The 121,896-nt window shown below is 43.1% G+C and overlaps 1 protein-coding gene across 2 annotated transcripts; it reads left to right on the top strand.

The window, feature by feature from the left end:
- Window positions 1–15,089: 15,089 nt before the first annotated feature.
- Window positions 15,090–118,126, top strand: LOC146829995 (uncharacterized). 2 transcript variants are annotated; one of them, XM_085604238.1, is made up of 24 exons: window positions 15,090–15,144; window positions 18,028–18,069; window positions 36,962–37,102; window positions 39,058–39,198; window positions 41,153–41,293; window positions 43,247–43,387; window positions 45,342–45,482; window positions 47,437–47,577; window positions 49,533–49,673; window positions 51,628–51,768; window positions 53,723–53,863; window positions 55,818–55,958; window positions 57,914–58,054; window positions 60,009–60,149; window positions 62,104–62,244; window positions 64,199–64,339; window positions 66,294–66,434; window positions 68,389–68,529; window positions 70,484–70,624; window positions 77,788–77,928; window positions 79,138–79,278; window positions 89,494–89,538; window positions 104,225–104,365; window positions 117,407–118,126. In XM_085604238.1, the coding sequence occupies exons 1-24, from the start codon at window positions 15,099–15,101 to the stop codon at window positions 117,424–117,426; spliced, it is 2,973 nt and encodes a 990-aa protein (XP_085460364.1). In that variant the 5' UTR covers window positions 15,090–15,098; the 3' UTR covers window positions 117,427–118,126. The 2 variants fall into 2 exon arrangements, with proteins under 2 accessions (XP_085460364.1, XP_085460365.1); XM_085604239.1 differs by lacking the exon at window positions 57,914–58,054 and having other exon boundaries at window positions 15,091–15,144.
- Window positions 118,127–121,896: the final 3,770 nt, after the last annotated feature.

Raw genomic sequence — 121,896 nt, 5'->3', positions numbered from 1 at the left:
ACAAGAATAGAACATCTATTCATGAATTACAAAATACATTTCTTTGCAGCCTACTTTTTAGAAAGCAATTTAAACCTAACTACATTTTTGAGGTCTTCTCTGCAAACTGTAAAAGGTGCCATTTTCTCTAGGAAAGACAAATACAAAATGAGTTAATGCTTCATAATACTGCTTAATTATTATTGCATTACTCTTCACATTGCACTTCATCACATCTTAGTGCATATTTCAAATGACTTGAGAGAAAAAGATATGTCTCTTTCTTCTAGTATAATTCTTCAACTGTTATTTGTGCATTAATCATTTGCGGCCTACATGAAGCACTGGTCATTTACCCAGCACATTTTCCCTTTTTCCCCTTTCCAAGTACCCTGTGTTAGGTTTTTTCTTAGTTCTTTTTGCACGACACTTGTTGGTAATAATTCACACCATGAGAGGTTTTATCCAAGCAGGTTTTGTTTGTAGAAAACCCTGCTCCATCACAACTTTGGACTCATCCCAACTTGTATTTCGTGCTCACTGAATAACGGAGTTGTCTCTCATGACTGCCACCGAGGAGCTCAGACAGAATCTGGATGGTCGGGGGATGCTGCCCTGATCCTCCTGGACTTATCAGCAGCGTTTGATGTGGTCAACCACGAGCTGCTGATAGATCGTCTCGCGCTCCTCGGGATGAAGGATAATGCGCTGACCCTGCGTTGTTCCTTTCTTCCTGAGCGGTCTCAGGTAGTAGCGATGGGAGACTGTGTTTCACCCTCCTTTTCATGACCTTGAGGTGTCCCTCAGGGATCTTCACTGAGTCCAACGCTGTTCCATCTCTCTGTCACCCCCCTGGCTCGATGGATTGCAAGCTATGGCTTTGCGTCAGTGTCCTACGGGGGCGATCTGCAGATGATCGGCTCTGGTGACGGTTCGTCTAGCTCTGTGGCCACCAGAGTCCATGACTGTATGAGGCACATAGGGAACCGGATGACAGAGAACTGCCTAAAACTAAACTTCTCCAAGACTGAGGTTCTTTTATTTGGAAACAATCCGTGTATGTGGACAGAGAGCTGGTGGTCAGCCCAACTCGGCCCTCTGCCAAACCAGCGTGTAAAGCCAAAAACGGTGGAGTTACCTTCCATACAAAATTATCTTTTGATGCAGAAACTAATTACACCACTTCCGCCTGCTTCTTTATCCTCAAAATCTTAAGGAAGGCCCTCCCCTCAATCTCTACGGGTCGTAGATAAACCGTGGTGTCTGGACTCATATCATCCAGATTGGATTATTGCTAGGCCCTTCTCAGCAGCGTTTCGAAACGCAGAGTCCGAAAGGTACAGACTGCACAAAGTGCGGCAGCGCGAGCGCTCCTGGGGTCCACCGGATTGGACTCCGCCTCTCTGGCCCTGTCCCAGCTGCACCGGCTGCCGGTGGCCAAACGGACCCCGTTCAAATGCCTCTGCATAGCTTTCAAGTCTTTGAATAAACGAGGGCCAGTGCAGATGCCATGCATCTTAAGCCACACCCTCTGGCTACATCCCTCCGATCAGCCGCGCAGGGAAACCTTGTTGTCCCCAGAGTGTGCAGGGCCAAACGGGGTGGCAGGAGGTTCACCGTCACCGCGGCCAAACGCTGGACTTCTCCGCCAATCTCACAAAATGCAGAAAGGGCCGCAAAACCTGACTTTTGAAAGTGCCAATCTAGTCCATTTAGATCTGCATGTTCGAGGGCAGCACCTCCTACACGCCTCAGGGTATTAGTCGCGCTTTATAAATGTATCATCATCATGGAGACTGATATAACGCACTCAGTTAATCCATTCATCGACACAAACCAAATCCCAACCGAAGTAAACCACGAAAGAACGCGCAGTGCTGGGGCCGGTCCCGCCGCGACTCCGATGAAAGGATGGTGAGCCCTGAACTAGACCCACAGCCGGTCCACCCGATGGAGAACCAGACCCACAGCCGGTCCACCCGATGGAGAACCAGACCCACAGCCGGTCCACCCGATGGTGAACAGACCCACAGCCGGTCCACCCGATGGTGAACAGACCCACAGCCGGTCCACCCGATGGAGAACCAGACCCACAGCCGGTCCACCCGATGGAGAACTAGAGCCACAGCCGGTCCACCCGATGGAGAACCAGACCCACAGCCGGTCCACCCGATGGTGAACCAGACCCACAGCCGGTCCACCCGATGGTGAACCAGACCCACAGCTCACAGCCAGGGGCCTGGGGGCTTAAACTCAAACACGAGCTTCAACAAGCTCTGAACGTGTTTAGACAGAAGCGTCATTATACTGTTACGCACAGGTGACTCCGAAACAGCGCTATTGACACATGTCCAGAGTAAACACGGGTGTGGCTCCACACTTGTGGATGAAAGTTACAACGGTGCACAGTTAGAGGCTGAAAGTCCACGTTTGTTTTGCTGATATGACCCAGCGCGAGTTTCTGGTGAAGCCCTCTCTCTTCGTCAGGGGTAAGAATGAGCGACAAGAGACGTCGTGGACATCAGAGGACAGCAGTGTACAATAAAGGAAACAGGAAAAAGGAAACATGCAAATGAGTTCATGCTAAAGAGGAGGCAGGAAGTCAAGATGCAAAACTGATCGAGGAGCTGAGTCGAAGCAGGTGGCAGGAGCTCCCCGGCGACGGGCTCAGTGGTGACGCTGCTCGTTAAAGCGCCCGAGCGTCAGACACCGCGGTTAGGAAATGGGGCCAAGTTAAAGACCCGAACCGTGATGGACAATGGCCAAGAAACAAAACCCATTAAAAACGTGCTTAATCACCGTGACGCTGTCCGGCATGTAACACAATAGAACAGTCCACAAGGGTTCCACTTACTTTCAACACCAGGCGAAGAGACTGAAATCTGGGAAGAGCCCGCCAAAACTTCATGACGTGATGGTATATTCGACACGTGTCAAATCTTGAAAACATTAAATAATAAAACCTTGAGATCAATAACTAATGTCTAAAATTATTAAGCATGCAAATAAGACCCGTGAAGAGAGCTGAAAGGAAAATAAGTCATTAATACTCAGGTTAACTGTGTTTAGCGGAACACGCCCAGGAACAGCGCGCGTAAAAAAACACGACCACTCGTGACGTTGGAGATGAGGCCACTGGAGCCGCAACCAATAAACCGGTCAACCTGACGAGACAGAGGACAGGGACAGAGAGCTTTAGTAAAAACCCAATCTGGACAAGATATTACTGCTGCAGACATGTCAATTAAAGTGAAGAATTCATACAGGGTGTCATTGCTACCCCGCGAATGCAGCCGCGCGTCACAGCGTATCACCACCGAGCGCCATGCGTGACAATGCATTGCAGTGCAGTGATGCGCACGACCACACTGAAATAATTTAGTCGAACGCTCAATGCGTGGTACTTGGCAGCGCTAAGTACTGAGATCTATATTCACGCGCTAGGGATTCAAGATGCTGAGATGTATGCCAACGTGGGCTCACTGAGGAAAACAGAACTACGAGGCTTACCAGAGTTAGAGGAAATTGGCTAGAAACCAAATTGGAAAACAGAAAATAAACATAGCTAAGGAAACCGTCACTGTGCTTTCTGCACAATAATGACGCGCTCAGCAAAAGCTGAATGGGACATCGAACCAAATCACAAATGACACTTCAAGCGAAATTGAAATGGTGGCCTTTGGGAGTGATTATTACTACATTAATTTTTGGCGACGAGGATGGGATCCGAACCCACGCGTGCAAAGCACAATGGATTAGCACTGAGGATAACTCGGGTTAACAACAATTCAGTGGTGCTGGAAGATGGAGGCACGTGGAGTATGGACAACATAGCGAGGTGTCCTAGCACTGGTTCCAAACCTACCTATGAGGAAGTTCGCAGTCCTGATACGCCTGATGGGAGGGAACTCAAAGTGGCTAGGGTACGGAAACCTCCGAGTTGGCAATTGGACTACAAAATGGGGCCTTAAGCCTTCCTCCATCTTTTGGGTCATTTGGCTGCCATTATGGGGAGGGCTGTGAAGGGAGTGCAATCTTATATCTCTTCTTATAACCTTTGTTGGGAGTATATGTTAGTACAGGCGCTCCAGGATGTTATTTTTTCAAAACAATGTTCCATCCTTTTGCCCCCGATCCTTGATGCATGTTCTTATTGAAATGTCATTTTGTGTATTTCCTTTGCACTATATGTTATTACAGGCGCTCCAGGATGTTATTTTTGCAAAGTAAGGTTCCATCCTCCTGCCCTCGTCGCCAAAAATTAATGTAGTAATATTCACTCCCAAAGCGATGTAGACGGGAGAAGTTGTTTATTCGTCGGATCCTTCAGCCTCTCCTAGTGAGATGCCAGCATACTGTCAACGTTCTAAACGGAGCGCCCGCTCCAACATTCTACAACAGGGCACTCCCAACTGGCGAGGGAAAGGAGGGGGGAAAAAGAGGGGAAGGTGCTTTCTCAAATTACAACAGCATCCTTCACTGGTGTTCAATACACACACGTTTAAAAAAACAAATGCGGATCGCGTTATGGGAAATATGACAAGATTCAAGTGAAGAACAGCAGTCATGTGTTTCAAAAATGAAATGGGGAATAACATATCCAAACACATATTCATTATGGCAAAAACAGTTTCTATCCCTGAGTGACAGTGGGTTGAATTTTAACAGCGTGAAGCCTGAACAGTAAATTATGTGTAGTTTGGGTAATGCGGTTAGGTTGTGTGTAACTGAAACATATGACAAGTAATGGACACGGTAAGAAGCAGGCCATTTCCACCTTGACCATAAGTCCATTAGGTGAAAGGATGTCAAGATATTTAATTGAAAATGTCTACCTTTGAGATAGAAGTTTCTGTTTCTTATTATCAGGGTTACCTCTGATAGCTTCCAGTATTGTGGAACATAGCTGTGCGATATTATGGTTACAGTCCTGCCAGTAGCGGCTGCTACAAAATGGGGGCGGCATTGTGATTGGTCTGAGCTCCGTGGTTCGGCGCTCACACAGGGGTGGGAGGATGTGCATATTCTCCACCCAGGCCGCAATGCAGCCTGGGTGGAAAACATGCAATGTGAGCATGGCTATCGGGCCAGCCAAAATGTCTTGCGCAATTACAAAATACATACCACTCCTCCCCAGCTCTAAGCAGCCCAGCCCGCCACACAACTGAGCCAGTATGGTTAAACAGAAATTATAATAACATTGTGTTTATTCTCGTTTGGAATTGCTCAGTGGGTCGACGCTCCTCCACCTTAGCGAAGAAGCCGCAAATGAGCACTTCCGACGCACAATCAAGCTAGAGTTCTTGTTTTCTTCCTGATCGTGCTTTTGTGTTCAGTGATTCAAACTTTGACTTTCCTCTCTGTTTTCCCCTCATACAATAGGAGCATGGGCATTTATTGTCATATATGATGATTGTTTTGTAAATTACAATCCCACAGGTGTCTGATTTGATAGGTTGTCCAGTTTTAGTATGCAATTATGACATGTTTGCATGCCTTTTTGAATCGCAGGGCTGACTTGTTTTTGGATGATGAAACAGTTTTCACCTCTCTATAGTGTTGTTCGTATCATCAATGCAGCTGGTCATAAGGTCTCTGAAAAGCGTTTCTTTGTGTTGAAAGCAGCCGAGTTACCACAGCAGGTTCTTAAACCCCTCATCTCACTGCACCCTATTTCCACGAACTCCTTGTTTTTCAATTTAGCCACTCTTTAAGTTAAACACACAGGTAAGGCACATAGCTGTTAGAGGCTTTGACTAAACACTGAGGCTTGGAAGAAGTAAGTACCTTTCACAGTAAGATACAGAGACAAATTCTGGCCTGAGCTGAGTTCTGCAAGGTTATAATAGCTAGGAGAGTCAGGGTGTGTAATCCTAAAGCACTTTCTGTTCTTTCAGGCACATTCTTTGATAGAAGAAATGGAAGAGGGATTTCAATAAACATTACTAACTTAGGGGTCGATTATGATGGCAGTCGGAAAGGCTCCAAGCGGGATTCAGATTGGGCGAATCCGATTCGGAATCAATGTTTCCGACTGAATCAGATATATGTCCGACAGACCGATTATGAGGCAAGGAAACTGTTTCGGCTGTCCGAATCAGTTCTGATTGGCATTCGTACAGCTCTATGGACACTGTTACCGAGCAAGTGATTACAATGTCCTATTCTGACAGCCGTTCCGAATCAGTTTGTCTGAAATGAAACAGCTGTCCAAATTCGACTTTGGGGTCCTGTAGCAGGCCCCCCTTCACCCTTAGGCCTCTGGTTGGGGCACCTGGGGTTACCCCTCATTACAACCATGAACATTGTGGAAGGCACCATGGGGTGCCCGTCACAGGGTGCATGGTTTTCCCCAACCACCCCTTTTTTCAATGGCAGCCTGTGTTCTCAGAACACGCGCCCCCATTGAGGTTAATGCGAGTCCGACAGAACAATGTTTGGAAGCATCATAATCAGTCGTTCGGACTCACAGAACCCTATTCGGTCAGAAACGAGGCTGAAATCGATTTGGTCGGAAACGTTTCCCAATTACATCGTAATCGACCCCTTAGAGAGGGATCGAGTGCATAAGTGTCGTGAGCAAATGGGTTATGAGTCACGGAGCACCGTGAAGGAGTATGAGATGGTGAGGGAGTGAGTACAAGTGATCTTGTTGGTGAGTTGTACGTGTTTTCAAGAGGGAATAGTGGCAGTGAGTGAATGAGCAAGTGGGAAGAGAGTGCTGTGAGTGACTGAACCTTTGGTTGAGTGTGGAGTGAGAGAGAGTGAGCTTGTTGGTGAGTGGGTTCTGTCAGTGAGTGAGCTTGTGAGCATGTGACACTGTCAGTAGGTGACTCTATGGGTCAGTACGCTATGTCGGAGGTTGAACTTGAGAGGGAATATGATGAGTTAGCCAGAGAGTGAACTTTGTCATCCTTCACATTTAAAAGCTTTGCTACTGTACAAAGACTGCTCTATTCTGTCACACTAGAAAAACATTACAAGTCAAAACAGGAAGTTGTTACCCAAGCTAGTAACAAGACAGGCAGTCAAAGAGACAGACAGAGAAACAGGCAGACAGGGAGACAGACAAACAGACGGACGGACAGACAGATAGATAGATAGATAGATAGATAGATAGATAGATAGATAGACAGACAGACAGACAGACAGACAGACAGACAGACAGATAGATAGATAGATAGATAGATAGATAGATAGATAGATAGATAGATAGATAGATAGATAGATAGATAGATAGATAGATAGATAGATAGATAGATAGATGAATAAGGTATTTATTGAGCACTGGAATTCACCCCTAAAGGGGTATCTACACGCTATCTGCAAAGCATAACATACGTGGGTGGAGAGCTAGTCTGACTGAAAAATTTCCGCACACACCCTTAGTGCCATTGGAAGTTTATTCCACAGACGAGGTGCTACATAGGCAAAGGTTCTGCCGCAAGTACGTATCTTGTTAACCCGTGGTTCCACAAGCAGCGCCTTTCTACTGAAGCCTAGCTGTCTGTTTTGGTGATAAGGGACAAGACAGTCGGTCATGTAGCTAGGGCCGCTTGCATTGAGGGTTTTGTGAGTCAGACAGCATATTTTAAACTTTATTCGGCTATGAATAGGAAGCCAATGTAAGCTTTTTAGTAGTGGCAAAGAGGGAGTTCTCAGTGGTTTATTCAAGGCCAAACGTGCTGCCGTATTCTGAACCACCTGGAGCCTATTTAGTGTTCTCTCATTCGCAGCACCCAGTAGAGCATTACAATAGTCTAATCTACTAACCACCAAGGCTTGAAGCAGGGTCTTGTCTGCCGATAAAGGGAGAAGATCGAACTCTCTCCGTAGGAGTTTTAGTAAGCCAAAACAGCTACCTGACACAGCTGTCGCCTGCTCCTTCATGGCGAGCGAGAGGTCTATGTGCACTCCTAAGTTTTTTGCCTTGAAAGTGGGTACAGGAGCGAATATCAGTCTTGTTGGCATTCAACTGGAGGAAATTCTTTGACATCCAGTTGGAGATTGCACGCATGCCTGCGGCAGTCTTTTGTTTAGTATCCTCTGAACTGCTATCAAATGGAGATAGCTGTTGCGTATCATCCGCGTATGAAAAAGGTACAAAATGATGGTCTCTGATGATCTTCGCCAGGGGTGCCATGTATAAATTAAATAGCGTTGGGCTAAGGCATGATCCCTGGAGCACTCCTTTATTCAGTGTTTTTTCTCTGGAGTGGAAAATTTCCAGTTTCACCGTTTGAATGCGTTGTTCCAAAAAACTTGAGAACCACTGAAGGGCATACCCCGCTATGCTGATTTCCATTAATCTTTGTAGCAGTCTCTGATGTGCCACAGAATCAAAAGCTGTGGACAAGTCCAGCAGCAGCAGGGCTACAGCTTTGTCCCTATCCATGGCCAGCTTAACAGCATCTGTGACACCAAGCAGGGCCGTTTCCGTAGAGTGTTTGGGTCGGAATCCAGATTGTGAAGAATACAAACATTGCTGCGCCTCCATAAATTTCATGAGCTACCTATTGACCTGTCCCTTCATGAGTTTGCTCATAAGGGGGAGGAGGGAGATAGGACGATAGTTAGATAACTCTGAAGGTGCTATGTTTTTTTTTTGTGATTGGTAAAATTTGCACAGCTTTCCACGCCCTGGTTACTTTGCCCTCACTCTTAGAGTAATTGATGAGTGAGCCGATGGCAGAGGCAAGGGGATGTGCCAGTACGGCAAACCATTTTGCCGGCATTATATCACTGGGCGATCCTGATTTTGCTGTTTTCAGCAATTCCTCTACTTTGGAATCCTGTAAGAGGGAAAAATGGGCAAGCAGATCACCTGTTCTAGGCTCCATATGGGTTGCAATGGGGATGTTCCCAGTGTCCCCATCTGATCTATTGGGGAAAGAATCATACATTTTTTCTATCTTATCAATGAAGAAATTCGAAATATTGTCGCATAAGATCTGGGAGGCAGGGATATGATTACTGCATGCTTTAGGAGCGGTAAAAGATTTGAGTATTGTATATAGCTGTTTCCCTGAGTTCCCTGCTTCAGTTCATTGGGCCAATATATATTTTTTTTGTGCCAGTTTAATGTTTTTATGGTACATGTTGGATGCAGCCTTGAAAATTTCTTTCTCTGATTGGAGGTGAGACTTGCGGCAAGATCTTTCGAATTTTTTTGCACTGTGATTTTTCTCTGCGTAAATCTTGAGAGAACCACATAGCCCGTTTTTTTTACGATTTAGGATCATATTATTAAGGACCTTATCTCCTTTTAATGCCAAAAAAGCGGACATTATCTTTTCGCCCTATTTGCAAGCCGGTGCTAACATGCATTAGCGCATGTTATCAGCCGTTTTGCCGACGCCTCGCTTTGCATCTCTAATGAGATGCAAAGTGGGCGTCACTGGGCGTACCTAACAACTAGCAGGAGATGCTCCGTCCGTTCGCGGAGAACAGAAAACCACTGAACGCTGTGAAAAATGCTAAGAAACCCCTACAGATAGTTTCGGAGTGCTGTCATCCAGCAGCGCATCCCGATTATTGTTCGACGCTCTCTTCCAGGCCTGACGTACCAGTCGCTTCGGGTACTCGCGTGACCGTAGTTGGAGTGCCAGTTCAACGGCATGCTTGTCAAAGAGGTCCCTGATGGAACAATTCCTTCGCACACGTAGGAACTGTTCCACCGGAAGATTCTCCCTGAGAGCCCTCGGGTGATGACTGTCAAAGGATAGAAGAGAATTCCTCGACATGGGCTTTTTGAACAGTTCGCACTGCAATGTGTCTTCATGGGAAAAGATGGAGATGTCAAGGACAGATAGCCGTTGCTGACTGAACTCGATGGTAAATTTCAAGAAGGCATTTTGTTGGTTAAGCCAAGTGTAAAAGGCCAGGATCTCTTGGCTAGTACCCCGCCAAACCACCAGTATATCATCTATGTACCTCTTCCACAGCACCAGATGTTGACGATAAGGGTTGCTGTGGTTCAGTACATAGTTTTGCTCAAAAAGATGGACATAAAGGTTGGCGAGGCTGGGCGCAAAAACGCTGCCCATAGAGGTGCCAGAGACTTGGAGAAAGATCTGATCCTTGAACCTGAAAAAGTTCCCCATCATTGCCATTCTGGCACACTCCATAATGAAGGTGACCGGAGTCATGCTGTCCAACTCTTGTGCCTCCAGAAGACCCCTAATGGAGTCTAAGGTTTCTTGTTGGGGAATGCACGTGTAAAGAGTCTCCACGTCAAAGCTGGCCAGAATATCGGTACTGGTGTTGAACTCGATCTCAGGCAAAATCCGTAATACATCAGAAGTATCTTTGAGATAGGTGGGCATCTCAATGACCATAGGCCGTAGGAAGAAATCCACAAACTTGGACAAAGGCTCAAGTAATGAGCCAATCCCAAATGTAATGGGTCGTCCCGGAGGTGGTCGTTGACTTTTGTGGATTTTGGGGAGGCAATAAAAGTATGGCATCACAGGGTTGTTGGTTACCAAAAATTTGGCCTCATGTGGCGCGATCCACCCTTCTGCCTCACCTTCCTCGACTAGATGTTTTATCTCCAAGGTTAACCTTGGTGTGGGATCTGTATCCAAAATCCGATAGGATTTGGTGTCATTCAGCTGTCTTAAGCACTCGGTCCGGTATACTGCAGTATCTTGAAGGACCGTAGCGCCCCCTTTGTCCGCTGGCTTGATAGTAACGGACGCATCTCTTGTCAGGTTCTGGGGGGCCAATCTGTCCTTCTTAGTAAAATTGCTATAATTAGTCAATCGTATGTCGCATAATGCCATCACATCATGAGTTACTGCCTTCTCAAAAGTGATGACCTGGGAGGGAACCTGATGTGACAAAGGTGTAAAGTTGGATTTAAGACGTAGACCGGTGTTCGTGTTGTTACTAGGGGACACAGTATTATCCATCTCTCTGTCTTTAAAGAAAAAGTGGAGCCGAATCTTTCTGAAGAAGTTCTCTAGCTCACATCTCAAAGGAAATTACTAACGGAGTGGTCCGACCAGATCACAGGTTCTGGAGGTAAAGAAGATAAATTAGGGGAGTTAGTAAGAATGAGATCCAGGGTGTGCCCAGCTATATGGGTAGGCCCAGTGTTGTTCAGAACTAACCCCATCGAAGTTATGTCCTCTAAAAATTGTACAGCATCGACATTATTTTTAATTTCGCTATGTAAATTAAAATCCCCAAGAAGGATGAAGTATTTGGAAGCCATAACATGTGGGGCAATCTTTTCCATCAATATTTAAGAGAAGTCTTTCAAAGGTCCTGGAGGGCGATATACTAAAGCTCCTCTCCAGCAGTTCTGTGGATGGATTGATGGATGGATAGATAGATAGATAGATAGATAGATAGATAGATAGATAGATAGATAGATAGATAGATAGATAGATAGATAGATAGATAGATAGATAGATAGATAGATAGATAGATAGATAGATAGATAGATAGATAGATAGATAGATAGATAGATAGATACTGGAAAGCTTCATTTAGTCCTTTGCTTGAGTGCTTGTTAGGTACCTGTCTTGCTCTCAGTGACAGTGCCCCACCGACTCCCAACTTCTACGCTCTCCTCTACCCTTGCAAGATGCCAGGCAGGCACTTTATTCAAAAGAATAGGTGTGGATGACCTGATAATTAACCTGTAGCTAGTGCATGGCAGGCTGAGTGTAGACCTGTTTTTTTAATGGGTCAAGTAAGACTACGAGTTCCAGAAGTCTAAGAAAATGCCACGACTGGCTTAACTAATCACTCCTGGACATGGGAAACTTGCAAGCTATGGACTGGACCCCACACCCATACATGCCAACAAACCCGATTCAGGAGAGACACCACATTTTTGAAGATAGAAAAGGTTGTCTCCCGTCTGAACTTGCGTCTGCTTCAATAGAAGTCAATAGGAGAAATACATTCCTCTGATATATTTTTTAATTGCCCCACTTTCCTCTTCTTCAATGTTGGCATGTATGCTCACCCCTTTGGGCCCCAGTAGCACTTCACTTAATGCAGCATCGATGTGTATGGTTCTCACTGTGCTTAGCCGTGTGCCTATTCTTATTATCCATATCATATTTTGGGCTGTCCTTGAACTCTGCCAACACTTTCACGAATAGAAATGCTATTTAGCAACATGTGCTCTCTATGACTTAAGGAAGAGAGGTTTGGCTGTAATCAAGATGGCCGCTGCTGTGTGAAGTTCCACCGCAACCACTGTCCTTCTGTGTTTCTGCTTCAGGGTGGCATGGGGGTCCATTGCAAGGTGACCACTGCACCTATGAAGGTCTGTCCCTTGTATCTCTACTACAGGGTGGCATCGGTGTCCATTGTAAGGTGGCCACTGCACCTATGAAGGTCTGTCCCTTGTGTCTCTACTACAGGGTGGCCTTGGGGTACATTGTAAGGGAGCCGCAGCTGTCTGAAGATCTGTCCCCACCATTCTCCCTCTGTGTCTCTTCTAAAGGGAGGCATCAGTGGTCCATTGAAAGGTTCCCCCACTGCCCTTGGTTCCTCTTCTATAGGGTGGCATTAGGGGTCCATTGCAAGGGGGCAACTGCACCTGTGAAGGTCGGTCCCCTGTGTCTCTACTACAGGGTGGCCTTGGGGTCCATTGTAAGGGAGCCGCAGCTGTCTGAAGATCTGTCCCCACCACTGTCCCTCTGTGTCTCTTCTAAAGGGAGGCATCAGTGGTGCATTGAAAGGTTCCACCACTGCCTTTGGTTCCTCTTCTACAGGGTGGCATCGGGGTCCATTGCAAGGAGGCAACTGCACCTGTGAAGGTCGGTCCCCTGTGTCTCTGCTACAGGATGGCATCGGGCTCCATTGTAAGGGAGCCGCAGCTGTGTGAAGAACTGTCTCCACCACTGTCCCTCGGTGTGGCATTGGTGGTCCAGTGCAAGGGGCTGCTGTTGTGTGAAGATCCGACACCACCACTGTCCCCCTGTCCCTGTGCTGCAGGGTTGCAATGGGGGTCCATTGCAAGGTGGCCTCTGCTCTGAAAAGGTCCGTCCCCACCACTGTCCCTCTGTGCCTCGACTACAGGGTGGAATCGCAAGGGGCCTCTATTTTGTTAAGGTCTGTCCCCACCACTGTCCCCCTTTGTCTGCTACAGGGTGGGATTGGTTGTCCATTGCAATGGGGCCACCAATGTGTGAAGGTGCCTCTCTGACAGGGTGGCATCAGGGTCCATTGTAATGTGAATGCTTCTGTGTGAAGGCCCGTCCCCACCACTGTCTCTCTGTGGCTCTTTTAGAAGGTGGAATCAGGGGTCCACTGCTAGGAGGCTGCTGCTGTATGAAAGTCCTCCCTCTGTCTTAATTCTACAAGGTGTCATCAGGGGTACCCTGTAAGGGGGCCACTTATTTGTGAAGGTCCGTCCCAACCCCTGTCCCTCTGTGCCTCTGCTACAGGGGGTCAAGTGGGTCTGTTGCAAGGGGGGCACTGCTGTGTGAAGGCCTGTCCCCTCCACTATGCCTCTGTGTCTCTGCTACAGGGTGGCATCAGGGGTCCATTGCAAGGGTGGCACTGCTGTGTGAAGGTCCATCCCCATCACTTTTCCTCTGTCTCTCTGGTACAGGGTGGCATCGGTGGTCCATTGCAAGGGTGGCACTGCTGTGTGAAGGTCCATCCCCATCACTTTTCCTCTGTCTCTCTGGTCCAGGGTGGCATCGGTGGTTAATTGCAAGGGTGGCACTGCTGTGTGAAGGTCCATCCCCATCACTTTTCCTCTGTCTCTCTGGTCCAGGGTGGTATCGGGGGTCCATTGCAAGGGGGGCACTGCTGTGTGAAGGTCCGTACCCACCAAGGTCCCTCTGTCTCTCTGGTACAGGGTGGCATCGGGGGTCCATTGCAAGGGGGGCACTGCTGTGTGAAGGCCTGTCCCCTCCACTATGCCTCTGTGTCTCTGCTACAGGGTGGCATCAGGGGTCCATTGCAAGGGTGGCACTGCTGTGTGAAGGTCCATCCCCATCACTTTTCCTCTGTCTCTCTGGTACAGGGTGGCATCGGTGGTCCATTGCAAGGGTGGCACTGCTGTGTGAAGGTCCATCCCCATCACTTTTCCTCTGTCTCTCTGGTACAGGGTGGCATCGGGGGTCCATTGCAAGGGTGGCACTGCTGTGTGAAGGTCCATCCCCATCACTTTTCCTCTGTCTCTCTGGTACAGGGTGGCATCGGTGGTCCATTGCAAGGGTGGCACTGCTGTGTGAAGGTCCATCCCCATCACTTTTCCTCTGTCTCTCTGGTCCAGGGTGGCATCGGTGGTTAATTGCAAGGGTGGCACTGCTGTGTGAAGGTCCATCCCCATCACTTTTCCTCTGTCTCTCTGGTCCAGGGTGGCATCGGGGGTCCATTGAAAGGGGGGCACTGCTGTGTGAAGGTCCGTCCCCACCAAGGTCCCTCTGTCTCTCTGGTACAGGGTGGCATCAGGGGTCCATTGCAAGGGGTGCACTGCTGTGTGAAGGTCCGTCCCCACCAAAGTCCCTCTGTCTCTCTGGTACAGGGTGGCATCGGGGGTCCATTGCAAGGGGGGCACTGCTGTGTGAAGGTCCGTCCCCACCAAAGTCCCTCTGTCTCTCTGGTACAGGGTGGCATCGGGGGTCCATTGCAAGGGGGGCACTGCTGTGTGAAGGTCCATCCCCATCACTTTTCCTCAGTCTCTCTTCTACAGGGTGGCATCGGGGGTCCATTCCAAGGCGGCTGGGATAATTCATTCCCAATGCAAAGGTGTCCATTCCCGGCCCTCCCTTCAATGAGTAGGAGTGTTAACCTATAGATTTTTTATATTACCTTTTGAGGCACCTCTGGCTACCCTTTTTTCTCTAAATTTAGATAAGAATTTCAAACTTGTAAGCTAAAAGCAAGGTTACTAGAGTGGGGCTTTTGTGGTGTAAAGAGTGACATTCCACAGTCCTGTTTTTAGTAAAATACGAGCATATTCTCCAGACACCCAGTTGAACAGGAACCAGTAAGTGAGAAGTGACAAGTGCAGAGTGAAGAGGGATGTGTCTCTCTTCGAGGGCATGTTTGTCTTTCTTCATTGATTGATCAGCAGGATGATGGCAGGTGCTGCAGTATAAAAGGTGGCAGTGTTTCCTGGAGATCACAGATATCTCACCATGGCCATGAAGGTCCTCTCTGTGACTGTGATGCTGATCCTAGCAGGTAAGTTTGTGATAATTGTGCATCTTTCCAACTTCTGGGGAGCAATGGGGGCCTCTTTGGTAAAAGGATATATCACTCTCCTGTCAGCATTTTTCAATGGGTGCCCTATATTCCGTGAATTATGTCTAGTATGCCAGTGCCAGTAATTTACCACTGGCGCTCTTTAGGGCAAGAATTACCGCCAGTGTGTCAGTGCCAGTATTTTGTCACAAGTGTGTGCCATGCTAAGGATTGCTGCAAGTGTGCCAGAACCAGTATTCTTTACCTTGGGTGTCTCTATAAGACAATAGTTACCTTCAGTATGCCAGGGCCAAGAACAAACTCGCAAGCTTCACATCACATTGTCACTGACATACACATTCACTCACTCACACTCATTCGCCCACACTCACTCATTCATTTTCACTCACACTCTCTTATATCCGCTTACGCTCATTCTTATTCAGTCTTACTCACTTACATTCACTCTGAGCCACACTCATTCTCTCACACTCACTCATTCATTCTCACTCACACTCTCTTTTATCCGCTTACACTCATTCTTATTCATTCTCACTCACTTACATTCACTCTGAGCCACACTCAATCTCTCACACTCACTAATTTGTTTCTCACTCGCACTCTCTTTTATCCGCTTACACTCATTCTTATTCATTCTCACTCACATTCACTCTGAGCCACACTCAATCTCTCACACTCCTCCTTTCTGACACTCAGACCCAGGTTACCTAAATCTTTGTGCCTGGATTGCGTCGCTTTTGTGACGCAAACATTGCAGAAAGTGTAGAGAGAGGGTTGGCTAGCCAACACAAATCAGGATTTCAGATGAGTAGTGTCCCAAAGTAATGCAAAGTTGCAATGTGAGTTGCTTTGCGTTATTTTGCATCATGAAGGCAGTCCATGGGTGTTGACACTCATCAATATATACAAACATTGGTGGATAGGAATTTGACCCATTATATTGTGCCTCCTTGAGGCAGACGTAAAGAGGTTTTAATTTCTCTTTGTTTTTACAACTTTGCATGTGTGCTGCGTTCTATACCATACATGCACAGTGGGTTAAAGCACAGTTTTTGTACCGGAAGGGACACCTTCAATTATAAAACCTATGTTTCTGAGAATACACACAGGCTTGCTCTACTCCCCTTGCACTATGGAACAGAGGTGTGTGCTGTGCACATAGGGAGAGAAAAAAATGCACCAAGTCCTTTTTCAGATGGCACATTTATTTCACTCTCCCCTTGTGCAATGCAGAGCTCAACTTTGGGACTAAATCATACACAATCTCACTTCACTGCATGTCACTGACTCTCCCTCATTTTCACTCACACACACACAAACACACACACACACACACACATGCTTACACATGAAGATGCACTCGCACATAAACATGCTCTTTCACATAAATATACTCTGCCTCAAAAGATTGCACACACCATACCATACTTTTAAAACCATTTTTACTTACTACAGCTGCCACCACAGGGCCTATGTGTGCTCCTCTGCTTATTATACTAACAGTAAAAAATAGAACATTATTCAATATTACAATATTGAAAAACAGGCAGAAAATAAGGAATGTGCCCCCCCCCCGAGTTCTTGGTACTGACCTTTTCACCTCCGAGGCCAGGGGTCACAAAGACAGTCCCAGGGGTTGCCAAGGGCTAGCCAGGGGTCACAGCTGTGACGCCTGGTGACTCCTAAATGACGTCCATGCTTTCACCCATACAGAGTTTGAGGGCACTCCGTTCCAAAAGAAACAGTGTGCAATGTCCGACAGAGCCTTAGTCCACCTGCCTCATTTAGAGGAATGCCAACCTTAATTTGTCCATAGACTCAGTATCAGTTGGATTCTTTGACAGTGACTTCCCCCGACAGTGAGACATAGTAGGGACTGTCAGAGGAAGGACATTACACTGCATGACCTATTTTGAGTAAATAATGTGATTTATGTGTTTCCAATCTGTCATCACCAGGAAATTTCTTGTGAGAGTTTGTGCCAGGAAAGAAACAGCACCCAGTGATCTCCACACCCTAGGAGAATTGCACCAGTACCAGGCTGGGGGGGGGGGGGGCATTGTTTCTTTTCTGTTCATCACCACCAGAAAAAAACCTAGTGGAGAGATGATAATGGCCCCACACCCTGGTAGAAAGCTCCTAGGGTGTGGAGGTCACCAGGGGTTGTTTTCTTCTAATGCAAACTCCCTCCTTTTGAAAAGATTTGTAAATGGGCTTCCAAATCTACGGCAGCCACCCATCAATTGTTTTATGCCAATATCATAGTGGTTCTCTTCTACGTTTAGCGATGGCCACTGGGCATGCTGACATCTGTAAATTTGTTTAAATGTGGTTGTATGGATCTGTGGATGGGTGTGTGATTGGTTATGTGGTTGGGTGAGTGGGTGTATGAGTGTGTGAGTTGGTGTGTGGGTGGGTGTGTGAGTGATTCTGTGGATGATGTCATCAGTGACATGATATGTGAGGTCATAAGAAGTGTATTGCGGGGGGTAAGTTAGACTTAGCTGAGGTAACTATAACGGCTGAATTTCAGTTGTTTTGTATGAGTGAAATCTGAGCCTTTAATGCACTGTTATAAACTTATATGTAATAAACTTTTATGTTATTGTCTGATTGGTCTGTATTAACAAGAAATCTTTGATGTTTAAATCAGGAGTCTATTGAGCTATAATATATTAAATGAATTTGTTCTATGGGCAAAATATACTAATAGAGTCAGAGCTAAGGGGTTGTATAGAGAACTTTTCCAACCATACTCTCATTTTGGTGTCTTTTAATAAGTCATTCATTATAACTCTTTTAATTTTTAAGCCCATTACCCGCATGACAAAATAAATATTTACATTTTTTGTTCACCAACAGCCCGTGGATGCCTTCCAAGCTCAACCCCAGATATGCGAGTGAGTAAGTCTTTCAAATTTGACTTGGTATGAGAGGCTTGTGAATTAAACTGTATGCATTTAGAGTTGGAAGAACCAGATATCTCAAATAAGGGATAGAGCAGCAGGCCTACAGGCATCCGATGAAACCCCAATTGCTTTTATCTTTCACCTCCCAGATGAGGACAGGCGGCTGGTTACCCTCACTTGCATTGTGGTCCTTTAAACTGCCCGCCCCATTTTACCCCAGAGACTTAAAGGTAGTTTTATTCCCCCTGCCCTATTATGTACTAGGGACTTATAGGGTAGGTCATGCCAATAATAGGGGAACCCTAACTCATACTGCACCCCAGTGTATGGAGGTGTTTTCACTGTGGTCTAAGTGTTCTCAAGATGGCACTGGCACAGACCCTGGGTAGGCAGAGCCCAGGGGCAGTCAGAGTCAGTCACCACCAGTACCTCGACCATGGAATTCCATCCCCTTGGAAATCAGACTTAGCACAAACCAAACAAAAATAAGGCGCACCCTTCACTGCCAATCTGTGGGAAAGGCTGGGATGACATGGATCTGAATAGTAAGTTGCTATAGTCTTAATATAGACAACCTGTATGTTTACAACACCTTATGGGGGAAGATTCTCTCTATAAACCCTCAATCGCTGATATTTTAGAGGTTTTATACAGCGCTGGCTGTACCCAGAGGTATCAGAGCGATTTACACGATAGAGCTAGTAATGCTAAGAGACAAATGACAGCATCACAGAATAACAAAAACATCAGAGCGCTTTACAAGACTGAGATACAGATGGTAAAACAAAATTACAACCTTTACAACATCATTATAGGATAAACACCAGTTAAGACAGAGAATAGCAAAAGGCTTGAGGTTATACATGCCATGTAAACGGATACTTTTTAGGGGTCATGCGCTGCCCGCTTTGCAGAGTTTATCGGCAAGGTAAGGTGGTGCATTTTGATGGACGACTTTGTGTGTGATGCATGAGTTTTTGTAGGCAGGTCTGTCTCCGGCAGAAGTTTTAATTGTATTCCATAAACCACTTGCACGGATGTACGACCCCATCTGGTAGGTGCTCACTGGACTCCCCGCACCTTTATGCGATGATCTGTGAGAGACAGCGACACACCTTGCTAGTAAAGGACAGTTTTTTATTGTGAGTTCCGCAACATCACACTGTCCAGAGATGTCGAAGGCTTGCTTCGCTTTGTTGTCCAGAGTTGGTCTACCACGCACGTTCATAGACTGGATCAACGTTCCCTATTCCTTCCCCAATGGTAGATAGCTTCAGGGTCAATTGAGGAGGTATGTTAATTAAAAAAGAAATCCGCACAGTTCGTTTTATAAGAATGTGAAGGCATATACACATTGGTATGTCATAATAAGAAGTGTTTAGGGGTGCAGTCTGGATGGTGCTAGCAAAAGTCCATAACATCCAAGGTGAAGATAATGTGGAGACCAATCAACAGACTTGTTATGATAGTTGTCTCTAATATGAATTGTCTTGCCTACTATCACAAAGTTAGCTAGAAAAAGAGGAACCTTTTAATAATTAAAGTCATTTTTGGGGCTTGATTTCTCTGTTGGCACATTTCATATCAGCTCTTGAAACTAGTGGCATACGTCCTCTGATTCAGCAGTAGAGTCTCGGTTGTAATGCTCGACCCATTGAGTGTCTCACTTGCCTACAAACAGTTAAAGAATCTTCTAAGACCAATGAAAATGTATCGAGTGCACTCTATTTACTAATATATTAAGGATTGACTGATCAATTTATGCAGTCTACCAAAGCTTATGGCACATGTAATAAAGCAAACAAGATATTCCTCACGCTTTAACGGAGTATCCTAGCCTCCAAACTCTAAATGTGGCCCTCACTTGTTCTGTACTTTGTTCTGCAGTTAGCAAACCGGATCCCAATAAATTGGTCAATGTAACAGATGTTATTTCCAGTGCTCAGAAATGGCAGGAGAGTGATATGAAACACTACAGAAAAGTGTATTTATAATTAAAATAGCACGGAAATAAGTTTGTGAGTCTAAAATATATGGCCAGAGTTAATTTTATGTAACCAATTACCTTTCTAACATAGCTAGTAACTGATGTGTTTATGGCTGTTTTTGAATTGTTAATTAAAAATATTAATGTAAATACACTCATGAAAGGGCTGCGTGATCCGGCCACATTTCTGTGATATTCACCTAAACACACTAACAAACAAAACACCTCATTTTTATACTTAGGGCCTCATTTATGACAAGCGTGAAAACAGCGATGAGTCACTTTTCATTGCGCCCTCATTGCGACACCAGTGATGCGTCATATTTACAGTATGACACATCATGTCGCAAGGAGTTACAGATATGTCAGTATTTCTGATGTATCTGTAGGCGCAAAAATGACGCATCGCTGGAGTGTGTCATTTCACATGGGCAAGTCCCATTTCAAATGTGCCTGTGTCAGTCTTACGCCTGCTGTGAGGCAGGCCTAAGAAATTGACGCAATTGTGTCCTACAAGTGATGCAGTGAAATCTCATAGATTTCACTGCGTCACTTCTACGAGGCGTTAGAACGCCCCCTCTGCATACATTATACCTGGCGCAGGTATAATGTGGCGCAGGGGTTTACAAAGTGAGGCGTTTAGATAGATGCGTCACTTTGTAAATATGAAGCAACATGAGACATTTTATACCCTGCTGATGCGTCACAAAAAGTGATGCACCAGCGGCGCAAAAGTGACGCAAGGGCTCATAAATGAGCCCCTTAATGGTTTTCTTGAAAATCTAGACAGGTGATCCAGATCATATCTGCGGATTACCCAATGTCCTGAAGATAATTGTGGGCAGCACGACCGTCTTTCTGTAATAGGGTCCCTCGATGACTATTGTACACGTCATAATATTAGCAAGCTTCATTTAGATCTATTCACAATAACAAACTCATGAGGATCTGTGACTTGAACTAGAAATTCATTTGATTATAAAAAGGTTCTATCTTGTTTGTTTCTTCAAAAAAAGATACTTGGCTGTATAGATGGCTCTGGTAATTTGTGACTTCAAAGGGTAACTTTGATAATTATAATGTATCTCTGGTTGTTACAACACTTTATTAAACCTGTCCAAACTACACTACACAGCAGCTCTGTAAATATTGGTCAACTGGTTGAAATTTACTGAATGTGTTTATTGTGACTAGACAAGTCACAAAAGTCTGAGTCCTCTACAAAATAGAGCTGTTTCAGAATGTGTTAAGGTTACAAGGAACTTATCTCAGCAGTCACTAGCAGACAGGCATTTTTTAAGTTATTCCATCTTTTATCAGGAGGAGAAAAGCCTTGTTTTATTTGTAAAATCTCCGAATTATAAGACGCTGGGGAAGCAGAGAATAACACTGCACATTGCATGAGCTAGGATCTGGGATCCTTGGATGCATGACTGCTGGATGTCTATGGGGCTTCACTGCTATGAATGTTGAGTCATTTGCCTACAGTCATGGTACTGGAAGTATTCAATTATTTTGCTGCCGCATTTTTCCCAAATGTATGGATGAACACTTCCAACCTAAAACCCTGTGTAATTTGCATCTATCTCAGACGGATAAAAAGATACTACAAGAAAGCATTACACATAGTACCACAGCTGCAAAGTAGGTGACGCTGTTGCCCCCAGCAGTTTTAAAATGTGTTAAAATTACAATTAGGGGAATAATACTGCAAGGAATGTGCTGTAATATATAGATAATTTGCCTTTTCTTGCTGCTCCATTTGGTTGAGTATGCTGCATGAATGGGCCCTTGACTGACTCATGGCTCCAGTTACCCTGGATATAGCACAGGTTTAGGTTTAGGGACCTATAGAGCGCATGGCTACCCTCGGGCATCCCAAGGCTGGTATGAAACAAGACAGGGGGAATCCCAGCAGATTGGCTTTAGGGAAACAGCCACGTTGTCAGTCTTTTTTTAAAGGTCATTTTGTTCTCGATCATTCACAGCTCAGGGTCCAGACTGTTCCACAGCTTGGGTACCAGGTGTTTGAATGACCTCCCACCCCATCTCGATCTTTTGATTCTCGTGGTGTTCATCAGGATGTTTGATCCTGATCTGAGATGGCGACGGGGCAAGTACTGAGAGATCAGTTCTCGTACCAACGCGGGGCCTTTCCCGTGCATAGCTCTATGAGCCAGACAGAGGGACTTGAATTTGATCCTGGCTTGGACCAGAAGTCAGTGTAGCTCCTCAAGGGAAGCTCTAACTGACTGATGCCTGGGTATCTTCAGAAGCAGTCGGGCTGCTGCATTCTGTACCACCTACAGTATGTCTGTGACATATTTGGGGGAGGCTTGAACCACTCCCTTCTTTGAGTTTTCTGGGAGCAGGCTCAAAATTTTCCTGATCATTCGGAGCATCCCAAAGCAGGTGCTTGCCAATTTTTTGGCCTGGATCGCCATTGCTAGGTTCTGGTCCATCCGCATCCCAAGATTTTTTATGGAGTTTTTTGGGGGAGGAGGGGGTACCCCATTTAGCTGGCCAGGGTAGCTCCGAGCGCGGGCTGAGGTTGCTACCTAGGATCATAAGCTTGGTTTTGTCCCCATTCAGCTTAACCCCTTCAGTGCCTCGCCCTTTCCCCCTCCTGTGCCGGGCGTTACATTAGCGGGCGGGGTTCATGATGAGATAGTCTCGTCATGGGCACAGCGCAACCGTGCTCCATGACGAGACTATCTCGTCATGGGCACAGAAGAGGTTAAGACTGCATTCGGCCATCCAGGATCCAATCTTTTCCAGGCACGGGGCTAGTTGCCTATGGTCTGAGTTTGTGGCGTCTGAGATTGAGACCACTATTTGTGTGTCATCGGCATATGACACAATGGACAGATCGAACTCCTGTACTATGTGGGCTAATGGACTTAGGCATATGTTAAAGAGGGTCGGATTCAGGGAAGATCCCTGTGGAACCCCCATGGGGCTGAAAAGGAGTCTGAGAAGATTTCCGCCTCCATGCATTGGAAAGATCTACCATTCAGGAAAGAGGCCAGCCATTTGATGGCTGTACTCCTGATTCCAATCCCCTTCAGTCTATTGACCAGTACGGCATGGTCTACCGTATCAAAGGCCGCGCTTAGATCCAGTAGCACGATTGCTGCGGCTCTTCCCTGGTCTAAAATGCTTTTTAGTTTTTCGGTGACAACAAGCAAAGCTGACTCAGTGCTGTGTTTTGGTCGAAATCCAATCTGTGTCTGATGAATGATACCATTGTCTTCTAGGAAGTGTGAGATGGTGCAGTTCACGGGTTTCACGGCAATCTTGCTCAGGATGGGTAACAGTGAGATCGGATGGTAGTTCGCCAGGGAGGCGGGGTCAAGGTGGGGTTTTTTCAGTAGAGGTTTTACAATGGCATGCTTCCACTCTTTGGGTACTGGCCCACTTTCCAGGGATAGGGAAATGGGGTGGGCGAATTGGGTTAGGACGCCTTTCCCCCCTTTGACAAGAATATGGGGTGGAGCCGGGTCTAGAGGGGACCCTGATTCGATATTCTGTAGCAGGGACCCAACCTCCTCCTCACTCAGTTTGGGGAAAGTGCGCAGAACAGGGGGGGAGGGTAGTGGCTGGTCTGTATTCCTAGGAGGTTCAGGGGGGATGCTGAGAGTTTCGGTAGCTGTTGATGTCATGCTGATGTTAAGGGGGTTATAGATGTTTTCTACCTTGCTCTTAAAAAACGAGGCTAGCTCATTGCATCTCTCTTTTGAGCACTGGGAGACGTTTGTTCCTGGGTCGATTGTAGAGAGGGACTTTACAATTTTAAATGGCTTGCCCTTTCCTAATTTCCTTATGATATTGCTGGATAGCTAATTTGTAGGCTATTTTAAGCTCGGGTCGTAGGTTTTTCTCCAGTTTTGTTCTAACTTTTTACAGCTTTTCCTTTGAGCGACCAACTCAGGGCTGAACCAGGACGATCCATTGGAGTCTTTTGGCTTTATTGGACCTGGTTTCCTGAAGTTACGGTCTATGGATCTGTTTATCCAGGATACCCAATTTTTATGGGCTTCTTCTACATCTTTTGATTCTAGTGGGGAAGATGACTCAAGGTCTGTAGTCCAGGCTTCGGGGGCCTGCCTTGGCCGTTTACGTCCCAGTACAGGGCTTACTTTTTTGGGCTCTGTAAATTGGGGTTTTAGAAACTGGATTGGACTGAAGAAGTGGTCTGTCCAAGGCATACGTAAGGTGGCTAGTGATTCCAGTCTGGTGTCATTTGAGAAAATGGGGTCCAGAATGTGGTCCTTTTCGTGAGTGGGCAGGTGTACCAGTTGTGTGAGCTGTATGGCATCCACGTCGGCTACACATCTCTTAGTCGAAGGATAAGAGTGATCGTCCAGGTGGATGTTGAAGTCACCTAGGACGATAAAGGCGCGTTTTCCTATTATCATGCGTGCCAAAATGTCTGGGGCAGCTTCTAAAAATGGTGTACAGGACTCTGGCGGTCTGTAAATAAGACAGCCTGAAAAGGAGCAAGCAGGGGTGGGAGACAGTCTGAGAGCAAAGGCCTCACACTTAGCTATGTTGAGAGGGTTGAAAAACACAGGCTAGGTGAGATTTCCAAATGATAGCGATGCTCCCTCCTATTGTCCCCACTCTATCATGGCGATGGATATAAAAGCCCTGGGGAAGAGTGTTTACAATGTCTGGCATAGAGCTTTCTCGGAGCCAGGTTTCTATCAGAAATAGATTCTCCAGCTCTTCCTCCTCTATTAGGAGCTTGATCTCGATTGCATGTTTGGGGAGGGATCTGCTGTTTATTAGTCCCATCTTCCAGTAATTAATGTGTTCTGTCTTTCCCACTGCACCCTTTACCTGCTGCAACTAGGTCACCTCTATATCTCCGCAGACCGAGCAGCTCAGAGGCTCATCGGGGACCAGAGCGTGCTGGCAGGTGGGGTGTGCTCCTGTATCAAGTGCACGGAGCTCTTTGTTTTTTTATGTTAAAGGTTTTGGAGGAACCTGGGTGGTTTGGGCAGGGTTTCTAGCCCCTGGTCCCGGACTGGCGCAGACGGGTGCAGACGGCTTGCCATATGCGTGCCTCCGTCACCCCAGCACCTCGCCCACTGCGTGTCGTCGCCATCCCAGTCTTAAATCCAGACCCGGGAAGTGCCTTTGCGAGAGAACTAGACCGCCAACTCTAAAGATGGCGTCCGTCTAGTGACCTCGTGGAAGTGAGTATTTCCGGTGTGTACTTCTCCCTCCACCTAATCAGCTACTGTAGCTGTGGTGGACCGGGGAGAGTCAAGTGCAAATGAGTATGGAGGTATTTAGTGCAATCCTTTTTTTTTTAAAGCGAGTTATGTGCAGCTTAAAACAAATAATGTGCACCAGTTAAAACTTTTAAAAGCGTGTCACATTCATCAAAATGCAGAGTGCGCTAGCAGCGAAGTCAGGACAACAGGTGACAGTTTAAAAAACTGTTTTCAATTTTCAGAGCAGCGTGCGTGAACCTTGTGGCTTTCGGCACGCATACATGCACGAAAATGCCTGTCTTGCTCAGTCAGTCTTGATCAATGAGATTGAATTAAGAAAAAAAGACTTAGGCAGTGACTGCCAAATACCGTGTTTTTACATTGGACAATGATGTACTTGTAGCCCAATAAATAGACATGCCTTGTTTGAACCTGTTCCATTTATAAAATACACACGGTTTGTACATATACATGTCAGCACCTCTGTGTACTACACTGTTACTTATATATCTACAGTCTCATGAGTTCCATCAATGACCACAGGAAACAAGAAAAATGGCTGAGACAGTTTCAGTGATCAAAATGTCAGTGGGTTTGTGTTAGAATTGAGAATTCATTCGCAAGTGAGCTATACAATTCGACCACACAAGTACATAGCATAATTTTTTTTTCTGGTTAATTTTTATAATAATGATTTTAGCTCATCACCAAATATACATTTTAGGAATCTTTTTAATTTTATTACCACCCTGGAGTCTAGGCCCGATTTTGATGACACCAGTGGCTTTGTGTTGGGAGATGATTTTAATGCAAGACTTAATGTTGATTGCTCAACCATGAAGGACTGTAATCCGGCACCTGGGTGTCAAAGGGGCGTGGAATTAACTTCCTTTTTGAGCACACATAATTTGGAGAATGCCATGGACATAATGGCTAACTGTTTCCCAACAGCCTCCCTAGTGCCCACATTTAGAGGTAGAGATTGCTCATCAATAATTGATTATATTTTTATTTCCCCTGGGCTGGCCGATCGTATCAGTAAGGCTATGGTAATTCCTATGCCGCAGGGGGATCACAACCCCATTAAGATCTGCTTAAAAGCAATCTACCGCCCAGTCTATAACAAGGAATGTGGTGCTAGGAACCTCTCCATTAGTTCAAATAACCTCACATTAAAATGGAGGGGTATTAATGTTACGGCAACTTTCCAGACCCTGGTCAGAGATAACCTACTCCTTTTTTTCTCATGTCTGTCTGATCTAAACCCGAATCCTGGGGCAGTTGAGGATTTCGTTAAGATTTGTTCAGCTCTTCGAGTCCAGCTTATGACTCCGCCGCTTGTAATCACGGTTGACCAGGGATGGTTTGATCATGAGTGTTCTCTGGCCAACCGTGATTTGCGGCGTGTCTTATCTTCCTGCCCGAGGAATTTGACCGATGTGAAAAATGCTAGGACTCGATATTAACTGGCCATTATTAGAAGGAAGGAGGAGATCCTCGAGGAACGCTGGGAGGCGTTAGCGCAAACCGCTGCCCGTGGAAGGGGGGATATCTTTTGGGCTGCGGTTAAAGATCTGCGCTACTCAGGTCAGCTCTCGACCCCAATGGATTGTACCATTCCCGGAGCTGCCTGGGTGGACCATTTTTCTAAGATTTATGCTGTCCCATCCTCATCGACGGCTACTCCAATATTCAACCACCCTCCATGGGTAGACATATCATTATCTGAGGTGGAAGAGGCCATCGCACAGAGCGCGGGGAAAAAAGCCCCAGGCTCAGATGGCCTTCCCATTGACATTATTAAAGCCTACCCCGATTTATGGGCCCCTCTCTTGTTGAACGTTTTCAAAAATTTAACTTTCACCTCTCCACCACCACCAACTTGGTCATCGAGTATAATAGTGCCTATTTTTAAGAAGGGCGATCGGTCCCAACCATCATATTATAGGCCAATCTCCCTTATTGATAACACCTTAAAAATTTTAGGCAGAGTATTGTATAATAAAATCCTAACATGGGCCGAGGATAACCACATTTTGGAGAGTTGCCAGCTGGGTTTTCATAATAAGGTTGGCACTGCAGAGCAGTGCCTCAATCTCAACCTTATTTTGGGCAAATACACTGTTGAACGTAAATGCCCAATTTACCTTGCTTTTATGGATTTATCTACTGCCTTCGACCTTGTCAACAGGTCACTGCTTTGGAGGGCCTTATTGAAATACGGTCTGGACGAATCCATGGTCCTCTTCCTGGCCTATCTGCATAGAGATCTGAAGGCTTGTGTCAGGATTGGCCATGGGGGTGAGGTAACTGAGATGGTAAGAATCAATAGAGCGGTTAGACAGGGCTGCGTCCTAGCCCCTCTTTTATTTATCATTTATATCAATGGCCTACACAAACACCTGGTCTCCCTAACTGGCAACGTTCCGTTAATAAACGGTAACCATCTCCCCGCCCTGCTATATGCAGATGAAGCGGTCCTTATGGGCCGCACCCCTAACGCACTACGCACTTTAGTGAATGGCTTTGTTGACCATATGGACTCCCTAGACCTAAAGACTAATTTTAAAAAATCCTTTGTAATGTCATGTGGCCCACAGAAGCGACATATTGAAAGCATTGTTGTGGGGGCAGAGAGACTGGGGTCAACTAGCAGCTTCCCGTATTTGGGAGTGGTCTTTGCTGCGAACAACTCCTGGAGTGGGCATATTGCCCACTCCAGGAGTAAGTTCTCAAAGGCCATTAACTTAATTCTGAGCCTCCCCCGCCCCAAGAAGACCGGTGAGCTGGCTGCTACCTTACAAATATACAAAGCCCAATGCGTCCCGGTTGCCACATACGGTGCTGGGGTTTGGGGAACTGCTAGATGTCCTCATATAATTGCCGAGGAAAACAGATTTTGCAGGAAGCTCCTCTGTGCCCCCATTTCCTCCCCACACTACATATGCCATAAGGAATTGGGGTTGCATTTTATAGGGGATTTTATTCGTGCCCGCCCTGCCCTTTTTTGGCTGGCGATTTGGAAAAATCCTGCCGCCAAATTGACCAGGGACATTATTGAGGATTGTTTACATTGTGATAAGGGCATGGCTATCCCCTGGCTCTCAGGGGTGCTGAGTGCACTTCGCAGCGTGAACTCCCAAAATGTTTTCTTAAAACCCACCACCACCACGATTCCATCGAAATGCGAACTTAAAAAAGCACTTTATATGTTGTTCAGTGCCGAAAGGGCAGCGAGGGAGTCTTTGAACCCTAGCATTTCTAGATACCTAGCTCACAATCTTTTAACTCACCCTACACCCAGTTATTTAACTCTCCCAATGAGTCGCTGGGAGCGTGGCCTTATATTCCGTCTTAGGGCAGGTACCATCAAATACGCCCTTAGATTTCCCCTATGGAATTATAATGATCAATGTGTTGAGCCATGCCCTTGTGACTGTCGGAGCAAGCAAACAATTTTACACTTTTTATTTTTCTGTAAATTTTATATCAAGTATATTAAATGGTTTTTAACTCCGTATTTTAAAAAATTAAAACCAATTAGCCTGGAACTCGCATTTTCGATGATTTTGACCCTGGACGACCATGAACTTGTCTTCCGAGTGAGCTCTTTCTTAAAAACTGCGGTTCGTGCTCGATTAACAATGTCTTAAAATTTGTATGATCTGTTGTTTTTACTTGTTAATAGCATCACACTGAGTATTTTGTAACGCTTATTTTATTTACTGTGCTTTTATGGATTATTATTGATCCAAATAAAGTTTCATTGACTTGACTTGACTTGACTTCATAGCATAATTAGATTTTATTTAATCCCCTCTGCAACTCTCTCTGAAATACTTCAGACACCAGATTACCTACAATATATTGTAGTAGCAAACTTTCTATTCACAGGACAATGTCTAAAGGAGTTGCAGTTAGTGACTTGTTAATCACAGCTCTACAGTGAGCACAACAAGTTTCAAATATAAAAACAGTGGCGCAAGCAATAAACAGATAGGATGGTGGCTTCCCAATTTGTCCTGTGTACAGTGTTCAGCCACACTGAATGAAAAGAAGAGTGACATATACTAGTAGCTTATTTTCAGATCAAACCTGTTATTTGTAAAGTCTCCAAACACTTTATAAAATCAAGTACAGAAAAGTAAGACATTAAAAAAATCATAATAGTTAGGTAGTAGAAATATCTTTATTTGATTTTGAAAAAAACATAAAAGCTCATCAAATTATACAGACATAAACAATATTATCAAGTCACCCAGTCTAAAAATGATATTAATAATTGTCATGCACACACATGTTTACTCATACAATTTGATTAATATCTAGGCTAGCAATCCCCTATTCAACAGATGTTTGGGTAGGATCGAACTTGAGTAATTTGATAATATTCCCTCCCACTCAAGCATGTTTAGTTGTATTAGGAACAATATCACCCTCACTAGCATTAGGGATCCACATGCCCTGACGAATGCCCCAGAATGTCTTAGGCTAGCTTAGTTGGGCGGAAACATGTTGGCAGACAGGGAATTGGGTGTACACCATTGATCTCCATGACCCATTCACTTTAGTTTTTAAACATAGCTAGCGTCCAGTTGAATAAAGGTTTTATCCATGGAACACTTAGATATTTTTACTTTCCATCTGGATCCCCTTTCTTGTCGGGGTTGTCCAGTAAGGTTAAGAACTGCCACCTTCCGTTACAGTCTTTGAGGAGGTTGAGTGCGCCTCAGTGGCACTGTCCTATCGAGGTGGGGAGAGGACTTCTGTGACGAAGCATGACACAATTCAGTGTGTGAGGTTTCCTCTTCCACTAAGGATGACCTTTCCTGGGTACCCATCCTAGGGTGAGTATTTGAGTCTCAGGATATTCTGAAGACACATACATGGGATCAACTGGAAGTGCAAATATACTCTACATAGATCCTTAAACTAGTAGCCACCATACCCATTTTTTGCACATTGCTACATTTTTTAAACCAAAGTCCAAGGGCATAGGATTCAGGGGGGCATTTCAAGGAAGTTCCAGGACTGATCTCACAATGGCCCCTACATTATTCTTGCCCCACAACTCCGCGCCGTACACTGCAGCTCCAATGCCCTTTGCTTGATACACTGGAATTACTTGACCAACTGGTCCATAAATCCAATTTTTAAATTTTTGTATTGAAAGCAGAGTTTACATGTCGGAGTGAAAGATGGCGTTTTGCAATTTGTGAGGCCCATGATAGTGAATTTGCCAGCCTCACTGTCAAATAGCTGAATTGCTTCACCTGCTTTAACAAACTGTTTTTGTGGTATTGATTATTAAGCCAAATTCCCCACAAGCTGCTGAAAACCAGTCCACTAGATTTTGAAGCCCCATCGGGGTCCTAGAAATGCATAGGGTATCATTGGCAAAAATGAGTGCGGCCACTGCTTGACCAGCAAGGGAGGGGGGATTGCCTTTGCAATTGGTTAGTGATTCAATCAATCCATGAATGTAAAGGGTGAACAGAGTAATCCCAAGTACACATCCTTGACGCATGCCTCTGTTCACCCTAACGCAGTCAGTCAACCTGCCTCCCCCCCCACATCTGACTTGAGCGTCATTATCTAATTAGTCTAATAAATATCTTCAATAAATTAGTCGGACCCCCATCTTATTCAGGGCTTCCCATAACTTCTTCTGGAGGAGTAGATCAAATGCAGCACTCAGGTCAACAAACACAACATATACACGCTCCCTATTGTTTGTCACATGTTTCCATAAAATCATTAAAAAATGGGACAATTGGTCTATGGTACTCGTATTTTATCTAAAACCTGCCTGCAGGGGTGACAGTATATTCCCTCCTCTCATCGATTCTCAAAGCCTCTCCAGCAAATGCCTGCAAAATAGTTATTGTGCTATTTCAATCAGACTAATGGGCCTGTAAATCGCAGGGTTGATTTTGTCCCCCTTTTTGAATATGGGTACTACCACGGCACCTAACCAAGAATATGGTATATCTGCTCCCTTTAAAATAGCATTAAAAATATGATGGAGAATCACAACCCAAATTGTGGGTTCCGAGAGATAAAGATCACCCGGAATGTGTTCTAATTTGGGCAATATCTATACAAAGAGAAGAATAATTTGAATTTAAGAAAATCTTAATGAAAAGTATGATTAAATAAAACAGCTGTGCAATGAGTGCTTTGTAGGATATGAGCAATAATTCTAAAATGTAAAGAGACGAGAGTCTCTGCATCTGACGCATATGTAACCCACTACACATTGCCCAGAACAGCTCATCTTATTTTTCTGCCAATTATTGCAGCACTAATTTGCTCAGGACATAACTGTAAAGTATTTGTCTAATATAAGGAGTACTTTTCAGCAGATTTCGAAAGCAAGCTATTGTTGCATTTATGTAATAGACTCACGTTCCCATGTGGAGGAAGACATAAAAAAAACTCTGACAGGAAATGGTTGATTTCCTGCATGGACGTCTAGCTGCGTAGACACTTTCGGGTGCGGCATATGGCTGATATTCCACCACATAAAATACTCCAGCTGCTTCACCCATAGTGTCCTTGTTGAGTAAATGATGCTAAAAGCAGTTGAATATCAGTTGCCTGATCTGAGTGATGGATCTGCCTCTATGTCTGTTGGACTCATTCCCGTGGCAGTCTGCTGAGCAAAGGGAGTAGACTTTCACTTAAGGATTAGTATCATCTACTTCACCCAGCATGTTTGGCAGAGTTGACATGCAGTCATAGGCAGTGTACTCCCACTTTGAGGGTGCATCTGTAGTTTCCACACTTTGAGATGGAAATTCCACTAGTGCAGAAAATCCACTGACAGAGGAGGGCATATGTGGAATTTCCATTGAAGTGTCTTTGTCCATGGTGCTTAGATCTGCTTAGGTGAAAAGACAGCTACTGATGCAGGACAACTCTATCTTTGATGGAGTTTCCAACTCTGTCTTGGCAGAGAAGGAAAATGCACCACAATGTGTGTAATCTCTGGATTTGCCCACATATCTACAAAAGAGTTACGTATAATATAAATTCAACCTGATGGATTTTGATAGACAATCTGCAGTTTCATTTGCAAACCTGTGAACGCAAGATGTATTTTTTATGTAAACAAACGTGTTTTGGACAGACAAGTGTGCCATTGAACCAAAATCAAGAGTCAATTGTGGCTATGGAGGAATCTCCAAAGATCAGTGCAATGAAAAAGGCTGCTGCTATGATGACACCAAACCGGGTACAATCTGGTGCTTCAGCCCTCTCCAGCTGAACGGTAAGGTGATAAGAAGAAGGACGTCTGTGTTTTTAATTTCCAGTTTGTTGTAAAACAGTTGAGGCTATTTTGAAATATCAAATGATTGACTAGTTTGGGACAGTGAAATTCCCCTCTTTGTGGAGCACATGCCAAATTCACATAAGAAATTACTAACACAATGGTCTCCACCACACTAGCTATGCGGTACAGTAAAGTTTGACTTTGAATACTTTGGAGTTGGCATCACCTGTATGGACTTCTGTGCGAGGCAGGCCTGGTATATGATGTCCACTAATGTAAGTGGGCACCTTGCACCAGTCCAGACAACACTTATGGTGATTTAAGAGATCTTAGACAACTTTAAAAGCTCTCTAAGTGGTAGCGGTGGGGAGCAGCCTTCAGACTAAGTTTTGAAGGAGTGTAAAGCAGCTTGTTTTACCAGAATGCAATCTTATAGTATAGATGAAATGAAAAAGAACCACACAAAGTATTTTTAAAAATATGCATTTATTATATGACACTATCTAGTATGTTACAGTATCTCCTACTCTGAGATGGACACAAAAGCAAGGAAAACACAGTAAATAGCATTAATGCACAGTGGGACCAAGGGGGTGACCAAACCACATACTAAGAAAGTGGAATAAGAACCACGACTCGAGTCAGGAAACTTTTGAGCGGATGTAGAATCGCTGGGACCCCAAGGAACCATCCAAGGTGAGTAGATAGGCACCCCATGGAGAGTATGTGCAGTGTGGGAACCTGACTGCAGATTCTGTACAACTCTATGTGTAAGTCGCGGTTGGAGTTTTAAAAATTAAAGACCCTCCCCAGTGGACCCTGAAGAAACCCTGTGGAAGATAGAAGGTTGGAGAGGCACCTCACCCATGCCTAGCACCCATGTTACCTATATTTATATTTGATGTACAGCTCCCATTCACTTTCTTAGCCTCCTCCTTAGAAGTAGTATGAAAATGTACATTATCACTAATTCACCCACAATCAGTGTCTTTAACTTCTGAGCTCAAAGGAGCAGCGGGATCAAACAAATTAGCACATGCAATATCAAGAGCCACAGTTAGTCAAAAGTTAGAATTGGTTTTGGCAGAATCACTTGTTCTTGTTGGAGAGTTGTACACCACCAGCTCATTGTTAGTTATGCCTCTAGGTTCTACATTATGGTCAATATTTTGTTTACGGGTCGGAGATATAATGTAGATTTCCTCTAGAGTTTCTACTTCAGGAAACTACCAGCCACTCCCTACCTTGATTTGGATAAATTATCACAGCCACTAAGTAAACTTCCAACTTCTTGTATTAACGTTTGGTATATCAGTAGCCACACAGTTCGCTGGTGTGAGTGATGCAATCTTTTTGGCTGCTTTGAGGGACTTCATTAGGGCTACCCTTAGCCTTCCATTTGCCCATATTCCAAAGAGACCTCTATCAGATAACCAGACGACACATAAACCAAGGAGCAAACCTTATGAGAACAGTACCAGGTATATGGGTAAAACATTCCTTTTGATTGTATGACAGCAGACCCAAACAATAATGAAAGAATGTAAGGACTATAGTATCTGCAGCATTTATGCTTCAGCAAATTAGTTTACATCAAAAACCCATAGCATTATTCCGAGAGCCAAGTTTGGTGGCCCAGCCCAGGCTCTTCTGGGATCTGCCAGATGTGGACGGGTACACCCTTGGCGTGGGCAGCATGCGTCCGTTGCCGCGGGACAGCGGCACAATTATCAGCATGAGAGGTGCCGCAGGGCATGCTTGGGAGTGTAGTTCTACCTTTCCTTGGTTGCTCCACACACAGAGTGGCACCCTAGATGGCAGCAGGCTCCACAGACTTCACCAGCGCCGCATTCAGTGTCATACTTTTCAGTGCGAAATGGGCCGCAGGGCAGGCAGGGTAGGGTAGTTCCTCCTCTCCCTGGTCGCTCCACACGCACAGTCGCAACCCAGATGGCAGCAGGCTCAGCAGACTTCACACAATTGATATAATATTAAGATATAATATATTTGCAGCGTCATAAATAAGTCTTTGGACCTAAAAAGTCACATTGACAAAATTGTTTAACTATATCAAAAAAAAAAAATTCATGTCAGCTACTGTGTTTTGTCCAAATGAATAGTCATTTGTTGATGATCCATTTCTAAAGGGCAAAACTCATTTCCCGTCAGCTGGCTGCACACATTTACCAAACCCCGCCCGGGACTGTGGGTTGTCGTGCGTCATTACAGATGTTACAGTCTCTGCACATAAACCAGCTGCTTGTCCAATAACCATTAGTCATAGCTGATTCCTATCAGTTAGTTATCAATATCAGTTAGTGACTCAAACACATCACAAGAGTCACAAAAGAGTTTATTGGTCTGGGAAGTAACATTAAACGTTATGTTTTACCTACTTTTACATGTGTTTGTTTTTAGGTCTAAATCGTCCAACTGCCTGTCAATTAAATTGGAAATAGGGCTCAGTTCATTATATTTTTACTTTTTGTATGAATAGACTGTGAATGTTTAATTTTTATTCCAGTTTTGAGTGTTTTGGCACAAATTTAAATGTGCATGTATAAATGAGTACCAGAGAAGTACTACATGGCTTACTCAGCATTACTTTGTAATTAAACTCTGTAGAGTCCAAATCTTTATAAAAATGAGTTTTAAACTGGGAGAAACACATTTGAAAATCAAGTAATAATTCTGGTCCTTTTCACTGACAGAATCAAAGGTCCAGGTTTATAAACATGTCATGCAGTGCAGCAAGGCAACTCAGTGGCTGCATTACGTTTTATTGAGACATCAATAAAGCACCATATTTACAGAAATGTGGTGCTTTTCTGCTGCCTACATTTCTAATGCCTGGAACCCATGAAGGCATTATTGGAAGCCAAGTGTGCCTGCCTTATAGTAGGGAATGTTTTTCTGCCTGAAGGGAAACCTTCCTGCCCAAAACCAATCCTTAAAGGCATTTTCCTTTTTCTCAATGGGGTGTGGAATGCATCATACTAAGCAAAAGGAAGTCACAAGGAGAAATAGATACATTTCTCCTCTTTAAGCCTAAACGGCTTGCTAGTTTAAAAATATCTTGGACTAGAACAACAATCATAGTGATTCACATCTACCTTTGCTGAACTTACAACAAAGATTCAGAAAGGTAGAGTTTTCACGCTAAACTTTTCTTTACCACGTCAAATTTCAACTGTGATTGGGCTTTGAAGCTGCTGTGTGAGACAATATTTCAAATGTCCATGCTTTCATATATGACATTTAACTAAGCAATCATTGTATGCCACAATGATATAACAGAAAATCCTGAAAACAAATTTGTCAAATCATATCAGATAAATATTCATAAGATAGCCAATTTGAGAAATATCTATACAAAGAGAAGGATAATTTGAATTTGGAAAAACCTTAGTGAAAAGTAGAACTAAATAAAGCAGCTTTGCATTGAGTGCTTTGTAGGATATGAGCAATAATTCTAAAATGTACAGTGATGAGAGTCTCTGAATCTGACGCATATGTAACCCACTACACATTCCCCAGAACAGCTCATCTCATTTTTCTACCAATTATTTCAACACTAGTTTGCTCAGGACAAAACTGTAAAGTATTTGTCTAATTTAAAGAGTACTTTTCAGCAGATTTCTGAAGAAAACTATTATTATACTTATGTAATAGACTTACGTTCTCATTTGGAGGAGGACAGGAAATAACATCGGACAGGAAATGGTTGATTTCCTGCATGGACTTCTAGCTGCATAGACACTTTGGGGTGCTGCATATGGCTGATATTCCCTCACATAAAATACTCCAGCTGCTTCACCCATGGTGTCATTATTGAGTAAATGATGCTAAAACTGGTTGAATATCAGTTGCCTGATCTGAGTGATGGATCTGCCACTAACTCTATTAGAGTCATTACTGTGGCAGTCTGCTGAGCAAAGGGAGTCGCCTTTCACTTAAGGATTAGTAACATTTACTTCACCCAGCATGTTAGACAGAGTAGACATTCAGTCTTTGGCAGTGTACTCCCACTTTGTGGGGGCATCTGTAGTGTCCACACTTTGAGATGCAACCTCCACTAGCGCAGAAAATCCACTGGCAGAGGAGGGCATTTGTGGATTTTCCATTGAAGTGTCTTTGTCCATACTGCTTAGATCTGCCTGGGTGAAAAAACAGATACTGATGCAGGACAACTCTATCTTTGATGGAGTTTCCAACTCTGTCTTGGCAGAGAAGGAAAATGCACCACAATGTGTGTAATCTCTGGATTTTGCTCACAGATCTACAGTAGAGTTATGTATAATATAAATTCAACCTGATGGATTTTGTTAGACAATCTGCAGTTTCATTTGCTAACCTGTGATTGCAAGATGTATTTTTATGTAAACAAATGTGTATTCCACAGTCGAATGTGCCATTGAACCAAAATCAAGAGTCAATTGTGGCTACGAAGGAATCACCAAAGAGCAGTGCAATGTAAAAGGCTGCTGCTATGATGACAGCAAACCGGGAACCATCTGCTGCTTCAATCGACTTCAGCCGAACGGTAAGGTGCTAAGAAGAAGGACGTCTGTGTTTTCAATTTCCGGTTTCTTGTAAAACAGTTGAGGATATTTTGAAATATTAAATGATTGACTAGAGTTGAACAGCGAAATACCCCTCTTTGTAGAACACATGCCAAATTCACATAAGAAACTACTGACACAATGGCCTCCAGCATACTCTCTATGCAGTACAGGAAAGCTTGACTTTGGATACTTCGAAGTTGGTATCACTTCTATGGCCTTCTGTGATAAGCTGGCCTGGTATATGATGTCCACTAATGTAAGCGGGCACCGTGCACCAGTCCATACAACCCTTATGGTGATGTAAGAGGTCTTAAGACAACTGTTAAAGCTCTCTAAGTAGTAGCTGTGGAGAGCAGCCTTCAGGCTAAGTCTTGAAGGAGTATAAAGCAGTGTGTTGTATCAGAATGCAATCTTATAGGATAGATTAAATGGAAAAGAACCACACAAAGTATTTTTAATAATATGTATATATTATATGACACTATCTAGTACATTACAAAAGTTCCTAAACCGAGATAGACACAAAGCACACAATACTTTATCAAATAAATCACAGTTAATAGCACTAATGCACAGTGGGCCCCAGAGGGGATCAAAACATATACTAAGAAAGTCGCATAAGAACCACCACTCGAGTCAGGACAATGTCGAGAGGATATAGAATCTAAGGGACCCCAAGGAACCACTAAAGATGAGTAGATAGGGACCCCCCGGTTAGTGCATGCACTGTGGGAACACTACTGCGGGCTCCGTACAACTCTACGCATAAGTCGCGGTGGAGTTTTAAAGATTAAGGACACTTCCCTGTCTTCCCAATGATATAACAGAAAATACCCAAAACAACTTTGTCAGATGACGTCAGGTAAATATTCGTAAGATAGCCAATTTGAGAAATATCTATATAAAGAGAATGATAATTTGAATTTTGAAAAAGTCTTAGTGAACAGTAGGATTAAATAAAACACCTGTGTAATGAGTGCTTTGTAGGAAATGAGCAATCATTCTAAAATGTAAAGAGACGAGAGTCTCTGAATCTGACGCATATGTAACCCACTACACATTACCCAGAACAGCTCATCTCATTTTTCTGCCAATTATTGCAGCACTAGTTTGCTCAGGACATAACTGTAACATATTTGTCCAGTGTAAGGAGGACTTTTCAGCAGCTTTCTAGAGGAAAATATTGTTGCATTAATGTAAGAGACTTACCTTCTCATTTTGAGGATGACAGTAAAAAAAATCTCACAGGAAATGGTTGATTTCCTTCATGGACTTTTAGCTGCATAGCTAATTTGGGGTTCTGCATATGGCTGATATTCCATGACGTAAAATACTCCAGCTGCTTCACCCATGGTGTCATTGTTGAGTAAATGATGCTAAAACTTGTTGAATATCAGTTGCCTGATCTGAGTGATGGATCTGCCACTAACTCTGTTAGAGACATTACTGTGGCAGTCTGCTGCACAAAGGGAGTCGCCTTTCACTTAAGGATTAGTAACATTTACTTCACCCAGCATGTTTGACAGAGTAGACATGCAGTCATTGGCAGTGTACTCCCACTTTGTGGGTGCATCTGTAGTGTCCACACTTTGAGATGGAAATTCCACTAGCGCAGAAAATCTACTGGCAGAGGAGGGCATTTGTGGATTTTCCATTGAAGTGTCTTTGTCCATAGTGCTTATATCTGCTAAGTTGAAAAAACAGCTACTGATGGAGGACAACTCTATCTCTGATGGAGTTTCCTTCTCTGTCTTGGCAGAGAAGGAAAATGCACCACAATGTGTGTAATCTCTGGATTTGCCAACATATCTACAATTGATTTACGCATAATATAAATTCAACCTGATGGATTTTGATAGACAATCTGCAGTTTCATTTGCTAACCTGTGATTGCAAGATGTATTTTTTATGTAAACAAATGTGTTTTCCACAGTCGAATGTGCCATTGAACCAAAATCAAGAGTCAATTGTGGCTTCGGAGGAATCACCAAAGAGCAGTGCAATGTAAAAGGCTGCTGCTATGATGACAGCAAACCGGGAACCATCTGGTGCTTCAATCCTCTCCAGCCAAATGGTAAGGTGCTAAGAAGAAGGACGTCTGTGTTTTCAATTTCTGTTTTATTGCAAAACAATTGAGGCTATTTTGAAATATCAAATGATTAACTAGATTTGGACACCCAAATTCTCCTCTTTATGGAACACAAGCCACATTCACATAAGAAACTACTAACACAATGGCCTCCAGCATACTCTCTATGCAGTACAGGAAAGCTTGACTTTGAATACTTCGAAGTTGGTATCACTTCTATGGCCTTCTGTGATAAGCTGGCCTGGTATATGATGTCCACTAATGTAAGCGGGCACCGTGCACCAGTCCATACAACCCTTATGGTGATTTAAGAGGTCTTAGACAACTGTTAAAGCTCTCTAAGTAGTAGCTGTGGAGAGCAGCCTTCAGGCTAAGTCTTGAAGGAGTATAAAGCAGTGTGTTGTATCAGAATGCAATCTTATAGGATAGATTAAATGGAAAAGAACCACACAAAGTATTTTTAATAATATGTATATATTATATGACACTATCTAGTACATTACAAAAGTTCCTAAACCGAGATAGACACAAAGCACACAATACTTTATCAAATAAATCACAGTTAATAGCACTAATGCACAGTGGGCCCCAGAGGGGATCAAAACATATACTAAGAAAGTCGCATAAGAACCACCACTCGAGTCAGGACAATGTTGAGAGGATATAGAATCTAAGGGACCCCAAGGAACCACTAAAGATAAGTAGATAGGGACCCCCCGGTGAGTGCATGCACTGTGGGAACACTACTGCGGGCTTCGTACAACTCTACGCATAAGTCGCGGTGGAGTTTTAAAGATTAAGGACCCTTCCCTGTCTTCCCAATGATATAACAGAAAATACCCAAAACAACTTTGTCAGATGACGTCAGGTAAATATTCGTAAGATAGCCAATTTGAGAAATATCTATATAAAGAGAATGATAATTTGAATTTTGAAAAAGTCTTAGTGAACAGTAGGATTAAATAAAACACCTGTGTAATGAGTGCTTTGTAGGAAATGAGCAATCATTCTAAAATGTAAAGAGACGAGGGTCTCTGAATCTGACGCATATGTAACCCACTACACATTACCCAGACCAGCTCATCTCATTTTTCTGCCAATTATTGCAGCACTAGTTTGCTCAGGACATAACTGTAACGTATTTGTCCAGTGTAAGGAGGACTTTTCAGCAGATTTCTAGAGGAAAATATTGCTGCATTAATGTAAGAGACTTACCTACTCATTTGAAGGAGGACAGTGAATAAAATCTCACAGGAAATGGTTGATTTCCTTCATTGACTTTTAGCTGCATAGCTAATTTGGGGTTCTGCATATGGCTGATATTCCATGACGTAAAATAATCCAGCTGCTTCACCCATGGTGTCATTGTTGAGTAAATGATGCTAAAACTTGTTGAATATCAGTTGCCTGATCTGAGTGATGGATCTGCCACTAACTCTGTTAGAGACATTACTGTGGCAGTCTGCTGCACAAAGGGAGTCGCCTTTCACTTAAGGATTAGTAACATTTACTTCACCCAGCATATTTGACAGAGTAGACATGCAGTCATTGGCAGTGTACTCCCACTTTGTGGGTGCATCTGTAGTGTCCACACTTAGAGATGGAAATTCCACTAGCGCAGAAAATCCACTGGCAGAGGACGGCATTTGTGGATTTTCCATTGAAGTGTTTTTGTCCATAATGCTTATATCTGCTAAGTTGAAAAAACAGCTACTGATGCAGGACAACTCTATCTTTGATGGAGTTTCCTTCTCTGTCTTGGCAGAGAAGGAAAATGCACCACAATGTGTGTAATCTCTGGATTTGCCAACATATCTACAATTGATTTACGCATTATATAAATTCAACCTGATGGATTTTGATAGACAATCTGCAGTTTAATTTGCTAACCTGTGATTGCAAGACGTATTTTTTATGTAAACAAATGTGTTTTCCACAGTCGAATGTGCCATTGAACCAAAATCAAGAGTCAATTGTGGCTTCGGAGGAATCACCAAAGAGCAGTGCAATGTAAAAGGCTGCTGCTATGATGACAGCAAACTGGGAACCATCTGGTGCTTCAATCCACTTCAGCCGAACGGTAAGGTGCTAAGAAGAAGGACGTCTGTGTTTTCAATTTCCGGTTTCTTGTAAAACAGTTGAGGATATTTTGAAATATTAAATGATTGACTAGATTTGAACAGCGAAATACCCCTCTTTGTAGAACACATGCCAAATTCACATAAGAAACTACTGACACAATGACCTCCACCATACTATCTATGCAGTACAGGAAAGTTTGACTTTGAATACTTCGAAGTTGGTATCACTTCTATGGCCTTCTGTGATAAGCTGGCCTGGTATATGATGTCCACTAATGTAAGCGGGCACCGTGCACCAGTCCATACAACCCTTATGGTGATTTAAGAGGTCTTAGACAACTGTTAAAGCTCTCTAAGTAGTAGCTGTGGAGAGCAGCCTTCAGGCTAAGTCTTGAAGGAGTATAAAGCAGTGTGTTGTATCAGAATGAAATCTTATAGGATAGATTAAATGGAAAAGAACCACACAAAGTATTTTTAATAATATGTATATATTATATGACACTATCTAGTACATTACAAAAGTTCCTAAACCGAGATAGACACAAAGCACACAATACTTTATCAAATAAATCACAGTTAATAGCACTAATGCACAGTGGGCCCCAGAGGGGATCAAAACATATACTAAGAAAGTCGCATAAGAACCACCACTCGAGTCAGGACAATGTCGAGAGGATATAGAATCTAAGGGACCCCAAGGAACCACTAAAGGTGAGTAGATAGGGACCCCCCGGTGAGTGCATGCACTGTGGGAACACTACTGCGGGCTCCGTACAACTCTACGCATAAGTCGCGGTGGAGTTTTAAAGATTAAGGACCCTTCCCTGTCTTCCCAAGGATATAACAGAAAATACCCAAAACAACTTTGTCAGATGACGTCAGGTAAATATTCGTAAGATAGCCAATTTGAGAAATATCTATATAAAGAGAATGATAATTTGAATTTTGAAAAAGTCTTAGTGAACAGTAGGATTAAATAAAACACCTGTGTAATGAGTGCTTTGTAGGAAATGAGCAATCATTCTAAAATGTAAAGAGACGAGAGTCTCTGAATCTGACGCATATGTAACCCACTACACATTACCCAGAACAGCTCATCTCATTTTTCTGCCAATTATTGCAGCACTTGTTTGCTCAGGACATAACTGTAACGTATTTGTCCAGTGTAATGAGGACTTTTCAGCAGATTTCTAGAGGAAAATATTGTTGCATTAATGTAAGAGACTTACCTTCTCATTTTGAGGATGACAGTAAAAAAAATCTCACAGGAAATGGTTGATTTCCTTCATGGACTTTTAGCTGCATAGCTAATTTGGGGTTCTGCATATGGCTGATATTCCATGACGTAAAATACTCCAGCTGCTTCACCCATGGTGTCATTGTTGAGTAAATGATGCTAAAACTTGTTGAATATCAGTTGCCTGATCTGAGTGATGGATCTGCCACTAACTCTGTTAGAGACATTACTGTGGCAGTCTGCTGAAAAAGGGAGTCGCCTTTCACTTAAGGATTAGTAACATTTACTTCACCCAGCATGTTTGACAGAGTAGACATGCAGTCATTGGCAGTGTACTCCCACTTTGTGGGTGCATCTGTAGTGTCCACACTTTGAGATGGAAATTCCACTAGCGCAGAAAATCTACTGGCAGAGGAGGGCATTTGTGGATTTTCCATTGAAGTGTCTTTGTCCATAGTGCTTATATCTGCTAAGTTGAAAAAACAGCTACTGATGGAGGACAACTCTATCTCTGATGGAGTTTCCTTCTCTGTCTTGGCAGAGAAGGAAAATGCACCACAATGTGTATAATCTCTGGATTTGCCAACATATCTACAATTGATTTACGCATAATATAAATTCAACCTGATGGATTTTGATAGACAATCTGCAGTTTCATTTGCTAACCTGTGATTGCAAGATGTATTTTTTATGTAAACAAATGTGTTTTCCACAGTCGAATGTGCCATTGAACCAAAATCAAGAGTCAATTGTGGCTTCGGAGGAATCACCAAAGAGCAGTGCAATGTAAAAGGCTGCTGCTATGATGACAGCAAACCGGGAACCATCTGGTGCTTCAATCCTCTCCAGCCAAATGGTAAGGTGCTAAGAAGAAGGACGTCTGTGTTTTCAATTTCCAGTTTCTTGTAAAACAGTTGAGGATATTTTGAAATATTAAATGATTGACTAGATTTGAACAGCGAAATACCCCTCTTTGTAGAACACATGCCAAATTCACATAAGAAACTACTGACACAATGGCCTCCAGCATACTCTCTATGCAGCACAGGAAAGCTTGACTTTGAATACTTCGAAGTTGGTATCACTTCTATGGCCTTCTGTGATAAGCTGGACTGGTATATGATGTCCACTAATGTAAGCGGGCACCGTGCACCAGTCCATACAACCCTTATGGTGATTTAAGAGGTCTTAGACAACTGTTAAAGCTCTCTAAGTAGTAGCTGTGGAGAGCAGCCTTCAGGCTAAGTCTTGAAGGAGTATAAAGCAGTGTGTTGTATCAGAATGCAATCTTATAGGATAGATTAAATGGAAAAGAACCACACAAAGTATTTTTAATAATATGTATATATTATATGACACTATCTAGTACATTACAAAAGTTCCTAAACCGAGATAGACACAAAGCACACAATACTTTATCAAATAAATCACAGTTAATAGCACTAATGCACAGTGGGCCCCAGAGGGGATCAAAACATATACTAAGAAAGTCGCATAAGAACCACCACTCGAGTCAGGACAATGTTGAGAGGATATAGAATCTAAGGGACCCCAAGGAACCACTAAAGATGAGTAGATAGGGACCCCCCGGTGAGTGCATGCACTGTGGGAACACTACTGCGGGCTCCGTACAACTCTACGCATAAGTCGCGGTGGAGTTTTAAAGATTAAGGACACTTCCCTGTCTTCCCAATGATATAACAGAAAATACCCAAAACAACTTTGTCAGATGACGTCAGGTAAATATTCGTAAGATAGCCAATTTGAGAAATATCTATATAAAGAGAATGATAATTTGAATTTTGAAAAAGTCTTAGTGAACAGTAGGATTAAATAAAACACCTGTGTAATGAGTGCTTTGTAGGAAATGAGCAATCATTCTAAAATGTAAAGAGACGAGAGTCTCTGAATCTGACGCATATGTAACCCACTACACATTACCCAGAACAGCTCATCTCATTTTTCTACCAATTATTGCAGCACTAGTTTGCTCAGGACATAACTGTAACATATTTGTCCAGTGTAAGGAGGACTTTTCAGCAGATTTCTAGAGGAAAATATTGTTGCATTAATGTAAGAGACTTACCTACTCATTTGAAGGAGGACAGTGAATAAAATCTCACAGGAAATGGTTGATTTCCTTCATGGACTTTTATCTGCATAGCTAATTTGGGGTTCTGCATATGGCTGATATTCCATGACGTAAAATAATCCAGCTGCTTCACCCATGGTGTCATTGTTGAGTAAATGATGCTAAAACTTGTTGAATATCAGTTGCCTGATCTGAGTGATGGATCTGCCACTAACTCTGTTAGAGACATTACTGTGGCAGTCTGCTGAACAAAGGGAGTCGCCTTTCACTTAAGGATTAGTAACATTTACTTCACCCAGCATATTTGACAGAGTAGACATGCAGTCATTGGCAGTGTACTCCCACTTTGTGGGTGCATCTGTAGTGTCCACACTTTGAGATGGAAATTCCACTAGCGCAGAAAATCCACTGGCAGAGGAGGGCATTTGTGGATTTTCCATTGAAGTGTTTTTGTCCATAGTGCTGATATCTGCTAAGTTGAAAAAACAGCTACTGATGCAGGACAACTCTATCTTTGATGGAGTTTCCTTCTCTGTCTTGGCAGAGAAAGAAAATGCACCACAATGTGTGTAATCTCTGGATTTGCCAACATATCTACAATTGATTTACGCATTATATAAATTCAACCTGATGGATTTTGATAGACAATCTGCAGTTTAATTTGCTAACCTGTGATTGCAAGATGTATTTTTTATGTAAACAAATGTGTTTTCCACAGTCGAATGTGCCATTGAACCAAAATCAAGAGTCAACTGTGGCTTCGGAGGAATCACCAAAGAGCAGTGCAATGTAAAAGGCTGCTGCTATGATGACAGCAAACCGGGAACCATCTGGTGCTTCAATCCACTTCAGCCGAACGGTAAGGTGCTAAGAAGAAGGACGTCTGTGTTTTCAATTTCCGGTTTCTTGTAAAACAGTTGAGGATATTTTGAAATATTAAATGATTGACTAGATTTGAACAGCGAAATATCCCTCTTTGTAGAACACATGCCAAATTCACATAAGAAACTACTGACACAATGGCCTCCAGCATACTCTCTATGCAGTACAGGAAAGCTTGACTTGGAATACTTCGAAGTTGGTATCACTTCTATGGCCTTCTGTGATAAGCTGGCCTGGTATATGATGTCCACTAATGTAAGCGGGCACCGTGCACCAGTCCATACAACCCTTATGGTGATTTAAGAGGTCTTAGACAACTGTTAAAGCTCTCTAAGTAGTAGCTGTGGAGAGCAGCCTTCAGGCTAAGTCTTGAAGGAGTATAAAGCAGTGTGTTGTATCAGAATGCAATCTTATAGGATAGATTAAATGGAAAAGAACCACACAAAGTATTTTTAATAATATGTATATATTATATGACACTATCTAGTACATTACAAAAGTTCCTAAACCGAGATAGACACAAAGCACACAATACTTTATCAAATAAATCACAGTTAATAGCACTAATGCACAGTGGGCCCCAGAGGGGATCAAAACATATACTAAGAAAGTCGCATAAGAACCACCACTCGAGTCAGGACAATGTCGAGAGGATATAGAATCTAAGGGACCCCAAGGAACCACTAAAGATGAGTAGATAGGGACCCCCCGGTGAGTGCATGCACTGTGGGAACACTACTGAGGGCTCCGTACAACTCTACGCATAAGTCGCGGTGGAGTTTTAAAGATTAAGGACCCTTCCCTGTCTTCCCAATGATATAACAGAAAATACCCAAAACAACTTTGTCAGATGACGTCAGGTAAATATTCGTAAGATAGCCAATTTGAGAAATATCTACATAAAGAGAATGATAATTTGAATTTTGAAAAAGTCTTAGTGAACAGTAGGATTAAATAAAACACCTGTGTAATGAGTGCTTTGTAGGAAATGAGCAATCATTCTAAAATGTAAAGAGACGAGAGTCTCTGAATCTGACGCATATGTAACCCACTACACATTACCCAGAACAGCTCATCTCATTTTTCTGCCAATTATTGCAGCACTAGTTTGCTCAGGACATAACTGTAACGTATTTGTCCAGTGTAAGGAGGACTTTTCAGCAGATTTCTAGAGGAAAATATTGTTGCATTAATGTAAGAGACTTACCTACTCATTTGAAGGAGGACAGTGAATAAAATCTCACAGGAAATGGTTGATTTCCTTCATGGACTTTTAGCTGCATAGCTAATTTGGGGTTCTGCATATGGCTGATATTCCATGACGTAAAATAATCCAGCTGCTTCACCCATGGTGTCATTGTTGAGTAAATGATGCTAAAACTTGTTGAATATCAGTTGCCTGATCTGAGTGATGGATCTGCCACTAACTCTGTTAGAGACATTACTGTGGCAGTCTGCTGAACAAAGGGAGTCGCCTTTCACTTAAGGATTAGTAACATTTACTTCACCCAGCATATTTGACAGAGTAGACATGCAGTCATTGGCAGTGTACTCCCACTTTGTGGGTGCATCTGTAGTGTCCACACTTTGAGATGGAAATTCCACTAGCGCAGAAAATCCACTGGCAGAGGAGGCCATTTGTGGATTTTCCATTGAAGTGTTTTTGTCCATAGTGCTTATATCTGCTAAATTGAAAAAACAGCTACTGATGCAGGACAACTCTATCTTTGATGGAGTTTCCTTCTCTGTCTTGGCAGAGAAGGAAAATGCACCACAATGTGTGTAATCTCTGGATTTGCCAACATATCTACAATTGATTTAAGCATTATATAAATTCAACCTGATGGATTTTGATAGACAATCTGCAGTTTAACTTGCTAACCTGTGATTGCAAGATGTATTTTTTATGTAAACAAATGTGTTTTCCACAGTCGAATGTGCCATTGAACCAAAATCAAGAGTCAATTGTGGCTTCGGAGGAATCACCAAAGAGCAGTGCAATGTAAAAGGCTGCTGCTATGATGACAGCAAACCGGGAACCATCTGGTGCTTCAATCCACTTCAGCCGAACGGTAAGGTGCTAAGAAGAAGGACGTCTGTGTTTTCAATTTCCGGTTTCTTGTAAAACAGTTGAGGATATTTTGAAATATTAAATGATTGACTAGATTTGAACAGCGAAATACCCCTCTTTGTAGAACACATGCCAAATTCACATAAGAAACTACTGACACAATGACCTCCAGCATACTCTCTATGCAGTACAGGAAAGTTTGACTTTGAATACTTCGAAGTTGGTATCACTTCTATGGCCTTCTGTGATAAGCTGGCCTGGTATATGATGTCCACTAATGTAAGCGGGCACCGTGCACCAGTCCATACAACCCTTATGGTGATTTAAGAGGTCTTAAGACAACTGTTAAAGCTCTCTAAGTAGTAGCTGTGGAGAGCAGCCTTCAGGCTAAGTCTTGAAGGAGTATAAAGCAGTGTGTTGTATCAGAATGCAATCTTATAGGATAGATTAAATGGAAAAGAACCACACAAAGTATTTTTAATAATATGTATATATTATATGACACTATCTAGTACATTACAAAAGTTCCTAAACCGAGATAGACACAAAGCACACAATACTTTATCAAATAAATCACAGTTAATAGCACTAATGCACAGTGGGCCCCAGAGGGGATCAAAACATATACTAAGAAAGTCGCATAAGAACCACCACTCGAGTCAGGACAATGTCGAGAGGATATAGAATCTAAGGGACCCCAAGGAACCACTAAAGGTGAGTAGATAGGGACCCCCCGGTGAGTGCATGCACTGTGGGAACACTACTGCGGGCTCCGTACAACTCTACGCAGAAGTCGTGGTGGAGTTTTAAAGATTAAGGACCCTTCCCTGTCTTCCCAAGGATATAACAGAAAATACCCAAAACAACTTTGTCAGATGACGTCAGGTAAATATTCGTAAGATAGCCAATTTGAGAAATATCTATATAAAGAGAATGATAATTTGAATTTTGAAAAAGTCTTAGTGAACAGTAGGATTAAATAAAACACCTGTGTAATGAGTGCTTTGTAGGAAATGAGCAATCATTCTAAAATGTAAAGAGACGAGAGTCTCTGAATCTGACGCATATGTAACCCACTACACATTACCCAGAACAGCTCATCTCATTTTTCTGCCAATTATTGCAGCACTAGTTTGCTCAGGACATAACTGTAACATATTTGTCCAGTGTAAGGAGGACTTTTCAGCAGATTTCTAGAGGAAAATATTGTTGCATTAATGTAAGAGACTTACCTACTCATTTGAAGGAGGACAGTGAATAAAATCTCACAGGAAATGGTTGATTTCCTTCATGGACTTTTAGCTGCATAGCTAATTTGGGGTTCTGCATATGGCTGATATTCCATGACGTAAAATAATCCAGCTGCTTCACCCATGGTGTCATTGTTGAGTAAATGATGCTAAAACTTGTTGAATATCAGTTGCCTGATCTGAGTGATGGATCTGCCACTAACTCTGTTAGAGACATTACTGTGGCAGTCTGCTGAACAAAGGGAGTCGCCTTTCACTTAAGGATTAGTAACATTTACTTAACCCAGCATATTTGACAGAGTAGACATGCAGTCATTGTGAGTGTACTCCCACTTTGTGGGTGCATCTGTAGTGTCCACACTTTGAGATGGAAATTCCACTAGCGCAGAAAATCCACTGGCAGAGGAGGGCATTTGTGGATTTTCCATTGAAGTGTTTTTGTCCATAGAGCTTATATCTGCTAAGTTGAAAAAACAGCTACTGATGCAGGACAACTCTATCTTTGATGGAGTTTCCTTCTCTGTCTTGGCAGAGAAAGAAAATGCACCACAATGTGTGTAATCTCTGGATTTGCCAACATATCTACAATTGATTTACGCATTATATAAATTCAACCTGATGGATTTTGATAGACAATCTGCAGTTTAATTTGCTAACCTGTGATTGCAAGATGTATTTTTTATGTAAACAAATGTGTATTCCACAGTCGAATGTGCCATTGAACCAAAATCAAGAGTCAACTGTGGCTTCGGAGGAATCACCAAAGAGCAGTGCAATGTAAAAGGCTGCTGCTATGATGACAGCAAACCGGGAACCATCTGGTGCTTCAATCCACTTCAGCCGAACGGTAAGGTGCTAAGAAGAAGGACGTCTGTGTTTTCAATTTCCGGTTTCTTGTAAAACAGTTGAGGATAATTTGAAATATTAAATGATTGACTAGATTTGAACAGCGAAATACCCCTCTTTGTAGAACACATGCCAAATTCACATAAGAAACTACTGACACAATGGCCTCCAGCATACTCTCTATGCAGTACAGGAAAGCTTGACTTTGAATACTTCGAAGTTGGTATCACTTCTATGGCCTTCTGTGATAAGCTGGCCTGGTATATGATGTCCACTAATGTAAGCGGGCACCGTGCACCAGTCCATACAACCCTTATGGTGATTTAAGAGGTCTTAGACAACTGTTAAAGCTCTCTAAGTAGTAGCTGTGGAGAGCAGCCTTCAGGCTAAGTCTTGAAGGAGTATAAAGCAGTGTGTTGTATCAGAATGCAATCCTATAGGATAGATTAAATGGAAAAGAACCACACAAAGTATTTTTAATAATATGTATATATTATATGACACTATCTAGTACATTACAAAAGTTCCTAAATCGAGATAGACGCAAAGCACACAATACTTTATCAAATAAATCACAGTTAATAGCACTAATGCACAGTGGGCCCCAGAGGGGATCAAAACATATACTAAGAAAGTCGCATAAGAACCACCACTCGAGTCAGGACAATGTCGAGAGGATATAGAATCTAAGGGACCCCAAGGAACCACTGAAGATGAGTAGATAGGGACCCCCCGGTGAGTGCATGCACTGTGGGAACACTACTGCGGGCTCCGTACAACTCTACGCATAAGTCGCGGTGGAGTTTTAAAGATTAAGGACCCTTCCCTGTCTTCCCAATGATATAACAGAAAATACCCAAAACAACTTTGTCAGATGACGTCAGGTAAATATTCGTAAGGTAGCCAATTTCAGAAATATCTATATAAAGAGAATGATAATTTGAATTTTGAAAAAGTCTTAGTGAACAGTAGGATTAAATAAAACACCTGTGTAATGAGTGCTTTGTAGGAAATGAGCAATCATTCTAAAATGTAAAGAGACGAGAGTCTCTGAATCTGACGCATATGTAACCCACTACACATTACCCAGAACAGCTCATCTCATTTTTCTGCCAATTATTGCAGCACTAGTTTGCTCAGGACATAACTGTAACATATTTGTCCAGTGTAAGGAGGACTTTTCAGCAGCTTTCTAGAGGAAAATATTGTTGCATTAATGTAAGAGACTTAACTTCTCATTTTGAGGATGACAGTAAAAAAAATCTCACAGGAAATGGTTGATTTCCTTCATGGACTTTTAGCTGCATAGCTAATTTGGGGTTCTGCATATGGCTGATATTCCATGACGTAAAATACTCCAGCTGCTTCACCCATGGTGTCATTGTTGAGTAAATGATGCTAAAACTTGTTGAATATCAGTTGCCTGATCTGAGTGATGGATCTGCCACTAACTCTGTTAGAGACATTACTGTGGCAGTCTGCTGCACAAAGGGAGTCGCCTTTCACTTAAGGATTAGTAACATTTACTTCACCCAGCATGTTTGACAGAGTAGACATGCAGTCATTGGCAGTGTACTCCCACTTTGTGGGTGCATCTGTAGTGTCCACACTTTGAGATGGAAATTCCACTAGCGCAGAAAATCTACTGGCAGAGGAGGGCATTTGTGGATTTTCCATTGAAGTGTCTTTGTCCATAGTGCTTATATCTGCTAAGTTGAAAAAACAGCTACTGATGGAGGACAACTCTATCTCTGATGGAGTTTCCCTCTCTGTCTTGGCAGAGAAGGAAAATGCACCACAATGTGTGTAATCTCTGGATTTGCCAACATATCTACAATTGATTTACGCATAATATAAATTCAACCTGATGGATTTTGATAGACAATCTGCAGTTTCATTTGCTAACCTGTGATTGCAAGATGTATTTTTTATGTTATCAAATGTGTTTTCCACAGTCGAATGTGCCATTGAACCAAAATCAAGAGTCAATTGTGGCTTCGGAGGAATCACCAAAGAGCAGTGCAATGTAAAAGGCTGCTGCTATGATGACAGCAAACCGGGAACCATCTGGTGCTTCAATCCTCTCCAGCCAAATGGTAAGGTGCTAAGAAGAAGGACGTCTGTGTTTTCAATTTCTGTTTTATTGCAAAACAATTGAGGCTATTTTGAAATATCAAATGATTAACTAGATTTGGACACCCAAATTCTCCTCTTTATGGAACACAAGCCACATTCACATAAGAAACTACTAACACAATGGCCTCCAGCATACTCTCTATGCAGTACAGGAAAGCTTGACTTTGAATACTTCGAAGTTGGTATCACTTCTATGGCCTTCTGTGATAAGCTGGCCTGGTATATGATGTCCACTAATGTAAGCGGGCACCGTGCACCAGTCCATACAACCCTTATGGTGATTTAAGAGGTCTTAGACAACTGTTAAAGCTCTCTAAGTAGTAGCTGTGGAGAGCAGCCTTCGGGCTAAGTCTTGAAGGAGTATAAAGCAGTGTGTTGTATCAGAATGCAATCTTATAGGATAGATTAAATGGAAAAGAACCACACAAAGTATTTTTAATAATATGTATATATTATATGACACTATCTAGTACATTACAAAAGTTCCTAAACCGAGATAGACACAAAGCACACAATACTTTATCAAATAAATCACAGTTAATAGCACTAATGCACAGTGGGCCCCAGAGGGGATCAAAACATATACTAAGAAAGTCGCATAAGAACCACCACTCGAGTCAGGACAATGTTGAGAGGATATAGAATCTAAGGGACCCCAAGGAACCACTAAAGATAAGTAGATAGGGACCCCCCGGTGAGTGCATGCACTGTGGGAACACTACTGCGGGCTTCGTACAACTCTACGCATAAGTCGCGGTGGAGTTTTAAAGATTAAGGACCCTTCCCTGTCTTCCCAATGATATAACAGAAAATACCCAAAACAACTTTGTCAGATGACGTCAGGTAAATATTCGTAAGATAGCCAATTTGAGAAATATCTATATAAAGAGAATGATAATTTGAATTTTGAAAAAGTCTTAGTGAACAGTAGGAATAAATAAAACACCTGTGTAATGAGTGCTTTGTAGGAAATGAGCAATCATTCTAAAATGTAAAGAGACGAGGGTCTCTGAATCTGACGCATATGTAACCCACTACACATTACCCAGACCAGCTCATCTCATTTTTCTGCCAATTATTGCAGCACTAGTTTGCTCAGGACATAACTGTAACGTATTTGTCCAGTGTAAGGAGGACTTTTCAGCAGATTTCTAGAGGAAAATATTGCTGCATTAATGTAAGAGACTTACCTACTCATTTGAAGGAGGACAGTGAATAAAATCTCACAGGAAATGGTTGATTTCCTTCATGGACTTTTAGCTGCATAGCTAATTTGGGGTTCTGCATATGGCTGATATTCCATGACGTAAAATAATCCAGCTGCTTCACCCATGGTGTCATTGTTGAGTAAATGATGCTAAAACTTGTTGAATATCAGTTGCCTGATCTGAGTGATGGATCTGCCACTAACTCTGTTAGAGACATTACTGTGGCAGTCTGCTGCACAAAGGGAGTCGCCTTTCACTTAAGGATTAGTAACATTTACTTCACCCAGCATATTTGACAGAGTAGACATGCAGTCATTGGCAGTGTACTCCCACTTTGTGGGTGCATCTGTAGTGTCCACACTTAGAGATGGAAATTCCACTAGCGCAGAAAATCCACTGGCAGAGGAGGGCATTTGTGGATTTTCCATTGAAGTGTTTTTGTCCATAATGCTTATATCTGCTAAGTTGAAAAAACAGCTACTGATGCAGGACAACTCTATCTTTGATGGAGTTTCCTTCTCTGTCTTGGCAGAGAAGGAAAATGCACCACAATGTGTGTAATCTCTGGATTTGCCAACATATCTACAATTGATTTACGCATTATATAAATTCAACCTGATGGATTTTGATAGACAATCTGCAGTTTAATTTGCTAACCTGTGATTGCAAGATGTATTTTTTATGTAAACAAATGTGTTTTCCACAGTCGAATGTGCCATTGAACCAAAATCAAGAGTCAATTGTGGCTTCGGAGGAATCACCAAAGAGCAGTGCAATGTAAAAGGCTGCTGCTATGATGACAGCAAACTGGGAACCATCTGGTGCTTCAATCCACTTCAGCCGAACGGTAAGGTGCTAAGAAGAAGGACGTCTGTGTTTTCAATTTCCGGTTTCTTGTAAAACAGTTGAGGATATTTTGAAATATTAAATGATTGACTAGATTTGAACAGCGAAATACCCCTCTTTGTAGAACACATGCCAAATTCACATAAGAAACTACTGACACAATGACCTCCACCATACTATCTATGCAGTACAGGAAAGTTTGAATTTGAATACTTCGAAGTTGGTATCACTTCTATGGCCTTCTGTGATAAGCTGGCCTGGTATATGATGTCCACTAATGTAAGCGGGCACCGTGCACCAGTCCATACAACCCTTATGGTGATTTAAGAGGTCTTAGACAACTGTTAAAGCTCTCTAAGTAGTAGCTGTGGAGAGCAGCCTTCAGGCTAAGTCTTGAAGGAGTATAAAGCAGTGTGTTGTATCAGAATGAAATCTTATAGGATAGATTAAATGGAAAAGAACCACACAAAGTATTTTTAATAATATGTATATATTATATGACACTATCTAGTACATTACAAAAGTTCCTAAACCGAGATAGACACAAAGCACACAATACTTTATCAAATAAATCACAGTTAATAGCACTAATGCACAGTGGGCCCCAGAGGGGATCAAAACATATACTAAGAAAGTCGCATAAGAACCACCACTCGAGTCAGGACAATGTCGAGAGGATATAGAATCTAAGGGACCCCAAGGAACCACTAAAGGTGAGTAGATAGGGACCCCCCGGTGAGTGCATGCACTGTGGGAACACTACTGCGGGCTCCGTACAACTCTACGCATAAGTCGCGGTGGAGTTTTAAAGATTAAGGACCCTTCCCTGTCTTCCCAAGGATATAACAGAAAATACCCAAAACAACTTTGTCAGATGACGTCAGGTAAATATTCGTAAGATAGCCAATTTGAGAAATATCTATATAAAGAGAATGATAATTTGAATTTTGAAAAAGTCTTAGTGAACAGTAGGATTAAATAAAACACCTGTGTAATGAGTGCTTTGTAGGAAATGAGCAATCATTCTAAAATGTAAAGAGACGAGAGTCTCTGAATCTGACGCATATGTAACCCACTACACATTACCCAGAACAGCTCATCTCATTTTTCTGCCAATTATTGCAGCACTAGTTTGCTCAGGACATAACTGTAACGTATTTGTCCAGTGTAAGGAGGACTTTTCAGCAGATTTCTAGAGGAAAATATTGTTGCATTAATGTAAGAGACTTACCTACTCATTTGAAGGAGGACAGTGAATAAAATCTCACAGGAAATGGTTGATTTCCTTCATGGACTTTTAGCTGCATAGCTAATTTGGGGTTCTGCATATGGCTGATATTCCATGACGTAAAATAATCCAGCTGCTTCACCCATGGTGTCATTGTTGAGTAAATGATGCTAAAACTTGTTGAATATCAGTTGCCTGATCTGAGTGATGGATCTGCCACTAACTCTGTTAGAGACATTACTGTGGCAGTCTGCTGAACAAAGGGAGTCGCCTTTCACTTAAGGATTAGTAACATTTACTTCACCCAGCATATTTGACAGAGTAGACATGCAGTCATTGGCAGTGTACTCCCACTTTGTGGGTGCATCTGTAGTGTCCACACTTTGAGATGGAAATTCCACTAGCGCAGAAAATCCACTGGCAGAGGAGGCCATTTGTGGATTTTCCATTGAAGTGTTTTTGTCCATAGTGCTTATATCTGCTAAATTGAAAAAACAGCTACTGATGCAGGACAACTCTATCTTTGATGGAGTTTCCTTCTCTGTCTTGGCAGAGAAGGAAAATGCACCACAATGTGTGTAATCTCTGGATTTGCCAACATATCTACAATTGATTTAAGCATTATATAAATTCAACCTGATGGATTTTGATAGACAATCTGCAGTTTAACTTGCTAACCTGTGATTGCAAGATGTATTTTTTATGTAAACAAATGTGTTTTCCACAGTCGAATGTGCCATTGAACCAAAATCAAGAGTCAATTGTGGCTTCGGAGGAATCACCAAAGAGCAGTGCAATGTAAAAGGCTGCTGCTATGATGACAGCAAACCGGGAACCATCTGGTGCTTCAATCCACTTCAGCCGAACGGTAAGGTGCTAAGAAGAAGGACGTCTGTGTTTTCAATTTCCGGTTTCTTGTAAAACAGTTGAGGATATTTTGAAATATTAAATGATTGACTAGATTTGAACAGCGAAATACCCCTCTTTGTAGAACACATGCCAAATTCACATAAGAAACTACTGACACAATGACCTCCAGCATACTCTCTATGCAGTACAGGAAAGTTTGACTTTGAATACTTCGAAGTTGGTATCACTTCTATGGCCTTCTGTGATAAGCTGGCCTGGTATATGATGTCCACTAATGTAAGCGGGCACCGTGCACCAGTCCATACAACCCTTATGGTGATTTAAGAGGTCTTAAGACAACTGTTAAAGCTCTCTAAGTAGTAGCTGTGGAGAGCAGCCTTCAGGCTAAGTCTTGAAGGAGTATAAAGCAGTGTGTTGTATCAGAATGCAATCTTATAGGATAGATTAAATGGAAAAGAACCACACAAAGTATTTTTAATAATATGTATATATTATATGACACTATCTAGTACATTACAAAAGTTCCTAAACCGAGATAGACACAAAGCACACAATACTTTATCAAATAAATCACAGTTAATAGCACTAATGCACAGTGGGCCCCAGAGGGGATCAAAACATATACTAAGAAAGTCGCATAAGAACCACCACTCGAGTCAGGACAATGTCGAGAGGATATAGAATCTAAGGGACCCCAAGGAACCACTAAAGGTGAGTAGATAGGGACCCCCCGGTGAGTGCATGCACTGTGGGAACACTACTGCGGGCTCCGTACAACTCTACGCAGAAGTCGTGGTGGAGTTTTAAAGATTAAGGACCCTTCCCTGTCTTCCCAAGGATATAACAGAAAATACCCAAAACAACTTTGTCAGATGACGTCAGGTAAATATTCGTAAGATAGCCAATTTGAGAAATATCTATATAAAGAGAATGATAATTTGAATTTTGAAAAAGTCTTAGTGAACAGTAGGATTAAATAAAACACCTGTGTAATGAGTGCTTTGTAGGAAATGAGCAATCATTCTAAAATGTAAAGAGACGAGAGTCTCTGAATCTGACGCATATGAAACCCACTACACATTACCCAGAACAGCTCATCTCATTTTTCTGCCAATTATTGCAGCACTAGTTTGCTCAGGACATAACTGTAACATATTTGTCCAGTGTAAGGAGGACTTTTCAGCAGATTTCTAGAGGAAAATATTGTTGCGTTAATGTAAGAGACTTACCTACTCATTTGAAGGAGGACAGTGAATAAAATCTCACAGGAAATGGTTGATTTCCTTCATGGACTTTTAGCTGCATAGCTAATTTGGGGTTCTGCATATGGCTGATATTCCATGACGTAAAATAATCCAGCTGCTTCACCCATGGTGTCATTGTTGAGTAAATGATGCTAAAACTTGTTGAATATCAGTTGCCTGATCTGAGTGATGGATCTGCCACTAACTCTGTTAGAGACATTACTGTGGCAGTCTGCTGAACAAAGGGAGTCGCCTTTCACTTAAGGATTAGTAACATTTACTTCACCCAGCATATTTGACAGAGTAGACATGCAGTCATTGTGAGTGTACTCCCACTGTGTGGGTGCATCTGTAGTGTCCACACTTTGAGATGGAAATTCCACTAGCGCAGAAAATCCACTGGCAGAGGAGGGCATTTGTGGATTTTCCATTGAAGTGTTTTTGTCCATAGAGCTTATATCTGCTAAGTTGAAAAAACAGCTACTGATGCAGGACAACTCTATCTTTGATGGAGTTTCCTTCTCTGTCTTGGCAGAGAAAGAAAATGCACCACAATGTGTGTAATCTCTGGATTTGCCAACATATCTACAATTGATTTACGCATTATATAAATTCAACCTGATGGATTTTGATAGACAATCTGCAGTTTAATTTGCTAACCTGTGATTGCAAGATGTATTTTTTATGTAAACAAATGTGTATTCCACAGTCGAATATGCCATTGAACCAAAATCAAGAGTCAACTGTGGCTTCGGAGGAATCACCAAAGAGCAGTGCAATGTAAAAGGCTGCTGCTATGATGACAGCAAACCGGGAACCATCTGGTGCTTCAATCCACTTCAGCCGAACAGTAAGGTGCTAAGAAGAAGGACGTCTGTGTTTTCAATTTCCGGTTTCTTGTAAAACAGTTGAGGATAATTTGAAATATTAAATGATTGACTAGATTTGAACAGCGAAATACCCCTCTTTGTAGAACACATGCCAAATTCACATAAGAAACTACTGACACAATGGCCTCCAGCATACTCTCTATGCAGTACAGGAAAGCTTGACTTTGAATACTTCGAAGTTGGTATCACTTCTATGGCCTTCTGTGATAAGCTGGCCTGGTATATGATGTCCACTAATGTAAGCGGGCACCGTGCACCAGTCCATACAACCCTTATGGTGATTTAAGAGGTCTTAGACAACTGTTAAAGCTCTCTAAGTAGTAGCTGTGGAGAGCAGCCTTCAGGCTAAGTCTTGAAGGAGTATAAAGCAGTGTGTTGTATCAGAATGCAATCCTATAGGATAGATTAAATGGAAAAGAACCACACAAAGTATTTTTAATAATATGTATATATTATATGACACTATCTAGTACATTACAAAAGTTCCTAAACCGAGATAGACGCAAAGCACACAATACTTTATCAAATAAATCACAGTTAATAGCACTAATGCACAGTGGGCCCCAGAGGGGATCAAAACATATACTAAGAAAGTCGCATAAGAACCACCACTCGAGTCAGGACAATGTCGAGAGGATATAGAATCTAAGGGACCCCAAGGAACCACTGAAGATGAGTAGATAGGGACCCCCCGGTGAGTGCATGCACTGTGGGAACACTACTGCGGGCTCCGTACAACTCTACGCATAAGTCGCGGTGGAGTTTTAAAGATTAAGGACCCTTCCCTGTCTTCCCAATGATATAACAGAAAATACCCAAAACAACTTTGTCAGATGACGTCAGGTAAATATTCGTAAGGTAGCCAATTTCAGAAATATCTATATAAAGAGAATGATAATTTGAATTTTGAAAAAGTCTTAGTGAACAGTAGGATTAAATAAAACACCTGTGTAATGAGTGCTTTGTAGGAAATGAGCAATCATTCTAAAATGTAAAGAGACGAGAGTCTCTGAATCTGACGCATATGTAACCCACTACACATTACCCAGAACAGCTCATCTCATTTTTCTGCCAATTATTGCAGCACTAGTTTGCTCAGGACATAACTGTAACATATTTATCCAGTGTAAGGAGGACTTTTCAGCAGATTTCTAGAGGAAAATATTGTTGCATTAATGTAAGAGACTTACCTACTCATTTGAAGGAGGACAGTGAATAAAATCTCACAGGAAATGGTTGATTTCCTTCATGGACTTTTAGCTGCATAGCTAATTTGGGGTTCTGCATATGGCTGATATTCCATGACGTAAAATAATCCAGCTGCTTCACCCATGGTGTCATTGTTGAGTAAATGATGCTAAAACTTGTTGAATATCAGTTGCCTGATCTGAGTGATGGATCTGCCACTAACTCTGTTAGAGACATTACTGTGGCAGTCTGCTGAACAAAGGGAGTCGCCTTTCACTTAAGGATTAGTAACATTTACTTCACCCAGCATGTTTGACAGAGTAGACATGCAGTCATTGTGAGTGTACTCCCACTTTGTGGGTGCATCTGTAGTGTCCACACTTTGAGATGGAAATTCCACTAGCGCAGAAAATCCACTGGCAGAGGAGGGCATTTGTGGATTTTCCATTGAAGTGTTTTTGTCCATAGAGCTTATATCTGCTAAGTTGAAAAAACAGCTACTGATGCAGGACAACTCTATCTTTGATGGAGTTTCCTTCTCTGTCTTGGCAGAGAAAGAAAATGCACCACAATGTGTGTAATCTCTGGATTTGCCAACATATCTACAATTGATTTACGCATTATATAAATTCAACCTGATGGATTTTGATAGACAATCTGCAGTTTAATTTGCTAACCTGTGATTGCAAGATGTATTTTTTATGTAAACAAATGTGTATTCCACAGTCGAATGTGCCATTGAACCAAAATCAAGAGTCAACTGTGGCTTCGGAGGAATCACCAAAGAGCAGTGCAATGTAAAAGGCTGCTGCTATGATGACAGCAAACCGGGAACCATCTGGTGCTTCAATCCTCTCCAGCCGAACGGTAAGGTGCTAAGAAGAAGGACGTCTGTGTTTTCAATTTCCGGTTTCTTGTAAAACAGTTGAGGATATTTTGAAATATTAAATGATTGACTAGATTTGAACAGCGAAATACCCCTCTTTATAGAACACATGCCAAATTCACATAAGAAACTACTGACACAATGGCCTCCAGCATACTCTCTATGCAGTACAGGAAAGTTTGACTTTGAATACTTCGAAGTTGGTATCACTTCTATGGCCTTCTGTGATAAGCTGGCCTGGTATATGATGTCAACTAATGTAAGCGGGCACCGTGCACCAGTCCATACAACCCTTATGGTGATTTAAGAGGTCTTAGACAACTGTTAAAGCTCTCTAAGTAGTAGCTGTGGAGAGCAGCCTTCAGGCTAAGTCTTGAAGGAGTATAAAGCAGTGTGTTGTATCAGAATGCAATCTTATAGGATAGATTAAATGGAAAAGAACCACACAAAGTATTTTTAATAATATGTATATATTATATGACACTATCTAGTACATTACAAAAGTTCCTAAACCGAGATAGACACAAAGCACACAATACTTTATCAAATAAATCACAGTTAATAGCACTAATGCACAGTGGGCCCCAGAGGGGATCAAAACATATACTAAGAAAGTCGCATAAGAACCACCACTCGAGTCAGGACAATGTCGAGAGGATATAGAATCAAAGGGACCCCAAGGAACCACTAAAGATGAGTAGATAGGGACCCCCCGGTGAGTGCATGCACTGTGGAAACACTACTGCGGGCTCCGTACAACTCTACGCATAAGTCGCGGTGGAGTTTTAAAGATTAAGGACACTTCCCTGTCTTCCCAATGATATAACAGAAAATACCCAAAACAACTTTGTCAGATGACGTCAGGTAAATATTCGTAAGATAGCCAATTTGAGAAATATCTATATAAAGAGAATGATAATTTGAATTTTGAAAAAGTCTTAGTGAACAGTAGGATTAAATAAAACACCTGTGTAATGAGTGCTTTGTAGGAAATGAGCAATCATTCTAAAATGTAAAGAGACGAGAGTCTCTGAATCTGACGCATATGTAACCCACTACACATTACCCAGAACAGCTCATCTCATTTTTCTGCCAATTATTGCAGCACTAGTTTGCTCAGGACATAACTGTAACGTATTTGTCCAGTGTAAGGAGGACTTTTCAGCAGATTTCTAGAGGAAAATATTGTTGCATTAATGTAAGAGACTTACCTACTCATTTGAAGGAGGACAGTGAATAAAATCTCACAGGAAATGGTTGATTTCCTTCATGGACTTTTAGCTGCATAGCTAATTTGGGGTTCTGCATATGGCTGATATTCCATGACGTAAAATAATCCAGCTGCTTCACCCATGGTGTCATTGATGAGTAAATGATGCTAAAACTTGTTGAATATCAGTTGCCTGATCTGAGTGATGGTTCTGCCACTAACTCTGTTAGAGACATTACTGTGGCAGTCTGCTGAACAAAGGGAGTCGCCTTTCACTTAAGGATTAGTAACATTTACTTCACCCAGCATATTTGACAGAGTAGACATGCAGTCATTGTGAGTGTACTCCCACTTTGTGGGTGCATCTGTAGTGTCCACACTTTGAGATGGAAATTCCACTAGCGCAGAAAATCCACTGGCAGAGGAGGGCATTTGTGGATTTTCCATTGAAGTGTTTTTGTCCATAGAGCTTATATCTGCTAAGTTGAAAAAACAGCGACTGATGCAGGACAACTCTATCTTTGATGGAGTTTCCTTCTCTGTCTTGGCAGAGAAAGAAAATGCACCACAATGTGTGTAATCTCTGGATTTGCCAACATATCTACAATTGATTTACGCATTATATAAATTCAACCTGATGGATTTTGATAGACAATCTGCAGTTTAATTTGCTAACCTGTGATTGCAAGATGTATTTTTTATGTAAACAAATGTGTATTCCACAGTCGAATGTGCCATTGAACCAAAATCAAGAGTCAACTGTGGCTTCGGAGGAATCACCAAAGAGCAGTGCAATGTAAAAGGCTGCTGCTATGATGACAGCAAACCGGGAACCATCTGGTGCTTCAATCCACTTCAGCCGAACGGTAAGGTGCTAAGAAGAAGGACGTCTGTGTTTTCAATTTCCGGTTTCTTGTAAAACAGTTGAGGATATTTTGAAATATTAAATGATTGACTAGATTTGAACAGCGAAATACCCCTCTTTGTAGAACACATGCCAAATTCACATAAGAAACTACTGACACAATGGCCTCCAGCATACTCTCTATGCAGTACAGGAAAGTTTGACTTTGAATACTTCGAAGTTGGTATCACTTCTATGGCCTTCTGTGATAAGCTGGCCTGGTATATGATATCCACTAATGTAAGCGGGCACCGTGCACCAGTCCATACAACCCTTATGGTGATTTAAGAGGTCTTAGACAACTGTTAAAGCTCTCTAAGTAGTAGCTGTGGAGAGCAGCCTTCAGGCTAAGTCTTGAAGGAGTATAAAGCAGTGTGTTGTATCAGAATGCAATCTTATAGGATAGATTAAATGGAAAAGAACCACACAAAGTATTTTTAATAATATGTATATATTATATGACACTATCTAGTACATTACAAAAGTTCCTAAACCGAGATAGACACAAAGCACACAATACTTTATCAAATAAATCACAGTTAATAGCACTAATGCACAGTGGGCCCCAGAGGGGATCAAAACATATACTAAGAAAGTCGCATAAGAACCACCACTCGAGTCAGGACAATGTCGAGAGGATATAGAATCTAAGGGACCCCAAGGAACCACTAAAGGTGAGTAGATAGGGACCCCCCGGTGAGTGCATGCACTGTGGGAACACTACTGCGGGCTCCGTACAACTCTACGCATAAGTCGCGGTGGAGTTTTAAAGATTAAGGACCCTTCCCTGTCTTCCCAATGATATAACAGAAAATACCCAAAACAACTTTGTCAGATGACGTCAGGTAAATATTCGTAAGATAGCCAATTTGAGAAATATCTATATAAAGAGAATGATAATTTGAATTTTGAAAAAGTCTTAGTGAACAGTAGGATTAAATAAAACACCTGTGTAATGAGTGCTTTGTAGAAAATAAGCAATCATTCTAAAATGTAAAGAGACGAGAGTCTCTGAATCTGACGCATATGTAACCCACTACACATTACCCAGAACAGCTCATCTCATTTTTCTGCCAATTATTGCAGCACTAGTTTGCTCAGGACATAACTGTAACGTATTTGTCCAGTGTAAGGAGGACTTTTCAGCAGATTTCTAGAGGAAAATATTGTTGCATTAATGTAAGAGACTTACCTACTCATTTGAAGGAGGACAGTGAATAAAATCTCACAGGAAATGGTTGATTTCCTTCATGGACTTTTAGCTGCATAGCTAATTTGGGGTTCTGCATATGGCTGATATTCCATGACGTAAAATAATCCAGCTGCTTCACCCATGGTGTCATTGATGAGTAAATGATGCTAAAACTTGTTGAATATCAGTTGCCTGATCTGAGTGATGGTTCTGCCACTAACTCTGTTAGAGACATTACTGTGGCAGTCTGCTGAACAAAGGGAGTCGCCTTTCACTTAAGGATTAGTAACATTTACTTCACCCAGCATATTTGACAGAGTAGACATGCAGTCATTGTGAGTGTACTCCCACTTTGTGGGTGCATCTGTAGTGTCCACACTTTGAGATGGAAATTCCACTAGCGCAGAAAATCCACTGGCAGAGGAGGGCATTTGTGGATTTTCCATTGAAGTGTTTTTGTCCATAGAGCTTATATCTGCTAAGTTGAAAAAACAGCGACTGATGCAGGACAACTCTATCTTTGATGGAGTTTCCTTCTCTGTCTTGGCAGAGAAAGAAAATGCACCACAATGTGTGTAATCTCTGGATTTGCCAACATATCTACAATTGATTTACGCATTATATAAATTCAACCTGATGGATTTTGATAGACAATCTGCAGTTTAATTTGCTAACCTGTGATTGCAAGATGTATTTTTTATGTAAACAAATGTGTATTCCACAGTCGAATGTGCCATTGAACCAAAATCAAGAGTCAACTGTGGCTTCGGAGGAATCACCAAAGAGCAGTGCAATGTAAAAGGCTGCTGCTATGATGACAGCAAACCGGGAACCATCTGGTGCTTCAATCCACTTCAGCCGAACGGTAAGGTGCTAAGAAGAAGGACGTCTGTGTTTTCAATTTCCGGTTTCTTGTAAAACAGTTGAGGATATTTTGAAATATTAAATGATTGACTAGATTTGAACAGCGAAATACCCCTCTTTGTAGAACACATGCCAAATTCACATAAGAAACTACTGACACAATGGCCTCCAGCATACTCTCTATGCAGTACAGGAAAGTTTGACTTTGAATACTTCGAAGTTGGTATCACTTCTATGGCCTTCTGTGATAAGCTGGCCTGGTATATGATATCCACTAATGTAAGCGGGCACCGTGCACCAGTCCATACAACCCTTATGGTGATTTAAGAGGTCTTAGACAACTGTTAAAGCTCTCTAAGTAGTAGCTGTCGAGAGCAGCCTTCAGGCTAAGTCTTGAAGGAGTATAAAGCAGTGTGTTGTATCAGAATGCAATCTTATAGGATAGATTAAATGGAAAAGAACCACACAAAATATTTTTAATAATATGTATATATTATATGACACTATCTAGTACATTACAAAAGTTCCTAAACCGAGATAGACACAAAGCACACAATACTTTATCAAATAAATCACAGTTAATAGCACTAATGCACAGTGGGCCCCAGAGGGGATCAAAACATATACTAAGAAAGTCGCATAAGAACCACCACTCGAGTCAGGACAATGTCGAGAGGATATAGAATCTAAGGGACCCCAAGGAACCACTAAAGGTGAGTAGATAGGGACCCCCCGGTGAGTGCATGCACTGTGGGAACACTACTGCGGGCTCCGTACAACTCTACGCATAAGTCGCGGTGGAGTTTTAAAGATTAAGGACCCTTCCCTGTCTTCCCAATGATATAACAGAAAATACCCAAAACAACTTTGTCAGATGACGTCAGGTAAATATTCGTAAGATAGCCAATTTGAGAAATATCTATATAAAGAGAATGATAATTTGAATTTTGAAAAAGTCTTAGTGAACAGTAGGATTAAATAAAACACCTGTGTAATGAGTGCTTTGTAGGAAATGAGCAATCATTCTAAAATGTAAAGAGACGAGAGTCTCTGAATCTGACGCATATGTAACCCACTACACATTACCCAGAACAGCTCATCTCATTTTTCTGCCAATTATTGCAGCACTAGTTTGCTCAGGACATAACTGTAACGTATTTGTCCAGTGTAAGGAGGACTTTTCAGCAGATTTCTAGAGGAAAATATTGTTGCATTAATGTAAGAGACTTACCTACTCATTTGAAGGAGGACAGTGAATAAAATCTCACAGGAAATGGTTGATTTCCTTCATGGACTTTTAGCTGCATAGCTAATTTGGGGTTCTGCATATGGCTGATATTCCATGACGTAAAATAATCCAGCTGCTTCACCCATGGTGTCATTGTTGAGTAAATGATGCTAAAACTTGTTGAATATCAGTTGCCTGATCTGAGTGATGGATCTGCCACTAACTCTGTTAGAGACATTACTGTGGCAGTCTGCTGAACAAAGGGAGTCGCCTTTCACTTAAGGATTAGTAACATTTACTTCACCCAGCATATTTGACAGAGTAGACATGCAGTCATTGGCAGTGTACTCCCACTTTGTGGGTGCATCTGTAGTGTCCACACTTTGAGATGGAAATTCCACTAGCGCAGAAAATCCACTGGCAGAGGAGGGCATTTGTGGATTTTCCATTGAAGTGTTTTTGTCCATAGAGCTTATATCTGCTAAGTTGAAAAAACAGCTACTGATGCAGGACAACTCTATCTTTGATGGAGTTTCCTTCTCTGTCTTGGCAGAGAAAGAAAATGCACCACAATGTGTGTAATCTCTGGATTTGCCAACATATCTACAATTGATTTACGCATAATATAAATTCAACCTGATGGATTTTGATAGACAATCTGCAGTTTCATTTGCTAACCTGTGATTGCAAGATGTATTTTTTATGTAAACAAATGTGTATTCCACAGTCGAATGTGCCATTGAACCAAAATCAAGAGTCAACTGTGGCTTCGGAGGAATCACCAAAGAGCAGTGCAATGTAAAAGGCTGCTGCTATGATGACAGCAAACCGGGAACCATCTGGTGCTTCAATCCACTTCAGCCGAACGGTAAGGTGCTAAGAAGAAGGACGTCTGTGTTTTCAATTTCAGGTTTCTTGTAAAACAGTTGAGGATATTTTGAAATATTAAATGATTGACTAGATTTGAACAGCGAAATACCCCTCTTTGTAGAACACATGCCAAATTCACATAAGAAACTACTGACACAATGGCCTCCAGCATACTCTCTATGCAGTACAGGAAAGTTTGACTTTGAATACTTCGAAGTTGGTATCACTTCTATGGCCTTCTGTGATAAGCTGGCCTGGTATATGATGTCCACTAATGTAAGCGGGCACCGTGCACCAGTCCATACAACCCTTATGGTGATTTAAGAGGTCTTAGACAACTGTTAAAGCTCTCTAAGTAGTAGCTGTGGAGAGCAGCCTTCAGGCTAAGTCTTGAAGGAGTATAAAGCAGTGTGTTGTATCAGAATGCAATCTTATAGGATAGATTAAATGGAAAAGAACCACACAAAGTATTTTTAATAATATGTATATATTATATGACACTATCTAGTACATTACAAAAGTTCCTAAACCGAGATAGACACAAAGCACACAATACTTTATCAAATAAATCACAGTTAATAGCACTAATGCACAGTGGGCCCCAGAGGGGATCAAAACATATACTAAGAAAGTCGCATAAGAACCACCACTCGAGTCAGGACAATGTCGAGAGGATATAGAATCTAAGGGACCCCAAGGAACCACTAAAGGTGAGTAGATAGGGACCCCCCGGTGAGTGCATGCACTGTGGGAACACTACTGCGGGCTCCGTACAACTCTACGCATAAGTCGCGGTGGAGTTTTAAAGATTAAGGACCCTTACCTGTCTTCCCAATGATATAACAGAAAATACCCAAAACAACTTTGTCAGATGACGTCAGGTAAATATTCGTAAGATAGCCAATTTGAGAAATATCTATATAAAGAGAATGATAATTTGAATTTTGAAAAAGTCTTAGTGAACAGTAGGATTAAATAAAACACCTGTGTAATAAGTGCTTTGTAGGAAATGAGCAATCATTCTAAAATGTAAAGAGACGAGAGTCTCTGAATCTGACGCATATGTAACCCACTACACATTACCCAGAACAGCTCATCTCATTTTTCTGCCAATTATTGCAGCACTAGTTTGCTCAGGACATAACTGTAACGTATTTGTCCAGTGTAAGGAGGACTTTTCAGCAGATTTCTAGAGGAAAATATTGTTGCATTAATGTAAGAGACTTACTTACTCATTTGAAGGAGGACAGTGAATAAAATCTCACAGGAAATGGTTGATTTCCTTCATGGACTTTTAGCTGCATAGCTAATTTGGGGTTCTGCATATGGCTGATATTCCATGACGTAAAATAATCCAGCTGCTTCACCCATGGTGTCATTGTTGAGTAAATGATGCTAAAACTTGTTGAATATCAGTTGCCTGATCTGAGTGATGGATCTGCCACTAACTCTGTTAGAGACATTACTGTGGCAGTCTGCTGAACAAAGGGAGTCGCCTTTCACTTAAGGATTAGTAACATTTACTTCACCCAGCATATTTGACAGAGTAGACATGCAGTCATTGGCAGTGTACTCCCACTTTGTGGGTGCATCTGTAGTGTCCACACTTTGAGATGGAAATTCCACTAGCGCAGAAAATCCACTGGCAGAGGAGGGCATTTGTGGATTTTCCATTGAAGTGTTTTTGTCCATAGTGCTTATATCTGCTAAGTTGAAAAAACAGCTACTGATGCAGGACAACTCTATCTTTGATGGAGTTTCCTTCTCTGTCTTGGCAGAGAAGGAAAATGCACCACAATGTGTGTAATCTCTGGATTTGCCAACATATCTACAATTGATTTACGCATTATATAAATTCAACCTGATGGATTTTGATAGACAATCTGCAGTTTAATTTGCTAACCTGTGATTGCAAGATGTATTTTTTATGTAAACAAATGTGTTTTCCACAGTCGAATGTGCCATTGAACCAAAATCAAGAGTCAATTGTGGCTTCGGAGGAATCACCAAAGAGCAGTGCAATGTAAAAGGCTGCTGCTATGATGACAGCAAACCGGGAACCATCTGGTGCTTCAATCCACTTCAGCCGAACGGTAAGGTGCTAAGAAGAAGGAAGTCTGTGTTTTCAATTTCCGGTTTCTTGTAAAACAGTTGAGGATATTTTGAAATATTAAATGATTGACTAGATTTGAACAGCGAAATACCCCTCTTTGTAGAACACATGCCAAATTCACATAAGAAACTACTGACACAATGACCTCCACCATACTATCTATGCAGTACAGGAAAGTTTGACTTTGAATACTTCGAAGTTGGTATCACTTCTATGGCCTTCTGTGATAAGCTGGCCTGGTATATGATGTCCACTAATGTAAGCGGGCACCGTGCACCAGTCCATACAACCCTTATGGTGATTTAAGAGGTCTTAGACAACTGTTAAAGCTCTCTAAGTAGTAGCTGTGGAGAGCAGCCTTCAGGCTAAGTCTTGAAGGAGTATAAAGCAGTGTGTTGTATCAGAATGCAATCTTATAGGATAGATTAAATGGAAAAGAACCACACAAAGTATTTTTAATAATATGTATATATTATATGACACTATCTAGTACATTACAAAAGTTCCTAAACCGAGATAGACACAAAGCACACAATACTTTATCAAATAAATCACAGTTAATAGCACTAATGCACAGTGGGCCCCAGAGGGGATCAAAACATATACTAAGAAAGTCGCATAAGAACCACCACTCGAGTCAGGACAATGTCGAGAGGATATAGAATCTAAGGGACCCCAAGGAACCACTAAAGGTGAGTAGATAGGGACCCCCCGGTGAGTGCATGCACTGTGGGAACACTACTGCGGGCTCCGTACAACTCTACGCATAAGTCGCGGTGGAGTTTTAAAGATTAAGGACCCTTCCCTGTCTTCCCAAGGATATAACAGAAAATACCCAAAACAACTTTGTCAGATGACGTCAGGTAAATATTCGTAAGATAGCCAATTTGAGAAATATCTATATAAAGAGAATGATAATTTGAATTTTGAAAAAGTCTTAGTGAACAGTAGGATTAAATAAAACACCTGTGTAATGAGTGCTTTGTAGGAAATGAGCAATCATTCTAAAATGTAAAGAGACGAGAGTCTCTGAATCTGACGCATATGTAACCCACTACACATTACCCAGAACAGCTCATCTCATTTTTCTGCCAATTATTGCAGCACTTGTTTGCTCAGGACATAACTGTAACGTATTTGTCCAGTGTAATGAGGACTTTTCAGCAGATTTCTAGAGGAAAATATTGTTGCATTAATGTAAGAGACTTACCTTCTCATTTTGAGGATGACAGTAAAAAAAATCTCACAGGAAATGGTTGATTTCCTTCATGGACTTTTAGCTGCATAGCTAATTTGGGGTTCTGCATATGGCTGATATTCCATGACGTAAAATACTCCAGCTGCTTCACCCATGGTGTCATTGTTGAGTAAATGATGCTAAAACTTGTTGAATATCAGTTGCCTGATCTGAGTGATGGATCTGCCACTAACTCTGTTAGAGATATTACTGTGGCAGTCTGCTGAACAAAGGGAGTCGCCTTTCACTTAAGGATTAGTAACATTTACTTCACCCAGCATGTTTGACAGAGTAGACATGCAGTCATTGGCAGTGTACTCCCACTTTGTGGGTGCATCTGTAGTGTCCACACTTTGAGATGGAAATTCCACTAGCGCAGAAAATCTACTGGCAGAGGAGGGCATTTGTGGATTTTCCATTGAAGTGTCTTTGTCCATAGTGCTTATATCTGCTAAGTTGAAAAAACAGCTACTGATGGAGGACAACTCTATATCTGATGGAGTTTCCTTCTCTGTCTTGGCAGAGAAGGAAAATGCACCACAATGTGTGTAATCTCTGGATTTGCCAACATATCTACAATTGATTTACGCATAATATAAATTCAACCTGATGGATTTTGATAGACAATCTGCAGTTTCATTTGCTAACCTGTGATTGCAAGATGTATTTTTTATGTTATCAAATGTGTTTTCCACAGTCGAATGTGCCATTGAACCAAAATCAAGAGTCAATTGTGGCTTCGGAGGAATCACCAAAGAGCAGTGCAATGTAAAAGGCTGCTGCTATGATGACAGCAAACCGGGAACCATCTGGTGCTTCAATCCTCTCCAGCCAAGTGGTAAGGTGCTAAGAAGAAGGACGTCTGTGTTTTCAATTTCCGTTTTATTGCAAAACAATTGAGGCTATTTTGAAATATCAAATGATTAACTAGATTTGGACACCCAAATTCTCCTCTTTATGGAACACATGCCAAATTCACATAAGAAACTACTAACACAATGGTCTCCACCACACTATCTATGTGGTACAGTAAAGTTTGACTTTGAATAATTCGGAGTTGGCATCACCTGTATGACCTTCTGTAAGAAGCGTGCCTGGTATATGATATCCACTAATGTAAGTGGGCACCTTGCACCGGTCCAGACAACACTTATGGTGATGTAAGAGGTCTTAGACAACCTCAGAAGCTCTCTAAGTGGTAGTGGTGGGGAGCAGCCTTCAGGCTAAGTTTTGAAGGAGTGTAAAGCAGGTTTTTTTACAAGAATGATCGGCGCATTCCCAAACACGTGGGGTATGTCCCCCGGGCATCAGATGTGAAGTCCTTCGAAAAGGTTTCTCAAGATAAAAAGTAGGATGAGGAAGGTTTTTTTAATGAAATTTCAATGAAAACTTTATTGGTGTTTTGACATTATGCAAAGAACTTCATTTCCCATAATCCTTTATGGAAAAACATGTCATTCGAGTTCATTGTGATAATATGTGATCCCAATGCATTTCGGCACTAATGCCTTCGTCAGGGGATTTTCTGAAAATAATAAATGTAGATGATTACTATCATGTGTGTATTACACGAGGGTTTGTTTTTTCCCAGACGTGGTGAAGGTGCGAGAAAGTAAAGAGAAATGAAGAAAAATGGCGAGGTAAAATGATCTAGAAGCGGGAGGCGTTTTGGAAAAAGTGCAAGACCTAGGTGAATAGTCCGTGATATTAGAGTTATTACGAGTTAGAAAAGTGAAGGAGTAAAAAATTTTTGGGGGCTTATAATAGGACTGTAACTTGTGGTTATCCAGGCGATATTTGGTGCAAACTAGTAATAAAGTCATGTGCAATGTTAAGACGGTTACGGGTGGGAACGGTAAATAAGATGCAAAAAAAAGTAAAGAGGAGTGACCTGATTTGAAGTTGAAAGGTTAAGTTTTGCAAAACGACATTACGCGTGTGGTCATGCATAAGTTTACTAGGGCATAGGGTAATTTTATTAGCGTCTTAAGACATCGTGCAAGTGCTTTTTTAAGGAATTAACGCTTACCGTGTGTTAGTCAAAGAGAGCGAGACCGCCGTTGTTGACTTCCGTGTCGAGATCGTAATCTCGCGATGTGTCGAATGATGTGGCTGTGTATGCTCGACTTGTTATAGCGTGAAGGGATAGAAAAAAAGATATAGAAAAAAGACTAATGGAAAGGGTGATTGGGTTGCGAGTTATAAATCAAAAAAATTTAATAAGAGGGATGTGTTGTGAACTATGGGAAAAAACATACATGTAAATATGAAAAATAAAGCGAGAAGGATGTTAAAAAAATGGTGAGAGAATGTCGCACGGGAACAGAAAGGAGATGATGGTGTGTAACCTGTAACTGCAAATGTTGTGAAAGTGAGAATATGGGAACATTTTCATAGACAATTACTGAACATGACTATGATATGTATTGAAGGGCAGTATTGACATCTGGACCATATTACAAAACGTATCAACATGGTAAAGTTAGGAAACAGAAAATAAGAACAATTCATCATAGGTAACATAAAAATTCCATTCGATCGTTCATTCCGAACGGTTTCATAGAGTTTAAGAGATAAATCCAATAGTTCTCTCGCTGTAACAGGAAGTTATGGTTGTCTCTTCCTTCTTTTCTGGAAATTATTTCGAGAATACAGAATTTGAGCTGGCTGATGTTGTGGCCGGCTTCTAAGAAGTGTTGAGTCACAGTAGATTTCATCTGTTTGGTTCTGATATTAGATTTGTGTTCGTTCAACCTAATCTTGATTTTCCTCTCGGTTTGCCCTACGTAAGTTTTCCCACATGGGCATTTGAGCATGTAAACAACGTTGGCAGTGTCACATGTTGCTGTTAATCTGATTTTGATTTTGTTCCCTTTCATGGGATGGGTAATGTAATCACCTTTAATGACGCTGTTGCAGTTGTTGCAATTTAAACATGGTAAGGTGCCTTTGTGTGTAGAAGATGTAGATGCTTGTTCGGTATGTTTTAGGATTTCTCCAATGTTTCTGTTTCTAGTATAAGCAAAAATGGGTTCTTGGTCGAAGATGTGATTGAAGTCTTGTTCCAACCTTAGTAATTGCCAATGTTTTTTGATTATACGTTTGTAAGGGAGACTCATGGTAGAGAATTTGGAGACGACCGTGAGTTGGTTTTTGGTAGGTTTGATTTGAGTATTGAGAAGTTGGTTCCTACTCATGGATGCTGAACGTTCCTTCGCTTGCTGTAGTACTTGGTCTGGGTAACCGCGAGACCTGAATCTTTGTTCAAGGGTGTTGAGTTGGTCTGTGACTTTGTTAGGATCGGAGACTATTCTTTTGACTCTCAACATTTGTGAGTAGGGAAGGTGTTGTTTAAGAGGTTGAGGATGAAAGCTTTGATAGTGGAGGGTATTGTTTCTGTCTGTAGTTTTTCTGTATAGGTCTGTTTCAAATCCAGTGGATTTTTTGGTGATTTGCACATCCAGAAATGAAATAGAATGTGGATGGATGTTGAAGGTAAATTGTATGCGTTGATCCACTTGATTGAGTTTCTCTAATTGATTTTGGAGAATGTTCACAGAGCCTTTCCATATGATGAAAATGTCATCTATGAATCTGAGGTATAATTTCAGATGATTTTTCCATGTTTGTATTGTTAAGATGTTGTCCTCCTCGAAATGATTCATAAAGATATTCGCATAGGCGGGTGCTGCGCAATTTCCCATAGAAGTTCCGGTTAGTTGTTGGAACCATTCGTCATTGCATTTGAAATAGCTGTGTAGGAGGGTAAATTGCATTAGTTCCATGAGAAAGACTTGTAGATTGTGTTGGTAATCAGTGTGTAACAAAGCTTGTTCAATAGCCTCCAGTCCTAATTGATGGGGGATAGAAGTATATAGTGAATTGACATCCACTGTGCATAGAGTGATTTCTTCGTTCTCTGTAATGATGATTTGATTTAGTTTCAAGATAAAATCGGTGGTGTCTTTGATAAAAGATCTCATGGTGTTGACACTGGGCTGTAAATAACGATCAAGGAATTTTCCTACTGGTTCATGAAGACTCCCACATGTAGTGACAATTGGTCGACATGGTGGTTTTATAGGATTTTTGTGAATTTTTGGTACCAAAAATAGTGTAGGACTTTTAGGATTCGGGTGTAGTAGAAATTGTTTAACTTTTTCATTGATGATACCCCTTTCCATGGCATTTTGAACAATGGTTTGTAAAATTTGCATATATTGTACTGTGGGGTTGGATTCCAGTTTCATGTAGGTATTCGAGTCCTGCAGGTGTGCTGTTATCTGGGAGTTGTAATAACTGGTGTTTAGAATGACCAGGGCTCCTCCTTTGTCAGCTTTAGTACAAGTTATGTCTGCTTTCTGTGCTATTGTTTTTAGAATACCTAGTTCTTTAGATGAAAGGTTATTCTGTTTGGATCTTTTCCGACTGTTGAGTTTGGCTATATCATTTTTAACCAGTGATTCAAACAAGTCCAGACTTTTGTGACTGATCGGTGAGACAAAGGTGGTTTTTACATGTAACCCTTTAAGAAGATCTTCTTCTTGTTCTTTGGAGGATTCAAACACATTGTCAAAAAAGTGACGTAGTCTGAGTTTTCTCATCAATTTAAAAAACTGATGTTGAGTTCAAGAGAATTGGTGCCCGTAGTTGGTACAAAGGATGTACCTTTTTGAAGAATTTTTAATTCGATGTCCTTGAAATGGTAATCCGAGATCTTGGCTGTCATTGTGCGCGTTTGTGGTTGTTCCTTGTCTTTGTCCTTGTTTTTTTCAATATTTTGATTACGGGTCGGAGATATAATGTAGATTTCCTCTAGAGTTTCTACTTCAGGAAACTACCAGCCACTCCCCACCTTGATTTGGATAAATTATCACAGCCACTAAGTAAACTTCCAACTTCTTGTATTAATGTTTGGTATATCAATAGCCACACAGTTCGCTTGTGTGAGTGATGCAATCTTTTTGGCTGACTTCAGGGACTTCACTAGGGCTACCCTTAGCCTTCCATTTGCCCATATTCCAAGGAGACCTCTATCAGATAACCAGACGACACATAAACCAAGGAGCAAACCTTATGAGAACAGTAGCAGATAAATGGGTAAAACATTCCCTTTGATTTTATGACAGCTGACCCAAACAATAATGAAAGAATAAAAGGACTACAGTACCTGCTGCATTTGTGCTTCAGCAAATTAGTTTACATCAAAAACCCATAGCATTATTCCGAGAGCCAAGTTTGGTGGCCCAGCCCAGGCTCTTCTGGGATCTGCCAGATTGTGGGCAGCATGCGTCCGTTGCCGCGGGACAGCGGCACAATTTGCAGCATGAGAGGTGCCGCAGGGCATGCTTGGGAGTGTAGTTCTACCTTTCCTTGGTTGCTCCACACACAGAGTGGCACCCTAGATGGCAGCAGGCTCCACAGACTTCACCAGCGCCGCAGGACAGTGGCATACTTTTCAGTGCGAAATGGGCCGCAGGGCAGGCAGGGTAGGGTAGTTCCTCCTCTCCCTGGTCGCTCCACACGCACAGTCGCAACTCAGATGGCAGCAGGCTCAGCAGACTTCACACAATTGATATAATATTAAGATATAATATATTTGCAGCGTCATAAATAAGTCTTTGGACCTAAAAAGTCCCATTGACAAAATTGTTTAACTATATCAAAAAAAAAAAAAGTCATGTCAGCTACTGTGTTTTGCCCAAATGAACACTCATTTGTTGATGATCCATTTCTAAAGGGCTGAACTCATTTCCCGTCAGCTGGCTGCACACATTTACCAAACCCCGCCCGGGACTGTGGGTTGTCGTGCTTCATTACAGATGTTACAGTCTCTGCACATAAACCAGCTGCTTGTCCAATAACCATTAGTCATAGCTGATTCCTATCAGTTAGTTATCAATATCAGTTAGTGACTCAAACACATCACAAGAGACACAAAAGAGTTTATTGGTCTGGGAAGTAACAGTAAACTTTATGTTTTACCTACTTTTACATGTGTTTGTTTTTAGGTCTAAATCGTCCAACTGCCTGTCAATTAAATTGGAAATAGGGCTCAGTTCATTATATTTTTACTTTTTGTGTACGAATAGACAGTGATTGTTTCATTTTTATTCCAGTTTTGAGTGTTTTGGCACAAATTTAAATGTGCATGTATAAATGAGTACCAGAGAAGTACTACATGGCTTACTCAGCATTACTTTGTAATTAAACCCTATAGAGTCCAAATCTTTATAAAAATGAGTTTTAAACTGGGAGAAACACATTTGAAAATCAAGTAATAATTCTGGTCCTTTTCACTGACAGAATCAAAGGTCCAGGTTTATAAACATTTCATGCAGTGCAGCAAGGCAACTCAGTGGCTGCATTACGTTTTATTGAGACATCAATAAAGCACCATATTTACAGAAATGTGGTGCTTTTCTGCTGCCTACATTTCTAATGCCTGGAACCCATGAAGGCATTATTGGAAGCCAAGTGTGCCCGCCTTATAGTAGGGAATGTTTTTCTGCGTGAAAAAGGGAAACTTCCTGCACCAAACCAATCCTTAAAGGCATTTTCCTTTTGCTATATGGGGTGTGGAATGCATTATACAAAGCAAAAGGAAGTCACAGGGAGAAATAGATACATTTCTCCTCTTTAAGCCTAAACGGCTTGCTAGTTTAAAAATATCTTGGACTAGAACAACAATCATAGTGGTTCACATCTACCTTTGCTGAACTTACAACAAAGATTCAGAAAGGTAAAGTTTTCACGCTAAACTTTTCTTTACCACCTCAAATTTCAACTGTGATTGGGCTTTGAAGCTGCTGCGCGAGACAATATTTCAAATGTCCATGCTTTCATATATGACATTTAACTAAGCAATCATTGTATGCCACAATGATATAACAGAAAATCCTGAAAACAAATTTGTCAAATCATATCAGATAAATATTCATAAGATAGCCAATTTGAGAAATATCTATACAAAGAGAAGGACAATTTGAATTTTGAAAAAGTCTTAGTGAACAGTAGGATTAAACAAAATACCAGTGTAATGAGTGCTTTGTAGGAAATGAGCAATAATTCTAAAATGTAAAGAGACGAGAGTCTCTGAATCTGACGCATATGTGACCCACTACACATTACCCAGAACAGCTCATCTCATTTTTCTACCAATTATTGCAGCACTAGTTTGCTCAGGACATAACTGTAACGTATTCGCCCAGTGTAAGGAGGACTTTTCAGCAGATTTCTAGAGGAAAATATTGTTGCATTAATGTAAGAGACTTACCTTCTTATTTTGAGGATGACAGTAAATAAAATCTCACAGGAAATGGTTGATTTCCTGCGTGGACTTTTAGCTGCATAGCCACTTTGGGGTGCTGCATATGGCTGATATTCCACGATGTAAAATACTCCAGCTGCTTCACCCATGGTGTCCTTGTTGAGTAAATGATGCTAAAACTGGTTGAATATCAGTTGCCTGATCTGAGTGATGGATCTGCCACTAACCCTGTTAGAGTCATTACTGTGGCAGTCTGCTGAACAAAGGGAGTCGCCTTTCACTTAAGGATTAGTAACATTTACTTCACCCAGCATGTTTGGCAGAGTAGACATGCAGTCATTGGCAGTGTATTCCCAATTTGTGGGTGCATCTGTAGTGTCCACACTTTGAGATGGAAATTCCACTAGCGCAGAAAATCCACTGGCAGAGGAGGGCATTTGTGGATTTTCCATTGAAGTGTCTTTGTCCATAGTGCTTAGATCTGCTTAGGTGAAAATAAAACTACTGGCGCAGGACAACTCGATCTTTGTTGAAGTTTCCAACTCTGTCTTGGCAGAGAAGGAAAATGCACCACCATGTGTGTAATCTCTGGATTTGCCAACATATCTACAATAGAGTTATGTATAATATAAATTCAACCTGATGGAATTTGATATACAATCTGCAGTTTCATTTGCTAACCTGTGATTGCAAGATGTATTTTTTTATGTAAACAAATGTGTATTCCACAGTCGAATGTGCCATTGAACCAAAATCAAGAGTCAATTGTGGCTTCGGAGGAATCACCAAAGAGCAGTGTAAGGCAAAAGGCTGCTGCTATGACGACAGCAAACCGGGAACCATCTGGTGCTTCAATCCACTTCAGCCGAACGGTAAGGTGCTAAGAAGAAGGACGTCTGTGTTTTCAATTTCCGGTTTCTTGTAAAACAGTTGAGGATATTTTGAAATATCAAATGATTGACTAGATTTGTACAGCGAAATCCCCCTTTTTGTGGAATAGATGCCAAATTCACATAAGAAACTACTGACACAATGGCCTCCAGCATACTCTCTATGCGGTACAGGAATGTTTGACTTTGAGTACTTCGGAGTTTTTATCACTTCTATGGCCTTCTGTGAGAAACTGGCCTGGTATATGATGTCCACTAATGTAAGTGGGCACCGTGCACCAGTCCATACAAACAACCCTAATGGTGATTCATTAGGTCTTAGACAACCGTTAAAGCTCTCTAATTGGTAGCTGTGGAGAGCAGCCTTCAGGCTAAGTCTTGAAGGAGTATAAAGCAGCTTTTCCTTCCAGAATGCAATCTTATAGGATAGATAAAATGGAAAAGAACCACAGAAAATATTTTTAATATTAAGTATTTATTATATGACACTATCTAGTATGTTACAAAATATCCTACACCGATATAGACACAAAGAACACAATACTTTAGCAAATAAATCACAGTAAATAGCACTAATCCACATTGGTCCCGAGAGGGGATCAAACCATATACTAAGAAAGTCGTATAAGAACCACGACTTGAGTCAGGACAATGTCGAGAGGAAGTAGAATCGCTGGGACCCCAAGGAACCACCCAAGGTGGAGAGATGGGGACCCCCCGGAGAGTGCATGCACTGTGGGAACATTTTATTAGTAACATTTACTTCACCCAGCAGGTTTGGCAGAGTAGACATGCAGTCATTGGCAGTGTACTCCCACTTTGTGGGTGCATCTGTAGTGTCCACACATTGAGATGGAAATTCCACTAGCGCAGAAAATCCACTGGCAGAGGAGGGCATTAGTGGATTTTCCATTGAAGTATCTTTGTCCATGGTGCTTAGATCTCCTTAGGTGAAAATAAAACTACTGATGCAGGACAACTCTATCTTTGTTGGAGTTTCCAACTCTGTCTTGGCAGAGAAGGAAAATGCACCACCATGTGTGTAATCTCTGGAGTTGCCAACATATCTTCAAATGAGTTACGCATAATATAAATTCAACCTGATGGATTTTGATAGACAATCTGCAGTTTCATTTGCTAACCTGTGATTGCAAGATGTATCTTTTATGTAAACAAACGTGTTTTCCACAGTCAAATGTGCCATTGAACCAATATCAAGAGTCAATTGCGGCTACGGAGGAATCACCAAAGAGCAGTGTAATGTAAAAGGCTGCTGCTATGATGACAGTAAACCGGGAACCATCTGGTGCTTCAATCCTCTTGAGCTAAATGGTAAGGTGCTAAGAAGAAGGATGTCTGTGTTTTCAATTTCCGTTTTATTGTAAAACAATTGAGGCTATTTTGAAATATCAAATGATTGACTAGATTTGGACAGCGAAATCCCCTCTTCGTGGAGTACATGCCAAATTCACATAAGAAACTACTGACACAATGGCCTCCACCATACTATCTATGCAGTACAGGAAACTTTGACTTTGAATAATTCAGAGTTGAAATCACCAGTAAGGCCTTCTGTGAGAAGCTGGCCTGGTATATGATGTCCACTAATGTAAGTGAAAAAGAACCACAAAGTATTATTAAAAATATGTATTTATTATATAACACTATCTCTATGTTACAGTATCTCCTACATGGAGATAAACACAAAGCACACAATACTTTAGCAAATAAATCACAGTAAATAGCACTAAGGCACAGTTGGCCCCAGATGGGGACCAAACCATATACTAAGAAAGTGGTATAGGAACCACGACTCGAATAAGGACAATGTCGAGAGGGCATAGAATCGCTGGGACACCAAGGAAACGACCCAAGGTGAGTAGATAGGGACCCCCCGGAGAGCGCTTGTAGTGTGGGAACACAACCGTGGGCTCCGTACAACTCTACGTGAAAGTCGTGGTTGGATTGTTAAATATTAAGGACTTTTCCCAGTGGACCCTGAAGAAACACCATAAAAGACAGAAGGTTGGAGAGGCACCTTACCCGTGGATACCCTAGTACCCACATTACCTATCCCAGGGAAGCCGGGTGCATAGGTGTGAAGTGGTGTCTGAAACCGCTGTTGAACCGAATGGAGAACTTCAGAAAAGTGCTGCTGCTGGAAGAGGAGATACTGGCTGTGGGAATGCAAATGTTGATTCTTGAAGAAGAGTACCTGAAAGCAGAGACAGAGTCTATGTCACTCAGGAGTGACCAGGAGACATTTAAGACGAATCCGCTCCGCTGTCAGGCGCTTCACGGATGATGTTGATGACCTTGACTCTGCAGCTGTGGGGACCAAGTGATGCTTAGGATAACCAGGAGCTGGATACAAGCTGTTCCACAAAGGATGTCAAGTGCTGAGGGGTCTGTTTCAGGTGGGAGCACCAATAAGCCTTGGTAGATGCAATCAAAGCAGGAAGCTAAGAAAGTACAAAGGTGGGACCAGCAAGGTCCAGGAGACTCACCAAGAGCAGGAGAGTCAGTTCAAGCCCCAAGTAATCGGGGGAGCCCAAAGAAGTCATAGATGACCCTCCACAAGACTCACAGGCCGGAGGCACTGAAGTCGCAGGAGGACCTCGGGCTGCTTATCAAAGCAGCAGGCCAGGGTGTACACAATGTGATGTGGCTGAAGATCTTGAAGGAAGAAGTTTCTGGAGGTTTAGGCTACTTGGAGCTCGATGCACTTGTTGCCAATAAGCGTTTGCATTTTCAAAAGTACTCAGTGCTTAGGGGTTCAGTTATTGCAGCCTGTACGAGGGATACTGGGCTCAAACGCAGTGAGAAGACAGCTCGGGCCTCGAGGGACATAGAAAAGCACCAATTGTGTTGTTTAACCCTTCGGAGTACACAGGAGGTCGGGATCAGCAGACCTGTCAGCAGTGTTGAGGTGCTTGTGAATGCTGGACAGTGACTCCTTCACTTCCAGGGAGATTCCTTCAAGTGTATTTGATGCTCCACAGGCCTTGGAGGGTTTCTGTATAAAGCACAGACACAGACAATGCAGCAGACAAGCAGGGGAACAAATTCGGGCCCTTGCAAAGTCCAGCGAAGTCCAGAGTGTCCGGACGGTCAAAGTTGAAGTGGTATTGGAATTGCATCTTGTCCCACGATGAATCTAGGGACCTACACCCAGGTACGCCCTTAAGTAACCTAGGGAAAGGGTTGAGATGATTCAGGGAACCCTCCCAGGGGAAGGTCTAGGCAGGGGGGAGATTACTCCCATGTCCTTCATCTAGTTTTGGGCTTGAGCAGGAGCAACTGCTCCCTGGACTAGTTTGAACTGGACCGTGAACAGGGACACCAAATGTGCCCCTCATGCAGACTTTATGTCCCTGGCAAGTGCACCCACCAAGCATTAATACACTAAATCATGTCTGGGAGGTGGTCACACCTACCTGTGACATGATGCCAATTGTTTCACCTTCCTCTGCTCAAGCTTGGCTCAGTAGCAGGAGGGTAGAAATGTGTCTCTGGTCGGCAGCAACCATTTGTTGCTGTCTGGGAAAGGAAGGCTGGTACTGGATACACTGAGAGCCGAATGGAGGGCTCTTCCAGTGCTTGGAATCATACCTCCCACACCGTTTATGGTGTGGGGGTACGATTCCAACATGTTTGATACCAAGTATGATAGGTTTTCATTGCAACCAGTTTCGAGATTGTCATCACGTAATTACGTGGTACCCCTCTATATAGAATATGGTGACTTCACTGACAACCCGGGAGAATGGACTCTGTACGCTGCAGGAGTGTCCTTCTTATACTGGATGCACCCTCTCACTTAGAACCAAACACCCTACCGTCAGGATTATGAAGGTCTGCTATAGGGGAGACTTTTAGGTTTTAAGTGCAGTGACCCAAGATATAGAAAACCCAGTGCTTAATTTGTAAAATATTAAGTGCAGGTGCTCACATTTTTTAGGAGGTCACACCCACCTCCCCGGCTCCACCCACTTCTTCCACTGGCTCCACCCACTTCCTTTAATTGCTCCACCCACATCCACAAGCCTCAACACATCAGTTCTTCAAGAAGCTGAAGACCTGGCTCTTCATAAAAGCACCTCTGGGACCTCACACCTACACACCTGCCCAAGCACCTGGATACCCTCTCGGGTTATTAGTGCACTATATAAATCAATATAACATAACATAATATATAATATGGACAACAACTCAAAAGTGAACTCTAGTTAGAGAATGTGTGTACGTCTCAAATTTTCAAACTAAAGAAAATGTGCTTGTACCGTGCTGTTTAAAAGAAAGGAAGTGTTGAAGGAAAGAAGGAATACATTAAAGAAGGCAGAAACAAATGAAGGCAGGAAAGGGAGTACTGGAGTGAGGACATTTTTATGGATTAAAAAAGGAGAAACTAAGAAAATAATGTGTAAGGAAGAAATGAAGGGATAGAGGGAGAAAGGAAGTGAACAATGTGTGATGGATGAATTGAAAGAAGAAAGGAGGAAGAAAATCAGAAGGAAGGGTTGAGGATATGAAATGAAGAAATTAAAGAAGGGATTAAGGAAGGAGCAGGAAAAAAGAAAGGAAGGAACGAATGAAGGAAGAAGGAAATAATGCACCAAGGGAGGAAGAATGGGGAAAGAAAGAGGATGTAAGAAAGCAATAATGGAAAGAAGAATGGAGGCATGGATGGAGGTGCTGAGGAAGAGAAAAAGGAAAGGAAAAAGATGGTATGAAGGAAAGAAAGGAGGTCAAGGGAATGGAGACAGGTATGAAAGGTACAAGGTCAAAGAGGGACAGAGGGAATAATGACAGTTTAATATTGCAAAGACTTTGCTAAACAAAATAATAAAATGCATTTCTTTGTCCTTACCACACTATGTATGTTGTAAAGCACATATTCACCAAAGAGGGTCGTGACACCACATAAAAAATTTTGTTATCCAACTCAATGGCACTAATCTTAGCGACCTCAGAAAGATGAAAGACTGGGTGACCACACCAAGATTTAGATTTATGACCCTGAGCTCAAAGTAGAGTTACAAAGGCCCATCATGAGCACACATGGTATGCACCTGTCTTTTAAACGTACTGGTCTCCAACCCTCCTTTATCCTGTGTTGCTCTTTGACCCCATATCCGACCTGTCCTGGTCTCCTACCCCTTAGAACCCTTCAGTGGTCTCGCCCCTCCACTGTCTTAGGCCAGGCACTGTCCGCTATCTCCCTTTATACCCCATGCTGCTCTCCCACCTCTCTGGACAATGCAGTATTCTCTCCCCTTCACCACCCTAGACCAGGCAGTGTTTTCTATCCCCTTTAGACCCTGTGCTTATCTTTGCAGCATGCTAGTGTCTGCCCTCAGAGCTCTCTAGGCACCCTGCAGCTCTCTGCCTCTCTCTACTCCTCGCTGCCTTCTTTGCTTCTCTCTGCCGCTCTCTGCTCCTGTTTACTTCTCTCTGCCCCTTTTCGCTGCTCTCTGCTCCTCTCTGTAACTCTCTGCTCCTCTGTCACTCTTTGCTCCTCTCTGCCGATCTCGGCCCCTCACTTCTCTCTGCCCTCTGTGCCACCATTTCTGCTCTTCTCTACCGCCAGCATTTGTTCCCAGCTTCGTAAATTTCAAAGCTGCAAATGGGCTAAAACAAACCAATCATTATATAAATATTCATAGGCGAGTCACACACTGGCACTACTTTTTCTTTTACGTAGCAATCAGTACCACAGTTGAGTGGCAGTGTAAATGATAGTTTTTTAAAATTATTATCCAACTGCCAAAATCACATTTATCGATCCTAGAAGCATGAAAGGCTGTGCTACCACAACGAGATTCAAATGTGCAACCTTTCGGCTGTCCCCTTCAAGCAGTACACTGTGGGACATAAATAAATCTGTAGAGGACTAGCCCAAAGGGTTAAAGTGCCCATTGCAGCAACTGGTTTGTATGAAGCAGGTCTTTGGTCTTCTGGTAAGATAGCTAGGGTGGCTAATTTTTTTTTTTTTTTTTTTAAATATATTTTTATTGCAGGAATCAGTAAATCGTTACATAATCGACCAGCATTATATAACAAGCAAGATCAATGAGACACACCCCTCCGTCCCCCCGCCGTAAGTTTCTTACACAGCCATTCAGCCCACAACCCTGGGGTCGGGCGGCGAAATTCAATGGGGGCTCAGAAGGATGTCGAGGCTGGTCCGGATGATCCACTGTCCGTCATCTGCTTTTCCAAACAAGCCTATAAACCCAGAAAGAAAAACCCCACCCTCAAAAACGCTACGAACCAAAGAGAACCCACCCAACCCCGCCATCAGCGCACGGCAACAACCTCAACAGGATCTGCTAAAGGACCCATGGGGAAAGCAACAGAGCTGAAAAGTGCAATCGTCTATCGGGACTTGGGGCGAGCTGCTTCCTCACTTTCAGAGTCGCTGGGGGCGCAATAATCCCTAAGGGCCTGCACTAACGTCTCCCACTCCAGCGCTGCCTCCTGTGCCTTCTCATTACGCTGCCTCCAAGCTAGCTGGTATCTTAGCGTGCTCTCCCCCGCCGCCCACTTCAAAAGTTCGCTGTGCCACCGGCTTCCTGTCGGACCAGCTCGTGCCTTCCAGTTCCTGGTCACCTCTCGTTTAGCAAGGAGCAGCCCTAAATCAATGAACTTGCTAGATATTTTGTTCTTGGGGGTATGAGGGAACCAGTGCAGGAGTCCCACCGCCGCGTCAAACGATAAGGATCTCCCCGTCGTCTCCTCCAGGGTCTTCCCCACTTCTACCCAATAGGATGACAATCCCGGGCAGGCCCACAGCATGTGGAGAAGGTCCGCCTCCTGGGCCGGGCACCTGGGGCATTCCGCCGAATTCGTAGCAAAATATCGCCTGATTTTCACCGGGGTCAGATATGCTCTATGGAGCACGTAGTAGTGGACCAATTGAAAGCGGGCGTGGCGTGTGCCCTTCCAGGCTCGCCGCACCAGCTGGGACCAGGTCGTCTCCAGGATCTCCTTGCCAATGTCCTCCTCCCAACGGTTTCTCAGAGTAGTGAGGGGAGCCAGCCCCTCATTGATCAGTCTGCCGTAAAGGCAAGTGACCGCCTTCACCGTGCCCACAGACATCATCACGTATTGGCATACCGGGGATAAAGGAGGTTCCTCCTGCCCGCATTTCCAGTGCGCCTGGATCGCTCGGACAAGGGCCGAGTGCAGCAGAAAGTCGCCGCGGGGAATCCCGAAGCGATCAATGAGCTCCTGAAAGGGCAAGAGCGCCCCGTCCTCGTATAGGTCACCTATTAGCTGTAGGCCGGCGTCCTCCCAGTTCGCCAACCGTGACCAATCGCCACCATGGGGCAAAGCCGTTAGCATCCCCAGAGGTATTTTGGGCGCATACGGTGTTCTCAGGTGGCCCCGGGCGTGAGCTCGGTTCCAGCACAGGCGAACGGTCCGCTCCTCCATCGACAAGTCCTGCAAGGCCAACCGTTGTCGCATCGCTATGAAGGAGAGAACATGCCTGGCCATACCCGTTCCCCTCCTGTCTTCTGGGCCCCGGAATTCCCGGGCGATCTCCTGGGTGAAGGTCTGGAGCTGCGCCGCTAAATAATACTTTTCGAAGTCCGGCACCGCAAGCCCACCCTCATCCTTCGGCCTCATCAGGGTCTTGAGGGCCACCCGCCGGCGGCCCGAGCCCCAGAGGAATCCGACTATCATTGATCGTAATAGTCGAAACGTGGCCGGTGGGACCCAGATCGGTAGTGTCCGGAAATAATATAACAACCGGGGAAGCGCCACCATTTTAAGCAAGGCAATCCGCCCTGCCACCGAGAGCGGTAGCGTGGCCCAGAAGTCCATACTGCCTCGAAGTGCTCGAGTGCCGCGGGCAATGTTCCCATCCAGGAAGTCAGAAGGTTCATGATAGACGTACACCCCCAGGATAGCTAGGGTGGCTAATGCCCTTCCTAATGCCCTTGCTGCAGAAGAGCAGTGAGTAAGAAAATGCCATTCGCCATCTTCCAAGTATCATAGTTTAGCAAGTTCATGTGCTTGCTGCTGTGATTCATGCATAGCTTTCATAACACAAGACATACAGTGTAATCTTTAAGGCGCTACGTCATGCTTTCATTGATTTAAATGTGAGTACTAGTGAGCTGGAAACCAAATACCACCAAAAGTGGAAACAATAGTGTGGCCTGAACATCTTACTTCTCCACATGCAGAAATGTGTTCTACTGACCCCGACTAGTAATTAACGTAAACAAATACAGAAAGCCCATGTTAGAATTAGTAGAGACCTTTTTATATGAAGTTTTTCGTAAGAATCCTATCCAGGCCCTTGCAGAATGTTAAAACATGAAGAGATGATTAGTATTTTTCTCTGTTAAGGTTGGCAACGCAGAGTCAAGAAACATGAAATTAAAAAAATGAGGCCAGCAGGACGGAGTTGTCCCTACTTTGATTTACCTGATTTAAAAGCAGGAGGCGGAACACAGGCTCTTGCAGCACCTCTGAGTGCAGCGCCGATGGAAAGAGCGCCTGAAGGAAGGCGGAACACAGGCTCTTGCAGCACCTCTGAAGGGCACTGCCGATGGAAAGAGCACCTGAAGGAAGGCGGAACACAGGCTCTTTCAGCACCTCTGAGTGCACTGCCGATGGAAAGAGCACCTGAAGGAAGGCGGAACACAGGCTCTTGCAGCACCTCTGAGTGCACTGCCGATGGAAAGAGCACCTGAAGGAAGGCGGAACACAGGCCCTTGCAGCACCTCTGAGTGCACTGCCGATGGAAAGAGCGCCTGAAGGAAGGTGGAACACAGGCTCTTGCAGTCCCTCTGAGTGCACTGCCGATGGAAAGAGCGCCTGAAGGAAGGCGGAACACAGGTTCTTGTAGCACCTCTGAGTGCAGCGCCGATGGAAAGAGCGACCGAAGGAAGGCGTAACACAGGCTCTTGCAGCACCTCTGAGTGCAGCGCCGATGGAAAGAGCGCCTGAAGGAAGGTGGAACACAGGCTCTTGCAGTCCCTCTGAGTGCACTGCCGATGGAAAGAGCGCCTGAAGGAAGGCGGAACACAGGTTCTTGCAGCACCTCTGAGTGCAGCACCGATGAAAAGAGCGCCTGAAGGAAGGCGGAACACAGGTTCTTGCAGCACCTCTGAGTGCAGCGCCGATGGAAAGAGCGACTGAAGGAAGGCGGAACACAGGCTCTTGCAGCACCTCTGAGTGCAGCGCCGATGGAAAGAGCGACTGAAGGAAGGCGGAACACAGGCTCTTGCAGCACCTCTGAGTGCAGCGCCGATGGAAAGAGCGCCTGAAGGAAGGCGGAACACAGGCTCTTGCAGCACCTCTGAGTGCAGCGCCGATAGAAAGAGCGACTGAAGGTAGGCGGGTCACAGTCTCTTGCAGCACCTCTGAGTGCAGCGCCGATGGAAAGAGCGACTGAAGGTAGGCGGGTCACAGGCTCTTGCAGCACCTCTGAGTGCAGCGCCGATGGAAAGAGCGACTGAAGGTAGGCGGGTCACAGGCTCTTGCAGCACCTCTGAGTGCAGCGCCGATGGAAAGAGCGACTGAAGGTAGGCGGGTCACAGGCTCTTGCAGCACCTCTGAGTGCAGCGCCGATGGAAAGAGCGACTGAAGGTAGGCGGGTCACAGGCTCTTGCAGCACCTCTGAGTGCAGCGCCGATGGAAAGAGCGACTGAAGGAAGGCGGAACACAGGCTCTTGCAGCACCTCTGAGTGCAGCGCCGATGGAAAGAGCGCCTGAAGGAAGGCGGAACACAGGCTCTTGCAGCACCTCTGAGTGCAGCGCCGATGGAAAGAGCGCCTGAATGTCAGGCCATATGCTTTACAAGCACAGCACAGCTCGACAGTTTGGAGGTTAGACTGGTACACAGAGCTGTCTGTGAAACTAAGTTGTAGCTTCAGTTCATCCACACACTAGGGAGGCCAGGCCACATCCACTCCTGGAAAGAAAAGCCCGGGCCTCCTGCCTCACGAAATAGATACATTTCAGTGTCTGAAAAAACAGGATCCAGCCTGACAGCAGCGGATGCAAATTGTATAATTTTGCCATGCACAATACAGGCAGAGAGGGCCTAGGTGACCTGCCCCCCCTCCATCCCCCCCGCACTTTGGGGCCTAATGTTGCAATGCTCTCTCCTCTCCCTCGTCAGTGAGCTCGGCGCAAATATGCACAGTGCCCTGACCGGGCAGCAGAACTTCTCCTTTCCTCTCAATCTCACTGAAGGTAACCACCCATGTTCCGCTTCCCTTCCGAGGCAGAGATAATACTGAGGAATGCAAGAGACTTAAAATGGTCCATGAAACATACAGTGTACCAGAGCAGCCATCAAGCATTGGCAGCCACAACGTGTCCTTAGAAATAAGTGCCGGTGCTGAGCACCGGAAAGCACCGGCACAAATTAAGCACTGAGAAAACCTATATCTTTAGTACGTGGTGCAAGCACAAACTTACACAGGCTGCAATGGCAGGGATTTAGTTCCAATTTGAATGGTCTCCCAAGGGTGGCATAATACATGCTTCAGCCCATGGAAAACCTCGGGGTGCCTATGCCCTTGGTACATGGGTACCATATACTAGGGACTGACAAGGGTACCCCAGTATCCATTCTGGGATGTACCTAAGTACTGAGCTCACCAGTTAAGGGAGAAAGCAGATAGACTGGGGTCCTAGTCAAAAAGAGTATCACATCAAGCAAAAATAAGGGGTAACCTAAAGAAGCAGATGCTACTTTCCTACACCTTCTTTATATGTTTTATCAGTCTCATTTCACAAATATGATGGTCTCATGATGACAACTATTGGTGTCTAAAGTTACCCGCCGTTTTGAGACAGTATCACAAAATATCAATTGATTTGACAGTGACAGTGAGGGGCCTTGAAAAGAGTGAGACCTGTGTCAAATACCCGTAGCTAGCTGCTCCCTTTTGTGACAGTGTAGAATTCTGTAGGACTGTTCAATGGAAGGGTAGCCAAAAGAAGGACAGCTTCAGGTTCAATTAAGGGGTTATGTGTCAGAATAGCCTTTCAGCCCACTTGCAAGGGAATAGAATGACGCAGGTCCCAATGCCACTCCAAGACTCTCCTGCCACCAAGAGGTGAACTTACACGACAAGGAGACCCTCAGGGGGGGAAAGGGGAATGGGAAAGAGAAGAGACTGCCAAGTTTTACCCGGTCTTCCTTTCTTTCTGAACATGTGTCTAGGTCTGGTTCTGCCCTAGTGTGTTCTGTTTGAATCTGGAACAGATTTCAGAATTTTCAAGTAACACTGTTATACAATAAGCTCTAATTATCAGTAGTCATTTTATACTTCATTACATATGTGGTGTTTACTTGGTATGTGACTCTCTTCTTAAATGGTGTTAGTGGTAATCACCTTGGTATTTCTGTAAACAGCAATACTCATGAATTCCTGATTTATTGTAATTTGTCTTTCTATTTACGTAGTGAATTATATTTCTTACCTTTATATCTTTTTGTGTTAAGCTTTAATTAATATCTTGTTCAGTATATCCTTTTTTTAGTCTAATATGTTTATCTTGCCCTTTTTCTTCTAGAAAGAATTTCCAGAGAATCCTTAACAACCAGAAACCCAGATAACAGTAAGTATATTCTTCTTGGTACCTAAATGCAACTCTATATTCTGGCTTCCTTCCAGTTAAGCCTCCTTACTCAACTAATCGTAAGTGCAATAATAGTTTCTTTAAAAAGAGAATTCCTCTTAAGCGCTGCTTAATTGCTCAGGACAACACTGTTGCTTCACAGTAAATTCCTCTAAAAACGCAGCTCTATAAACACACGGCAACACTGTTACTTCACAGAGAACTTCTTTCAAAACGCTGGGCCGACTACTACTGCGCAACCAATTACGCGGTAAATTTACAATGCTTTAATACTCAAAACAACAGAACAGTCTTACGTGGACTTTGGTAACTGCTCCACAACCGGCACTGAAGAGATAAAGACTTGACACAATGGAAACTAATTGATGGAAACGACGCCCTCTACCCTGACAAACTGGTTTTACGCCATACCAAATTCCGCTGCCGGTCCCTCTGGAAACTTAGGTGAAGTGCGAGATTCCAGAGGGAGCACCTCGTGACATTCTGATAGGGCCACCTCTGACACAACACTAGACTGCTGACCCTGATTTTCCTTAATGGCGGCCATCTTAGTATTCCGCCTGATATGTCTTAAATTGCTCTGCACCCTTGGTTTACTATGACGGGGGGCTCTTAGAGTGATGGTATTTATTGATCTCTTGCTTAGTCCCGAGCAAAGATGGGTTCTGACAGTATGTTCATTAAAGAATGAAATCTTTACATTTAGTATTATAAGGATTTGAAGGCATATACAAACTGGTATGTCATAATAAGAAGTGTTTAGGGGTGCAATCTGGATGGTGCTAGCAAAAGTCCATAACATCCAAGGGGAAGATAATGTGGAGACCAAACAACAGACTTGTTATGATAGTTGTTTCTAATATGAATTGTCTTGCTTACTATCACAAAGTTAGCTAGAAAAAGACGAACCTTTTAACAATTAAAGTCATTTTGGTGGCCTGATTTCTCTGTTGGCACATTTCATATCAGCTCTTGAAACTAATAGCATACGTCTTCTGATTCAGCAGTAGAGTCTCTGTTGTAAGGCTCGACCCATTGAGTGTCTCACTTGCCTACAAACAGTTAAAGAATCTTCTAAGACCAATGAAAATGTATCGAGTGCACTCTATTTACTAATATTTTAGGGATTGACTAATCAATTTATGCACTCTACCAAAGCTTATGGCACATGTAATAAAGCAAACAAGATATTCCTCACGCTTTAACGGAGTATCCTAGCCTCCAAACTCTAAATATGGCCATCACTTGTTCTGAACTTTGTTCTGCAGTTAGCAAACCGGATCCCAATAAATTGGTCAATGTAACAGATGTTATTTCCAGTGCTCAGAAATGGCAGGAGTGTGATATGAAGCACTACAGAAAAGTGTATTTAATAATAAATAGCCAGGCAATTATTTTGAGAGTCTAAAACATATGGCAGAAGTTCATTTTACATGACCAATTACCTTTCTAAAAGGTTTAGTAACTGATGTGTTAATGGCTATTTCTTACATTGCTAACATGAATATACATGTAAACATCCTCATGAAAGGTGTAAAACTGTTGTTTCCCTCTAAGGTCCAGGAATGCTGGATTCAGCCAAATTTCTACAATATTCACATAAAATACGCTAACAAACAAAATATCTAATTTGTATACTTAATGCTTTCTTGAAAATCTGGAAAGGTGATCCAGATCATATCTGTGGAATACCCAATGTCCTGAAGATAACTGAGTGCAGCATGACTGTCTGTCTGTAATAGGGTCCCTCAATTTGGATTGTACATGTCATGTATCCTTGCATGGAAAAGGGCAAACTTCATCCCTCTGTTGAAAAGGCCTAACTCAAACCCAGAAACTCTTTGTAATTTTAGACCAATGTCCCTGCTCCCAGGAGCCTCTAAGATAGTATAAAAACAGTGAATGTTCAGCTAACGTCGTTCCAAGAAACTTTCAACCTTCTTCAAACCTCACAATCTGGCTTCAGACCCCTGCTTTGCACTGAATCCGCACTGATGGAGATTATTGATTCCATTAAATTCACACTAGACGCCAAGATCAATGCCACCCTGAACTGATCCTCTCGGAAAATCACCTCACCACTATTGGGGTGGAGGACGAGGCCTTAGCCTGGCTAGAATCCTTTATAAACGATAGAGAACAGATATCTGGCTCAAACCATTCCGCTCTGAATCAAAATCAATCAAATACGGCATTCTCCAGGGATCGGCCCTGAGCCCCACTCTTTTTATTATATATGTGATCCCACTGGGTAACCTCATGGAGTCCTTCGGCATCCAGGAAGTTTCCTACATGGATGAACTGCTGCTTACATATAACAAAAATGACCTTAAGGCTAAGGAAACTTTGCAGCCTGCATGACGGCAGTATTAGACTGGCTCAAATCCAACGCTCGATCAATCAATCAATCAAGGAATTGTAAGCGCGCTACTCACCGGTGAGGATCTAAAGGCGCTGAGGGGGAGGCGGTCCGCAGATCTGTTTAGCCGAAGAGACAGGTCTGAAGGGTCTTCCTGAAGGTGTTCAGGGAGGGGGCACGTCTGATGTATGCCGGTAGCTCATTTCAGGTCTTGGCTAAAAGTGAGAGAAGGATCTTCTGCCTGCTCTGGCTCTGTGGATGCGCCGTGTTTTGGCCAGTGTGAGGTTGGAAGATCGAAGGTTTCCTTTGGGTATGTGGAAGTTGATTCTGACGTTGAGGTATTTGGGTCCGTTGTTGTGTAGGCATTTGTAGGAGTGAGTGACGATTTTGAAAGTGACTCCTTTCTCCACTGGGAGCCAGTGGAGACTTCGTAGCTGTTGGCTGATGTGTTCGTGTTGGGGGATGCTGAGGACAAGTCTGTTGGCGGTGTTGTAAATAGTCTGGAGTTTGCGGAGTAGCGACTTGTTGATGCCGGCGTAGAGTGCGTTTCCATAGTCCAGTCTGCTGGTGATGAGTGCGTGGGTGAATGTCTTCCTTGACTCAGGGGGGATCCACTTGAAGGTATTGCGCAGGATGCAGACGTTGTTGAAGCAGCTGGAGGTGACTGCGTTGACGTGTCGGTTCAAGGTGAGTGATGAGTCGAGTTTGATGCTCATGTTCTTGGCGTGGTCTGAGGGGGTAGGTGGGCTTTTGAGGGCGGTCGGCCACCAGGTGCTGTCCCATGCTGAAGGGGTGGTACTGAGGACTTCTGTCTTCTCGGTGTTGAGCTTCAGGCAGCTGTTTGTCATTCAGACTGCAACATCTTGCATTCCTTTCTGGAAGTCGAGTTTGGCAGTGGTGGGGTCTTTGGCGAGGGAGAGGATGAGCTGGGTGTCATCGGGGTAGGAGAAGATGTTGAGGCTGTGTTGTGGGACGATGGCTGCGAGGGGGGCCATGTAGATGTTGAAGAGGGTGGGGCTCAGTGATGATCCCTGTGGGACTCCGCAGGTGATTTTTGTGGGGTCAGAGAGGAAGGGTGGGAGACTGATCCTTTGACTTCTTCCGGTGGGGAATGATCGGATCCAGTCCAGGGCTGTTGCTTGTATGCCTGCATCGTTAGGACTGGCAACTAGTGTGCAGTGGGAGACAGTGTCGAATGCCGCTGATAGGTCAAGTAGGATGAGGGCTGCAGAGTGGCCTTGGTCCAGGAGGGTTCGGATGTCATCTGTGGCAGCGAGTAGGGTGGTCGCTGTGCTGTGGTTGCTTCCGAGTCCGGATTGGGACGGGCCAAGAACGGAGTTCTCTTCAATGAATTGTGTCAGTTTCCTGTTGACTGTTTTCTCTGCAACTCTGGCTGTAAAGGAGAGGAGCGAGATGGGCCAATAGTTCTTGAGGTCAGTGGGGTCAGCTGTGGGCTTCTTGAGCAGGGGTCTGACTTCTGCGCACTTTCAGTCATCAGGGAAGGTGCCTGTTTTAAAGGTGGTGTTGATGGTGTGTTGTAGTTCGGGTGCGATGGCGGCCGCGGCTCTGTGGAAGATGTGAGGGGGACAGGGGTTGGTGGGGGCCCTGAGTGGATGCTTTTCATGGTTGAGGCAGTTTCTTCGACCGTGATCGGTGTACATTTGGAGATGGTGAGCTGGATGGTGTTTTTGGGGGGTGAGGGGCCATCTGTGGTGCCTGGTGGATGGTCAATGAAGTTGTCATAGAGGTTTTTGATCTTGAGGTGGAAATAGGTTCCAAGCTTGTCGCAGAGGTCTTGGGTTGGGGTGATGCCTGTGGCTTCGCTGCATGGGTTGGTGAAATCTTGAATGACAGTGAAAAGTTCCTTGGAGTTGGTGGAGTTGATCAGGATTTTGTTGTGGATGAAGTTCCTCTTGGTGGCTCTGATCTGGTTGTGGTAGTGCCTCATGGCGTCCTTGTAGGTGGTGTGGTTTTCGGTTGTCTTTGTGTTTCTCCAGGCGTCTGAAGCTGCGTCTGGCTTCTTGGAGAGCAGTGGTGAACCAGGCGGCTTTCCTGGGGCGTTGTCTATCAGGGTTGCATTGCGCAGCGAGCTCATCAGCGCAGTTGGAGATCCAGGTAAGAGGTTCTCTGGCTGCGTCGTTTGCGTCCCATGCCCAGGTGTGGTTGTCTTGGGTGAGGGTGGAGTCAAGTTCCTCCATGGTGGTCGTGGGGCTGATTTAGGCGCCTTTGGTTTGTTGATGATGAAGTGCACCCAGTGGTGGCCGGTCCATGGTGGCTGTGTTGTGTGGCTGAATTGGACGCTGTTTCCTGCCGCGAAGATGGTGTCGAGGGTGTGTCCTGCTCTGTTGGTTGGTGTGTTGACATGTTGTTTAAGTCCAATGCTGGCGAGGTTGTCACGAAGGATAGCAGAGTTGTGGTCGCTGCGGTTGTCGAGGTTGAAGTTCAGGTCTCCAATGAGTATGTAGCTTGTTGAGGCAATGGCGTGGGGTGCAATGAAGTTGGTGATGACAAAGGGTGTTCGGGGGCCGGGGAGACTGTAGATGAGGGTTCTTCTGTTTGTGGCTTTGAGGGTGGTCTGAATCTGGAAGTGCAGGTGTTGAGCGGAGGAGAAGGCTTCACTGGAGGTGGTGAGGCGGAGGGTGCTCTTGTGGGTGATGGTGAGGCCCCCTCCTGGGTGGTTGGGGTTGTATATCTTGTATCTGTCTGGGATGGCGGTGCTAATGGCAGGGGCAGAGGATGCGTTGGTCCAGGTCTCTGTGTAGAAGGCGATGTCGGGCGAGAGAGAGTTGAATAGGCCCCAGATTTCCATGGCGTGTTTGTGTACGGAGCGTACGTTGAGGAGGATGCATTTTAGGGTGTCGCCGGTGCAGGCGTCAGCAATGTTGGAGGCCGGGGTTTCGGTGATGGTCTGGGGCAGTGGAGGCAGGAGAACTGGCCATGGGTCATGGGTCTATATTGCAACCCTGACAAGACGGAGGTCTTGTTATCTGGACCTGACCACAATCAGGGCTGTCTAGTGCACTGGCCTACCCATTTGCTGGGTCCTAACCCAAATGACAAAGTGAGAAATGTAGGGGTCCTAATGGATCATAAGTCAACCCTCAAGTCTCAGATCTCTGTAGTGGTCGCAAAGTCTTGCTGTATCCTCTGTATGCCGAGCAGATGAATTAAACTGCTTCCATGTTCAAAGTTCAAAGACTAGTCAATCACATGCCCAGATATGTGCTACCTGCCTAGTGCTGGGACACTCTTGGAGTAGCTGTGCGCTTTATAAATCCCTCATTCATTCATTCATTCATAATATTAGCAAGCTTTCATTTAGATATATTTCCAATAACAAACTTCATTGGGGATCTGTGTCTTGAACTAGAAATTCATTTGATTATAAAAAGGTTCTATCATGTTTTTTTCATTTAAAAAATAAACTTTGCTATATAGATCGATCTGGGAATTTGTGACTTCAAAAGATAACTTTAATGTACCACTGATAATTAAACCGCATTCTTAAACCTTTCTAACCTACACTACACAGCAGTTCTGTAAATATTGGTCAGCGGGTTGAAATTTACTGGACTTGTTGATTGTGACTAGACAAGTCACAAAAGTCTGAGTCCTCTACAAAATAGAGGTGTTTCAGATCACGTTATGGTGACAAGTAAATTACATCAGCAGTCAATATCATTTTTTTATATGGAGGAGAAAAACCTTGGTTTAATTGTAAAACCTCCAAACGAAAGGACATTGGGGAAGCAGTGAATATCATTGCAGATTGCAGGAGCTCGAAACCCCTTTTAAGATACTTGTCTGCATGACTGCTACAAAGTGTACGGCTCTTCACTGCTATGAATGTTGAATCATTTGCCTAATGTCATGGGCATGAAATCATGCAATTCTATTGTTGCAATGTATTTCCCAAATGTATGGATGAACACTTGCAACTTAAATCACAATGTAATTTTCATCTATCTCAGAAGGATCAAATTTTACTGAAAAAAACCATTAAAAACAGTGCCACAGCTGCAAAATGCTATAATCCTGTGTAAAACTGGAGCAAATTAGGAGAAACTGTTGCTGAAGCAATATTAATATGTGTTAAAATTACAATATAGAGGAATAATACTGCCAGAAATGTATTGTAATATATAGATGATTTGCCTTTTAGCTGCATAATTTAGCTGCTTCTGTTGCATTAAATGGTCCTTGACTGACACATCATTCCAGATGTTATGTTATGTTATGTTATAGGGGTATTTGTAAAGCGCATGGCTACTCTTGTGAGTGTCCTTGTTCACTTATATAAGTGGGCACCCTGCACGAATCCAGACAACCCCCGTGGTGATTTTAGTTGTCTTATACAACCTTAGAAACATCTGCAAGTGGTAGCTGTGGAGAGCAGCCTTTAGGATTAGTCCAGAAGGAGTGTAAGGCAGATTGTTTCACCAGAACATAATCTTATAGGTATAGATTAAGTGAAAAAGAACCACACATTGTATTTATAAAAAATATGTATTTATTATAAGACACTCACTAACACATACCGATATCTCCAAGCTGCAGATACACAAAATGCACACAATAGTTTTCAATAGAGGTCACCAGGGGGAGACCAAACCATATTGTAAAATAGTCATGTGTGAACCACAACCCAGAAGATGCAGAAGTGCCGGGGACCAATGAATCACCCGGGGTAAGTAACCAGGAGCCCCACGGAGGCCATGTGCAGAGTGGGAACACAACCGCAGTATCAATGCAAGTCATTGAGAAAGACGTGGTTGCAATTTTAAAGAAGGACCCTCTACAGTGGACACTGAAGAAACCCTGTGAAAGACAGAAGGTTGGAGAGCCACCACACCAATGGATACCTTAGGAACCAGGTTACCTATCCCAGGGAAGAGAGGTGCATAGGTGTGAAGTGGTCTCGGAAACCGTAGTCGAACTCAAAGGATGATTCCAGGAAGAAGACGCTGCTGGAGAAGGTGAAAGTGTCCAGTGGAACCCAAAGGTGGATTCAAGCTGAGAAGTACCTGCACGCTGAGGGGATAGAGCCTATGCCACTCAGAAGGGACCAGGAGGCACGGAAGATGAATGCCCACTGATGTCTGGTAAAGCAGGAAAGATGACGGTGACCTTGTAACTGCAGCTGTGAAGACCAGGCAATGCTGTGGAAGACCAGGAAGACCAGGAGCTGTTCATCAGCTGTCCCACCTTGTATGTGGAGAGTTGAGGGGTCGATGTCCATCGAGAGCACCAACAAACCTTGGCAACTGCAAACAATGTGGAAAGTGAAGAAGGAGCAGTGTCGGAACCAGCAAGGTCTAGGTGACTCACCACAAGCAGGGGAGTCAGGGCAGGCACCGAGCAATCAGGGGAGCCCACAGAATTCAGAGGTGACCCTCAAAAGGACCCAGAGGCTGGAACACTGGAACTGCAAGAGGACCTAGTGCAGCCCATCAAAGGAGCAAGCCCACGATGCAAGTGATGCGGTGAGGATGAAGATTCTTGGTTCCTGTATGGAGCACAAGAACATGCATTGCAGCAGACGAGTAGGGCAACGAGATTAGAAGCAGCAGGAATCTTCCCAGTTGCAGCCTGGATGCCCAGAGTAAAGTCCAGCGAAATCCAGACTGTCCAAACGGTCAAAGTAGAAGTGGTGTCTTGAAATGAATCTTGTCTCACTTCAAATCCAGGGACCCACTCTTAGGTAAGCCCTTAAGTACCCTAAGGAAAGGGATGGGATGATTTAAGGTGCCTTCCCAGGTGAGGAGTTGGACAGTGGGGAGGATACTCCCATGTCCTTTGTCCAGTTTCATGCCAGAGCAGGAGCCAACGGCTTCCTGAGCTGGTTTGAACTAGACTATGCAAGGAGGGCACCAAGTGTGCCCTTCAAGCAGCTTGAGTGACGCTAGCAAGCACTTCCACCCGGCCTGAATACACTAAACACAACACATACAAAGGAGTAGGGAAATGCATTAACAAAGGTGGCACATGCTCAGTGAGAAAATACTGCCCTCCTTCAGAAAATTGTGACATGCTTCTATATTGGGCTTCCTTCAATACACCCTTGCGCAGACCATAGCCTGGGGTGGAGCAAAAGGGTGAGAAAAACAATGCTAACATATTAATTGAGATCACCGAAGAAAAGTGCAATGAAGGTTAAAACTAGCTCTGATGTGTCCCCATTCGAAAAACAAAATCCTGGGTTATCTGGCTAAGTTAAAAACATGAAGAATGGTGGTGATAGGAGAAGATTAAGATTTCCTTCACTCCTGCTTACTGCCCTGGTGTTTCCTGCAGATAATATTTTGCAAACATTGTTCCGTTTTGAATGTTTTGTACCAATTTAGGACTCGGTGCTACTTATCTAAACCATATTGTGTATAGCGAGCATTGTGGTGGATCATGATAGTGGTGTAATATGGGAATAAACCATTAGGGGATGGTGATTCTCCGCTTATGGATACATTTTAAGGGCACAGTTAGCCTAGCTATAAGTAACTGTGTTTTCCCCCTTCTGTTATTTTTTCCCCACAGGTGAACAAGTGTGCGTTATTTAAGGGAATCCTCTGCACCTAAGCCAGGTAGAGAGGTTCATACAATTGGGGATCCGAAGGGTCCTGATAAATGCTGGAGTGACCAAACACTGTGGGCACATATCAAATATCAGAAAAATTTTGACACCTTGGCAGCAAGAAGGAGTGAAGGAAATCTTAACTTTCTCCTATCACCACTGTGAGAAGTTGGCCTGGCTTATGCTGGTCACTAGTTAAAGTGGCCACCTTGCACCAGTGCAATTCGACTCTTATGGTAGATAGGTTTAAGACAACATTTTAAAGAAAGCTATCCTAGTGGTAGCTGTGGAGAGCAGCCTTCAGGCTAAGTCTCTGAGGAATGTAAAGCAGCTTGTTTTACCTTATAATCTCTTGAATTACCAAATGAAAGGACACCACACAGGTATATATACAAAATATATATATGTATTTATTTCTAGACACACTCTATTAATCTCTTTATGAGATTAGAAGTCAGGAACATATGCACAAATCAATGTTTCACAACAAATTAAGCACTTATATGGCTGGGGCCCTAGGGGCGTACCAGACCATATACTAAAAAAGAGGTATAAGAAGAATGACTTGAGAAGGGAGAAGGCCTAAGGTCTTCAGAACCTCTGGGGCCTCACTAATACACCCAAGGCAGGTAAGTAAAGGACCCACGGGAGACGCATGCAGTGTGAGAACACAGCCACGGATCCCAATCGTCTTCAATGGAGCGAGTTGCGGTTGGAATTTTAAAGTTTTAGGGTACTTCGGAAGAGTCTATGAGCAAGTCACTTACAGGGTAAGTAGTTCTAGAGCCATCACACACAGGAGCACCGGAGTGCACGAGTTACTTCACCCAGGAAAGCCGGGTGCATAGGTGTCTTTTGGTGTCAGGTCGCGGCGTCATTTTCAATGGGAGCCAAAGAAGGCTTGCTGCTTGTGAAGACAGGAGAAGTGTCCGGTGGAATCCAAGGATGTATTATTAAGAAAGAAGACCTGAAAGCAGAGGAGATAGTATTTAAAGTCACTTGCCAGTGACCCGGGCCTAGGAAGATGGATGCCCACAGTCGTCGGGTGATTTCAGGTGATCATGGGTGTCTTGACTCTTCAGCACGAGGTCCAGGAGGTGTTGACGACAACCAGGAGCTGGATTCGGTGTGTCACACTAAGTCTGCAGCTTACTGAGTTGTCGGCAACCGGATTGGAGCCAACAAGCCTTGGCAACAGCATGTCTCATGGAAAGTGAAGAAAGTCAGCGGTGCAGACCAGTAAGGTCTGAGGGACTCACCCAGCAAGGGTAAGTCAGGGCAGGCCTGAAGCAACCAGGGGAGCCCTTTGGTTTGATGACAAAGTCTTCAGGGGACCCACAAGCCAATGGGAAAGGGATCGCAAAGACGCCTCATGAGGATTCACTTCTCAGGAGCCCACGGTCACTCGGGCGAAGTAGGCCTCTGATCTTCGGTGGAAATACTGCTGGAGGCTGGGACCACACGTGGTCCAATGCACAAGTTCATAGAATGTCGTGAAGGGATTGCACTTGAAAATAGTGAATGGTACCTGGGTATTGCTGTTCCTCATCATTCATGGGGTCCACTCATATCAGCTCTGCTGGAGACTCACGGGGCCATCGAGAAGTCAGGAAATCCACTTCTGGGGCTGCAGGGACTTCAGACTCTGGCGGGAGCGGGAAAGTTTGTGACCATTGATTCAAAGTTTTGGTGCCTGCCAAGCAGGGGAGTCACTCCTTGACTCCAAGGGAGATTCTTCAGTCTTCCAAAGGTAGTGGGATGTCGCAGGTCCAGGATTCTTCTTGTAGAGCATCATCTAGGGATATCTAGTTTACAATGGCAAGGGTTCCCTATCTTATAATAAAGGAAAGGGAGGGACTAGCTCTATGACCACTCCTATGGGAGGGTCAGGGGAGTGGGTGGTTACACCCACTTCCCTTTGTCCAGTTTCACGCCAGAGCAGGGGCAGGTAGCCCCTCAACTGGTTTGAGCTGGCATATGCACAGAGGAGCCTACTGCTCCCCCAGTGCAGGACTTCAAAGCACTCTAGGAGTGCACCCACCCAGCCCCAACACACTAAATCCTGTCTGGAAGGTGGTGACACCTCCCTGTGACAGGATGCCTATTGTTGGGCCTCCTCCACTGTGAGTTTCGGTCAGCAGCAGGAGGGCAGCCCAGTGTCTGTGCTGGTGTCATCCATTTTGTGATGCCAGGGCTCTTTCAGGATTCTACCGTGTTTCCACAGTAGGTACATGCCTATCCCTCTAGAAGGGTGGGATCATACTCCCACAGCAGTTACTGGTGTGGGGGTATGATTCCAAAGCGTTTTACACCAAACACGACATGTTTTGATGCAGCCATCCCAGAGTTAGCATTTACCGCGAGGTTATAATGCACTTAAGAGTATATGGTTTAACCGCATCCACAAACAGCCACAGAGAATAGACTCTGAGAGCTGTAGAGGGGCCCTGCTCAGGCAGAGGCACCCCCTCACATGTAAACCAAGCACCCTGCCCTCAGGATTGACAGGGCCTGCCTTAGGGGTGACTGATAGGCTTATATGTGTGTGTAAGGTGAGATACAGGGAACCTATATGTCAGTGAGGAGTGCTAACACCACCTCACCCAGGCTGCAGTAGCAGGCCTGTGTTGTCAGATTTAGTCTGCTTCCCAGGGGTGGAATAATACATGCTTCAACCCCTGATAGGCCTTTGAAGTACCTATGCCCTTGGTACCTAGGGTACCATATACTGGGGGCTCATAAGGTACCCCAGTATCCAATCACTAGTGCATCTAATATGCACTCCAAGTTGTTTAGAGAGAACAGAGAGACTGGGGCCCTGATTAGCATGGACCCAGCCAGACTATAGCCAGAAACCAGTGTTAACATCAGAAAAAAATTGGGGGCAACATAAGTGTAAACCCTACTCTCCTACAACCACGATCCTTCACGTTTTTGACTTAGCTAGATGGCCCGGAAATCAATTTTCGAGTGGGGACACATCAGAGCTAGTTTTCACAATTTATGGTGTGGGGGTATGATTCCAACATATTTGATACCAAACATAATAGGGTATGTTACATCCAGTTTTGAGATGGTCACTGCATAATGACGCTGTGCCCCTCTATATGTTATATGGCTGTTTTACTTACAACCTGGGAGAATGGACTCTGAAGGTTGTAGGGGTGGCCCTGCTCGTGCAGGGGCACCCCCACACTTAGAACCGAGCACCTTGCCTTCAGGATTGAAAGGCCTGCATTAGGGGTGACTTATAGGTTTTAAGTGCAGTGACCTTAGATATAGGGAAACCTATATCTTTCGTAAGTGGTGCTAGTACTAGTTTATACAGGCTGCAATGGTGGGCCTATAGTTACAAATTGATTGGTCTCCAATGGGTGGCATAATACATGCTTCAGACCATGGGGGACCCCTGGTGTACCTATGTCCTAGGTACCTCAATACCATACACTAGGGACATTTGTTGATGATCCATTTCTAAAGGGCAATACTCATTTCCCATCAGCTTGCTGCACACATTTAACAAACCCCACCTGGGACTGTGGGGTGTCGTGTTTCATTACAGATGTTACAGTCTCTGCACATAAACCAGTTGCTTGTTCAATAATCATTAGTCATATCTGATTTCTATCAGTTAGTTATTAGTTATCAATATCAGTTAGTGACTCAAACACATCACAAGCATCACAAAAGAGTTTATTGGTATGGGAAGTAACATTAAACGTTATGTTTTATATACTTTTAAATGTGTTTGTTTTTAGGTCTAAATGTCCAACTGCCTGTTAATAAAATTGGAAATAGGGCTCAGTTAATTATTTTTTTACTTTTTGTGTATGAATAGACCGTGAATATTTAATTTTTATTCCAGTTTTGAGTGTATTGGTGCAAATGTAAATGTTCATGTATTAATGAGTACCAGAGAAGTACTACATTACTTACTCAATAGTACTTTGTAAGTATGCCCCATAGAGTCCACATCGTTAATAAAATGAGTTTCATACTGGGAGAAACACATTTGAAAAATAAGTAATAATTCTAGTCCTTTTCACTGACAGAATCAAAGGTCCAGATTTATAAACATGTCATGCAGTGCAGCAAGGCAACTCAGTGGCTGCATTACGTTTTATTGAGATATCAATAAAGCACCATGTTTACAGAGATGTGGTGCATTTCTGCTGCCTACTTTTTCTTGTGCCTGGAACCCATGAAGGTATTATTGGAAGGCAAGTGTGCCTGCCTTACAGTAGGGAATGTTTTCCTGCATGAAGGGACACCTTCCTGCCCAAAACCAATCCTTAAAGGCATTTTCCTTTTGCTATATGGGGTGTGGAATGCATCATACAAAGCAAAAGGAAGTCACAGGGAGAAATAGATACATTTCTCCTCTTTAAGCCTAAACGGCTTGCTAGTTTAAAAATATCTTGGACTAGAACAACAATCATAGTGATTCACATCTACCTTCGCTGAACTTACAATAAAGATTGAGAAAGGTAGAGTTTTCATGCTTAACTTTGCTTTACCACCTCAAATTTCAACTGTGATTGGGCTTTGAAGCTGTTGTGTGAGGCAATATTTCAAATGTCCATGCTTTCAAATATGACATTTAACTGAGCAAGCATTGTACGCCACAATGATATAACAGAAAATCCCCAAAACAACTTTGTCAGATGACATCAGGTAAATATTCGTAAGATAGCCAAATTGAGAAATATCTACTCAAAGCGAAAGATAATTTGAATTTGGAAAAATCTTAGTGAAAAGTAGGACTAAATAAAAAAAGCTTTGCAATGAGTGCTTTGTAGGATATGAGCAATAATTCTAAAATGTAAAGAGAAGAGATTCTCTGAATCTGACGCATATGTAACCCACTACACATTCCCCAGAACAGCTCATCTAATTTTTCTGCCAATTATTGCAGCACTAGTTTGCTCAGGACATAACTGTCAAGTATTTGTCCAATGTAAGGAGTACTTTTCAGCAGATTTCTAGAGGAAAATATCGTTGCATTTATGTAATAGACTCACGTTCTCATTTGGAGGAGAACAGTAAATAAAATCTGACAGGAAATGGTTGATTTCCTGCGTGGACTTCTAGTTGCATAGACACTTTGGGGTGCTGCATATGGCTGATATTCCACCACATAAAATACTTTAGCTGCTTCACCCATGGTGTCATTGTTGAGTAAATGATGCTAAATATTGTTGAATATCAGTTGCCTGAGTGAGTGAGGGGTCTGCCTCTATGTCTGTTGGAGTCATTACCTTGGCAGTCTGCTGAACAAAGGGAGTGGACTTTCACTTAAGGCTTAGTATCATCTACTTCACCCAGCATGTTAGACAGAGTAGACATGCAGTCATTGACAGTGTACTCCCAGGGTGCATCTGTAGTGTCCAAACTTTGAGATGCAAATTCCACTAGCGCAGAAAATCCACTGGCAGAGGAGGGCATTAGTGGATTTTCCATTGAAGTATCTTTGTCCATGGTGCTTAGATCTCCTTAGGTGAAAATAAAACTACTGATGCAGGACAACTCTATCTTTGTTGGAGTTTCCAACTCTGTCTTGGCAGAGAAGGAAAATTAACCACAATGTGTGTAATCTCTGGATTTGCCAACATATCTTCAAATGAGTTACGCATAATATAAATTCAACCTGATGGATTTTGATAGACAATCTCCAGTTTCGTTTGCTAACCTGTAATTGCAAGATGTATCTTTTATTTAAACAAACGTGTTTTCCACAGTCAAATGTGCCATTGAACCAAAATCAAGAGTCAATTGTGGCTACGGAGGAATCACCAAAGAGCAGTGCAATGTAAAAGGCTGCTGCTATGATGACAGTAAACCGGGAACCATCTGGTGCTTCAATCCACTTCAGCCGAACGGTAAGGTGCTAAGAAGAAGGACGTCTGTGTTTTCAATTTCCAGTTTCTTGTAAAACAGTTGAGGCTAATTTGAAATATCAAACGATTGACTAGATTTGTACAGCGAAATCCCTCTCTTTGTGGAGTGCATGTCAAATTCACATACAAAAGTAGTGACACAATGGTCTCCACCATACTTTCTATGTGGTACAGGAAAGTTTGACTTTGAAAACTTCAGAGTTGGCATCACCTGTATGGCCTTCTGTGAGAAGCTGGCCTAGTATATGATGTTCACTAATGTAAGTGAGCAACTTGTGTAATGTCATTCCTATTTCTCCTATAGGCTCTGCACATTTGAATAATATACACTATAGTTCTTTGCATTGGACTGAAGTCAGTATGCTCCTATCGAGTATATTAAGCTTAATTACTTGTTTGCCAGGTAACGCAGAGGTCACTAGAAACTTCTTGAATGAACAAGAAGGGATTAGTTTCTGACAACCGCATAAACATGACAACTTTGTTTCCCTTTGGAATTGGAACATGTCTCATAATCGTGGAAACAATAGATAAGTTTCACTCAGTCAATCGTGCATGCCTAGTTTCTGCAGAGTTACACAGAAATAGAAAGACGGGCGTTTTCAATATAAGGATTTATTGAACAGTCTTAGTTCTCGTGTAAGTGATATGAGCTTTTACGATCATTAGACAGTAAGCAAGATATAATATGCACAGCGTCAGCAGTAGGAAGAAATAAAACTGCAACAGCATTGTCTTTTAGTTATGATCAATATCTATACACATACACATAAATACACAGGCTAAAGGTGGATACTCATCTGATGCTTGTAAATAATTCTACCCCAGTGTACCTAACCGAGGTGCAGTACGAAGTAAGAAGTAAGTGCTGGTTTAAGCTATGGTTGGTATGAGCTTAAGTTGGTATATGATATTATATTTATATGATATGCCAAGAGTTTTCCTAGGTTCTAGTCAGCTCCATACCTTAGAATGAGAGAGGTGGGAATCTCTTTCTGGATCTCGAGCTCTAACACCCCAAAAGGGGAGTTAGAACACTGGAAGCTGGAATCTCTGCATGCAGGGAAGACAGCGTCTGTTCAGTGCGTCAGGCGGGGACTCGAACTCCTTCTGGACTTGCCGTGGCGAGCCGGATATCCGAGGTGTGCCATGCGTGCTTTGCCAGGGCAAGTGAAGGTATATTTATACCTGGAAGGTGTCTAGGAATGCTAGCATTGATGTAAAGTCGGGCAGAGGAAGACGTCATGAATGAACCCCTAAGGAATAGTAGTTCATGCATAATATATGAGTTGTTGGAGAAATCAATAATCCAAGCAGGGAAAATCCCAAGAGCTTAAGGGTCTGGTTTCTAAGAACTCGTTGTGACGTGGGATGGAAGGATGTAAGTGTCCATGCCTGTATTTGGATTGTATTGCCAATGCCTAAATAAGGACTGGGATTCTGTGCCTAAATAAGGGCAAGTTGAAGTGTGCCCATATAAGGACATGATTCAGTAAACCTATGTACGGCCATCTAAATTGACACACAGCACTTGCACCAGTCCAGACAACCTTTATGGTGATTTAAGGGGTCTTGGACAACCTTTGAAGCTCTCTAAGTGGTAGCTGTGGAGAGCAGCCTTCAGGGTAAGTCTTAAAGGAGTGTAAAGCAGCTTGTTTTACAAGAATGCAATCTTATAGTATAGATGAAATGAAAAAGAACCACACAAAGTTTTTTTAAAATATGTATTTATTAAATAACACTATTTGGACACAAAGCCCACATTACTTTAGCAAAGAAATCACAGTAAATAGCACTGATGCACAGTGGGTCCAAGGGGGGACCAAACCAAATACTGAGAAAGTGGTATAAGAACCACGACTCGAGTCGGGACAGTGTCAAGAGGATGTAGAATCGCTGGGACCCCAAGGAACCACCCAAGGTGTGTAGATTGGGAGCCCACGGAGAGCGTGTGCAGTGTGGGAACATGAACCCGAGCTTCATACAACTCTACATATAATTCGTGGTTAGAGTTTTAAAAATGAAGAACCTTTCCCAGTCTACACTGAAGAAACCCCGTAGAAGACAGAAGGTTGGAGAGGCACTGCACCTGTGGATACCCTAGCAACCAAGTTACCTATACCAGGAAAGCCGGGTGCATAGCGGTGAAGAGGTGTTGGAAACCACAGTTGAACCCAATGGAGGACTTCAGAACACTTATAGAAAACCTATATCTTTAGTAAGTGGTGCAAGCACCAACTTAAAAAGGCTGCAATGGCAGGCCTGTAGTTCCAATTTGAATGGTCCCACATGGGTGGCATAATACATGCTTCGGCCAATGGGGAACCTCTGAGGTACCTATTCCCTGGGAACATGGGTACCATGTACTAGGATAATACACAAACCTATATTAGGAAAGACTCCTAGTTAGGCAAGGGGCCGAGAGGAACTCTATGAGGGAGTACGCCCTCCCGTGGGTAAACACTGAATCACTATAAGTACTCCCGTGATGGACCAGTCAGCAATAAATATCTATTGCTAACTCAGATGATGGTATGCCCTATCTGAAGTATATAGCACCACCTAAGTGTGGGGAAGGAAGCAAGTCCTTTTTATATTATATTCCCTCACACACCCTAGTGGTGTCATGCTTCATCATCGGGACACCCTGACGCCTAGAGGTCAGGGTGGGCTCGACCAATGTTTCAGGGAGCACTTAATAAGATGATTTTGGCCAGGGGGTATAAAGATTAAAAATCTGTGTCAGACCCCAGTTTCCCTTTTTTCTTGGGTTTGGCACTGGCATTAAAAACAGAAGAAGAGGGTGTCCAGGGATATTATGGTCCTAGGACCCTTTTGCCAACATGTTTCTGTCCTTAATGCCCCATGAAGGGTGTACGGACATTCATCAGGGCATGTACCCCCTGTAAGATTTAGAAAAGTAGAAGGGAAGTTCCCTATACTAATGTGCAGTAAGGGCAGGTAGCTGCTCCTTATTAAATTCTATTGTTCCGTAAATGAATTCACTCCATCTGTGAAAAACATAAAAGAAGACGAACAACATATATAGCGCGTCAATTCCCTTTAGCAAAGAAACATATCATCAAAAATAATGTGATTGTCTCTATACTCTCCACATCATCATACGTGAATCCATGAAATAGAATGTGCGCGTGATTAGGGCATAGCCACTCGTAGAAGTAACACACAGCATTGTGGCGTATATATATTTTTAGGTGGCGGAAATTTTCCGCATCCTATTTTCACTCATACTTGTGGCGTGTGATAATTAAGGTGGCGGTATTATACCGCATCCTATCTACACATATCCATTTGCGTGTAATTATAAGACATCAGTCTTATCAGTCGAACTTTCAGTGCATCAACACAAGTTTAAAACAAATCCACTCCTAATTCATTCCTATGTGGTGAATACGCATTAACACTCTCGCATATGTCACACAATGTCGCTTACCCCAATCTAGGAGAGGATAAACATCATGTGGGACCTCTATACGTAGGGTAGCCCTGTAGTCACACACTGTGAATTCGCAACATAAAAATTGTATGCAAACCAGTGCATCCCCGACCATACGACCAAGGTTTTTGACATTACCGTTCATAGCGAGGAAGTCCAGTCCCACACATCGTGGTCGAAATATGAAAGAAAAAGAGAGAGAAGGAAACGAGGCAAAGTGGGCAACTACTCATTCGTAATCATTCTGTGTCTCAACTCGCTGCCTCGTCTACTTAAATCACACATTCATATTACTCACGCCACCAAGGGTCCTGCCCCGTGTAGACACCTATTCGGTATTGGTTCCCACAGCTTGGAATCACTCCCGTTCTCGTGGCCATGGTTTAAAGCTTCTATTCGGGCCTCGATGGATGATCCCGTCTGTTTCCGGAGCTCCGAGGCCACGCCCCTTAGCGGAAGTGTGTACTGCGCATGTATCGCTACGGGGATTATGGTACATGAAGTTTTCGTGAAACGAGTAGTTCTCATGGTGCGGACTCATTTCCCTTTAGTTATTCGTTTATCTGTCGATGTTCAAGTATAGTAATAAAACGGTGTTTTGGTGTCGTGAAGAAAATCATATGTTTGTGTCACTCTCTGTATCCTCCCAGTTAGGGGCTTGTGTATGTCGTTATTATTGACATAGTCAAAATGCATACTTTTTCAATTCCGATGTCATGGCCATCTTGAACTAGGGAATATACACATCCCTGAATCACTGTATTTGGTGTGATGGGGTTCTCACCAAAAACTGAAAACATGCCTCTTTCAACTATAAATGTGTTTTCGCTGTCTCTGCCTTGGGAGTATTTCTGTTTCTGTTGCATGGTCTTTTTTGTTTAGCGCCGGGACATTCCTGGGAGTAGCCGCGCGCTGTATAAATTCCAGATGAACATAACATAACATATACTTGGGTCCTGATTAGCAGTATCCCAGTTAGACTAGTCAAAAACAGCATCACATCAAGCTAAAAGTGGGGGTAACCATAAGAAGCTGATCCTACTTTCCTACACCCCTCTCCAAACGTAAGGACATTGACTAATCTTTCCCAGATGAGTCTTTATTTTCTACTTAAAAATATCTGGAGAGTCCATCTGCATTGTCATGGTTTCTCCCAGGTCTCTCTTCCACTGTATAGTCCATCCCCTGTAGGGAAATGGACCACCTCAAACATTTGGGATTTTCACCCTTCATCTGTTTGAGCCATAAGAGGGGCTTATTGTCCGTCTGAACAATAAGTGAGTGCTAAACAAGTATGGTCTCAGCTTCTTCAGGGCCAAGACCACAGATAAGGCCTCCCTCCCTTTGGCTGACCAACTTTTCTTTCTGGGGGTCAACCTTCTGCTAATAAAATCTTCTGGTTGATCCTGGCCCTCTGCATTAAGTTGTGACAACACTGCCCCTACCCCCATATCAGATGCATCTGTTTGGAGAATGAATTGCTTAGAGTAGTCATGAATCTGTAGAATGGGAGCAGTGCGCATGGCCTGCTTGAGATCATCAAATGTCTTCTGATAGCGAACTGTCCACTGAAGGTTCTTGGGCATTTTCGTGGATGCCAGATCATTCAAAGGGGTCACTATGGACCCATAGCCTTTGACAAATCTTCTGCTGTACCCAATCAGGTCCAAGAAACCTCTGACCTCAGCCTGGGTAGTTGGAGTAACCCAGTCCATAATGGTCTGGATTTTGCTTTGCAATGGTTGAACCTGGCCTCCACCCACAAGGTGGCCCAGGTACACAACCTTGCTCAGCCCTATCTGGCACTTGGTGGTCTTGATAGTGAGGCCTGTTTTCTGCAGAACCTCCAAAAAATGTTTAGGTGATCCTCCCAGGTGGAGCTAAAGACAGCTATATCATCAAGATATGCTGCACTATAGGCTTCCAGACCTGTGAGAACTTTATTCACCGGCCTTTGGAATGTGTCAGGTGCATTCTTCAAACCAAAGGGCATCACAATAATTTGATAATGCCCACGAGGGGCTGAGAATACTGTTTTGGTTTGGCATCCTCAGCTAGTCTGATTTGCCAATAGCTGGCAGTTAGGTCAAATGTGCTCATGAACCTCCATAAGGCCAAAGTGTCAATAAGCAAATCTGCCCTAGGAATTGGATGAGCATCAGCCCTAGTGACTGCATTGAGTCCCCTGTAATCAACCCAAAACATCATCTCTCTCTAACCACCCGAGGTGTGAGGTTTTGATAACAGGACCACTGGACTAGCCCAAGGGCTTTCTGAGTGTTCAATCACTCCCAATCCCAGCATCTTTTGGATATCTGTCCTGTTGCATTCTATTACATGCTTAGGCTGCCTGTAGATTTTACTCTTGACATGTAGACTCTTACATGTGTCCACTTCATAGCTACACCAGGTGGTTTGACTGTGTCAGAGAGAACATATGCCTGTATTGATTGAGGTCTTTACTGCACTCAATCTGCTGTTGGTCATTGAGGCTGCCTGGCAAGGCTACACCATCAACTGACCAATCATGAGGGTTTTGTGGGAGGAGATCAGTCACTCTCTTCCTCCTGTCTCTCATCAGTTGCCATGAGCAAGCCCATGTCAGCCCTGTCCACAAAAGGTTTTAGCCTGTTCACCTGGAGCACCCTATCAGGACTCCTGGACGTTCCAAGGTCCACCAGAGAGGTGACCTCACCCTTTTGCTCAATTTTATCATGGGGTCTTAGAGATCTGCTGGGGCCTCAGACTCCAACACCCACAACTTCTTACCTGGCTGGTAAACAGTCAGGACATCCTTTTGGTCATGCTAAGCTTTTTGTACTTATTGGCTGGCCTCCAGGTTTTTACTTGCTTTCTTCATGTACTCATCCATCCTGGAGTGGAGACCAAGTACAAAATCCACTATGTCTTTTTTGGGAGGTTTGAGGGGTAACTCCCATCCTTCCCCAACCACAAGCGACCCCTAACTGGATGCCCAAACAGAAGTTCAAAAGGGCTGTAGCCAACCCCCTTCTGAGGGACCTCTCTATAGGCAAAGAGAAGGCAGGGCAGAAGGACATCCCATTTTCACCAAGGCTTTTCTGGGAGACCCATGATCATGCCCATCAGGGTTTTGTTGAACCTTTCAACTAACCCATTGCATTGAGGATGATAGGGTGTGGTGAATTTGTAATTCACACCATACTCTTTTCACATTGCAGTAATATAACTGTCAGTTAAAACCTCCTTAGGGAAGCCCATCCTGCAAAGAATTGCCAATTGGTCTCTTGCTACCACAGGAGCTGTAGTGGTCCTATGGGGAATTGCTTCAGGGTACCTATTGGTATGGTCCCCTACCACTAGTATGTAACTGCGCCTAGATGCTGTAGGAGGGTTCATGGGGCCAATGATATCAATCCCAAACCTCTCAAAGGGAACCCCCACCACTGGGAGTGATATTAGGGGGGCCTTTGTAGTGCCACTTGCCTTACCACTGGCTTGGCAAGTGGCACAGGAGTGACAAAACTCCTTAGTGTCCTCAGTTATGTGAGGCCAGTGAAAGTGAGAGACAAGCCTGTCCCAACTTTTACTTTGGCCTAAGTGTCATGCCATGGGAATATCATATGCTAGGGTGAGTAGTAAGCCCCTAAATGTCAGGTGTATAACCAGCCTCCTGGTGGCACCAGGCTTGAGCTCTCTAGTCTCTGGGTAAAGGAATCCCCTATCCCTGTAGATCCTGTGGGACCCAGTGACATTCCCACCAGCCTCAGCAGCAGCTTGCTGTCTTAAGGGTTCAAGAGGGGCAGGTTTGCTGCTCCAAACTTAAGTCTGCCCTGGAAGGGCCCCTGCCCCCAAGAACTCAACCTGATCAGGCTCCAGTTCATCTGGGGCAGTCCCTTTATAGGGACTAAGATCATCTCCCTCGAGAGACTGATCCTCACTTTGAGTTTGAGTTCACTTGGAAGTTACCTGGTCCATTGTTCCTGGATCCAGGGCCTGTTCAGTGGATGTCAGTTTGGCTTGTGACCTGGTCACAGCAAACACATCTGCAGAGATCCCCAACATTGCTACCTGAGTCCCAAATTCAACTTCAGCCCAGGCTGAAGTCTCCACATCATTGCCCAACAAACAAGCTTTTTAGGGCCAGTTACCCCTCCTCAGCTGAAATTAACAAATGCCAAGGAATGGTAATTCCTGACATTGTTTGTATTGGTCTCTTGGTACATTTCCCCAAGAACTAATTTGTCGAAGAGACGCACACTTATCTGTCACCATTGTGTCACTGGCCCCTATGGCCCTGCAAGCAATTGCCTCTGTTCCATTGATCAAAGGCTGTTGTCTGTACTTTCCCAGGTTACTGGGACTGACAAGTAAGGTGGCAATATCTATGCCACCATCACAGACTAATACAGCCGAGCTGGAGTTCTGACTAAGCCAGAACCCACCTCAGATCCTAAGGTTGACCCCACTATTCCCTTGTTCCCTGTATCACCACTTGTGCTAGGGTGAGCAGTTATCTTAGGGGCAGTGGTGGTAGGCATTGTCTCCTTGGCTTTTGGACAATCAGCATCCTTTGTCCAATGGGTTTTTACCTTACAAACGTAACACCAAGGTCTCTGTTTGCCTTTCGCCTTGTTGGATTTTGACTCCCCCCCCCCAGATGCAGATTTTTTGGGCCTTGACAAAGACTCCTTTTTGACTTTACTCTTGTCCCCACCCTTATCTTGATTCACCACTATTGTCCTGGTTTTTCTGCTTCACCCTGGTCCTGACCCATTCATCTGCCTTCTTTCCCAATTATTGGGGAATAGTCAGATCTGAGTCTACCAGGAACTGATGCAATAGCTGATTTTGGCAATTATTTAGGATCTGCTCACTCATAATCAAAATGTATAATCCCTCAAAATCATGCACTTTGCTGCCAAGAAACCAACCTTCCAGAGCCTTAATAGCACTATCCACAAAGTCTACCCAGTCCTGATTCTCTGCGTTCTGCGTGTCTCTGAATTTAATCCTGTACTGTTCAGTGGTTAATCAAAACCCATCAATGAGAGCACTCTTCAAGATTGATTAATTGTCAGCATCCTCTTTTCTAACAGTGAGGAGTCTATCTCTACCTTTGTCGCCAAAGGAGAGCCAGAAGATAGCTACCCACTGCTCTTGAGAGACCCTCTGCACTTTACAGGCCCTCTCCAAGGCAGTTATCCATTAGTGGATATCACCCCCAACATGGTAGGGAGGGACAATCTTGCTTAGGTTCCTATTGTCAAAGGAATGTTCCTTAATTCTAGGTACACAGTTGCTGCCTCCTTGGAAATCTTGTCCTAATTTCTTCCTAGCCTTCTGGATTTCTCGGGACTCTCTGTCAAGGGCCAATACTTCTTTACTGTGCCTAAGCCTAGCTTTCTCAAGTTCAAGCAGTTGGTACTACCTATCAAAAGTGTTCCCTCCGTTACTAGAAATGAAGGCCCCTACTGATTGGTTAGAAGTATTGGATTCTACAGAGGAGGATCTAGACCTCATGGGTCTACTCTGCACCTTCACAGAAGGTTCAGAAAAGGGCATTGTTAGAACTGGCGATCTCTAGTTGGCAGAGGCAGTTACCTTAGTCCAAATAGGGACCCTTGCTTCTAGTCAGGGTTAGGAGGGACACCCTCTTGGATAAACCCTGCTCACCCCCTGGTAGCTTGGCACGAGCAGCCGGGCTTATCTTCAAGGCAATGTGTATAGTATTTGCAACCACACTCCCAGTGACACAGTGATAACACTACAAATGGGCACCACTCTGATGTATGAAAATAACGTTATCTTTATCAAGAAAAAAAATACGGTAAGACCAAATGATAAACATCCAACATATATTTATTTGTAATATTTCCCATTGCCGGTTATTAAGCCAACAAACACTTGTAGGTTCTTGCGGTATTAATGAGCAGTTCACGATGTTCAAATGATATCCTAATGCAATGCTATGCAGTTCGTCATGCGGTCGTATTATCAGACTAATGCAGTTAATAATGAAAGAATAATGCAATCCTCAATGCAAGTAATCAGGCAGTTCGTAATGCAAGAATAGTGCAATCCTCAATGCACGTAATCAGGCAGTTCGTAATGCAAGAATAATGCAATCCTTAAGGCACATAATCAGGCAGTTCGTAATGCAAGAATAATGCAATCCTCAAGGCATGTAATCAGGCAGTTCGTAATGCAAGTATAATTCAATCCTCAATGCACGTAACCAGGCAATTCGTAATGCAGGAATAATACAATCCTCAATGCACCTAATCAGGCAGTTCGTAGTGTACCTATAACACACTCCTTAATGGAAGTAATAAGGCAGTTCGTAATGCGCGAATAATTCAATCCTCAATGCACGTAATCAGGCAGTTCGTAATGCAGGAATAATACAATCCCTAATGAAAGTAATAAGGCAATTCGTAATGCAGGAATAACTCCAGGCCAATCAATGCCATTAGCGCGGGCACCACTAGGCCCCAACCACAGACAACAGTCCTGAACTTCCGAGGGCGGCCCCGGTACTGCCAGGCAGGTCCAGGCCGCTCGAGGACTCAGCGTGTCTAACGCGATGCAGCAGGAGAGAGACGGGAGCACTCCTGTACTCCTTCTGCACGCCTCCCCAGGCCGCACACGCTTGCTGCTCCCAACCGGAGTCCAAGCCTTACCTGAGGGATGTGCTGCATCGCTCTCTCTCTCTCCCCGATCATCGGTCATCCTGCTGGGCACTCCCGATGACGACGCAGGTCCGATGCAAGGCGATGCTGTAGCCGGACAGGTTACGGCGCTGCCTTCTCCGTTGCTGACGATCTTGGGCAGATTCCTCTTTTGAACATTAATCACAATAACAGTCACGGGGCACTTTCCAACCAGCACCACAGACCCTACGGCAGTCTCAGGCTTCACACGCACAAACCGATGCTGAAACTCAGCTGGGTTTCGGCCCACACAGTCCTAGGGCAATGCTTACGAAGGTCTCAGGCTGCAAAAAGCACACGCACACAGCGTACCTGAGACACACTTGGAAACATTGATAATCCTGAGTTTCCACAGCAGGGAGCTAGCTCTCCTCAAGCCCTTGGGGACAAGTTACTTTGGGACACAGCACAACGCAAAGTCCTTTCAGGGCAGAGTGACACAGCACACAGCAAAATCCCTTAACCTCTCCTTAGTTAAATCAGCAAACTGCAGGCCAGCCCCAGGACACACAGCAAAGGTCAGTCCTTCTCTTTAGTCTCTTCAGCTGTTCTTCCTTGGCAGAGGTTCCTCTTGACCACAAAGTAGTTTCAATCCTTTTCAGTCTTGATCAGTCCAACATTCAGGGGTTTCAGCTCTCATAGGTATACCCCTGGAAGTCTCTGTGTTCAGGGGGCACTGACCCCTGTCCAGACCAGTTCTGGGTGTCTCCCTGCCAGTGACACCTTCTTCCTTTGATAGTGCGGGTCTGGTTTCTCAATCACTCAGCGGAAGGTGGAGCCATTCTTTTATGGCAGCAGCCCAGGCCTCTTCACATCCAGGGGGCTACTCCTCCCCATTACAATTCAGATGCAGGTCAGCCTGGTGCTGTCTCACCTATGCCTCCCCTGGGTCAAGACTTTTCCTAGATCCTATAACATTCAAATCCAGACAGTCAATCCGCAGCCAGGCAGAGACGCACAAAATTGTTGGAAATAAAAAAAGCCACTTCTAAAAGCGTGGTTTCTAAACACACAATTCAAAAACCAACTTCACAGAAGGATGTCTTATTAAATTGTGATTTCAGGCATACTAAACTTCACCTCTCCATCTTAAGCCTATGGGAAGATAGGCTGGAAACATAATACACAGCCTTCCCCCTTTTGTCCTATGGGCAAGATGGCCTTGCAACAGTGAACAACTAAATGAGAATTTCACTGTTAGGACATGGTACACAATTGAGTACATGTCCTACCTTTCACAGACAATGCACCCTGCCCAGGGAGGTACCTTGGGCCTACTATAGGGGTGTTGGAAGTGCGGGGAAAGGGAAGGGTAAGGTCTGGCAAGTGGGTGACATTTGTCAGGACAACATGGCAGTTTGCAAACTGTGAGCAGACACTGCAGTGGCAGGCCTGAGTTCTCTCTTTAGGGCTATGTATGTGGGTGGCACAATTGGTGCTGCAGGCCCACTAGTAGCATTTGCATTATCAGCCCTGGCACACTTATTCCACTTTACCAGTGACTTTACTAGTAAGGCAAACATACCAATTGTGGACAATCAATTATCATAACACTTTATACAGGGAGCACTTGCACTTTGCCCAAAGCACCTCAGTTGGCAACATAATGTCAGAAAAAGGTCTAGGAGGAGGGCAACAGGTTTAAGGAACTTTAGCCACAAAGGGCCAAGTCCAACAGGCATCCTCTTGGCCCTCTGGGTTATCCTCTGGGAGGTCTGAACTGTCCAGGTGGAATCATCAGGCTCCACCTGGTCAGGTTGAGATTCTAGGTCAAATAGGGGTTCCCCTCCTGCACTATCTTCATTCCCTGGCCCACCCACTCTATCCTGTTCATCTGACCCAGAGGCTTTCCTCACGTCATCCAACAGTAACACCCCTACAAGATAGGCTGGAAACATATTACACAGCCTTCCCCATTCTGTCCTATGGGCAAGATGGCCTTGCAACAGTGAAAAACTAAATGGAGATTGAGGTGTTGAGTGTTGGCACTTCTCCCTGTCTTCAGCTTCCTATTTGATTACAGTGCTTTCAGTTCTTGGAATGAAAGTTCACTGTATCTAGTAGGAAGAGAGACACTGGCTTCTCCTTTAATATACATAATAAGTGAGGTGTGTTATTGAACCTACGTAACCTAGTGGGAACTAAACTACCTGAGGTTGGAGAAAGGGTGTGCTAGATCCTTGTCTTACCCAACCCTAAGTTTAGTAAAACTTACTTATTCTAAGCTTGTATTTATATGTGCCTAGTACTAGTGATAGTTTTTTCAGTTAATCAATACAAAGATTTATCTGGTAAAACAATGCAGGCTTGAATCCCACTGCTGCCACAAGTGGGAGAAGCTGGCCTGGTATATGATGTCCACTAATGTACGTGGGCACCTTGCAACAGTCCTGACAACCCTTATGGTGATTTAAGAGGTCAACCTTAGAACGCTCTCCAAGTTGTAGCCGTGGAGAGCAGCCTTCAGGCTTAGTCTGGAAGGAGTGTAAAGCAGCTTGTTTTTTACCAGAATGCAAACTATAGTATAGTTCAGTGAAATTCATGAAGATGATTGGGGAAAGGTTATGCTTTGACATTGACTTGGTACCTAAGCACACAAGAGGACAGAATAGAGTATTATCCCTTCAAAGAGTAGAAACCAGGTTCATCCCGGAAGCTGGATGCACTGCACTGGCAGGGATAAACATGGATGAAGACTTTTTTGTTCATTTGTAACAAGTATGAATACTAAAGATAGAAGAAAGCTTCCTGACCCCTGTTTAAAAATATGATCAGTAAATGTGTGAAATGAGATCATTTTAAGTTAAGTTATGTACTGTATTTTTGTAACACATTTTTTTTCTTCTTTTTTCATTGTTTATTTTATTTGTTCAGATCGACAAGGGTGCAATTAAGGAATGGACTTCCTGTTGAAATGGACTCCATTGTAAAATGGGAGGATACAAACAAATTGTAAGGCTACTCTCAAGTAGTGAAACAATGATTTGTGAGCACTATAAGTAGAATAAACTGATTTTCACCGAATAATTACCCTGTTGAATTCATTTGATCATAAATCATTGTTGCAGTGAAACATTATCTAAGGTGGCTATAAGATTTGAGCCTGTGAAATATGTTAATACAACAGGTTCCAAACTGTCATTGTAACGCCATGCAAATTGATATGCACTTTACTATGTTGATTTATCCACTATATAGGGTAAATTTAGATAGTCCGTGAGCCTTAACAAAGCAGTTTTCAAATTTTTGACTTATTGACATTCATGGATGTATTGGCAACTTTTAGCTTGAGACACAACATAAAGATATGTCTTTATAATTGTCACAAATATAATAATGACAACAAGATTTAATTAGTTGTTATTGTAACTTGATGCAATTCAATGTGCATTTTATTATGTAGACCTATCAATTTTGGAATGTTTTGAATCTGAGTACCTCTCATTTACTGATCAAGTCTTTTTGTTTCACTTTTTGTTAACGTGATGGCATTTATAAATGCATTGAACAACATTACAGGTTTTGTGACCAAGACCCTAGTGTTGTCAAAAATTGTCATATTTATTTTCTGATTAATAAACATTGGCTAAATTATTCCATTTGGAGTGGCTAATTTTTCCACCACATGTGAATTTGTTACTACAAAATGCACTTTCACAAAACCATCGTGAAACAGTTTTGAAATAATTATTTACATGATTTCTTGACCTCTGACATTAAAGAGTGAACACAAAACATTATTTACTGATGTTTCTAAAAATAGAAGACAGGGGCTATCTGAAGTGTTCTATTCCAAGGGCAATTACCATTAGACCTAACAGTGGTAATACATCAACAAAGTGAGGATGCACAATTCAACACACATTATACTGAAATCAATTTGAAGTTAAAATTCACTGTTATGGAGCATAACACCATCATATGCACACCACCAGTGTTAGTAGGGCTTCTGTTGTACAACCATAACAAAAACACCTTAAAAAGGATGATTGGTACAAATTAAAAATAAAATTAAGCTCCAAACATGTGCATTGCCACCTTGAATCAGACATCTGCTGCAACCATGACCACAACCAACATTGATTATAATCCACTGTGTTACAAAGCTCAAATCACATGTTTACAGTTTCCTCAGATGTGAACACGCATGTTTTGCACATGTACCATAACTATCCATGTCTTCAGTGCACAATTGTGACAAGAATAAGTCATGCATACCAAACCAATCTTAAAAGTGCAACAATGCTTTGTTAGAGCAAATGCCTTCTAAAAATAGGTACGTGTAGACGATGGGTGGGGTGTCCAAAATGCAAATAATTATACACCACACAAAAAGGGAAAAAGTCTTTCTCATTAAATAAATCAGATGGTTATAATGTAGATATTATAATACTCAAATTGTATTAAATTGGAAAAAAGTCTTTGACAGTCCACCCTTTGCAGAATTGCTACCTAGGTGGCCATCACCATTGTGCTTTGTATCCTGTGGAATTGGGTGCCTTGTCACCTTAAATAAATGAATGAATGTACGGTTTAGTAAAGCGCATGGCTACTCCTGGGAGTGTTCTGAAGCCGAGGGTTCGCAGGTCAAGAAGCAAAAGGAGGACCAGGCAATTAGGGCAGGGGAAGATCCATCTCTTGAGTTTTTTTGTGAAATGGACTTTCAGAACCAATAATTAGGAGTTCCAAAGGAAGCTGGTAGCAGGCCTTCATAGATAGGTAAGAGCAGAAGCTGCCCCCTTTCTCATGCGCAAAAGCGTAGGCACCACTGCTAGGTCGGTAGATGCTGACCGGAGAGCTGGTTCACTGACATAATATTGTGACTACAAATATCGACCTACAAAATTATCATGACACTAATATAGACAACAAAACTATCGTAAACCTATATTTAATCAAAACAATACACAAAGATTGATGAAAAACATCAATATCACTAATATTGAATACAGAAATATCGTTAATAAAAATATTGTCAACATCAAATAAACATAGCACATAACAATAATATCAAGACTGAAAATATCAACTACTGAAATATTGCATAATCACATAAAATTTACCACTATAAAACATTAAATTTCTCATTTACAAAATAAATACAAATATAAAAAAAATCATTAATACAAATAAATGCATTTCACTTTTTAAAACATTGCAGTATTTCCCAAATAACATTCATAAACATCCTCATTTGTTTTAAATACATTTCTTAAACTATAAATAATTAGCATTTTCTAAATAAGGACATAACTGATATAACAATTAAACAGACACTATTACAACCAATCATAACAAACTAGAAACAACAGCAGCCAATAGAAAACTTCTACCAATTAAATAAACAATATAAAAGATGCAAAAAAATTACTAAAAACTATCGTGTTGTGCCTGTTAACCTATAATGGATCTGCATGTTTAAACAACAAAGACTATGGGATTCGTGTCCAGTCTGATTCCAGACACCTCCACCGGGTGTGCTCACCTGTATACCAGCTAGCTCATAGTGTCACTGTAGACTCCTCGTTCACAGGAGAGAATAGTTGTTGGCAAATATCGAACATGACAACCCTGTCCCATCAGGGATTGTGGAAACAGTGCAGTACCTTTTGCTCAGTCACTCATGCTCACTTTCTCTCAGAGAGATACACAGAATAAACGGTGGTGACATTTTCAATAAGTATTTATTGAACCAGCTTCATTCTAGGGTACAATATGTGTGCTGAAACAACTATCAGACAGAAACAGATATAAATGAATATAAGAACCAATAGAGTTAAAGGATAGTAAATTCCTACCATAGTGCTAAAACAATGAATACAGGCAGTTATAAAAATACATGACAGTAATGATGCGTACTCTTATGATGCGATACTAACTAGATGTACCTACGAAACCTAGTATGTATGTAGGTGTACAGCAAAGAATCCCCCTAGACTGAAGCTAACCCCATTACCGGTAGTGAAAGACTGTGGGACCCCGTCTTGGTCTTGAGATGGACGACCCGCAAGGGATTTCAGACCACTGCGAGCTGTAGTATCTGGGTGCAGGAACCTCAGCGTCTCGCATCAGTGTGTCAGCATGGAAGCCTTTCTCCTCTGCCTGTACCGTGTACCTGAGTCGTGATACAGAAATATCAACAGTAAGAATATTGTGGCCAAGAATATTGACTTGGAGGTAAGAAATATCGTTTCTGAAAATATCGAAGTCATTAATATCATTTGCAAAAATATATTTGTTAAAAATATCGATGTTTTAATTAGTGTTATGTAGTATATATTCTAAAAGTATGTGAACTATTTTTTGTCTAAGTATTTCTTTTGTTTTTTAATATATGTGCTAAAGTTTTAGTAGTTATTAATTTTATTTTAATAACATTTTGCATTTTTATGGTTCTGTAGCCGGTTGTTGGTTTATAGGAGAATAGGGTAAGAAGTAATTTAATTATAATAAATTAATTATTATTTTTTATTTATTAGTATTTATGTAATGTAGATTGTATAGTGTTAATTGTGGGAATGTATTTATTATTAATTAATTATTAACTAGTTGGTAAATATTATTACTTAATTAATTGGTAATTGTGTTAATTGTGTCATTGTTTTTAGGAGCTGGTTGTGTATTTATAGGGGAATAGGGTGGGAAGTAATTTAATAATAATAACAGTATTACTTTTTACACTGAACTAATATTTAGTTAATTGACATTTAGGTGCCGATTCCGATCCTGTAAAACCCGGGTACGAACCGTCGGACGGAGCGTTTTCTCCGTCCGACTCGTACCCGGGAAAAACACCTTACAAACCCGCAAGTATGATTCGTACAGAAACACCATTTCCATACGAATCGTGAAAAACACCGACCTGCTAAAAGATGCCCACAATTCGGATCCCGGACAGGCAGCGTTTTACGGATCAGCAAGTACGATTCGTACCCACAGCACTTCGCACGGCAACATTTTTACGGGACCCAAAAAGTGCCGGAAAAGCTAAGTACGCCGCGATGCACGACGAAAAGGGGGCCCGGTACGCACCGTACCCCCAACCCTACACGTCCGCACCGTACCCACAGCCCCCCCATGTACTCACCGTACCCCCAGCCCCCCGTAGGTACGGAGCGTACCCCCACCCCCGTAGGTACGGTGCAGACCCCCAGCGCGTAGCGGGGGTGGGGGTACGCTCCGTACCTACGGGGGTGTGGGTACGCTCCGTACCTACAGGGGTGGGGGTGGGGGTACGCTCCGTACCTACGGGGGTGTGGGTATGCTCCGTACCTATGGGGGTGGGGGTACGCTCTGTACCTACGGGGGTGGGGGTACGCTCTGTACCTACGGGGGTGTGGGTATGCTCCGTACCTACGGGGGTG

The sequence above is a fragment of the Triturus cristatus genome, chromosome 5_1, assembly GCF_964204655.1.
Source record: "Triturus cristatus chromosome 5_1, aTriCri1.1, whole genome shotgun sequence".
Taxonomy (NCBI): domain Eukaryota; kingdom Metazoa; phylum Chordata; class Amphibia; order Caudata; family Salamandridae; genus Triturus; species Triturus cristatus.
This window is presented reverse-complemented; position numbering and strand designations above follow the sequence as displayed.

Coding starts and splice junctions, on each gene's coding strand:
- LOC146829995 (XM_085604238.1), top strand. CDS start 15,099: ATGGCCATGAAGGTCCTCTCTGTGACTGTGATGCTGATCCTAGCAG. Junction 39,199..41,152: donor CAATCCTCTCCAGCCAAATG/GTAAGGTGCTAA, acceptor TGTTTTCCACAG/TCGAATGTGCCATTGAACCA. Junction 58,055..60,008: donor CAATCCACTTCAGCCGAACA/GTAAGGTGCTAA, acceptor TGTATTCCACAG/TCGAATGTGCCATTGAACCA.